At 30.8% G+C, this 125306-nt stretch overlaps 1 protein-coding gene across 11 annotated transcripts; it reads right to left on the bottom strand.

The window, feature by feature from the left end:
• Nucleotides 1–33420: 33420 nt before the first annotated feature.
• Nucleotides 33421–107447, bottom strand: LOC134683047 (liprin-beta-1-like). Of its 11 annotated transcripts, none has more exons than XM_063542075.1 (24): nucleotides 107429–107446; nucleotides 106976–107062; nucleotides 104748–104965; nucleotides 86143–86328; nucleotides 66644–66775; nucleotides 63888–63996; nucleotides 63389–63451; nucleotides 61082–61143; nucleotides 60740–60824; nucleotides 59991–60079; nucleotides 59477–59522; nucleotides 58470–58576; nucleotides 57760–57979; nucleotides 53591–53705; nucleotides 52534–52656; nucleotides 51230–51374; nucleotides 47290–47401; nucleotides 44966–45054; nucleotides 43919–44044; nucleotides 42949–43080; nucleotides 42270–42458; nucleotides 41639–41758; nucleotides 35612–35671; nucleotides 33421–34053 (listed from the first exon to the last, which is right to left on the bottom strand). In XM_063542075.1, exons 2-24 carry the CDS (start codon nucleotides 107049–107051, stop codon nucleotides 34000–34002), a joined length of 2658 nt encoding a protein of 885 aa, XP_063398145.1. In that variant the 5' UTR covers nucleotides 107052–107062; nucleotides 107429–107446; the 3' UTR covers nucleotides 33421–33999. The 11 variants fall into 11 exon arrangements, with proteins under 11 accessions (XP_063398145.1, XP_063398146.1, XP_063398148.1 ...); XM_063542076.1 differs by having other exon boundaries at nucleotides 57799–57979; XM_063542078.1 differs by having other exon boundaries at nucleotides 57916–57979; nucleotides 107429–107445.
• Between the last annotated feature and the right edge of the window lie 17859 nt (nucleotides 107448–125306).

Here is a 125306-nt window from a genome sequence, read left to right as displayed (position 1 = left end):
ATCTACAGAATATTTCCCGATGTTATACATTATTACACATTTCACCTGTGAAGATGAGATTAATGTGTTATTTGAATATGGAAAACCGTAAAACACAGAAATTTTAAAGTTTGTTTTGTTTTACAGATTTTTCGAAATTTTGATAAATGTCCCCTTTGGATACCTTAAATGAAATTCCGTTCCGTTTCGTTCCGTTCCGTTCCGTAAAGTACCAATAGCCATGCAAACCAGTAGCTGATGGTCACTGATATTTTCATAAACAAATATAAATTCTAAATGTACATGTTTTTTTTTCGGAAATATGTCGCCTATTTTGCTACACTTTATAAGCAATACGTAGTTAATAAAAAAAAGTATTGTGAGCTTTACTTTTTAAGTATACAGTTTACAAATCAATATCATGGGACATGTGTGTTCATATATAAACTAGCCACGTTCATTATTTTATGTAAAACTGATAATGTCAAGAGGTATAATGTAAAACAATCAATATGAGGACCAATGAACAAAATTAATGGTATTCAACGCGATTGGCCGGTGCTGGTCAGTAAGAAAAGTTTATAAATAGGATGTAGTATGATTGCCAATGAGATAACTCTTCACAAGTGACCAAATGAGACAGAAGCCTACTACAGCAAAAGAACAATTGATATAATGGATTATGTAGACAGGTCTCTAAACGACAAAAAAATGTCTGTAAAAATATAAGGACATACATTACAGGCACGGGGACACATTCTATTGCATCCACACAGCACGTTTAACAAACCCTACAGTAAATATACTCATATGCGGCTTAGCTTAGCGAAAGGTAGTACGACGTAATCAGTCAAACAAACTTTATTAGATTAACTCTCTAAGGAACGATCGTTTCCATTGGTCAATTCAAACCTTCGACCTCACACCTGCGAAAATAGAACACACGTACTATAACGTTGAATGGACTGATCAATATTCACGTAGCTGGTCAAGGTCGTTTAAAGCTTCCATCGTCGTATTCGCGTACATGATTGTGTTCTTGATTATCCAATCACAATTCTAGCTTTTATAAATGTGCATGTGAAATTCATTGGTTTTATAATTTCTGCAATTGATAACAAAAATCTAAACAGTTTTCACATTGAAATATTTCATTCAAATGTCTCCTCTAGATCAAGGGACGACATCAAAAGTTCAAAGCAGGATAAAAAAAATCTTAATTCACATATTTTTTTTCATTGACTACACCCTCCCACCCCAAGTTACTCGTCCTGACTGCCTTTTCTTTCACTGAATGGACTCGATGAAAAATCAAACCGTACTTTACTACAAACACTTTTCATATTATTTGCCGAGTTTTAGGTATTCGACTTAGAATAGTGATTTTTTTTCTGATTCCGTTTAATTGAGAAAAAAAATCCCGAAATTGTTAGTAAATTCATCACATGTTACCAACCATGCTTTGTTAAGAAAAAAACGGAGATGGCAAACCATGGCACAGGGGAATTAAAAGTAGTTTATAAACTCCTACGAAATACTGTGTGATGTTTTGATATTCTCGGTTGAAAAACGAACGATAATTGTAAATATGTACATGTTAATAGAAACAATCAGTTTTTATAAAAAGTGTTTATTCATTAAATGCATTGATAAAAAGATGAGTTTCTTCTTGCACGTGCATTTAGTCATCCTTAATTTCTTGATATTTTGTATATCAGTTTATCATATACGTTTCGTTTTATATTTCATTTTAAATACGAATACATATACCACATATATACTTTAGCGGATAGTTCAACAATGTTATGCAGCTCTATTCTTACAGTATAAAATTGAAAGATAAATGTTCATCCATTTAAAATCGAGAACAGTACATTAATATTTAAAAAAAGAAGATGTGGTACGTTTGCCAATAAGACAACTCTTCATAAAATGATACAGAAATTAACAGCTATAGGTCACCGTACGGCTTTCAATAATGAGCAAATCCCATACCGCATAGTCAGCTATAAAAGGCCCCGAATTCGAACAAGAATTGTTCCTTATAAACTACGCTTTCTAACAAGTGTTAATATACTATTTATTTCCACACATGCAAAAGAAATAATCTTCGCCGATGTAATATTTCAGTTTATTATAACAACCTGTCTTCACTGAATTCATTCAGGTGCACCAATGTTACGAATAAAGTTATTTTGTTTCTATCTTTGGGGGACAATTTCCTCCGTTTATGGTACGCTTATAGCTACATTTTTGTACCGTGTATGTTTTATAGCATGAAAATAATAAAAGAGGAATGTCAGTGCAACCCCTCATTAATTATTAATAGTATGAGATACTTATTATAAGTGACTACGACATTGTTAGGATTATAACCTATCGTCAGTATGAAAGAAATTAAAAGTGGTTCATATATTCATCCTTCTAAAAGCAGCACATGTATTTTATTTTATCCTTATATTTCTCATCATGCCGGGTACAAGATAATTGTCAATGAGTTGCTGCATGCATAAAGAACTTAGAATATTACTTAAAACAAAATATCAGTATAATATTTCGACCCCACTATTTGAAGTTAACAAAACATTTATTTAATTCTTTTGACCAAAGTTTTGTAAACTATACAAATCATTGTTTTTACGTTCGTAATAACATAGTAAATTCCATTGTCGGTCACCTGTGTCAATTCACGTGCACACTGACTACATTGTTGTTGTATTTAAATCGTTCGGCCAATGAAATGAGACGTAACAAGTTGTTTGTTTATGATACGCCAGATTGTTATCAATGAACTATCAAATGCTAAAGTTGACTGCATTTTAGTATATAACAAAAAGATGTGTTATGCACACACGAACAATTGGTTTATCCTTCATATGTCCTCGGTGTTATAGTTACTGGTATTGAATCGTGGAATCGTGTTTCTATCTTCACATATGCGCAGTAAAAATAACACATCTACATTTACATTCGACAATGAAAAAGACTGCCAATATGTATTGTTAATATGCAAATCTTTATAAATATTCCATTCAAATACTCCATTCAATTCTAGTTTGGAATATTTTAATATATATATATTGTATAATTTTATTTTATTTTTGGGTGGGGGAGGGGTTGAAGGAGGTTTTTCACACTATTTTCTTAGTTTTCTTGCTTTAATGTTTTTAGTCACTGTAATATATATATTTAAACTATTATTGGCTCTAAAAAAAAATGCATTACAATGTTAATGTAATTGTATTTAGAACAGAAATTAATCATTTAATTGCAAAGGGTTGAACTTGATCAACATATTACTATAGTATGTAATGTGTTTGTGCGTCTTATTATTTCCCATTATCCATCTCTTTATCAGTTACAAACTGAAAAAAACGGACGTCTTAGATGTTGCTCACAACAACAAAAAACCAGACAATATTATAACACACTGAATTATAGGTGAACTCTTATCGGGGCCATTTATAGCTGACTATGCGGTATGGGCTTTGCTCATTGTTGAAGGCCGTACGGTGACCTATAGTTGTTAATGTCTGTGCATGTCATTTAGGTCTTCTGTAAATAGTTGTCTCATTGGCAATCATATCACATCTTCCTTTTTATACAAGGAACTTGTGAGTCGTATGTGCTCATAAAATGTAAAGAATTCAGAAAAAGATGAAGTCACTAATATAAACAGTTAACTTGCCTCAGTGCTAAAATAACCAGATATACACTCGAAAAAGTGGACTGATTCACTTGAGAGAAATGAAACGATCTCTGCCGGATACTATACCTACCGTATTAATTGTAATCAAATGTTCACCTTTCATACCTTAATATTGATTTACAGGTAGGTTATGATAATAAAATTAACTTTTATTGAATGGGTGAGCCGTGGTCGTGTGGATTTGACAGTCAGGAGATGATTAAATCACTCCTGATGAGCTTTTAAGGCCTACTGATCTGCCCACTAGTCCGAACTTAGTTCGAGTCTCGTGGGTACCACTCGTCCAATACGACACTCATCCTTTTGGTTTATTTGATTTATGAAAAGAATGTATACAAAAGTCATGTAAATATTTTCATCAAGATAAATTCATATTTTTTACGAGCTGATTCAATCTGAAAATTGCCCTGTAAATATTACCCATCCATTTAACAGGTCGAGAACTCTAGATTTTCTGACGTCAGAATATATTTGCATAGTAATTCCAAAACACAAGCTTAAGGCCAATATGGCCTTGAAAATTTGACCAATCGACTCAATGAACTACAATGCATTGTGGGCTATTACGAGTAAACTACTACTTAAAACACGTGGAATTAGTGGGAAAACAGTCAACTAATATATTGTCTGGGGCTCTTATTTTCAATGTTTTTATTCTGCAAATATATTTAATGTAAAATATACAACCTAATCCTCAATTTGCATGCTCAGATTAAAAAAATATTGTTTACTGGCTTCAAGATTCGACTTTCTTTTTCGCCTTGCAAATTGACGAAAGGTACGAACGTAAAGGGAGCACGTATTTCATTTCTACAATAACAGCTAAAAGAGTCTTTGTTTTATCTGGTAAAGTAACAGCATTCTTTCTAAATCAAGTTTATTTAAAAAAACTAGTAATATCGCAAATAATACACAATTTTAATATAATAAAACAGAGAAAAATACGTCCGATACGTTACTTACATGTACGAAAACCACGAGTACACACATTTCCACGGGATTTTTTTAAGTTTTTTTTTAAGCACGACTTTCACGATTAACATTTCAATGATATTATTGAAGTACGTTAGTGTAAATTTAACGACAAGATTCACATTTATTTTTATGTGTTACAGTACACTTTTAGCAAATTGTCAAAGTTAAATATCGAGATTTGCTAAAAAAAAAATGATGCTACAATGTGTTGACTAAATCTGCAGATATACCAAAAAAACAGTATATGCAATTTACGCTAAATATATATTTCTTTAAAAAAAAATATATTCAAAAATTAGCAATTTTACTATAGAAGTACTTTCTGAATATAATAATAAAGAATCTCGAACATCCTGTCTAATTAACAGTCATATCGTGCAAAAATGTATATGATACTTCATGCACGACACGAGGGAAAACATAGTATTGAGCTGCGTCTGATAGAATTCGACACTATGCAAGTGCGCGTATACATACAATTTTTATTGATTTTGGGAACCTTAACATACGAAAATAATAAATGATAATACGGTGACCTATAGTTGTTAATGTCGGCGTCCACAAATAACTTTCTTGAAATATCCTGGATTTCTACCAAACTTGAACACATTACAGCACCTGCATACGGGGTATATATCTCCCAATTGAAACGATATTCCCGTGCTTGCGTTTCCTATCATGATTTTCTTGATAGAGGGTTACTGCTCACAAGGAAGCTATTAAATTAAGAGTTCCAAATGGTGAAGTTGAAAACATCCCTTCGTAAACTTTACGGACGCCATCACGAGTTGGTTAACCGTTATGGAATAACCCTTTCACAAATGATATCGGATATGTTCCTTACGTCGTAACTACAATCCCCTTCCCTTTCATGAATTTGACCTACCGAATTAGACTATTTACTAGATTTGTAATCACATAAGCAACACAACAGGTGCCGCATGTGGAGCAGGATCTGCAAACCCTTCCGGAGCACCTGAGATCACCCCTAGTTTTTGGTGGGGTTCGTGTTGTTTATTCTTTAGTTTTCTGTGTTGTGTCATGTGTACTATTGTTTTTCTGTTTGTCTTTTTCATTTTTAGCCATGGCGTTGTCAGTTTGTTTTGGATTTACGAGTATGACTGTCCCTTTGGTATCTTTCGCCCCTCTTTTACATTCACTCTGAGGTTAATTTTGTAAAATTTTAATAACTTTCTTAAACTATCCTGGATTTGTACCAAACTTGAATAGAAGCTTGTTTATGATTAGAAGATAGTATCCAGAAGTAAATTTTGTAAAAATAAAATTCCATTTTCCCGTATTTTACTTATAAAAGGACTTCAAAAAAAGAAGATGTGGTATGATTTCCAATGAGACAACTATCCACAAAAGACCAAAATGACACAAACATTAACAATTATAGGTCACCGTACGGCCTTCAACAATGAGCAAAGCCCATACTGCATATCGTCAGCTATAAAAGGCCCCGATAAGACAATGTAAAACAATTCATGCGAGAAAAATAATGGCCTGATTTATGTAAAAAAAAAAAAATGAAAAATGAAAAAAATAGTTTTTCTTCCAGTGAACATTACACACAATCTGCAGTTAAAGTTTTTAAAACATTTTTAAGATTCTTGAACTAGCCTGGATTTTTACCAAACTTGGACAGAAGCTTCTGACAATCAAAAGATAGTATTGTGAGGAATAATTTTATTGATTTTTTTTGTTGAGTGTGTGATTAACAGCAAAAGTAGGCAAGACACTGGGTTCCGCAGAACCCTTACAATTTTTTTTATATTTGGTCAGTTTTTTTGTGTTCTTATGTACTCAGTTTTCAAACAGTTACAGACTTTGCAACGACATTTTTGTTAACCAGAAAAAGGATAAAAGATGTATTGATATTCATTTGCATAAATATATCATTGGCCGATTTCTATCCAAAGCAGCTTATACATTTATGATGTTTAACATGATAAGATCCTCTACAGCCACTAAATCATAACTGAAAGATGTGCTAGTTTACAGAGTATAGGAATGCTTTTCCTCTTCTGTTCGCAACAATCAGCATATTTCTGTCCTTACTAAAATGAATAGACATGGGTTCAGAGAGCCCTTCGTTTGCAGACAATAGTTGTCGGTGTTGTTTTCCATCAGGAGATATTATCAAAAGATTGTTTGAATTACGCCCTACTACGTATATATTACCACTATTATCTACAGATATGCCTCCGGGTGTATGCAAAACGTTTCTATTTTGAAATGTCCATTGTATTTTACCTTGGAGATCATAACATTTAACAGTGTTCGTACTCGGATTTGTAGTGTATAGTTTGTTACCAAATGTTGCAACGTAGCAATAAGATGGCATTTCATCTCTGACTACATCGCTTATGTTCTCGTCATTTGGATTGATCATTCGAATTCCATGATTCCGTGCAGAATAAATTAACCTCGATCTATGATATGTTATTCCATAGATCAATCCATTTACAGAAATAGTTTTCTTGACTCTTTTGTTTTGCAAGTCAATGATATGAATACACGGAATGCAAGAACCACCAGATGATACAGCCAATGTATTGTCTTCTGTAATGTATGTAACATCAAAGAATGATAATGGTAAGTCTACTTCAAAACTTAACTGGCCACCCGCTGATTGATACTTCGACACAAGATAAGATTGAAACAACAGCAGGGGTCCAGTAAACTTCATAACTCAGTGATCCATTTGCGTTCAGAACGTTTATACGACCGTACCCATACTTACAGCTGGAAAATACCATCCTTCCATCAGATAGCAGATATGTACCAAAAGTGTCTGCGCCTTCATTCATGCTCATGATCTGCTGCAGTTTAAGATTAATATTTTCAAACGATATTGATGGTACTTTTGTTAACATTATTTGAGCTTGCTTTTGCTTCCTCGTGGTAATCTTAATGCCAGACGGTATACTTTCTACCATGATCTTTCCGAAATTTTGGGTACCAGAAATAAAATTCTGAACAGCAGTGTTGATATTAAATGACAAAACGATGTTTTTCAAATTTTCCTTACATGATATTGACCTGATGTATTCTTCTTTGTCAGTAACCTCCTTTTCAAATCGTTTCATTGACAAAAACGTCTGAATATCGCAACCTCTTGCTGTTTTTCCTCTAATGAATTTAGAAGTTGACGGATTTTCTTACTCTCCTTGTCTTCCGATGCACATAGCTCCTTAATTACATCTGCTTGTATTTTGTCGATATGATTATTGATTGCTTTTCGGGTCTCTTGGATTTCCTTCTCAATCTGTTTCCGAGTCTCGGATAAAGAGTCCAGGTTGGTTTGTCGGTCTTTTCTAATTTTCTCAATATTTTCGGTTACTTCTGACAATGTCTGCTCAATTTCGTGGAATGCGTTTGATGTCTTGGCGTTATGAACGACGTCATCTAGTTTTACGATGTCATTGCATCTGTTATGACTTTGTACAATACAGCTGCTACAACAAGGGCATTCATGCTTCTTGCAGTAAATGGTGTATTTTTCATTGTGTTTGTCACAGAACTGGGAAATCTTTACGACATCACGTGGTAATTTATTATATTCGGAAATTGGTATGACCGTATGATTTCGTGATGCTTTAGATAAACTGTGGTGTTCCTGGCAACCCTCGCAAAGTCCTTCATCACATTCAGTACACCAGATCACGGAATGTTTGGAAATATGACGGAGTTCACAAATATAACAATTTAAAGATGAAGTCGCCATAATACAATAGAGAATGCTCACCCTAAAATGAAATAGTATTATCAGATCACAAAGTTATCATTTCATTGTATCATAAAAAAAATCATTTATTTGAAGATCTAACGTTATTCTCTCATTTAATACCGGTATAGCATTGAATTGTAGTGGAAGCTAGTTTCAAAAACTGTTGCCATCAGTTGTATTTCTAAGAATTATATGTTATTTTTTTAATAGATGAGTTTTACCCGTGAATGATGTGAAAATTGTCTCATGGGCTTGAAGTTTTACATCGTGTTATGTATTATTTTACATCAGCTGTAGTGCAGAGGGCACACAAATTGCCAAGCATAAAGCTACCAATTCCGTTTTAGGTTTCCGCCGTTTAACAACACCAACCCTTGTTGTAAAATCCATTTGCCGACGTGACACTTTCATTCACGAGGTTTCGATTTTAAATTTAACTATATTCGTATTTGTTTTTTCCGGCTTATTTATACATTTTACACTGCCAAACAAACTTATGGACCCGTCAGATTGGCGTTGAAAAAAAATCATATGGCGGCGTGACACTCCCCCTTCACAATGTTTCAGATCTAAAATTCCAATTTGATTGGGCGTTTATTCATTCCACGAGTAGAAATAAAAAATCCCTCAGAGGGATGTTGCAAAGTAAATGTGGCGGCGTGACACTCCACTTCGGGAATTTATTACGATACACGATCTCTACAAAACACTTGTATCTACGTAGCACGACTTTTTATGGTTTCATGACTAACTGGCATTGAGAGGCAGTACGTGCCGGCAACAGAGCAGGAGTGACGAAGCTATGAACCAAATTTGATGATCTGATGGAAATCAGGCTAGCTTTGAAATTTAGGAACTCAAAGCCATAGAGAATGCCGAATAAAAGAAGATAATACATGATTTGACTAATAAGATGATACATGACACGATGATCATATTGAACAAACCCTTACAGACTGATGAGTAAATGCTTAATAAGGACAACAGTAGTATACCGCTGTTCAAAAATCATAAATCGGTTGAGAGAAAACAAATCCGAGTTGCAAATTCAAACCGAAGGAAATTATAATAATTATAAGAAGAAAACAAAGGAACAACGGAAACATTAAGGTGCAAAAAGTAAAATCACAAAAATACTGAACTCAGAGGAAAATCAATTCGGAAAGTCAATAATCACATGGCAAAATCAAATAACAAAACACATCAAAAACGAATGGTCAAGTACTGTCATATTCCTAACTTGGTACAGGCATTTTCAAATGTAGAAAATGGTGGATTAAACCTGGTTCTATAGCGCTAACCCTCTCAAAAATCAAACGCCAACATAAAAAGAAACAAACTATTTATAATAACAACTGCTATATTCCTGGCTTGTTGTATGACTTTTTAAGAAAAAATAGTGGATTGAACCTGGTTTTATGACCAGATAAACCTCCCGCGTATATATGGCTCTGTCAAAAAGCATCGATTAAAATAATAACACCATGTGCAAGAAATTCAGCACAAACAAACGAAAGAACACTCATCACATAGAAACCCAAAAATAAATAAAAGGCTTTGCCTAAATAATATAAAAGTCGTTACAACATGCAGTATAAATAGGATTTTTTTTCTACGAAAACTTAAAAAGGCAAGAAACCAAACAAATACTTCAGATTTACAAGTTCAGTCAACAATAAGACAAAATACAAAAGACAGGAAAACACGAAGAAAACAATCGTTGTTAAATTGGTAAAACAGAAGAATCAGAAACCGCCGTTATTTATACCTCACAATAAAACAAAAAGGTATTAAAACAGTTATAACATCAGTGTCCTATAATAACCAGACCAGAGAAGCTAACATTTTATTCGATGAAGCATTCAACTAAAACTGGCAAAGTTGATATTGTAAACATCAATGTATTGATTGTTCCTGAAATTTCAGTGCCACTTCAAAACCAGATAAAATATGTGACAGGACATATGTCATACTTGAAAATCTAAAGATTGCAAATCCATTGAGCAATGAAGATAGCGTTGAAATATCACTCTTGATTGGAGCAGACCATTATTGAGATATAGTCATACCACAAACTGGATACTTGCTATCTGGACTAGGGACTAGATATCATTTTGATATCACCACACATCGCAAAGGAAAGCCACTGTGTAAAGTACTGAATCTATAAACACGTAGATTAGTAAAACTACTACATGATGAGGAGAGATTTACCAAGACTTATCTTAATACCAAATAATGAACATGACTTAAAACAATAAACAGAGTCAAAAACAAACTTCCAGTATAGTTGTTTTGATGTTTAATGACCTTTTATACTATAAATATATGTATATATATAAATTATATTTAAGAAAGAGAAACATTTTTTTTATAAATTCCAAATACGAAAATACTGTTTGCGTTTGAAAAGAACGGTCTCTAACAAAAGATTATGTCAATCTAGAATGTTAAGCTTGGAATGACAAGTACGATAAGGACAATTTGTTAATTTATTTGCAAGGCTATTCTGAATGAATTATGAATTAGTCTACACAGAGAGAACACCAATATGCAATATAATAAAAGATCTTTTTGTATTTTGAACATGTCATTGCAGTCGTTTTGTTTGAATGTGATCCAAGCTGATTATGTTCTAATTCGTAACCTTAACCGAACATAAAACATTTATCAATATAATACAAAACTCTCACATGGGAGTAGCCACTTGCAAAAGTCAAGTGCATTTTATTCAGGTAATAAGTACACGTAATTCATTTTATATCAATGAAAATTATGAAAATTGTCTGTCTCTAACTAGCACTGCAACATCAATATTTGCGACTCTTCTTGGACTATCAACCTGTAAATAAATAATTTTCATAATTATTTATTTGGAAAAAAGCATCTAGAGCACTTGACTGCAAGACTCGAATGACTTTAACTACTATCAAACCACCCGTGCATAAAATTTTTCCCGCATACTTTATATATCCAATCAAACAGACCTTTCTATAAATAGCATACACACATGTTCCTTACCAAACAAAACAAACTGTATCGATATATGTACAGCTTTGATAAATATAATTATGTTCTAATTCGTAACCTTAACCGAACATAAAACATTTATCAATATAATACAAAACTCTCACATGGGAGTAGCCACTTGCAAAAGTCAAGTGCATTTTCGAAAAAACAAAGATCGGGCATATGTATGATTAGTCTAATATAATTAGATACCTAAATTCTGAGATACAGATAATTGAGTAATAATGTTTTCCTTCACATATCCATCTTTAGCATATTCGGATAAATCTATCTGTCATCATTTCACCATCTATGCGCCAAGCTTAGAAACCATAATTATAAAATGATTTATCCGTATAAAGAAGTTATATCCAAAATAAACTAGCTTAGTACTTAAGTGTAAAGTGTAAATCTTTTGAAGGAAATTAATGGTATATTATAGACATTCGACATGTAGCATTCATGTACATTACATTGACCTTGAACAAGCAGTGCCATGTAGCCCAGCAATATTGATTCAGCGTATATGTTGTTTTTCTGTCCAAGTGGTATTTTTATTTTTGTATTCTAATCAGTCAACGTACCTTATAAACAATCAACATACCTTCAATGGTATTCTAGCTAGTGGTAATCCGTATTATTATTCTAGCCTAGTGGCAACCTGTATTGTTATCTTGCCAAGCGGCAATCTGTTTTGTTATTATAGCCCAGTGGCAATCTGTATATTGTTATTCTAGCTATGCGTCATCTCTTAAACGTTACTCTAGCCAAGCCAAAAAGCGTTACTCTAGTCAAGTGACAAAGCGTTACTCTAGCCAAGCGGCAAAGCATTACTCTAGCCAAGCGACAAAGCTTTACTCTAGCCAAGCGACAAAGCGTTACTATAGCCAAGCGACAAAGCGTTACTCTAGCCAAGCGACAAAGCGTTACTCTAGCCAAGCGGTAAAGCGTTACTCCAGCCAAGCGGCAAAGCGATACTCTAGCCAAGCGACAAAGCGTCACTCTAGCCAAGCGACAAAGCGTCACTCTAGCCAAGCGACAAAGCGTAACTCTAGCCAAGCGGCAAAGCGTTACTCTAGCCAAGCGGCAAAGCATTACTCTAGCCAAGCGGCAAAGCGATACTCTAGCCAAGCGACAAAGCGTCACTATAGCCAAGCGACAAAGCGTAACTCTAGCCAAGCGACAAAGCGTTACTCTAGCCAAGCGACAAAGCGTTACTCTAGCCAAGCGGCAAAGCATTACTCTAGCCAAGCGGCAAAGCGTTACTCTAGCCAAGCGACAAAGCGTTCCTCTAGCCAAGCGACAAAGCGTGACTCTAGCCAAGCGGCAAAGCGTTACTCTAGCAAAGCGACAAAGCGTTCCTCTAGCCAAGCGGCAATCTGTATTATCATTTAAACCAAGCGGCAATCTATATTGTTATTATAGTCAAGCGGCATATCTTAAGCGTTACCCTAACCAAGCGGCATTCTATATTGTTATTTAAGCCAAGCGGCAATCTATATATAGTTATCATAGCCAAACGGCAATCTGTATTGTTATTCTAGTCATGCGGCATATCGTAAGCGTTACTTTAGTCAAGCAATAATCTGTATTGTTATTCTAACCATGCTGCATATCTTAACCTTAACTCTGACCAGCGGTAATCTGTATTGTTTTTTAAGCCAAGCGACAATTTTAATTGTTATTCTAGCCATGCGGCATATCTCATAAAACGTTACTCTAGCCGAACGATAATCTGTTTTGTTATTCTAGCCATGCAGCATAACTTAAGCGTTATTCTTGCCAGGCGGCAATCTGTATTTGTATCTAAGCCAAACGACGATCGGTATTTATGTCTAAGCCAAACGGCAATCTATAGTTATTTTAGCCAATCGGCAATATATATTGTTATTCCAGCCAAGCGGCAATCTGTTGTGTTATTCTAGCCAAGCGGCATTCTGTATTGTTATTCTAGCCAAGCGGCAATCTTTATTGATATTTAAGCCAAGCGGCAATCTATATTGATATTTTAGCCAAGCGGCCACCTGTAAATATCATTCAAGCCAAGCGGCAACCTGTAAATATTGTCATTCTAGCCAAGCGGCAACCTGTAAATATTGTCATTATAGCCAAGCGGCAACCTGTAAATATTGTCATTCTAGCCAAGCGGCAATCTGTTATGTTATTCTAGCTAAGCGGCTATATATCTTGAATGTTATTTAAGCCAAGCAACAATCTATATTGTTATTTTAGCCAAGCGGCCACCCGTAAATATTGTTATTCCAGCCAAAAACGGCATATTTATATTGTTATTCTAGCCAAGCGGCATATCTATAATGTTAAAGAAGATTTATCATTTTTCAAAACCAATCAATTATATCAATATTAGATCACAATGGGTACAGCAATTACAGTGGCTTTCAAATCATTTGAACCAGACAATAATTTCTTGCAAGAACCATGAATAAAAATGAACAATAAATAAAACTGTCTTTAGTAAAACTGAATTCAAGCATCTCGGCCACACAATGTTGGCATAACAAATTATTCTGATATGACAAGGACAAAATAGTCGCAATATAATGTTTAATAACTATATACATACAAAATGTATAGGGTGAACAACCAAGTGTTGTCATCCTTCCAGTCAAAGCAAAACGCAATCACACCTGATTAACCTAGTGTATAACATCTAGTATGAAATAATTTAATTTTCTTGTTATCACTGTCAGCAGACCTATCAACTGAATGAGGTCCATACATATAATCTATAAATTTAAAAAGAAAACTCAACACTGACACCCCAATCATCAAAATCAAAAATCCTTACTAATAGCATCTGCTTAGACATTTTTATCTCTAGGTATCCATTCAATATCTAAATTAACAGAATACTTTACACAACTAGAAAATATTGACATCGCAAACTATGTAGTTGCGTTTTTACCACTACCTAACTCCACTATACCCACACAATTCTGACTGTCCGTAAACCACTTCAAAACATCCCCGCATGGATAACTGACCTTGAACAATATCTATACATAATTCTATAGCCTTCCTTTCACTCCATATCAAACTTAATCCTGTCCCTCAACCAGTCAACATTTGAAAAAAAAAAAAAAAAAAAATATCTGATTCTCTAAAAGACATATATAAGCTCCATAAGCAAAACTGCTGGCTTCCGAATACACAATTTTGGAAGGAACCTTTATACTAGAAAAATTATATCCCCTTGACCACTGACCCTTTCCTCGTGCATTTTAACTACTATTATTTATGTTTCTTTCATCACTCTGCAATGTTATGCTCATATTGGGCCCTTTAATTTTAAAATAAAATATTGTATTGTATACTCTGAAAAACATTCCGAATTTTAAGGCAACATTTTATGTTTCCAAACTGTAACTCACTTATGACCTCTTGTTCCCTCAGTCAATATAAAACTATAGTGCCATGAAACACGTGACTCAATCAATCTTAACAATAACCGACATTTAGTTATTAATCTGGTTAACTTTAAATTACATTACATAGAAATTACTCAGCCGGCGACCCCGGTTAAAATTATGCACTAATAAAGGGGAAAGCATATGTCGAAATTGTTAACGGATTTATAACAGGAGGTCTGGTTTTAACTTCTTCAATACAACCATTAACCAAAAGATCAGCAATAACTCGAGATATAATTTTTGCATTATCAATAGCATATATCAAAATCAAAATAATACTTATCATTCATATCTTCGTCCGCAACTTGTTGGTTTGATAAACTTTAAACAGTTTCGTCTCCAGTGAGCCATCGTCTGGCAACCAAAACAGAAGTCTGTATATTTAGGTCCATTGTTGTTTTTCTAGTAGACACCAAAACTACGATCAGTAGCACTAGTCGCAGTTGCATTGGTATTCTCTACGGGTATAAGGATTGGAATAGTCTCTTCATTTTCAGAATTTCCCATACTAAGTTGAATGTATTACATTGTAAGAATTCGAAAAAAGCATCTAGAGCACTTGACTGCAAGACTCGAATGACTTTAACTACTATCAAACCACCCGTGCATAAAATTTTTCCCGCATACTTTATATATCCAATCAAACAGACCTTTCTATAAATAGCATACACACATGTTCCTTACCAAACAAAACAAACTGTATCGATATATGTACAGCTTTGATAAATATAATTAGGAGCAGACAGACCAGATAACAGATGAATTCGTCGTATATTTCGCTCAAATGATTGCCTTGAGAATTAGGGAAATCCGTTCGAACCCCCAGTGCTGACGGAATGAAAACAAAAAAATATGAAAAAAAGGAGGGGCAAAAAGGAAGTTTTAACCAATAGTTTAGGAGAAAAAAAAGAAAGACCAAAGATAACATATCACTAGAAAAACCCTGTTCAGATGTATGTGCCTGTGAGAGGTAACCAGTAAGGGTTGGGGGACCTTATATTCTCTGTTACTTTCGATAACTGTGGTAAAAAGTGCTCAAATTACATATCTTACAATTCGATTTAAATGTATTTCGAAAGTACAAAAAAATACACAAATTATGTTGGATTCATTAATTTTACCTGAATTTTACGATAATGTCATTGTTTGTGCTAACTGGGCGACCAGGAAAGTAAATACTGAAATGATCACGTGATATTTATATGCAGCTTCAACAGGTCCCGATAAACATGATATTTACAAAACTAGTTGGAGTGCGCGGTTTATTTAAATATTTTTATATTGACCGTTTCTTTATTCTGAATATAAGTTTGAATATTTATTATTTAAATTACGTTTGAACTTTAAATGATTTTTGATATGTTCGAATATTTGCTATTTTTTATATGTTTGAAGATCTGAATTAAAATACTGTTGGCTAAAACAAATGAATGAGCATATCGTTTGCACTTCTTTAGTTAAAAAAAATGCAATTTCCCTTAGTCACTCCCTTTACGGCTAAATATATCTGTCATGTCTTTTCCACTTAAAGTATGAAGTTTCGTAAAAAAAGATTATATACTAGACTAAAAGTTCATGCGAAAGTCAAAACATGTGGCTGTACGGGCTGAGCGGCATATTTTCAACAATAATTGGCTCGAACTTTTAAGAGTACATACTTATCCCAAAATTATGTTCTATTCCTTCCTTCTCTTTTGTTCTTCCTGAGAATTCAATTTAGACGCTATCCACGAGTATTTTCAAAAGTTTTGTATGTGACAGCTGTCTGTTGTCAATTTTCTATTCTAACTGGAAACCGGTGAGTTCAGTTTCATGTTGGTATTTGATTTACGGTACTACCGAGCGAGATTTGAGTACTCGAGTACTCGTTAACATCCTTAATATAAATCTATAAATATAAATGTCATAAAATTATTGTCAATTATGGCCAGAATTGTACACATGAGAGTGCTAAGAGTGCTATTTTTCATTTAATCAATATTTCCTAGGGCCTTAACTTTTTTTTTTTAATATATTAGATCTGCATATCGTCTATTATATATAAGATATCTTATATAATATATAAGATATCTCCTTTAATATATAAGATATCATATTTAATTTTATTTTTATAAGATATCTCATATATTATATAAGATATCTACTAAAGTTTATAAGATATCTCATGAAGTTTATAAGATATCTTATATAGTTTATAAGATATCTTATATACTTTATTAGATATCTCCTTAAGTTTATAAGATATCTTATAAAGTATATGAGATATCTTATAAACAACTTTTATATAAGATATCTTATATAATATATAAGATATCTTATATAGTTTATAAGATATCTTATATAGTTTATAAGATATCTTATATAGTTTATAAGATATCTTATATAGTTTATAAGATATCTTATATAGTTTATAAGATATCTTATATAGTTTATGAGATATCTTATAAAGACAATTATATAAGATATCTGATAAACTATAAAAGATATCTTATAAACTTTAGGAGATATCTTATCAACGTTCAAAATTACTTATAATTTCTAGTAAAAAAGTCCCAATGAATTTGACTTCATCATTCTTCAACAATAGTAAAAAAAAGACCACGCATGAAAAAAGAAACCAACCCGAGAAACCAACCGCCAGTCAATTCAGTCTTCTAAAAAAATTAAAGCAAAAACGAATCTTAAAACTAGTTTGAACACATGACATGAACCATCATAAAAGCTTACCTCACTAAACCTAATTCCCATACTAAACCCAAAATAAACCCTGATATTTCAAAATACGATGGTATGAACTCTCTTCCTGGTTTTGAAAGAACGATTCTTTTTATAGACATGAACGCGGCTATCAAAGAAAGCACCCATAATCGTAAGTTTACCTTACGTTTACGTTACGTTTACAATCACCTTTGTGAAACACTCGTAGTTAAAATCTTACGCTTAACGTAAGTTTAATCGTAATTTAAACGTATATCATACGATTCTTTGTGAAACGATAGCTAGACTATTGGCCACGGTTTTTTAATTTGTTGGTTTACGGATCCGCCGACCCAATTTTGCCGATTTCCAGAATAAAAATAAAATTGACTTTTCATGCTTTTTTTTATTCCCTCCGACCCTTATCAATGCATTATCCCTGATAATAATTAAAATTTTCTTTTTCTATAAAATGAAATGCATTAATTATTAACAAAATTGATAACACTTTCTGTTGTGAAAAATAAAACTTTCAATTTACGTTTCTAAAAATAGACAAATCAATTATAACTGACCTTGAAATGTCTTTTACGCAAATAATTTTGCGGAACGAAACCTGTGTTGAAAAACTTATTACAAAATAAGTTCGTTTCCCTTATTTGTCATCAGTCCGTAAGATGCATCATCTCAGAGAAATAGACTTGTCCAAGTGGTTACAAGAGCGGCAAGAGCGGCAAGTTTTTTTTACCGCAAGATGCTACTCAGAATAGAATCCTATACGACTTCTGATTGGTTGATAGAGGATTGGAATTACATTTAATCGAAAGCTTATCCAATTAGGTTTAAAAATTGCCGAAAATCATATTCACATTTTACGAAGTAACGAAAATATCTTCTATTTCTGCACGTCGGAGCCATTGAAAATATGCCTTTTTCATTAAGCGAAAAAAACAGACGACCGACCAACCGACCCGACTGTTTTATGGGAAAAATCCGTAAACCAACAAATTAAAAAACCGTGGCCTAATAAATAATTCATGCAAAAGTCAAAACATATGGATGTGTGGCCTGAGCGGCATATTTTCAACATTTATGGGCTCGAACTTTTAAGAGTGAAAACAAATCCCGAAATTATGTTCTATTCCTTCCTTCCCTTTTGTTCTTCCTCAGAATTCAATTTGACCACTATCCACAAGTATTTTTAAAAGTTTTGTATGTGTCAACCGATGAATTGAGTTTCATGTTGGTATTTGATATACGGTACTACCGACCGAGATTCAAGTACTCGAGTACTCGTTAACATCCTTAATATAAACCTATAATATAAATGTCATAAAATTATGGTCAATTATGGCAAGAATTGTACACATGAGAGTGTCCAGAGAGCAATTTTTCATTTAATCAATATTTCCAAGGGCCATAACTATTTTTTTTTAAATATTAGATCTGCACTTATTTTCTGACTCGTCGACACATTGAGGAAATAAACCTAAAATTTAAGAGTGCACACAATGAAATGTCTCGCTATCTTTAATAACGATTGATATTATGTCGATAGTCCTTATCATATCAATTAAACATGATCCAAAAAAATAATAAGGTCAAGGTCAGATAAACCAAACTGGAAATTCATGTTCACTATACAATCATTCCATCCATCAAACATACTTTACCTTAAAGTAAAGTTGCATCGGGTCTTTGCATCGGAACTAGACACATTTATTCTAAAAACCAGTTGCTGGCATGCCACAGGTTATGTTCTTCTCATATATTATGATGGTATGATACTAAACCCCTAACAGGTGGGATTGTGCTTGATATTCAAATGATGAAGACATCATCTTTCAATCAGTTTAATTGCGGTATGGAGCTGGCATGTCAGTTAACTGATAGTAGTCCTTCGTTAATCTATGTATCATTGTCTTTTTGTTTAGTTTCTTTTGTACATATTTTTACATCGTACTCAGACTTCATTTTATCTGAGTGTTACTGTCCATATTTCTTTTTTTTTCTACATTGGCTAGAGTTATCGGGGGAGGATTGAGATCTCACGAAACATGTTTAACCACGCTGCATTTCTTTGCCTGACGAAAGTTAGGAGCTGCTTGCCTTTGTTATTATGTTATTTTTTTGTTTTTTTCTAAATACCGGTAAGTACATTTATATATTACGGATTTTAGTATGATGTCCATTATAATCACTGAACTAGTACACATTACAACGTGCTCCACTTCCCTTGCATTGCTTGTAAAAATGTAGAGAAAATAAATAAACAATTGCAAAGATCCATTGTATAATGTTTTTTGTGTAAATCAACAGCGTGTTGTTCGGTGTGAGCCAAGGCTCCGTGGTGAAGGCCGTACATTGACCTATATTGATTTTTTACTTTTATAAATTGTTATTTGGATGGAGAAATGTCTCATTGGCACTCACACCACATCTTCCTATATCTATCTATCTTGTACTCTTTTGCAGTCAAGAATTGTGTATTGAACTGTATAATCAAAAGTTATTAATCATGCATTTATTTAATAAACCATAATGTAAGTAATACGTTAAATTAAGACGATGGATTCATGTAACAAAAATCTCCACCTGATTGGCCCTTATTGTTTGGTGGTTGATTCATTATCTTTTAGCATTTTTGCATATAATTTAGAGGCCAGTTTATATTGATGAAAGACACCATCGTGCATGGAAAGAACCAGAAACCTTCAGCATTTTATATTTGAATGCAATGTTTTGTCCCAATCGGAAACAAACATAAGAGTTTTTGACTGCATATTTTTCAAAACGTTAAAATATAGTTGAATTCTGAAGCTTTGTTCTGATGTATAAAAAAATACAATACAAGACAATAGTTTTATCGTCAATCAAGGACCCCCTAAAAGAGCAGTATAATTACAAACAATTTGTTGCAATGATTATCATTAATTCTTAATGATATACAAATGACAAAATATAGAATAAAGAAAATGAGCCAAAAACCAAATTTAAAACACAGATATTTATAAATGCAAATATTGAACAATTAAAAATGTTATTAAGCTGTTTATTGATACCATTAGTGCCATAAAATTTTAATTTTGTCTATGAATGATTCACTGCGTAACTGGTAAAAAAAATATGTGTGTTTATAATTGTAATACTGGATTATAAATTTTGTAATATCTCTCGCTTTTGTGCATATTGTAATATTTATTGCTGCATTTGTTATCTCTGTATTTTGTAATGCATTGGCTTTATGAGAATAAAAAAAAAACATGTTTTTGGTTGTTAATCATGACTGTTGTCAATTACAAATGTATATTGGTATTGTATCATTACTTTTTCTTTAAAATAAAAGAGACTTCACTAGTCATCCAATTGTCATACACTATTGAATAAATTGCACTCTAGATAAACTAATAACACATTAGCAGTATGTTAAACTATACTTCAGTGTGTATAATTGCCGTAGTGAACATGACTGTATCCTGTTTGTTGAGGTTGGTGGCTTAAGAACCTATAATATTTCTTAGAAAAAAATAGACTTTTCTTCTTTGATATTCATTTTGTCAGTGATTTCAGAGAACGTCTTGACTTGTTTAATAACATTATTGGTACCAATTCTACAATTGATGTCTTAAAATTTTGACACAGAAACTTTATTTATTAACTGACACTTTTAATATGACAATTGAAAACTTATGCAAATGGTGTTTTTAAAATAAAGAATTGAGAAGAGAATTGTAACTTTGTTTGTTTTTATTAACTTTTGAAAATTTTGTCACTATAGTAAACAATACAGTAAACATGTATCGCCTTCTCTAATAAAGAGCTTCGATTCTTTTGTTCTATTTCAACCGGGTTTCCGACTGCATTGTTTGTACAAGTGGTTAAACTTCAATCAAACGAAAGTAAATGTTAATATGGCCAATTATTTTTATTTGTTTAATATCCGCTTGATGATAAGTTAAAAAAAAAAAACCACGCAAGGTGTTTAAAAAGCTAAGTTTTGTCTAAGCATTTTCATTTGTTTTGCTGAGATACATATTTATTGACTTAGATGCACATTTGTTTATTTGCACTTTTGTACCTTTCATTCTGTTATTCATTTTTAGCTTTTACCAGGCAAGTATATTTATTCTATAGAATCATCCGATCCCCCTATAGAAAACCATATGGTCGCCTCCTAATTAAATCAATTTAATTTATAACATAATAAAGCTCAACATTCATAATTTATTTCCAATGCTTTAGAAACAAGACTTTCTATTGTTCTATAGCCTTATCAGGTTTTAAAAATGAATAAGTATTTCCACTGATTGTATTATAGGTATTACCAATGTTATTTCAACGGATCACGTGGAGCTTATGTTTTAATTTGCATAAGGACAGTCTATTTTAGATGTGTGCAATACGGATGATCGCCATTATAATACTTATTGAAAATCACTAATCAGTGTCAGCAAGATATGTTGTATTGTATATATTATCATCTCTGTAACTATGTTATTTAGTTAATGAGAATAAAGATCTATCTATCTATCTAGCAAGCGACAAAAAATACTGTTTTACAGTTATACAAAAGAACTGATTGTACGATATGGGACGAATAACTGGACACTTTATTGATAAGCTTATCCCAAATATCATGTCTATAGATGGACTGGTCGTAAATGAGCGAACTTCTTAAACTCCGCTCAGTCTAGTGAAATAAATCTAGTAATCATTGAATACAAAATATTGCCGACGAATGTACTGTTAATTAATTCGTTTGTTCAGTTATGTGAAACTGGGAAAATCCAGTCCTGGTATACTTCCTGTATCAAGGTCATAACTTTTTGATTTATTTATTATATGATGATCTTTTTTTAAATCTAATCTATGTAGAATAAAACTTAACCTTACAATTTTATTTTTTAGATATTCAAAATTTATTATCAAAGGCATTTAATCATAAAAGAAACACATATGACCATAAGAAGGAAGTTTGTTTTTCACTCTAATTATAAAATTTAGTTACATGCATTTAATGAAACAAATGTATGGGAAAAGTAATATCTCAAAGATACTGAACTGCGCGGAAAATATCAAAACGAAAAATCCCTAATCAAATGGCAAAATCAAAAGCCCAAACACATCAAACGAATGGTAAACAACTGTTATATCCCTGACTTGGTACAGGCATTTTCTTGAAAATGATGGATGACACCTGGTTTTATAAGCTAGCTAAACCATTGGATTCCGTTAGATTCCGTTACATTGACAACGATGTGTGAACCAAACAAACAGACATAATAGGCAAAAATGTAAAAAATAGGGGAACAGCAGTCAACATTGTCATGATTGTGTTGTAATCCTAATTACTATAAAAAGAAAACGAATACGACTTTCACACGTGAAAAAAAATTTGCACTTTTGTACCATCAATTATTTTTCATGCCAAGTAATTTATTTTTTAGTTTTTTTCCTGACCAAGATATTCATTTTATAAAAAAAACAATCCTGTCCTCTCTAATGAATCAATTGGTCTTTCCCTCAATAAATTATATCAGCAATAATTCATAACATAATAAAATTTAAAAATATATAATTTATTTCCCAGGCTTTTAATTGTATTGCTCTATAAATTGTACATGTTTTCAAAGGGAATTAGTTTTTCCATCGATTGTATTGAAAGTAATTAAATGCAAAATGTTGTCGACAAAAACCTTTGTTTAAGTATGTGGAACAGGAAAATCTAGTTAATGTACACTTCCTCTTTCAATGTCATAATTTTTTTATATTTTCATTATTCACTGATGTTGTGTTTCCCAGGCTTTTGATTAAAAGGCTTGTATTGTTCTATAAATTTTGCATATTTTCAAAAGGAACTAGTATTTCCACTGATTGTATTGAAAGTAATTAAATGCAAAATGTTGTTGACAAAAATCTTTGTTCAAGTATGTGAAACAGGAAAATCTAGTTAATGTACACTTCCTCTTTCAATGTCATGATTTTTAATATTTTCATTATTCACTGATGTTGTGTTTCCTAAACTTATCACTAGACATACCAGAGAGCAATCAAATTCATATATAGAAAATAAACTGACAACCCATGGCTAAAAGGGAAAAGGACAAACAGGCAAATAATAGTACACAAGACACAACATAGAAAACTAAAGACTGAGCAACACAAACCCTACCAAAAACGGGGGATGGAATGATCTCAAATGCTCCGAAATGGAAAGCAGATTCTGATCCAAATGTGGCACCCGTCGTGTTGTTCATGTTTTTTTTCATGCATTTTACATAACATTAAAATGAACTTGCATCCATTATTCTAAAACTACAGTTAAACTCTTTTCAACTGAAATATTGTTTTTTAAAGAATAAGACAGGGAGACTATACACACTGACGGTTGGTGTTCATAATAAAGCTATTGAATAAACAGTTCCAAGTGGTGAATTAAAAAAAAACATTATGCAGATGATGTCAAGAGTTACTTGACCGTTATGGACTATTTTATTTGTTTACTGTAATTTGTTGTTGTGTTGCAATCTCAAAGAAATGTACACCTTAGCGTTTTGATATGATTGTTTAAAAGAATAGAACACAATTATTTTCTTATACATATTTATCAAACATAAAAGTATACAATGCACAATGATAATATATAATGAAATAAATATTTTTGAATATATTGAAATTTTCTTTTGTGCTTTTTATGTATGCTAATGTAAAAGGTATAAACGAAATCCAAACAAATGAGCACATGATCACGCTATAGCCTCTCTGACCTTTTCCCAGAATACAACATTTCCTTGTTCGTCATGTGGGTACTCTATATACGACTGGTTTTGAACAAGTTCTAACATAACCAATGGAAGATTTCGAGGTTGAACCTGTTCATAAAATACTAAAAACAGAATATTATGTTCGTTTCTTGAATAAATCCTCTCCATTCTGGCCATGTTAAATTCAAACATACAGTAATACGAGTCCAGAAATGATCTGGTTATTATGCATATCGTCTTTTTACTCTCATGGATAGCGTTTGTTATATTTACTGATATTTCCTCGCCAGGAATAAAATCTCGATGATGTATGCATAATTTCATTTTATCATCTTGTTCGAGATTTAGAATGCATTCATTGACCACAAAATCTTTTTCCATATCTGAATATGAAATGAACGCATTATACGTATAAGATTCGTTATCATCATCAGGTTTATATCTATAATACTTACTTTTGGTCATATAATACATATAGCGAAGCTTCCATCTATAGCGATACATTAGACCCACACAAAGAGTTATTAAAAACAAAACAATTCCTAAAGTAACACATATTACAATCATACTATATGAATTACAATCTTTAGCCAGTTGTCTAACTACTGTTTTAAAATTGTGCATAGTAATAATTGTTTTATTTTCTAGTTTGCATTTGTAGATATCATTGTTCCGGAAATGATCCAAATATTTCACAATCCATTGTAAAAATCCTATTGTACGACAGTTGCAACTCAAAACGTTATTTGAAAGGTCAATGGCGAATGTTGATTGTCCCATCATTTTTGTCAATGTATGCAATGTTTGCGTATTTGATATTATCGTGATATTATTGTTTGAAAGATCTAATATTTTCAATTTTGGGTTATATGAAAGATCAAAGTCAATGTCTGATAGAAGATTATTACTGAGATTAAGAATTTGTAGATTATTGTGTCCAGCAAACATTGAGTCTGATAACTTATGAATAACATTAAATGACAAATCAAATTGTTCTAATGGAAGATGTTTAAATCTTGTACAGGTATAGTACGGCAAGCAGCTTCCAATGAAGTTGTTTTGTAAATTCAAAATTAAAAGATTATATATATAGATGCACAAACAAGTCAGTTTATTATGGGAGAGGTCCAGAATTTGAAGAGTGCCTGGTGGGTTGAGAATATCATCAGGTGGTAATATTTCTCTTATATAGTTGTTATTAAGCCGAAGTTCCTTAATTTTTGTACCTATCTTTAAGTTGTTGAAAAGTCTCAAAATTAACCCGTTAAATTCGACATTGGGTTCAAATGAGCCTATAAGAAAAAGACTTTCTAACAACGAGAAAGTTTTGACATCAGTAATCAAACTTAAAAAGCTCTCGGTCTGTGGCAATAAAATGTTCCTAAAGCCAAACTCTTTATTTTGTTCCTTCCATACAATGATTGATTGTATATTTGCCCCGAACAGGAAGATAAATCTATTGCTGTAAGATATTGCATGTTGATAAATGTTTTCTCGTCAAACTCGATAACTGAACATCCACCGGTCTTTAGTTTAGTTAAATTATGAAGGTTCGTAAAGTGCCTGTCAAACAAAATTCCATATGGTGTAGATTTTAAAACATCGACTTCCAGATATTCTAAATGTATCAGGGTTGAAACAAGTAATCCTGGCAAATTTATGCCGTGAAACCATATATATTTACAGTTCAGATGTTTTAATGATGTTAAAGGTTTAAACACATCAACTGGTACTTTATGAAAGTTGATACAGCTTCTTTCTAAAACTAGTTTATGTAAATTTTGAAGACCTTTAAATGAATCAGTTTCTAATACTGTTATACAATTTGAAGTAAGATCCAATATCCTCAAATTTACTTGATATTCGAACGATCTATTTGGTATGCTTCCTATTGTATTATTTGAGAGATCGATAGAGTAGACAGTTGGAGGAAATTTTGGTATCTTGATTATATCCTTTCCAACACAGCTGACATTTATGAACGGTTTACTTGTATCATTGAGACAGACACACCTGCTGTCAAATTTACACGGAACCAATATAATGAACTGACAATAATTCATCATGAAAATAATAATCAAGCATAATACTACTTTCATGTTTGCGCTTTCTTCCTACAAAAAAAAAAAGTCGTTAATTGTTTATTTATTACAAGAAAAATATTTGAATAATTTGTATTACATTATTATCTATTAGACTATTTGAACAAAATGTGGTAGTCACAAGACGCGCTTTTGTTTACACAATCTGTGATAAAATTTACTAGTTAACCGTCAAAGACAGTCTATAGACATGACATGCAGTTTATTTAGCAATTAAAAATAGATCGAATAAGATCGGCAATAAGTCATTTTGATCCAGATAATTATAACATTACTGTTCTCACTATTGGTCAGTCTTTTCGCGACGATGAAACGATCGATAGTGAGTGGAATAAAACGAGTTTGGTAACGCAAATAAAACAATTAAACGCGATTAATGATTCTTCTATACAACGACTCCCTTTTAGTATTAATCTGGGCCGGACTACGACTACTATTAAATTGTTATTTTTAGTTTATTTATTGCAAATTTAACTTTTTTGTCACTAACCGCTGTTTGGCATCAGCATTGTGCCTGCATTATATATATAAATTGATTGAATGTAAATAAAGGCAACAATAATAATTCATTTGTTTGAAACACATCAGCTTTAAGCGGAGAAAAACGGAGTAACACAAACAATGAACGGCTACAAAAACAGATAAAAACATCCATAAAAACGGACTATTTGACAAAACCTTCTGACTTGGTACTGGACATTTTCAGAAAAAAAAATATTGGTTTGGCTGGACATCCCGCTCAAATAATATTGTTAAAAAATACCGCTAAAATGACAACTTTACGGGCAGGGATATAGTACAAATAAACAAACGAACATTCAGGAAAGAGATATACTTAGAAATAAAATAACATAAGCTAAAACGATGATAACAATAATAATAAGTAATACAATACTTACAAGTCTTAGAAATGTTTTAAACAAATGAAAATAAAAACTCAACTGCAGTTGTATAAAACTTTTTTTATGTCCTGTTTTAAAATCAACCAAACAGGAAATATGTGACATAGCCTTTTGTAATTAGTTCCATATCCCAAATATAGACATTTTCAATTTTAATTCTTCTTTCAACTTTCAACTTTTATTTGATCACTCAAACACAAAACATACGTGTAACAAGAGGAATACAATATTAACATATATACAAACAATACAAAACAATGGTGGATTTAACAAAGGAAAAAACATTAAAAAAATAAATATTTAAACAATCATTTTACAAAATTTTCTTTAGTTTACAAATAAAAAGTGTTTGATTTTTTAATACCTTTACATTACTTTTGTACTTAGTGACAATAAGCCTATCATTTTTTGATAACATGGATATCTAGTAAAGTAAATACTAATATGTTTGTTTCGTATGTTTACGAATGTCGGAAAAGAGAGACGAAAGATACCAAAGGGACAGTCTAACTCATAAATCTAAAACAAACTGACAACGCCATGGCTAAAAATGAAAAAGACAAAAAGAAAAACAACAGAACACATGACACAACATAGAAAACTAAAGAAAAAACAACACGAACCCCACCTAAAACTAGGGGTGATCTAACTGGCACTCAAACAGAAATGAAATTCAGTGCCAATTCCTATATGACATAAGTGGCATATTTTTTCTTCTTTTGGAATGTTTGTCCACTTTCCAGTTTCTATGGGTATTTTTTAATTACAACACCTCAATTTTATTAAAGTCACATGAAACCTCAAATTAAAAAAAATATGCATATGTTTTTGTAGGTAAATGGATAGTTTTCATTATACAAAATATGTACATATAATTTTTTCTGAGGAAAATTCTTTAATTTGTCCACATTCAGAAGAAGTTTACTTATTTTTGATTGCTACCTTCCAGGAAGTAATTCGCCGACATATTTTCCGTATGCCTAGTGACCTGAGAGTAACCCTCCTCGTAAAAATCTGGTCACAGGCGGTGGTCACAATACGCATGGATCTGTCATTCAAATAAACAATTCTCTGATTGTACATGTTTAACACGTGCTCAATACCCATGCTTTTTGTGATTTGTTTACTATAAGGTGACAATCGATAAAACTCGGCTTCAAAACACGGCATTTGATGAGCAGCCATATTTGTAAAATCATAACAAACAGAGAGAGAAAAAAATGACGATTATATGATATATTTTCGAAAATAAGGATAAAATCGTGCACAGAGGACTTAGTTTATGATATATACATGCATTGCTTCAATAAGTGGATAAACATTATTTTCACCACTTACTCGTTCCATATGACTTTAACTTAGACATAAATAAGTGACAGCTTCAATATGTCAATGCTTGTTGGTATCACTTTTCAAACACTTTGGTGCTTTTTTAGTTCAGTTCTGATAAAAAAAAAAATGATGAGTGGCTATTTGTATCACCCAGCGTTTATGTATTTTCAGGAAGAGAAAGTGTAAATGAAAATTTGAAAGTTTACCCTGATTTGTCATAGACTGACAGAACTAATGAATAATTTTAATATTCTAGTTTACTTCAGTATCAGGTAAATCTGCAGGAAGACATATCACCTAACCTGGAAACATTTTGTTTCTCTGGAGCCTGTCTGTTTTTGTTCTTACTCCTTAAAAGTGTGTGTTTAGCAGACAAGAAGCAAATACCGATTCTTAAAATACTTGGTTTGACCTAACATTTGTTCGAACTCATGACCTCCTGCTTTTGCTACCACTCAGATGTTGTTTATTGTAAATAGATAACCAAGTATTATCTAAATTTCACAAAAAAGGCAACAGTTATAGTTAAATCAATGTATATCTTTAATACAGTAAGGGAAACTAGGATAATGTTGTTGATCTATTGTAAATTTGTTTGTTTCCCAAGTAATAAGAAGCAGTTTAATTTTTCTTTTTTAGTGTACATTGAGGTCACACATGTTTCATTTCAACAGTTAATTTTATTGTCATTATTCTCTCTTGGTTTTCCAAAGGAGTAGGTCCGGTGAGGACCGATTTTGGCCTCAAATTTCAGGTTCATCTGACAAAAGAATTTGACCACTTTTTAAACACTTAAGTGACTTTTTCATTTGAATCAATTAGTTTATTTGAAAGATTTGAACTGATTTAGTCATTAAAAACGATCCGATTCAAGCTCAAATATGAAAAATCAACCAAATATGCCGAAAAATGTAACTTTTCGGATGTTTTTTGTCAAAAATGAAAGTGACCGCATTCGTGTTCATTCAACCTTTATATATGTATTATCTGTATTATCATAAAATACAACTTCCATTTCAATATTAAGGATAAACACAAATTCGGCTACTTTCGTTTTACACGAAAACAGTCTTAAATTTAACTAAAATGCTAGAATTTTAAAGAATTCAGTAATTTAGCAGGACTTTAAGGTGCCAGTACCCGATATATGTTCATTGTATAGTCAAATATAGCCCATATTTATGTAGCAGAAGCATTCTACTGTTCAATAAATAACTAAAAGTTTACATTTTATCAATTTTGTAAAACTGCTACATTTTGAGGCCAAAAGGGCTCTTACTGTACCTACTCATTTGTCCATGATAGTAAAGTGTTAAACTTGATCAACTAACAGAATGAATGCATTCCAGACTTGGTAAAGGTATTTTCTACCAAAAATAGTTGGTTAAAACTAGATAGCTGAACCTCCAAATTGAACTACATGTACAATGTTTTTTATGTGTATTGCAGTTCTATATACAAACAGCTTTGTTTCCAAATATTTAATTAAGCCAGAAAATATGTCATTGGCTGTTTTAATCATACAAACCAGAGAACCATAGTTCAACCCCAGATTTTAGTAGGGTTTATGATACCAATTCAATTCTTTTCATGTTGTGTTTCATTTTCTGTTTTATGTTTTTTGGTTGTTTTTTGTTTTTTTCCCGTATGGCATTGCTAGTTTGTCCCCAACTTTATATGAGTTTTTAAAAAAATCACTTTGGTAACTTCCCTCTCCTGTTTTGATGTTTTTCATTGATTACTTGTCTTTTGTTAGACAATTTTTCTGACAATGTATATTGACCCAAAAATGTGATCGGTTTTACTGTGTCAGTCAGGCTACTGCCTTGTTGATGTATACCATAAATCTCATTTTATTCATATATAAAATTTAAACAACACATTAAAATATACATGATTTATTTTTATACATTTCTAAAATATAAATGTACTGGCATTGCACCTTTCTATAAAATGTTGTATGAAGAAATGAATATGAATGCAACAGTACAAATAGACATGATTTAATGTAAAATGTTTTTTTCTAACTTGACATTGATCACTGATCAATTAAAAAAATACACACTTTAAAACTGAATAAGAGCATGTTTCAGTTAAAATAATTTTTAGGTCAACAAATAATATAAAATGATTAATTTTCACTTTATTTTCTAAAAGTTTATTTATATCTTGTTACCCTTCATCTATGAAAAGATATCTTAAAAACATTTTCATGAAAAATTTGAGGCTTGGTTAAAAGTTCATGTTTTTTTAAAAATTATAGAACAAAATTTTTTAATTACTAATAAGGTAATGAGCCAGATTTATTTATCAGGCAAATTTTGATTAAACAAGTTATATCAGATACAATATTGCAAAAGACAGGAAGACACATATACATTTCTCTTTAGTTCATGTTAGGCCTCTCAAAATCGATAGATTTGTGCCTTTCTCTACTCTAAATTTGATTTCTGAATTAAAATGATGAACAAAATATTCTGAGTAAAAGTGGAATTTATTCTATAGAGTTACAACCAAGAACTATTTTGTTCAAAATTTTATTTAATGAAAAAGAAGAAATTTCTTTTTTTTAACAAGGAAAATAAGTAGTATTTTGATAATTCTAAAAGTCTCGTCAAAAACTCAAAGAAGCAAACATTTTAATAAACAACAAATTAATTTGGTATGACCATAACAATTTTGGTAACATATGATATCTTAGTTGTTTATACACTTCACTGTCCCATCTTAAAAATGATTGAATGTTAAATGTAAAATAAACTGGAAAAGTGAAATATTTATAATTGGTATCATTATTTTTCGATGTCAACTTCAGCAAAAAAAAACACAAACACATACACAAAAAGGCACATCACATCAAAGAGGTATTTTTATGTTTTCAAAGATTTCATGATCTTATCAATGCTCAATGTTTAAATTAGTAAATCAACAATTGTGATTGCAATCATGTTTTACAAAAATGTGTATTTTAAGAGAGAAGTAACTAATACCAACTTTTCAATCAGAAAATAAACATATAAGTTTGAATTTCTTTACATAATATCAAAGGATAGTCGTTGTGTAAATTCATCTATACTTATAACTGTTACAACATCGCCTGACAGACATAAGCGGCCATTTTGTTTCTACAATATGAGACTGAGGCTTGCTACAGTCATCATTCAACAAATGAAAGCAATGTAACTATGTGGTTAAAGTTAATTAAATAAATTCATGTTTATTTTTTATGTCATATAAATGTATTGTAAGTGGTAGCACAATGAACCAAACTTCAGCTATGTTGTTTTGGCAGCTGAACTTGATGAAATACAAGCAGTGTTCTGTAGTAAATATAATAAGTGGACAAAATATGTCAAAATGAACATCAAAATTTTTAATTTGTTTTCATATTTTGGCAATGAGTTTTTAATTTCAAAATATGCAATCCTTAGGAACTTTCCCTTATCACTGAAACATTTATCAAATAAGCTGGATGTGTTAGAATTTTATAACTGTATTGGTTTACTTTTATAAATTGTTATTCGAATGAGGAGTTGTCTAGTTGGCACTCACACCACATCTTCCTTTATATATTTACTGTAAAAACTGTTTCAAAAGATTTGATTCTCCTCTTATCCTATCATTATTAATCCTCAGATTCTCATTATATTTTATGGATGAATTTGTTCATGTTAGTACTGGGATATAAAACATAACAAATATGAAAAATATGAAAAATAAGACCTTTCAAGACCCTCATATACAACCATTTAATAGTCACAGCCATGAAGCATATCTTACAAATTATTTAATACTTATACAGGTTCTCATACGTTCACAAATCTGTCACTCAAGAATGTTTGTTTCTTTTGTTTTGAAAGAGATTTTTGGGAATCCTCCGTCATTGACATTTTTGCCTGCTAACTTCTAGTTTTATATCACAAAAAATAATTTCATATACTTTAAAAAGCCATTTTTAAAAATATTATAAAATGCTTGTTATTTTTTTTTCATAGTCTTTGAAAGAAAAATGTTGCCAATATTTAATATTCAAAATCTTGTTAGCCAATAATTTCCCATCAAAATTCCATTGGGTTTCATATCAAATACTTTGCAGTTTGTGGGCTTTTTTAATTCAATTGAACAAAAACTATCAAATTGAAGCAGTCCTTTAAAAAGCTGGTAATTTAGAAACAAAGTAGCAAGCATCCTCCAATGCAATCCCTTTCACCAATAAACAGTCATAGTCAAAATATTATAACATATAAAGATAAATAATATTCATCATCCACTGCACTTCCATGCATATTAGTTTCATTTTGTCCGACAAAAAGTTATACACACTTTTTAAATTTGTTCATAAACTCAGAATGATATCATTTTTTTTAACGTTTATTTACTAGTTATCTTGTCGTACTGTATGATTAAACTAATCATCTAAGTTTTAAGTAGAAAACGTCAAAATGTGTCGAATTACAGTACATGTATGGGACGGACTTTGACATATTATATAAAAATAGTAACGTTTTGTCCACATGCTAATGAAATGAAGTAAAATGTCCAAATCTAGTTGGGGCATGATTTATTAATTCACCAAAAAATATGATTACTGACAAACATGATAAAAAAAGTCATTTCATGACAACATGATAATAAAAAGATTAAAATTTGCAATTGAAAATTATTCTTTACAAAAGGTGTATACCATTGTTACTAAACAATAAAATAATTTAAATTCAGACACATTAAAATTGATGTGCAAATAGCCAACACAGTCATAACCTCAAAGATCTGTTTCTAAAAATTTAAGACCTAAATTTTTTTTGTGTGAAAAGCAGGTCTGGTATCGAGCATACCTATTTACATATGTGTCACATGACAAAGGATTATGAGGGATGCAAGGGGTAACAGACAGGTTATAATGTTATTTCATGAAACTAACAGATCTGATAAAAATGACAACCATTTTACAAAAATCATATCCAATTAAAATCAATCCTAAAAAAAGTCAGAATTGATTAAAATATAACAGCCTGAATCATTTAAAATATAAATCTCAGATTAATAAAGTCGATGCTTCAGTCACCAAAGCATTAAAAAAGTAAATCTTAGATTTACATACATTTAAAAGTTATCAATAATAAAACTTAGCATTTTTAGCACTAAGCTGATAAAATGAACAAGCAATAATTGAGAAAATGCTGATTTTGTTTTATACATATATACAAAGTTTAATAATCCATTCACAGATTATCTGTACATATTAACTGTACAAATTAATAACAATCAACAACCATTTGTAAAAACAACCACAGTTCGCTCCCCTGAGACAGTTCCTGTTTGGCTTGGAGCATTTTGATTGGATAAAACAATAAAGTTCACAATCACACATTCGATGATGGCACATTTTCCAGGAACTTGTCACTTGAAAGCATGTTCTGAAATTATAAAAAAGAATTCTCAAATACTTGAAATGTGTAGAGACTTGTTCTAAAGGAAATAATTAGTATACACATCTGAATTTCATGTTTTAAACAGTAAAACATATGTTTTTGTTTGGCATCAAACTGCATCTCCATATTTTTATATTTTCCTCCAAAAAAAATGTTATATTAGGACTATACTTCGAATCTATTCTCTTCCATAATTCAGCAGTCATTTAAATATAATCAAATTTTGTTTGCCACAACATAGACTGTTAACTCACAACAAAAAGTGATAACCATAAATCAATCAATGAATCAACAGTTGACAACAACTTCAAAGTAAACAGCAAAGCTCACACTCAAGAATAACAAGTCACAAGAGAGAGAGCCGTGGTGTAGTGGTTAGTGCATCGGACTACTAACACAAAGGTTCCTGGTTCGATTCCCGTTTGGGATGAAAATTTCAGGAACTCAATTTTCGGCTCTCCCTTGACACCATTTGCGAGTATGGTCTTGAGGAAACGATGATAGTCCGTCGGACAGGGACGATAAATGGACACGTGTTAAGAGAGAGCCATATCTCTTGCACGTTAAAGACACCCTTGTAGATTTCGAAAAAGAGTAGGCTAATGCCGCTACAAGGCAGTACTCGCACCCGCAAAGTGGAAAGGGATTAATATAAGTTGTAAAAACTTGTTTCCCAATCCACTATAAACAAATATGTTTAAACTAAGTCACAAATCATTCCTTCAATAATGTTCCTATGCTGTCAAAATTGAAAAAAAATAATGAAATTCAAACAGTCCTGATCATCATTAGTAATTTTTAATTTTGATATACTGGTTATTTTCAGTTCAAATGCAAAATAATAAAACAGAGATTTACTTGTTTATTTTTATATTCTTTCCAGGTGACATTGTGTTGTTCAAACCAATGTCAATGATGCAGTTATACTTTTACCAATGTAAACTGTGATTAAATGATCTGTCCCTTTACCAATGTTACACAAGACTTGTGTAAACAATAATGTGTTCTTTTCATTGTAGTAGGTACATCATTTGATGTACCCATATTTTGACTATTTTATTTATTTAACGCATCAATGTAAATATAAAGGAATTTGATGAGACTGTCATTAAAGTGAGAGGGTTAGCGCTATAGAACCAGAATTAATCCACCATTTTCTACATTTGAAAATGTCTGTACCAAGTCAGGAATATGACAGTTTTTTGTTCATTCGTTATTGATGCGTTTTGTTATTTGATTTTGCCATGTGATTATGAACTTTCCGAATTGATTTTCCTCTAAGTTCAGTATTTTTGTGATTTTACTTTTTAAATTTCATTTAAAGATATTGTTTTCCTCATGGCTGCTATCAGTTTAGTCATCAACCATTAAAACTACCATTAAGTATCCATCAGATGCAATTTGAAGAAGATAAAAGCTTTTGTTTGAAAAATGTATCTTCTGCAGCCCTCATTCTTATATTCTAAAAGCAACATAACTTTTAAGATTCAAAAATAACCTTTGCCCTTATATTGGCAGTACTACTTAATATCATCATACTCACTGTTAAAGAGTTGATTTCTTTTGAAAAGGCACCTATTTCTTTTGCTGCTTTTTGGTCTTTCTAAAATGAAAAGGAAACTTCAGGTATATGTAGTATTTATAATTTAAATAATCACACAACAACTATAGACTTGTAAATCTCATATTCATTCAGAACCCTATAAGTATTTTCTACTAATTTTTGGTCAAAAATTCATTTTTGTTTCAGATAATATCAGTACCAATTAAAACTTAAAACCTCTTTTATTCCTACATAATCATCTTTGTTTGAGTAAACCTTCTATTCTATCTTTCCACATTGACAAAATAACGCTGGTAATACATAGTTACAGGGTTAATGTAGTACTTCTGAAAGTTTTGTTTTAGAAACAATATTTCAGTGACAAAAATGAAGAAGCTCTTGACCATTTGATCCATATCTGACATTGGAATTTAGAAATCTCTTGCTGCCATTACTTTAATATTATTTCTAAATACACATAATATTATTAAAGATCAACATGGGTATTAAGGGCTTATTACATTTTACAGTGCATGACCTCTGCATTTACTTTTATCAGAATATATAAAAGTTTAGGCTTTCTTAGACAACATTTTCTACTGGAAACAGAAAACTCAATAGAAATGTAACTATAGCCCAAACAGACTTGTACCGATATATCATGAATAAGGCAAAAAATAATGTAATCTTGTCATAGGTTCCAAAATATTGAAGAAAATTTATTATTAAAGTTAAATATTAGTAAAATTTCACTCATATAATTTTATATAATATATCCAAAATATTAACTTTTTAAAAATTTAAAGTATATCAAGCATGCATTGGTAAATATACAAATATAAACAATGTACATAAACAGATGTTTTAAAGCAGAAGCCTTTCCTGCTTCTCATCAGACGATAAACAAGTAAAAATTACAGCATTTGCAGCATGAATATTATTGAGGCAAAAAAAATCTCTTTTAGCTCTGTTTGTTTTGAAAATGATTCATTTACTAACTGACACTTATGTTTTAAATACTTAAATACAAATGGACATATATCCAGCAAAATATATTAACATGCATATGTTGGATGATGTAAATAATTGAGGGAAAAACCTTCTTTGAAATCTAAATTGTCACATCAATAGAGTTTGTGAACATAGGAGACGTGACTATGTGTTGACTGTGTGTAATGTACTTAGCAATGGAAACGTTGAAATCTAAAAGAAACGATTGTACCTATAACTTTGAAAAAATTGAAAGTCAATTGACAAAGAATCAAAGATTGGGGTCTAGAAACTAGAGGGTCTATGTGCATATTAAACAAAGGACACAAATGGATTCATGACAAAATTGTATTTTGGTGATGGTGATGTGTTTGAAGTTCTTACTTTACTGAACGATTTTGCTTCTTACAATTATATCTATCATGAACTTTGCCCATTAGTAACAGAGAACTATATTTGGTAAAAATTTACATAAATTTACCAAATTAATGAAAATTGTTAAAAATTGACTATAAAGGGCAATAACTCCTTAAGGGGTCAATTGACCATTTAGGTCATGTTGACTTATTTGTAGATCTTACTTTGCTGAACATTATTGCTGTTTACAGTTTATCGCTATCTATAATAGTATTCAAGATAACCAAAAACGGCAAAATTTCTTTAAAAATTACCAATTGGAGGGCAGCAACCCAACAACCAGTTGTCCAATTCATCTGAAAAATTCAGGGCAGATAGATATTGACTTGATTAACAATTTAACTTTTTGTCAGATTTGCTCTAGATGCTTTGGTTTCATAGTTATAAGCAAAAAACTGCATTTTACCCCTATGTTCTATTTTTAGCCGTGGCGGCCATCTTGGTTGAATGGCCAGGTCATCGGACACATTTTTCAAACTAGATACCCCAAAGATGATTGTGGCCTAGTAGTTTCAGTGGAGATTTTGTAAAAGATTACTTAGATTTATGAAAAATGGTTAAAGATTGACTATAAAGGGCAATAACTCCTAAAGGGGTCAACTGACCATTTTGGTCATGTTGACTTATTTGTAGATCTTACTTTGCTGAACATTATTGCTGTTTACAATTTATCTCTATCTATAATAATATTCAAGATAATAACCAAAAACAGCAAAATTTCCTCAAAATTACCAATTCAGGGGCAGCAACCCAACAACCGATTGACCGATTCATCTCAAAATTTCAGGGCAGATAGTTCTTGACCTGATAAACATTTTTATCCCATGTCAGATTTCCTCAAAATGCTTTGGTTTTTGAGTTATAAGCCAAAAACTGCATTTTACCCCTATGTTCTATTTTTAGCGGTGGCGGCCATCTTGGTTGGTTGACCAGGTCACGCCACACATTTTTTAAACTAGATACCCCAAAGATGATTGTGGCCAAGTTTGGATTAATTTGGCCAAGTAGTTTCAGAGGAGAAGATTTTTGTAAAAGATTACTTTAATTAACGAAAAATGGTTAAAAATTGACTATAAAGGGCAATAACTCCTAAACGGGTCAACTGACCATTTTGGTCATGTTGACTTATTTGTAGATCTTACTTTGCTGAACATTATTGCTGTTTACAGTTTATCTCTAACTATAATAATATTCAAGATAATAACCAAAAACAGCAAAATTTCTTCAAAATTACCAATTCAGGGGCAGCAACCCAACAACCGATTGACCGATTCATCTCAAAATTTCAGGGCAGATAGATCTTGACCTGATAAACATTTTTACCCCATGTCAGATTTGCTCTAAATGCTTTGGTTTTTGAGTTTTAAGCCAAAAACTGCATTTTACCCCTATGTTCTATTTTTAGCCGTGGCGGCCATCTTGGTTGGTTGACCGGGTCACGCCACACATTTTTTAAACTAGATACCCCAATGATGATTGTGGCCAAGTTTGGTTTGATTTGGCCCAGTAGTTGCAGAGGAGAAGATTTTTGTAAAAGTTAACGACGACGGACGACGACGTACGAAAACGGACGACGACAGACGACGGACGACGGACGCCAAGTGATGAGAAAAGCTCACTTGGCCCTTCGGGCCAGGTGAGCTAAAAACAGGGCAGATGGAATATTCAAATCTAACAAGTCAAAGTGAAACTGATAACACCATGATAAATACACAGCTGTGCCATGAGCACATGATATGTTGTTGTCTTGTGGCTAAAGTTTTAAACAATAATCAAAGATTGTTTGAGATGAACCCCTGTTCAAATTACAAAGTCCTGTAACTCAAAGTTTTTTAATCTTATTTTCACCAAAAAGGATACAGATTGTTTGACCATCATAAGAAACAACTATTTTAAGGGACGACATCAAAAGATCCATGTAGGATAAAAAAACTTAAATCAAATAGTTTGGGGGTGGGGGGTTTAAATTCTAAAAGTTTTGTATGTCTAAAATCGATTTTTACATATATCCCTATTGGTAAATCAATTTTTCCCAAATTAAGTTAAGAGGGGGGGGGGGGGGGGGGGGGGGGTCAGTGAAAAAACTATGTGAATTAAGTATTTTATCCTATTGTCATTGAACTTTTGATGTTGTCCCTATGTTTCAGGAAAATTGAATAAGTTGTTCTCAAATTACAGTGCGACATGTTTACAACCGACGGGGATAGATAGACGGACAGACGGACACGGACATTTGTATACCATAATAAGTCTGTCAAAATTTTGATAGGTGTAAAAAAATATAAGATAATGAAAAGACAAACATGTCCTCAAAACTCTTCAAAGAATCTAAAAACTGCAGCACTTGACTACATTGAAATGAGATGTGTCAATTCTAATATTGTCTTATATCCTTAACCTATTATAAGTGGTTCCACATAGCTGTCCAGTTCACAAACTTTTACAATTGTAGACTACTTGTAAGCTAGAAAGAGCAGGATTGTGTATTGGGTCAGAGACTTTGTCAATGGAAATATGGTCAATTGTGATGAAGACAAAGTTATATACAATATAAGCACATGTGGGAAAATAATCAATGGTCTGATTTACAATGTGAAGTTTGTCAAGGGCAGACAATCCCAAGAAAAATTAAGATGATAAAATCTCATGCATTCGTAAATAGTAACCGCACCCAAGTATAAATCAATACCAATAAATGCTATATAAACACCATTAAAACAAAAAAAATAAAGAAAAATTTAATTTTGCAAATTTATGAAATTTTAAAACTTTTCTTTAGGGTCATGGAGATTTAAATTTCATATTTTGTAATTAGATCTATATCAAAATATAGCATCAACCTCATTACCATTATAATGAACATTATTTAGTTTCAAAAATACTATACAAAAGAAATATAAATCACATTAAAAATACAATATCAAATAACAATTTATTTTAGCTATACAGAAAATTTTATATGCTAACACTAACACACTTTATGAAACCCAAAACATTATGGGCACTGCAGAGAACCAATCTACATGTAATTTACATTAATATATATACATGAATATATATTTAAACATCTATCCAAAAAATGAAAGAGGTTTTTTTTTAAATTAATTTGGAAACTCCTTTTCCTTTAACAAGAAAATGTAATCTATTAATAATCATGAAATTTTTAACAATAATTTTAAATATTTCCTTCCTGAATCTCTTCTTTTCTTTCATCACAAAAAGTTGAATTCTATATTAAATATTTTGAAAAACTACTTCAACTAATAACAATAAAAACACATACACCTCTATATGTCTGTAGTTACAAATATTGATCAAATACTCTAAAAAAAAACTTTCTTGGACACTGTATTGAAGGAAATCTGGCTGATAATTTATTACTTGGTAAAGGTATACTAAAAGATTATATAACCCTAAAAGAATGTGGTATATAAGGTAAAAAGTCTGATTATGAAGAAATAAAATAGTAATTCATTGTTAAGGCAGCTTACCTTTTTGTGCTTTTCTAAGGGCAAAAGTAAATGAAAATATTGAATTTCATCAACATTCCTGTGGTCAAAAAGTTAAGAAAGGTTCTTAATCGCATAAAATATCTTAAAGTCTCTAGACAAAAGTATAAACTAAAGCTGATTTCATAAATGTTCTACTTTCAAAGGTTATTATTATATAATGGCTCAGAAATATTCTGAATTTCTTTCTAATACTTTTTATGAACAATCAAACCACATCTTCTTTTTTATTTATATTAAGTTCAAGGAAAGGGGACATAATTCATGGAACTTGCTTCGGAAGATCAACAACTTCATTTTGAAACACTGTGACTAAAGGAGTAAGTTTCGGTAAGGGCCATATTTGGCCCCCATTATAAAGTTCAATGTTACAAGACAGAAAATGTTTCAAGACGACTTAAAGACGTGTAAGAAAGTTAAAATTAGAACTATTTTGTCAAAGTGTAATTCTAACACGTTGATTTTTATATCCCAAAAAAGTCAAAATATGAGATTTTGGTAAAATTTGTCAAAATTTGCTGAATTTCAACCATATCTAGGACCAGGAAACATATAGTGCAGGCATCGACAAACTAAATATTTAAATAAGACATGTGATATATCTTCACAAACATTATTTTAAAAGATCTTTATTGTTGACGTATGTGCTCTTTGTTTCCTGTCCAATAATCTATGGAAATTTAGCTATTTTTATTGATTTTTCATGGAAAATCAATATGAGTACAACTTGTGACGTCATAATGAAACGCAAAAACTTAAAATTTTCAACAAAATGACTTATTTTCTATCTAATCATTGTATTAGCTATAATTTCTTTTGGTATTGGCCAATACATTCTTTATTGAAATTTACGCTAAAACAGGGGGCCATTTTATGACCTTACCAAACATACTCCTTTGCATACAAGTTTTAAATTTGGAAACTTTTATTTTTTCTGCTTTCTGATGTTTAAGCACAAAAGCAGTCTCCACCATAAGCAATATGTTTCAACTTTCAACTTCACCATAATTCATAATACATTAAAGGTTACATTATTAAGTGCATCAATAATTGATACTGGAGTAGTTCTAAAATAAAGACTTGTTTGAATGAGTTCCTCTATAATAATTACCTCAGGATCCATCCTGCCATTAACCATTCTACCGTTACCAAAATCTATGGGACAGAGAAAATCATCTGCTTCAGCATCTGACTTACTCCTCTTGTGACCAAATATACCATGTTTCTTTACCTGAAAAGTAATTTTCATACATGCAATCAATACAATGTCTTTGTATAAGCATTAATTTCATTTGCTTGATTTATTTACAAACAATCTTTAAAAGGTGTCTTTATCTCTGAAAAATCTAATAATTTATCAAGTAATCTCTTTCAATGTGAATTGATATATCACATCATCAAACAGTACATTTGTCTTGAGCAAAGATGTATAATATTTTCATCTACAAAAATCAAGTATTTATGATAACACAATTTTTAATGATTCTGTGGATTTTGGATTTTGAGAGCTGACAGCACTATGTTTCTTCTTCAATCCTCAACTCCTTTAGGCAAAAAGAATAAAAATATTGAAAACAAAAATGAAAGAGAACAGTGACTTACTTCACAATTATCAAATTAAAATAAAGTGGTTTTTTTTTGCTTGTCACTTTCAGAAGTTTCTCCCCTTTTTCAGTCTATTATTATCCCACTGAAATATAAGTACCCAAGGAAAAATAATGAATAAACATTATATAACTTACCTTGACTTTGGCATTAGGTAAGAGTGGAATATATGCTGGGTTAGATTCGTGCTCTCTCTTCTTATGCTGTGTATCGTTGCCTATTAATGCTATAAAATGTGTGTTGAGATGTCTCCGTAATAATGTCTTATTTGATGGTATTGATAACAACTGGGCAAATAACTCAGCACAAAATCTAGGTTCCAAAACCTGGGAAATAAATCATATTAAAATTACATAACTGCTGTTTAAATACAGAAATTATTGAGGTTTTAGACTATTTTATAGGGTTTACATTTTTTTTTTAATTTTTTTTTTTATAAAGTGATTTATAAATGTGTGAAAGAGAATTGAAAATCAATTTTGATATATTTGACATGCTTTAAGTTTGTTTATCTTATCATAAAAATTGTAAGAATGCAGCAAGTCACCTTATGCTAAAAGTTTTGCTTTTACAGATTCTTCAATGTGCAAAAAATTGTTTTGTCTATAGCTGAAAATTGTATTCTACAACCAAGCTATCCTCACATTTTCAACAATGTGAAAGTGAATCTATATATGTAAGAGAGGAATCTTTTTTTCAGTGAAATACTCATTGCAATAGCTGTGATTTTTATTTATAGTACAAAGGCAATCTTATTCATTGAAGTACTTTTAAGTTACTGTTTAGATACAATATATAAAACTTTTTGATATTTACCATTAAAGCACCATGAACACCACTGCCCCTCATATTTGGAGCATATTCTGACAAATCAATGGTCCGTAACCATTCCATTACTCTATGATTTGTCCATAAGGCAACATCTCCTGGGATATTGTGCAAATGACCCTAAAAATAGAAGAAAACAAATTAATAGGTTATCAATGGCTTTTAATACTTCATCAAGTTTTACGATCTCCCTTTTTCATCTTGAATACTTTGAAAGACAAGTTTAAAGTTACTACTTTCAAGTGAGGTACAATTTTCTTCGTGACAGAAAAGATTTTTTTTTCAATCAGAGAACACTTAACAATGAAATTTTTCAAACTAATCTTGTTTGAATAGGTTTATTCCACTTCTTCAGTTCATTAGCAACATTATGGGTGCCACATGTGGAGAAGGATCTGCTTACACTTCCACAGCACTTGAGACCACCCAAATTTTTGGCCAGTTTGTGTTGCATAGTCTTTAGTTTTCAATTTTGTATTTTGTGTTTTATTGTGTGTCTCTTTTTTTTTTCAGCCATCGCATTATCAATTTATTTTCAACTTATGAGTTTCAATGATGCTCTGGTATCTTTTGTCATTTTTTTATTCATTCTCTCTACTTTGTAATCATTTCAGTATATAACAATCAACTAACAAGTCTTCACTATCTGAGCCTGAGATAAAGGGCAAGTATATTCAAACATTTTTTGGGACCTTCTACAAATAGTTGACAAGATAATAAAGCATTATAATTATGTATATATGTTTCAGGAAGAAAGAAGCCTTTTTACAAGACAACTAAATCAATCTTGATATTTAAACCTTTGAGCAGTTGAAATTATTGAATACTTATATACTTATGTCAAAGTTTGTCTTCATTTTATAATGTGTTCTTTCTATATGACATCACAAGGCATGCTTGTCTTTTTTAAGTTTTGACCACAAAGAACTGAGATCAATTCCATAGGCAGCTAACTAACCTCATCTGGTGAAGGTCTTCGGCGTAGGCACTGTGGATTATAACTGTGAGCACGTAAAATCTGAATTCCTCTTCTGATACTGATGTGGTGTAATTCATTGGTCACTTTTAATGCTACTAAATCATCCTGTAATGTATATTATACTATTGTTGTCATAACTTAGTTTAAAACAAGTGAAACTGCGAGCTACTGCTCACTGATGATACCCCCGCCGCAAGTGGATAATATTAATAGTGTAAAAATATGCAAGTGTTCGGTAAACAGGAAGTTGTCAAGTGATGAATCTGAAAACACATCACACGGTAGAGCTGACTTATATAAATCCTGAAACCAAATTTCAGAAATCCTTGTATTGTAGTTCCTGAGAAAAATGTGACGAAAATTTTCAACTTGGCTATCATGTGTAAAATCATACAAGTGTTCGGTAAACAGGAAGTTGTCAAGTGATGAATCTGAAAACGCATGACACAGTATAGCTGACTTATATAAATCCTGAAACCAATTTTCAGAAATCCTTGTATTGTAGTTCCTGAGAAAAATATGACGAACATTTTCAACTTGGCTATCATGTGTAAAATCATACAAGTGTTCGGTAAACAGGAAGTTGTCAAGTGATGAATCTGAAAGCGGTATGGCTGACATGTATAAATGTTGATACCAAATTACAGAAAGGGTGGATGTGTAGTTCCTGAGAAAAATGTGACGAAAGTTTCATGGGACGGACTGACAGACAGAGGTAAAACAGTATACCCCCCCCCCTTTTTTAAAGCGGGGGTATAATAAACATAGGTCATATATTTATCAGACGTATGCTTTTTCCTAAACAACTGTGATTCTGAGTAAACAGAATCTGAAACTTGTAGTTCCTATTTATATGTATTATATATGTACAGGTCAACTTAATATTTGTAGTTGTAGACACAATGTATGGACGATATGACCTAGTTAGTAAGCGTGTAAGTTAGGGTGGCTTAAAAAAGTTAGGTCATGAAAACCGTAAGCCATCAGAATCATAGAAATCTTTTTATTAATCTGTACAGTACTTACAATGGTAAGAAAGTGAAGCATTCTGCCGTCTATTCTTGCATCATAAAAATAATCTTTATACTGTGGAAGACCTATATCATCTAACCATCCTGTAAACAATATACAAATTAAATATGTGAATGTAAGCATAGAAACAAGACATGTGTCCACAGTCCACCATTCATTCCTCTCCCCTTTCATATTTTTATGTGCAGTAACAATGTTATTTTTGTCAAAATGTTAACTTCTCATCATAATGTACATGTGTACTTAGTTTTATGTTGATGTTACCAACAATTCATGAGAAAGTATCTTAAACCAAAACTTAAACTTGATATTGAATGGATAAAAGTCTGGCTTACAGATGAAAGGATACACTGACTAAATAAAATAATGCATCTACTATTGTAGATATGGCTAAAAAATCCTCATAACAGTCAGTGTTCTCCCCAGGCCGTTTTAGCGCCGCGATGTTCAGCGCTATTTGAATTCACCGCGGTGGTATTTGGGCAGACCGCGGCGCTATCCAATCAAAAATCAGCGCTATTGTTTTTGAATTTCAAACATCCTGTATTATTTTGTACACATTCCGATCACATGATCGACTGGTTTATTTATCCGAGAGATCGTTTATTCACCCAACGATGTCAAATATCGAAGGGACCAGTTCAATAAATGATCAAAATGGCGCCATTTGCAAGACTTTTACTGCCAAATTAACCTTTCCTTCCTCGAGTTTTTCGCTTTTAAGAGATACCGAAACTTATGAAAGGAATGGACAGAGACATTTAATGCATGTCTCGGGTGCTGAAAAGTTCATTTCTAAAAAAATGTAAGGGAAGTGTTACCCCCTTCTCTGACAACGTGGTCTCGACCATTGCTTGAACCATCTTATGACTATATCATTACTTTCTCGCGTTTACTACCGAACTGTCGAACCTAAATTGTTTGAAGGAGGCAACCCTGTTATCAAGGGATTTATTATAAGCCCGTATATTACGATTACTTGTCCATCCGTGGCTCTATTTCAAATGGATAAGGGAATAAGACAAAACGAAAATTTTGTGTAGATGTATTTGAAATATCGATATTTGTCAACCAATCATCAATATATATTATTTAAATACTGCTTTAAATTTAATGTAAACAGAGGATGGGCTTTAAATTTAATGTAAACAGAGGATGGCTTGGATTAGGAATAGTATTTAATGCTAAAAAAGCCACAAATGTAAACAGGAAGTTATGTCAGCCAGTAAGGGAGATAATTTGGGAGGGAAAGACCTAAAAGAAGTATTGTCAAATCTTGACAAACCTATCTTGTGGCACGTATTCAAATGTTTATAAAATTATCAAGCACAACCTCTAAAGGTGGTAATTGCTTCAATTGGCATACATAATGTATTTGATTGGTAATTTACCTTTAAAATAAAAAATATCTTTAAAATATTTTTATAGGATTTCTTTCATACATGTTATATTCATAATTCATAATTGGAATATTTTAGCCTTTTTTTAAGCAAATCTTTGATAACATTTGAATATTAATGAAAGGGCAAATTCATTTCTTCCTTTAAAATACTATACTCATTTTTATTGCAAAGTTGCACTTTGCTAGAAATGTTTATAAAAGTAAATGTAAAAAATACCAATCTTGTCATTGAAAACTTTCTCACAGAAGCTGACATTGACTTTATTGTTGGTCCTACATGTTCTGAAACATCACCTGTTAGTAATAAGAAATCTTCACATAGGCAGTCTGGTATAGACCCACCATGATAAAGACTTCTCCTTGGGTTTTACAGACAGATAATAATATGAGGATTATATGAATTTACAATGGAGAAAAAGACTTTTCCTCTACATGTATCATGTCTATATCCAGACAATAACATTAGCAAACAAAGGGTAACTTCCATGAGCATGATGAGGACATCATTATAAGAGAAAACATCAATAGCATAATATAGGAAAAACACATAAAAATCAATTATAAACTAACCGCGCGACGCGACAAAGTTACTGAGAATTGTGGAAAATCACGCGCTTACCACAGCGCTATCAAAAAATCCTGGGGAGAACACTGACAGTATTGAGGAGTTTACAGGTTCTATTGTTTCCTTTTTATTCCTTAATGATCGAACAAAAATTGTGTTGTTTTCATGGAATATATTTAGTAGTCTCAAGGCAATAATATCAGTAATACATATCAAAGAAACACATAATCCTATGTTGAACTTTGTTCAGAACTTTTTCTCAAATTACTTATTCCTAAATATTACAAAATTCCTCTATCGATCATTTATTTTGAAAATAAAGTTATATGATTTCTTTTTTGTCAAACTTACGCGTGACCCAATTGTGATCCAGGAAGTTGAATTTTTCTGCTGAGTTGGCTGATATTGACTGAAGCGCTAGCTGTAATTTTTTCCGATGCAAGTAATTCTTTATTCCTAATTCCTGAAATAAAAAATAAACATACATAAGTGACTCTACATCTTTTGAAAAGTACTCTTTTATTTTATTGGTTTTTTTTTAACATATTTTCTGCTAAAATGTACAACCTGCTGAAATTAAGGAGTTAAAAGTTTATCACAAGTCAAGCAGTTATATCCACTTCAATTGAACTCTGTTGGATAATTATTCATTAGTAATCATATAAGCATGATAAAAAAGAAGATGTAATATGATTGCCAATAAGACAACTGTCCACAAGAGACCAAAATGACACAGACATTAACAACTATGGGTCACGGTATGGCCTTCAACAATGAGAAAAGCCCATACCGCATAGTCAGCTATAAAAGGCCGCGATAAGACAATGTAAAACAATTCAAACGAGAAAACAAACAGCCTTATTTATATAAAAAAAAATGAACGAATACCAATTCTCTAATTATTCATATATAAAATGTAATAGCAAAAGGCAAAAAACATGTTATAAATTAAAATCCAATTACCGTTAATAAAATTAAGATATTGAGAAATATCCTTATTATATATCCAAGTGGATTCCAAGACAATCAGTGTTCTCCCCAGGCCCTTAAAGGACCACTGACCCGCGATGTATAATTTTCTACCGCGGTGGTATCGTTCTTGCCGCATGTATAATTTTTCTCCGTGGTGCTAAAGTTTTAAAATCGGTTAAGTTTCAAATGACTTCAACTTTCAGTGAGGGTTAAAATTTTACATGAAAATTGACCAGTTCTAACCAGTTTAATCCAGTATTGAGAGGTAGATTGTTTACACCACGTGATCGATTTACCTGTTGAGGTTAACATTGATGATTGGATTTAATCGATGTACATGATTCTCTTGTGTTTTAATTAATTAAGAGATCATAATTTTTTATAACAGACTTGTAATAGGGGACAAGCAGACATTTGTAAATGAACTCTTTTACGCCAGTCTTTAGACAAAATAATTTGACTGTTATAGAAATTAATTGTGGAGTTATTTCCCCTGATTTTGCTTATTTCAAATAAATGCTCCTCACATATAATTTCTCATTGAAAATTAAAATAAAGTACAAATTGAATGCAAAATTATATTAGAATGTTACATTAAGGATAAAAAAATCTTAGAACATACCAACAAAAATGTTTTGCAAATTATTTTAGAGAATGATACACAGACATTTTGTCATTTTATATTAAATAGATAAACACTCTAAAATAGTCACAGTTAAAAAAGCTTTTTGTGCCTAAACTAAACAGGAATGTGAGTTTAGAATTTCTAATACAAGTGAAATATAGTATTTATAAACTTAAATTTTAAAAATAATAACTAAGATGCATAAGAAAATAAATAAAACTGTTGTTTAAAAGAATGGAAAGTAGTTTTCAATTTACTGAAGGTTCTGTAACAAAAATTAATCTTGTTCAAAGTTCATTGTTATGGTCAAATCTAACATGGGGAATGTGTAGTGTAACTACAAGTATTGGGACAAAATGGCTTGATCCAAATATAAGAAGTGACTTTAGTTTAAAGACTAATTCATGTAATTGTGCTTTCTTTTCTTTTTCAAAGATATTAAAGTATACAAACTGTTTTATTGATTTACTTTTTCTACCAATAATGTTCTGACCCAAAGTCCATACAACACAGAACCACAGTAAACAAAACAAAGGCAACCAGATGCTCCGCAGGGCGTAGCTTTATACGACCGCAGAGGTTGAACCCTGAACGGTTGGGGCAAGTATGGACACAACATTCAAGCTGGATTCCGCTCTAAATTTGGATTGTGATTAAATAGTTGACACAGCATAGGTTTCTGACACAGAATGAATGTATTCAAATGAACTTAAAATTTTTTGTTTTCTCTTAGAGCAATTCACTATGCTGTTGAATATTAATCCTCTCAAAAAAATGTTTGAAGAAATTTTCTTTTTATTTATGAAATTTCAAATGAGAAAAATTTAACCCAATTTTTTAATCACATCCCCCTTTCCCTTATTCCAAAACTAATTTCAATTAAAATATTCTAATGGAGTTTGCAACAATTACTACTCATTAAAATACATCATAAAATATTAAGATGTAAAAAACTGCTTGTTATCACTGAATGGTAAAGATTATTTAAATTTATCAGTTGGTAGTAAAAAGTGAATATACATTGTATATTGTATATAACAAAGATTTAAGTTGATTCTGGACAAAGAAAGATAACTCCAATTAAAAAAAATTCTTGCAGATATTTCTTGCTTACTATACTGGACAAAGAAAGATAACTCTTAATTAAAAAAAATTTTGCTATTTCACAATATTGTGAAATTAGATATTTCTTGCCATTGCACAATACTGTGCAATTGAAAAGACTTGCTATTGCACAATACTTAATATAATAATTTTAGATCCTGATTTGGACCAACTTGAAAACTGGGCTCATAATCAAAAATCTAAGTACATGTTTAGATTCAGCATATCAAAGAGGCCCAAGAATTTAATTTTTGTTAAAATCAAACTTAGTTTAATTTTGGACCCTTTGCACTTTAATTTAGACCAATTTTAAAACTGGACCAAAAATTAAGAATCTACATACACAGTTAGATTTGGCATATCAAAGAACCCCAATTATTCAATTTTTGATGAAATCAAACAATGTTTAATTTTGGACCTCGATGTGGGCCAACTTGAAAACTGGGCCAATAATCAAAAATCTAAGTACATTTTTAGATTCAGCATATCAAAGAACCTCAAGGTTTCAATTTTTGTCAAAATCAAACTAAGTTTAATTTTGGACCCTTTGGACCTTAATGTAGACCAATTTGAAAACGGGACCAAAAATTAAGAATCTACATACACAGTTAGATTCGCCATATTAAAGAACCCCAATTATTCAATTTTGATGAAATCAAACAAAGTTTAATTTTGGACCCTTTGGGCCCCTTTTTCCTAAACTGTTGGGACCAAAACTCCCAAAATCAATACCAACCTTCCTTTTATGGTCATAAACCTTGTGTTTAAATTTCATAGATTTCTATTTACTTATACTAACGCTATGGTACAAAAACCAAGAAAAATGCTTATTTGGGTCCCTTTTTGGCCCCTAATTCCTAAACTGTTGGGACTGAAACTCCCAAAATCAATACCAACCTTCCTTTTGTTGTCATAAACATTGTGTTTAAATTTCATTGATTTCTATTTACTTTAACTAAAGTTATTGTGCGAAAACCAAGAATAATGCTTATTTGGGCCCTTTTTTGGCCCCTAATTCCTAAACTGTTGAAACCAAAACTCCCAAAATCAATCCCAACCTTTCTTTTGTGGTCATAAACCTTGTGTCAAAATTTCATAGATTTCTATTAACTTAAACTAAAGTTATAGTGCGAAAACAAAGAAAATGCTAATTTGGGCCCTTTTTGGCCCCTAATTCCTAAAATGTTGGGACCAAAACTCCCAAAATCAATACCAGCCTTCCTTTTATGGTCATAAACCTTGTGTTAAAATTTTATAGATTTCTATTCACTTTTACTAAAGTTAGAGTGCGAAAACTAAAAGTATTCGGACGACGACGACGCCAACGTGATAGCAATATACGACGAAAATTTTTTCAAAATTTGCGGTCGTATAAAAAGGTAATGACAAAAACCAACAAGAAAAAAATAAGCGACGCAACGCGACACAAAATATTGTAAAATTCATTTCGTCACGAGTTACCCTGGTGATATCCAAAAATCCTGGGGAGAACACTGACATTATAGGTGTCAACATGGTGAATTTTGAGATACACTACACACATAAAATATAAATAGATTTTTAACAAAGTTATATCTATATTAAACTTACTTTTTCTAAATCATGTGAGGTAAATTTTAACATCTGGTCGCCATTTTTGATATATTTCCGACATTCTACAAGATACATATTTAATCCGATCTCATTCATCCATGCTGTCACACGATCACTGTCCCATCGAGCAAAAGGTGTATTACTGAAATACAATAAACCATATTAATCAATTAAAAATGTCTATGAAAATTTATGAAATTTTTAAATTCTAATTCTATTATCTGGCTAACAGCTGTTTAAAAGGCATTAAGATACATTATTTTATGATATTTTTTTTCTCCAACAGACACCTTTTTTCTTAATTGACATAAATTAATTCCTACATATTGATTAAAGACATCTCCCAAATGTTATACTTTCGCCTATACATGTAAGACAACATAACACTCTTATTCAGGAAACTACTTAGCTAATCATGACACACAAGTTAATCTAGTCAAACCTTAGTGATAAACAAGTCTTTGTCGGATGTAATTATGTTTTTTTTAAATTTCAAATGAGAAGAATTTATACAAGTACTTTTGTTGTCCACTTGATCTTCAATCCTTCAACTATCCTTCAAGTATTTGTTGATTACCTCACTTACTAATTAAAAACAAGTATCTATGATGATGTTTTTTTTTTCTTTAAATTTCCCCTACATTTGTTCATTATTGAATATTTTTATAAGTATAAAAATTGTTCTTGAAGTAGAGAAATGACATAATTCATACATTATGTAACATTAAAGGAGTGTGCAATAATATAGGGTTATTGCATGAATATTGGGGAATATTGTCCCGAGTAGAATCTTATATTGCACGAGCTTGAGAGTGCAATATATGTTCTACGTGGGACAATATTCCCCAATATTCATGCAATAACCCTTTTTTTGTAAAGCAATATAATATTTGAAAGTAAAAATTGATTTAAACTAAGATTTTGTCATTGATGACGTCATGAATTTTGAAGATTTATTGCACGCTAACTTTTGGTTACTTTCTGTGGGAAATACTATATTGCTATACAATAATATATCATATTGTACAAGTGCCAATATTCTTCATGATATGCCTTCTCATCAGTTTTAACTTAAAGCAATGCTTGGATATAAAAGTTATCTCCCTTTAATTACTGCTACACCAGGCTTTTACCATGCCAGAATAAAATAGGAATTTTACATGCCTGTATAGAATAGGAATTTTCATAAACAATTGTGAATTTGTCTGCTTGCCTTTCAATGCATGGATGTTAACATAGCATACATATTACTTAAATTGATAAATTAAATCACACCATAGTTGATTTGAATTCTTACTTACTCCTGAACTTTAGTATCCTTGGACCAGCCAAGTCTACCAGAGGCTGTTGCCCGCACACCTCCTCTTTTAAACTGCTCTGTTTTTTCTCTTTCATGAAAATCTTGAGATCCACTTCTTTTTAATCTAGACAAAAAATAAAACAATGTATACATGTATTCATTAATTGCTCTACCAAGAGTATCAGTTTCAAAAATCCAAAGTTCACATAAGTAAATAGCTCCAACTTTTTATTAATTATTGTTCTGTGTTACAAAATACATCCTCTGTATAAATTCTCAATTCTTCAAGTGAAAACTTTCAACACTCACTTCAATGAGATCATATTTCAGATAAATCTTGCAAATTGAGGAATAATTTTCTAACATAGAGTAATTAAATTGAATCTCTGTAGAACATGCATGTAAAAAATAACAATAAAACAAAGCTGTACATACTGTGGATTAATTTATTTTCATGGGAACCAATGTTTGTGAATAGTGAACAACTTGCATTTTCTTGATATTTAATTTTGTGGATTTGGCAATTTCTGCATACATTTCTTTTAGAAAATTAGTATTTCGATGAATACTTAAATTAGTGATTCCCTTGATCCAAAGAAATTTATGAAAATTGGAATCCAACGAATATAAATGAATAGACCACTTTCGAGTTCATCCGTCACCGGCAAAAACTCGTTAATTATGCACGCCTTTATGAAGTCATTTACCAGATATAGGGGGTCGCCTGGATCCCTGCACATTTACGTTCATCAAGCGTCTTAGTGATCGTCTTTGTGCAGGATAAACTAAAAATAATGGTTGCTCTGTAGGTACTTACTGACAATTCCCTAATGACAGCAGTGTTGATTGTCAATTTTGAGAATTCAATTTGCCAAATAATTCGTACAATATAGAATTATAGTTTTCCAACCACTCGCTCAACATTGGAAGGGAAGTGACAACTCCCCTAAACTCACAAATGACGGTGATAAAGGCGCGTATAATTGACGAGTTTTTTTCTGGTGACGGATGAACTCGAAAGTGGTCAATTCACAGTATCTTTTATAATAAATACATACTTTCCTAAAAATCTGCGTAATCCTGATTTTTTCTTGGCATCCATCGGCATCCCTCCGGCAATCCCACTTAAATGTTGGAGTCCGTCCTCATCATCAGTAACTACTTCTGTTTGAGCTGAAAAGTTTGGTATTTAAATCATTAAATAAAAAAACATTTTTAAACTTTTCAGAGGCCAAGTTTGTTTTGACCAATACTTCTTTCTATTATCATGATTATAGTTTGTCTTTTGAACCCTTTCATTTGAGAAGAACGGACATTGCAAGGGCTGTATAGCCAGTTAAGGTCGTAAAAAACTTCCGTCATCATCAGAACAGAAGAAATCATGCAAAGTCCACAGACTAGCAATTTTGCATAGCATTCTTTTCCTTACTTTAACAGTTTTAGTGCAAAGAGACCAGTCTAAATAGAATTACCACTGCACTGCAAGTTTTTTTTACGATTTTTATTTTCATAGATTCCTTATTCATAGGAAGGTATCAAAGCAAAACATTGAAATAGCCTTCAAAGACAGCATAATCATCTGAAATAAACTACACCGAATTCAGTAACATTGTTAACTGTTCTAGTGGTATTTAATTTTTTTTTTTGAAATATTTACAAAAAACAAATCTGTTATCAATATGCTTTTACAAAAACTGAACCATTTGTTTCTGAATACAAGAAGTTACAACTATGATCTATCATCACTATAATTTTAAAAAGTTACATAAACAAAAATTATCTTAGATTCTTGCCAAAGTAATAAAAGAAATTGGCAAATAACAAATGAGAAAGCAAAAAGATTCTTTAACATCAAATTGCAATGAAATGTACATTTTTCTTCTTTAAATAATTATTGTTAATTGAACAAATGCATGCACATGTAGAGTATACTTGAAACATGCTAAACAGATATGCTTTCAACGTAGTATATACATCAATTATATTAATTTATTTCTAGCTTTTTATGATATTGTTAAAAATGTAACATAGTATTACCAGGCAACATTGAATTTTAATACATGTACAATCAATTTTATATACTAATCTCACTTCTTTCTTTTTTTTTCTTTTTCTTTTATGGGGGAGGGGTAAATGGGGGATTTGTTTTCTAATATAACCCTTTTCTGTCCAAACAGCAATTCAAGACAAAGCTTTTTCATGAGCATAAGCAAAACTTTATAAAGAAATCTGAGATGACAAGGTTGAAAGACTGCAAACTCATATTTGATGGAGGAGGGGGAAAAATGAACTTCAAAAGTAGCAGGGTCATGCTTTTATATCTTCATTTTCCATTTTAATAGCTGAGCTGTTTAAATTCTTTAATTTACATTTTTTCAATTAAATTTTTTTTTTTTTTTATATATTGGTATTTTTCAAATTTCTGATCTCAGCTTGAATTCTCCAATACAATTTATTTACAAATAATAAGCCAATCATTTAGGAACGAATCAATTCATTATCGTATAAATATAAATGTAATTAGAAAATGGATTATGAAAAATAAGCAAAAATACATTACCTAAACTCAAATCATCCATAATTGTTATTAAAACAATACAATTAGTAACAAGAATCTTGTGTAGTAGTACTTCCCATTATTAAATGATTACCCACTCTTACATAAACCCACTTAACGCCAACAGGATGCTAATAAACATATTGTTCTTATCATTTCCTCTCAAAACAACCTTATGTTAAATGGATGAGCGATTCTTATCTGTTGTTATGGAAACATAAACAAATGGTTTACTGCATCAAAAGAAATATGAAATTCTAGATAACAGATGCATAAATGAATTTGTTTATTGTTCTTGCATGCATTTTTGTTTTTTTCATTCATAATTAACTTTGAAATATTATCTGTAGAGAAGTGATATAGTTGGGAAGATTTCAAATTTGAAGATTGGGTTGATAAAACCCTATTAAAATGAGGATACCATTTAAAAAATATTTACCAATAAATCTAAATCATGGTTTTATCGCATTTTTGTTTGATTGTAGCTATTTTTACATCAATTAAATTTCTTATCGTATAGATATCATGGATATCCTATTACACAAGAAACTATTTAAGACATAATTGAAATGTGTAGAATTTCTAAATATTCTTCACACATGCACACATGAACGTATGATCTGTCCAATCGTTTACATTTTTATTAGATATATTGTGATGAATCAGTGGAAAGAGAAAAAAAATCATATTTCTCTAAGGCTAGTTAAGATTTATCACCCACCCCCCCTTTTTACCCCTTAAAAAAATCATCCAAAAATTAAAATGTTGATATAAAATCTCAAGACACTATTTTAACTATTCACAAGGGCAAATACATATTAACTAAGAAAACAGTTTGAAGAAAAAATAAAAGAATAATGTGTCCATGAGACACCAATGCTTGTAAATATGCAAAAGTCAATGCAACAATTTATACCTATTGGCATTATGGTTTCTTTGAAATTTAAAGACATTTGTTTTTGTATGTTGTCTTAAGAGATTGCTAGGGTGCTAGAGAGTTCTCACTGAATAACAAACAATAATTGGGTAACTCAAGAGCAGTGTAAGTTACACCACTGAAATATCCACCTTCATCTTTATTTGCTGGTAAAATCAATATGCATTTAATTTAAGTTTCATCATATGTTTGGTTGAGGTAACCTTAAGTTTAAAAAAAACAAAAGCCAATTTTGGGACGTGCAGATCATCGAAGGTAAACCTTAGTGACCATGCCAATCCACAGGAAATAATTATTTTTTTTCTCAAATATTTCCATTTTGAGTGTATTCTTAATTAAATCTTGATAAACATGGCTAAGTAGCACTCTCTATATCACATTTACCAAAACAAATTGATTGTTGTTTACGTCCTATTGTCATATTTCTCATACAGATTCAGAACTTGAATAAATTAATGTACAAATCATGAAAAAAAATCTGAAACATAACCTGATTGTCATAGATTTTTGGAATGCCACAAGAAAGAGATTGTTGGGCAAATTATGACAAAAAACAGGTCACATTTAGACCATAAACACAATTTTTGCAAGGTCTTTTTCTTTACAGAAATGAATGTATTTACCCAGGATTTTATTTTACAGACACAATTGTTATGTTGCACAAGAGCTTTCTAAAGCCTCTCAAATATAAATAAATTGATTATTTTTGCATACAAAAATAACAATATATGTTGTTAAGAGTTAGTGATCTTTGGCAAGCAATTGAAGTACAGTGTTTTATTATTGATTGTAACCATGCTGACAAACTGGAGTATAATGAGCTTACAACTGAGGAGGAGTATAATTCAGAACGGGGATATACATGGAAATCTGGACGCATGCCTTTTTATTTTTATAATTTTGAGCAGTGTGTTTCTGGAAAAAATTTAAGTACTGGATAAAATATACCTATTTTATTTAAATGAGAACTTTGTAATGTCTATTACCATGATTACTGGGGAAAATATTCTGGAATTTTCAAACTCAAAAGTACTTTCTGTTTCTGAGGCGATTCATTGATAAAAATTGGGTAAACTCAAAACACAATAAAAAAAAATTTGAGAAATGTTTTTTTTATCTTTGATAGTTTGTCTCTGAAAAAGGCTACTAATCTAAATAAAAGAAACTTTTAAATTCAGTTCAAAAATTAAATTAATTTCTACTTTTAATGATATGTATGGTTAATCAAGCTGCTTGTTCTTTTAGATAAACATATTAATAAATAATCTAAGTTTACTTCAAACTTGTTTTGATATATAACTCAAAGCTTTACATTAAATCTAAAACTAAATAGGTTCATGAAAAGATGTTAATCCTTTGATCTTTCATTAATACCTTCAGTTATAAGCAAAATTATTTATTAAAAGCATGATTTTACCTATTTAAGATATGTCTTTCAGATAAATACAATGCATAGATGAAATACATGGAATTTTGCAATTTTCCAAGAGGTTATCAAGAACTTTAACCATGGTTTCAAGCTCTATTCATCTTCAGAAAAAAACCAATTTAAGATTAAATTCAAGATTAATGAAAAGGGATAAAGTTCAAGATTATGAAAATGGACTGATACCACTAAACCACACTGCTCAAAACTATGTTTTCCTAGTTAAACAGGGAACCAGGTTGAACTGTTACAGTATTATTTGTTAGTCTGAGTATTGGACAGAAACGTGGCATGCGGAGGTATTTACACTTATCTACTGCAGACTCTATAATGGTAATCCCATCACCTAAATTAGGGGCCGAGGTACTCCTTTTGCCGCTTTTCACCCTCATCAAAGCCCTGCCTAATGCAGGAAAGCCCCGAGACCTTCGGACTTCGGTATGATCTTCCTTAACTAACGTACCATATGATTCTGGACCAGCAGAACTGTAGCTTTCTGGATGATTATTGTTAGTAATTATATGTTTCTGGAATATAAATAAATAATAGTTAGTATAAAATTTAATTTTGAAGTCATTTATGAACTGAAATTTAATTGTGGTATGCGGGATAAGATTATTGATACAATCTTATGTGATTTTTTTTATTTGGAAATATAAAGTAAATCTAATTATATGATTAAAATTATCTTCTTTTCCAATATAATATAATTAGTATTGGTATTTATTAAATGCTTGAATGACTTTATACTGTCTATTAGAAAAACTACATAGCTATCACAGAATAACTATGTGCTTAATAGTGATACAAGATTAAATTAAAACTGTTCAGTTGACTTATAAAAGTCTTATTTAGTAAAAAATTAAATGTTAGGAATATTTTGAAAACCATCTACAAGACATACCTCTTTTCAGAAAGAGTATTTTCAACTATGAAAAAGAATTTATAATTTTCTAAAAAAATATTATTTTGAAATTTATTTAGTGATAGGATTCATTCTGAGTTTTATCCACTTACTTTTTTATTAGTTGGTGTGACATCTTCGGCACTATTTGATCGTTGTAAGCCACCAGAGGATCTTTTTGGAGTACTGACCAATAAATTGTTTCCGTCATATGACTGAACTATAAATAGATTTTAAGAATGAAATCTAAATACATAGTTGAATGAATATTCTGATAAAACTGCATTTCAGATTAAGTGTTTTTGGAAATTAAAGAAAATTGCCAGGAAATAGTTTCCAAATCGAACAAAAATAAATAAATTTGTGTGAACTTTTTTAACACCTTAAGCCACTTTTTACCAGATACTGTTAATTAAAACTAGATGTGTCAAAGCAACAAGAAAGGCCCCATCTCAAAAAGTTGTAAAATCTGCAATTTCAAAAACGGTAGTCTCCGTATCAAAAATCAGCTCAAAATCTGGAGGCATGTAGAAAAAAACTCTGTATAACTGATTTTCAATAATCTATCGTTATTTTAATTTTATTGAAACTTCAACTTGATCTGTAACTCATCATGAGTAACTCACATACCAAAAAACAGCCAAATATCTGAAAGCATTTAGAAAAAAAGTTATATAACTGTGATTTTCAACAAATTATACAGTCCAAAGTCAGTAATTTCTGAAAATATAAGCGGAGCAGAACGAAACTTACACTTGATCTGCAACTTATTATGAGTAACGCACATACCAAAAATCAGCCTAATATCCGAAGGCGTTTAGAAAAAAACTGTATAATGGTTTGTTGCAGAAAGACGGAATAACAGAATTTTGAAATTTTGGATTTACGGAATTTCAGAATTTTGGAATTACGAAATTTTGATCAAGGGTATAACTATATATCACCGACAACTCCTTTGCTTGGCCATAAATATAGTGAAAGGTTTTTTATTAATTTGAATATGAGACTGAGCTAGTCTTAATAATAATATGAACTAGCATTTTGATAAGTAGGTTTTCCTGAAATTGCAATAATCAATCTGATTTTTTTTTCTATTTGTCAAAATCAATGCAATACTTACCAGGGGTACTTGTAGCACTAGGGGAAGAGTAATTCTTGTCATCAAACTGAAAAAATACAAAATTAGTTATTCAAAAAAGTTCCTTGTAGTCATCTAATTCCATTTCTCAATAATTATCTTTTAGTCTCATGTCAGAATGACATATGATTTCAAAAATGATATATTTTATTTCCAACAGTAGGTTCCAAAATGACCTTTATTATCTGACTTGAAAGAACGGACACAGATGATGCCCTCACTTGCATAAAATAAGAGAACAGCAACAAGTTTTGTGACTTACCTACATACAGACAGTCAAGAGTAATACTTAATGCTCCATTTGCCTAGCAGAGGGGGCATAATATGTAATGTCTGATTAAATTTGTACAAACTACTGCAAATATTGTTTTTTTAAATAATTTGGTTCTGTATATTCACAAGTTCTCTCTTATTTCTTTTCATTTTTCATTCAATGTAAAAAAAAAAAAAAACCTCTAGGAAACATTTGTACAACACTTTTGAAGCTGTAACATACCATATCTCTCATAGGATCTGATAATGAAGGTGTCGTAGAACTCGTTGAGCTTGTGTCATCCTCAGCATTAATCATCATTTCTTCTAATGCTAGAATAAGATAAAAATAAACACAATGTAATTAGCATGGTGTTAAATACCAATAATTTTGTCTGTTCTGCAATTTACCAGATTGTGTCCTTTTCAAGATTGTGATATTGGCCATGGCAAAACTGGATGACTTCAATGCACCCTGCCAGTGTCTCCATCCTTTTTGTTTTTCACTTTGAAATGTCACTTTTAAATCTTGAACTGATTTAGAAGATTTAAACATTGTATTACTAGATAAGTGATCTTTCTAAATAATAGGATTCATTAGAATTTGCAACAATGTAGAAAAAAAGATTCAATATTTTCTAATTTGTAAATCTACCATTCTCTTGGAATGTAAGAATACACATTTACATTATTTGATCATGCAAAATTTCTTGCTCTAACACTAGAAACAGGTATAAAACATGTGTCTATATTTTATCTTAATATTTAAAAATCTCTTGTTTTTAGTGTCCTAATTGGGACAAAGTCTAGGGCACAGCTCTCATCTGCTCTTATATTCCCCAATGCATTTTTGTTTTTGAAGGTAAAAACTAGTTATCATAATTAGGTCCAGTCTGCAGGAAGAGTAATACTAGGTTACAAACCCCATACAGCTTTGATTATGAGTAGCAATATTAGGGCCAAGTAAGATAACATTATCAATGTAATAAATACCTTTTCTACCCTGAGCATGAATGACCATTTCTTCAATCTTTTTATACTTTCTTACTAATTTCCTCATTTCATCAATTCGTTTGTCCTAAAAATAGAAGTAATAAAATTACATGGACAACCTTATGTAAACCTCACTAGCTTATCAGGTGTCTGCTTTCACATAAAACAGAAGATATTGCACTTCTTAATTTTATTCATAAATCAATTTCTTCAAAAGATTATATCATTCCATTTGAATTATTTCCTATTATAATAATCTATCATGAATTATCTCCCCTTGTACATCTATCATAACACCTACTGCCAAGATTGTAATAAAACAATTTAAAATTAATGACATACTTTTTCTTGATTTGATAACATCAAGGCATCTACTGCCTTCTTTAACTTTTCCACTTCATATTCTAAAAAGAAATAATAACAAATTACACCACACCTATAGTTTAAGTACAAGTTACATAATATTACAAAATGAGATGAACTTATGATAAAACAAAATATATATAGGCCACAAAGCTGCAGACATGCCTAACCAAACAAAATTTATCTTTTGTGCAGAAAAACGCAAAAGAATTACTGAAATGTAAAAATTTAACATGCAAACAGTCAACAACCTAACAAACTTTAATATCAAAACTCAAAATTGGTTTATACTGCTCATATATTGACAATGGTTTTCTAAATCCCATTTATGAAATGGAATGGTAACTTTTTTATTTTCCATCACCATTTTTTCATTTCACAAGCACATAAAAATAAGGTGTCAAGACCATGGCTTTCATATCCACAGCACAACATGAACACACTTTACAATAAAAGCACCATCAGTGCAAAACCTACATTTTGCTAATAGAACATTTAAAATAATGAAATCACACATTTTCAACATAATTAGTAGAACTCAAGTTTCTATGACAAAGACAACAAAACCTCTAACACATTTACAAGTTTTATAATCATCCATGCAACTCTACACAAAAATTAACTACATAAAATGTAATTGTGAAAGGTAGTCATGGTAGTATGAAAACTAAATTGTATGATACCTGAAGTAATCAATTGATTATATATGTAAGATGTAGGATTCATCCCCGTAATAAGCCCATTTATACCTTAAATATGGACCTCATAATATAACTTTAACATGAAATGAAAATGTTCAACCGTATTGGAAATACAGACACTGGACCTTTGAACCTTATGTAAAAGACAAGCCTGGCACACTCAAAGTTCATTCAGCAATAATAAGTAGGTTACAACTGCCAAATTATTGCTGGACGTTTTGCCTATTCATTATCTTTATATGATTAGGTGCAAATAATGCCTATCTTTGATCAATTAAGAAATCGAAATAGTGTTACAATGTAACCAAAGAGGCCATGGTGTTAAGTTATAAAATTTCTATCTATTACATCAATATTTTGTCATATTCAGGTTTCAATCTTTTCAATAGTATAGGTCAGAGTCCTCTTGTAATTGATAAATAAACATACAAACTTTTGTATTGTTATGGGTTCTATTGCAAAATATGCATTTTAATTCACACCATTTATGCATAATATGAACATCATAGTGACTTAACTGGGGCTCGTGTGGATATTAATACACATATATAACAAATCTCAAAGAGGCATGCTACAATCCATAACTAAAGTATACCTGACTCATATGGTCACAAAAACCATAGACAAAATTTATTTACAGATGCAATTAATACACCAAAAGTAAAATGTACATTTATTAAAACCATTTCATATCGTAAGCCCCGTCATATTTATAAATGTGGAATCAGAAATGTTGCTGGTTTCTAAACAATAACTATCAGAACAGAGAGTATAGTAGTTTTGTCAAAACAATAAAAGTGAAAGGTCAACTCATTATCTGTATTTCAATAAGACTGCATTTACGTCAACCTAGCTGGGACATTAAAATGGCTGAAAGACAAAAATGAATGAGTATTCTAATTAAAATTAACATGAAAATGTTCTCTGACTTAATGTGATGAATTGTGGTGAGCATGCATGAGCTATGGGATTTTGTGACTGTTTTGTGATAGAATCTGGCCTATTGGGCACTTACCAATACCGCAAGGGAATTTTCTACGTCTAAGCGCTGCTTGAAATGTGAAAAGAAATAGGAGATATTCTTTTAACATCTTGCATAGGGAATTGAATAACTATTTCTTCTGACTTTAAGTTTCATTTAAAAAAATATTTTTCAAATTTTTTGTTTGGTATATATTAGTATGAACATTCAAAATCTTACGGTACCGATTAATTCAACTAAAGATGTTCATGAACATACCCTAATAACTATTGTTATTGTTAATTAAATAATTACCCTTATAACTATTGTTATTGTTAATCAAATAGTGAAGTAGAAAGAAAATGTGCACATAATTTTTTCAAAAACTCAAATTTTCAAAATCATATTCTGTTCACATCAACAAATGTCTACCCCTCCCTAACAAACTTTCTAGAGAACATTTTTTCTAAAATAAACAAAAATTCCAATCACCAAAAACTAAAATTAAAAAAAGATAGATAACTTCGAAGAAATAGATTCATTAGAGGAAGAAAAGTGTTAGTGGAGAATTAAAGGGGAATTAAAAAACAACGACCATCTCTTCATCAGGCAATCTTTTCTTACGTTTCCGTTTTAACCTATCTAATGTACGTTCTCTTTCTAATCCTTTGGTACAGCTAATGTCACCTGGAATCGAATCAAGCTATATAACTAGAACTGATCTGAATTGTTTGAATGTAAAAACTATTTGCAAGGTGTCAGCATTTTTTTAATTTTAATTCGTTAAAAATTCATCAGAACTCCCCTTTTTCAAAAGGAGGATGCTCCAAGGTGTAATATCTTCAATCTGCAAATGAACTTTACAAAGTTTTGCGTCTATGTTAAACATGTTAAAGTGTACTATATTATAAAGATACATTAGGGGGATAAAATAAGAGTAAAGGAAACCACAGCAAATGATTAGATAAGAAGCAAATTGATGAATACCACAATATAAATGAAGAAAAAAATTTAAAACTGAATATTTTCTTTTAAAGTTTCATGGATGTTTTATAATTAGAAGTTAATTAAGTAAAAAAATAATTTTGGTGATCGATTTCTCCACAAATCTATTGACATTTACCATTTGAATCTGACCCTACAACTGTTCCATTTCTGACGACCCTCTGTCGTAATTCGTTGATTTCAGCATCCTTTATTGCTAATTTTGATTCAGCTTCTTTGATCTGTCGCTATAAAATCATAAAAAAAATAATCTATTTTCAACAAATTTCAAAATACAATAGAAATGTGTTAATGATTGTTTTGCAATCTACAATTTAAACCAATAAAAGCAAATATCTACCTCATTATCAAAACAATAAACCTCAGACTTGAATCAATTATAGCACAATAATAGGTAATTATAATCAATCAATTGCCTTAGAAATATATGTAAATCTTGTTTTGGTATTAGCTTGGTATAGAAATTTGATTGTGGAATCAATTATAACGGCGAGTGCACCTTTTGTTCTTCCCCGATGTTATGGGTCTTGAGTGTTTGCTCTGCCTGAATCAGATGAAAGGCTGTGTTTGTGATAAGAGAAAGGTTTTTTTCTAATAACCAGTACCAAACCAGAACAAGGATATGTAAAGTTTGTAATTACGCATCTAAAATGAAAGTTGTATCGTGACTTAGAAGTTGACCTAGTTCTTTTATACAAACTACGGTACTTGGCAGAAATTACTAGTAGCATTGTTTTAAATATAATAATACAGTCTTTCATGCCATGGATAAGAGTTGAGACTAGCTAGCAAATTAAAAGTTTTAAGGTGGTAACTAACACTACAGGGAGATAACTCTGTAAAGTCAGCTAAACGTTTTAATTACATTGTGTTGTAAAAGGAATATAAAGCTTCTCAATGTTCAAAATTGGTGTTTGTCAAATTGCTATATAACCAGTGTAATTTTTCTGACAAAACGGTTGGTTCAAAAAATTTTATATTTTAATATTTTTGTTAAAGGGTCAAAGTAAATACTGTGACAACATTTTTTGAAAATTAAACGAGCCAAATCAATTTTAGTGAAAGTGTTGGGTACCAGCTTAAGCCAGTTTGGTGATAGCATTAGGTGAAAAGAGATATCAGATGTTTGTCTTAACAAATGCCATGTGCCCCTTTTGTATTCATGTTTCTCTAATTCTTTGTCAATTTATCCCTTTTTGCACCCATTGTATAAAAAAAGTTTAATCAACGTGTGGTTTGTTTGATCTCAGTACTTCATTGGTTAAAATCCTATTATGACATCAAATTTTCTTGCTTTCCTCTGAATTTCCTATTGTGACGTCTTGAAAAAAGGCGACCATGCCTGATGACGTCATATAGAAAGAACACATCTTTTTGCAGATCATTCAAAAAGAAGGAATAAGTTTGACCGCATAATGTTAGAAAATCATTAGAGAAACAAATTCCACCACCAAATCTTGTGTAATATGATATTTATCCACTCTCAACAGTTAAATTTTAAATATTTAAAAGGCTCGGGCAAGCATTGCTTTTAAATTTGAAAATTTAACTGTCTTCAGTGGATAAATATCGTTTTACACTCAATGCAGTGGTAGAATCTATATTTACCCTCAACAATATTAAATATACCCTTGTCATGCTTGTAGGATACTACATTGGCAAGGTAAAAAGACATCACAATATAAGTAAATAAAGTAAAATCATGACTTATGTAAAGCTAAAATTAACATAGATCTAGGCAATTAACTAAAATGGTCATTGTACAATTTAGAATAAACCTTTACAAAAAGTGTCGGCAGTTTTCATTTTGTTGATCACAATGCAGGTTGGCAGTTTAATGTCTAGTTTATCTTAAGTCTTGTCGACAACTTATGTTGAAGTTTAGATGTTGTTGGTTTTTTTACTATGAATATTAAGTTCTGCATTTATTTATAACATTGACAATTTGTTTTTTATTACACATAAAACAAAAACATTAAATGTCAGAAATAGACTACTACGTGAGATGTGTGCCTCACCTTTAATTGATTCTTGCTTCATTTTTAACATGTTTAAGAGCAATTTATTGTAACAAACTAAAACAGGACAACAAAACTCTTTTAAAGCGATCATATATGACCATTTTTATTCATTTGAGGTAATCATGTAAAATCAGTTAACATTAATATAAGAGTCTGATCAATTCATTGATCTTAATTTCGCACTTAAAAAAACTCTGATATGAATCAAAACTACAAATTAATTTTTGTAAGTTGTGAAACTGTGAATAGAGGAAAATATAATTCCTATGTATACTATATTTTTGCAATAAAAAAGGAATGAAATGACTGGTGAATGGATATAGATGTGATATACAATGATTTTCAGATTGTAAGCTCCCCATTTATAATGTGTTATTTTTCTAGCAATACAATCAACTTATACATGCAAACTTAATAAACATCCTAAAATTATTTCTCTGCACTGTAAATTCTTGCATTTTGAAATCTAACTGCTAGTGTTTTGGCTAAGCTTTGTTCTCAATCTTGTTTTGTTTTTTCAATCTGAATGTGCATGTTATAATTTCAACTGGAATTTAAGAAAACTATATGGTGCATGATTTTTCTTGCTGTGTTGAAGATCCGTTGGTGGCCTTCATCTGTTTTCTGCTCTTTGGACGGGTTGTTGTCTCTTTGACGCATTCCTCATTTCCATTTTCAATTTAACAATCAAATAATATTTTGTGAGATTATGAGTGTCAATCCTTGCAAAACAATATGACCAAAATGACCAAAGCTTTTCTATGTTAACCTGTAATGTTCATACCTGTGAAATTCGTAACCTGTCATCTAGATCTCTTCACAATGTTTATATGTTAACCTGTAATTTTCATACCTGTGAAATTCGTAACCTGTCATCTAGATCTCTTCTGTCTTTGTCTGCAGACGCCAATCTGATCTTCAGACTGGAGATTTCTGCCATTAGATCTAACTTGTGTGTTTCCAATGATGTTCTTGTGAGAAGTTCCTGTAAGGAAAAAAACAGTTCTTAAAGTACATTCACTAAACCAATTTTTTTTTTATTCCTGATTTTGCTGTACTCCTTTATACACATTTCTTAAAAGTTGCTGTACTCCTGCAACAAATTTCTTGATGTTGCTACAATTTTTAAAAAAAAATCCTGACCTTTCTGTACTCATGTTACAAATTTCCAGATATTGATGTATTCTTGTAACTTTTGTGTAACAAATTTCCTGCTTTTTAATTTACTCCTGTCATTTGTATACAATATGACAGCAAGCTACATTTCAAATCGTCACTTAAACAATGTATATCCTGTTTGCATATACATGTATATCACAGCTAAGTCAATTTTTCTTAAAGTCCCCTTTTCAATATCTTTCAGATTTGTGTTATAAGCCTACATGTAAATCTGAAATAACAATCAAGTATTGTGTGCCTTGTATAGATTTTAATGCAGTTTAAATTCAAAATCAATTGCAGATTTAGAATATTGCTGTTTTACATGCATTGTCTTTTGTTAAGCAATTTGTTGCTAATATTCAAATTGATGTTCTGTTATTTCAATTATTCTTCAGTTAATCATCAATTACATAAGGTTACAATGTATCATGCAGGCCTACTTGTAAAACCAATTAAAAAATCAATCAAGCGTGAAATGAGGTCATGTTGATCTGGCACTATTCCTTAACTAATAAACAACAACTCTTAAACAAAACATAGTGAGGCATTAACTAAACATTATGAAACATAAACTACCAATAATAGGAGTTAGAATGTAAATAAAAAATATAAATTTCTTCTAGTTGAATTGAATAGTTCTAGAACTTCTAGAAATATAAATGAGCTTGATCAGATACAGAACTTTACTATGATATTTAACCCGAATAATCCAGTCATTATATTACGCTCCCTATCGATCACTACATTAACCTCCAAAGGTGGAGAGAATCGGAGACGGTAAGGGCTTGAATTATTTGAGTTATAAGATATTATGTTTATAATATCACTTAAATTCAGCTACATTGTATATGTATGTGTTGTTCTTGGCTGAAAGTTGCTACAGCTGTTATGGTTATCTGCTTAGACTATGGTCGGGTTGATGTCGCTTTGACACATTCCCCATTTCCATTCTCAATTTTACCTTTCTGTAACTCAAATGGTCCAAGAAATATTTTTTGATTTTTGCTAACAAGGGTCTGCAAATTATCAAACAATATCAAAATGACTTAAGAGCTACGATTCTCAGCTAGATTGAAAAGCGGCAAGAAAAGGGTTAAAATTTTTGGTATGAACCAACCAGTGATCAACCCAACAACTAAGAGAAGGAAACAACTTGTAAATACTGAAGTGATCATTTGACATGAGCTATATATATATATATATACAGGAATAAGAGTGATATTACCTTGACATACAATGACATATGAATATAGGGGAAGTGGTGCATATATAGAAAAAGTACATGTACTATAATTGCAAATGAGGCAACTATCCACCATTGAGTAAAGGAATATGTTGTGAACAACATTAGACCAGTACCTAATCATTTTGCTAATGGCCTTCAACAATAACAAAAACCCTAATGTATAGTCAGCATAAAATGTCAAGCATCACAAAATGTCGAACAATCAAAAGAGAAAGCCAACAGCCATTTATGAATAAATACTAAAACAACAAAATAATGGCATACAGCAACAAATAACAATTTCTGCTAGATTACAAGCTCCTTCCTGCCTTCAGACCAGCAAAGAAATTGTGGCAGGGTTAAGTATGTGTGTACAACCTGACACATTTGTGTAACAACAAAACAACAATACAAAGACAATAATTGAAGAAAAAAAAAACCTCAAACTGAAAGCTTTGGTTAAAAGCAAATTTCATCTAATAACGTTTTCCAAAACAAAATATTAATCAGTACACCTCCAAATTGATTTAGCCTAATCTTTACTTCAGACATCAGAAGCAGTCTGACATAGCATGATTTTTGGCTAATAAAATAATAAAATATAAACATTGACAGGATTTGGTTTGATGATTTTTGGTGGCATAATGCCACTTATATATATAGCACTGGTGAAGTTTTATGACCTTCTACCAGTTTATACAGGTGGAGGGAGATTGAGTGCCCTGGAAGAACAACCACCCTTAGGCAGGAAAGCTTGCAAATTTTCAATCCTAGTCAATTCAGATTGGAGTGACCACACCTGTAGGACCATGAATGAGTAAGAGTAGATAGCAATACATATATACATGTATTAAGTTATGCTGAGGAAATTAATGATCAGTGTTAGTACCAAAAATAAGCTTTAATACTACCATATAAACTGCATTACCTTAAAAAAAAATTAAGACCCTTTAGCATGTTTATAGTAATACTAGAACACACCCGCGAAATCACAGGGATTCAGAGCGTAGTTTAAAGTATGTAAAGTGTTGTTGGAAAAATTTTGTAAAATATTGAATGACTGGAAAATTTTAGCAAAAGTATCATAAGTCATATGTTATTGGGGACAGGAAAATGCTTTTTTTTTTTATCCCTCCTCCTTTATTTCCAATATTCCCATTTTTTGGTTCTCTATCAATTTCAATATGAACATACAATTAGTATGTTATGAACATTCAAGTAAGGAGCCTGTAATTCAGTGGTTGTTGTTTGTTTATGTGTTACAAATTTGTTTTTCGTTAATTTTTTTGTACATAAATAAGGCCGCTTGTTTTCTGGTTTGAATTGTTTTACATTGTCAGTTCGGGGCCTTTTAAAACTGAGTATGCGGTATGGGCTTTGTTCGTTGTTGAAGGTCGTATGGTAGCCTATAGTTGTTAATATCTCTGTCATATTGGTCTCTTGTGGAGAGTTGTCTCAACATGGCAATCATACCACATCTTCTTTTTTTTGTAATCAATGAATTTTGTAAAATTTTCAGAAAAGGTATCAAAAGTTCACATGAATAATTGTAGCGCTTATCTGTATATTATTAACATTCATTACTATATAAATATAGTGTATTTACTTTCAAGTTTACTAATCGATCCATAGTGGTCATTGATAAAGTATACAGACCCTCTCTATTTAATAAACTCTGTGAATGCCGTGGATAGTTAACTTGAAAATGATAGCAGATAGAATTTCAAAATACACTTTATTCTTTGTATATGTATGTTCAAAGTATACAGAAAAGTATACAGACCCTCTCTATTTAATAAACTCTGTGTCTGCCGTGGATAGTTAACTTGAAAATGATAGCAGATAGAATTTTGAAAATACACTTTATTCTTTGTATATTCGAAGTTTACAAATCGATCCATAGTGGTCATTGATAAAGTATACAGACTCTCTCTATTTAATAAACTCTGTGAATGCCGTGGATAGTTAACTTGAAAATGATAGCAGATAGAATTTTGAAAATACACTTTATTCTGTGTATATGTATGTTCAAAGTATACAGAAAAGTATACATAACCTCTCTATTTAATAAACTCTGTGACTGCCGTGGATAGTTAACTTAAAAGAAAATGATAGCAGATAGAATTTTGAAAATACACTTTATTCTTAAAGTTCTTTGTATATATATGTTCAAAGTATACAGAAAAATGCAAACCGGAAGTTTAATCTTACTTAAAATTTCGTCCAATGACGGAACAATATCCGGATGCCTTTTTTCTCGTTTTTCTCCAAAAATAACTCAATCTGAATAATCATATGAATGGATGACAAATGCCACTTTACACTGTACCTATAGGACACAGAGGCGTGTTGATTAATTTATTGTGGAAAGAAGAGAAGCGACACCAAAAATGAGGTCTTCTCGTTTAATAGTATAGATATGTAGTTTTTTCCAAACTGATCGAATCTATTTTTGACTGAAGTTTATAAAAATAAGAAAATTATACACTAGCATAAACATTTTGAATAATCAAAAACCTTACCATGATTTCATGAAGCTTAGATTCCCACAAAGAACAATAAACTCCTGCACTGGCAGGGCGATGACCATTTCGACCATTAGACCCTGCTGAATGCCTGTATCGAATATTTTCATCAGACATGTTTCTGTTTCTGATAAAGTTCTCTTTTTACAAGCAACAGCAATCAATTAATTCAAAAATTCACTTTTTTTATAACCGTTTCCCAGATGTTGTATTTTTAACAATAAATAATCCTAATGATTCAACCAGCTGGCATTAACAGTAATCAGAATAATGCTGTAATCTGAAATACACTGCTAAATCAAATATCCAAGTTTTGTATTTCTGGATAGATTAATTCCGTCCTGAATGGTATATAGGTATAATTATTACTTAATCATCAACCAATGAAAGAAGATAGGATTTATCTAACATAATTCACTGTGCACCTGAAACTTTCTGATATATTCTAGAATAATGTAAAAAAAGTGAAAATATTTTATCATCTCATATTTCTCCTCCGCACAGCAAGAGATTTTTTTTTATCTCCCTCCACCTTAGACAATGTTAGAGAGGCATATCCCAATAATGAATCAAAGAGTTTGGATTTCCTTGTTGTGAAGGTCGGAATTGTCAAATTTCAATAATACTAACTTTCTTATCTAACATGTCTAATTATCAATGAAAAAACTTTCCAATTAAAAATCAATACAATTAAATTTTAAAAGGAAATTTTGTATCAGTTTTCCAGTCCTCAAGTCTGCATATTCCGATAATTTTTTTTTATGCTACTGGCAAGCAGACATATTATATATATATAACATTTCACAAAATTGGTCAGGAGTTGGACGACAATTGAAGAAATCGGTTTCCTGGTCTGATCAGTCAAACAATAGAGCCGTTTGTGACTTAATTTACTGTATCTGTCAATATTTCATTGTACTTGGTAGATCAAAATGTAATTCCTCATGTGATGCTGAATAAGTTTCATGAAACAGATCTTGAGATTGATGTTGATTGATCAAGAATGTCTATTTCTTATTGATAAATACCTAATCAGAAATAAATGTAATAAGCCCGAGCATAAAGAGATCTTTGTTCCTGTCAATCTGAACGATAATCCTAAAATATATGTTTCAGACTACTAATACTATTCCAATCTCAATGAAAATTGATATGTGTAAATAGGTCTATTTCCAATCCTGAATTCACCATAGAATCAGGAAATAATGGCCGATATTAGCATCAAAAGTACAAAAACTGTTGAAATCAGAAACTAAAAAGTCTGATATATCAATGAATATTATATATAATATACATGTATAATCATAATTTTCTCGTTCAGGAAATTACAGCTATATCTAGAAGCTATGAATAATCCAGAATCAAGAATGAATTCCCAAAGCAATTATCAAAACAGGAAAAACTACCAATGTCCGAAGCAGAAAATCACCAACGGCTAGTAAACAATTCAAAATGCACATTCAGACTTTCTCCTTTTAGAATATTATATTTTATTATCAGCATCAAATCAGCGTTACTCCGTTAATAATTCCAACAGTACAATGCCTCTGGCTAACTCACTGACTCAGTGCGTTAATATCTGTTTAACCTTTTCTAGGTTAAGCAATCGCACATAACATATTCATTTAACTTTTGTTTTGATGATGATAAAAACAGATACAAGGATGAGGCATCTTTACCGATTACACAGATATCAAGCAGAGTTAGAAGTTATACAAATAAACTTATCGTTTAATCCATTCATTTTCACTTAGAGGCTGGACCATAATCACCTGCTGTTTACAGCATGCAGTTGTAAATGAATCACATTTATTAATATTCTACTAATTTCCCCAGCTCCTTAGACAAAAGCAACAAATTTATTACCAGATCGGCACCAATAGATAAATCTTTATTTTTATGCCTTTCTTCTTTGATATTATGAAGGTACTTGTGCATCTGGCCAACATGGCACCATTTAATAGTTTGCACTTTCTGTCCTCCTCAATCAATTATTGCACTATATATATACAATTCCAACTAGCAATATTGTATAAATACTTTGTAGACTCATAAAAAACTTTTCTGTTTTATATTTTATGTTGTTTACTTTTGAACCCATAAATATGCCACTATTTACAAATACTTCAATATGAAATTGAACATAACCTCAAAATTTACAGAAAAATTATATAAATTTGTTTTATGATTTCACTGGAGTACCACACTAAATGTGAATCAACTCTCTACTCAAAACACTGAATTTGATGTCTTAGATCATATAATTTGTCAAGAGAACACAGATTAATTCCATGTTAAATCAAATTATCAGAATCATCACATTCCACATGACAAAGCTAGCATGGCTTATGTCAACAATAAACAAATAGTATAATAACGATTTTCTCAATTTCATAATGGAAAGATCACTGATCTATTAACCTCAGTAAAGTTTTAAAATTTCAATCAATTTAAACTCAACCATCAATCAATATTTCATAAAATATCACTAAACTTGATTTGAATTTAATCTTTTTTTTCTAAATGAATCAATGCTCAATTGTTGAATATTATCAATTATCATTGAGAACTTAAAATCTGCAACCTTTTGTCATTCAGCGGCAGATCCAAAGTGTTGGTTTCCCCCCCCCCCCCTTTTTTCCCTTTTTTTGACTACCAATGCAATTGAATTAGGACATATAGTTGGAATTCTCTCCCTTTTAAAAATGTCTGGATCCACCCCTTTCTTTTTTTACTGCATTAAGTATGTCTTCTTACATCTATGTGAAATTTATTAACAGTTGAAAGGAAAAGCTTGGCTTTTCTTTATTCTAAATCCAATGATGAACTTTCTAGCGGGAAATGTTGGGACCATCTTCTTTTAAAAGTTTTTGTATTTAAACTTTAGAAATTTCTGATTTTTTTTTTGCTTTTTAAATGAGTTATTTGTATCTAGATGATCAACACGTCTTGTACATTTGTTTCCGTTGACAGTGTTAAACATTTCCACCAATCAATAAACACTTATTTGATGCTTAATTAGATCACTTATAACGTTTCCCTTGATAAATCGTAAACATGTTTATTCCTTATGAAGAACATCCCCAAATGATGTTAGAATAAATCTAAAAGGTTAAATATTAGCTGTCCCGGTGTAAGGTGACATGTTACATGGGTAATTACATGTTATCAAGATATCCAATAACAATTTCATTATCATCGCTTAACCAATTTCTGCTTGTAGTTCATATTGAGGTATCAAAGTGTCCACATGAATTATGTCTTTAAATCAACCCAAGAAAAAATTGAGTCTTTTTAAAAGATGTCTTCTAGAAATGTCAGTGAACAAAAGTATCCCTAGACAAGTGTACTGCATGTTTTCTGTCTAACATAACAATGATCTTTTATCAATGGTACAAGATTCTATCCATTGGAAGGTCAACTATCCATATCAGTATATAGTAAAATGGATAGTCGACATTCCCATGGATAGAAACATAAGAGCCTGGTCTTTTTTGACACTGCTTTTTTCTTCTTCAAATTTTCACTACTTTATGTTAACTTGATTATTTTTTGGTAAATACTGCAGGACTCTTAAAATTGTAATAACAACACTGAATACCATGCTATTTCTTTCTAGAACAGTCAGCTAAAAATACCTGCCAAACTCCAATTATCTTTTGCAGATCGAAGCACATGTTGCAATAAAAAAGACATATGTATTAATGAACACCTTTGATCCTATCATAATAAAGCTGTAAATTGTAAACAAAGCAATAATTACAATAAGAAACTCCAATTGGACAGTTGCCCTTCTCATTTCCCAAATCATTAACTGGCCACCATCAAAAACAGAAGTCATTTATAGCACAGCAGACCACTATTACAAAGGCTTAAGAAACACTTTTCACAGAAAGTTTATAAATAACGAAATATTATTGTGCCATATATCAATTTCACATACTTAAGTGTCGATATGAGCTTGATAAACCTTGTTTCTATATAAACATGTAGAAATCTCTTCTGAATTTTGAATAATAGTTTAACTATTCCAAAACTGATATAATACTGTCTTATCAACGATTTGTAAAGAAAGAAGGTCCTTACTTAACAAATCCTTGGTCCCATTACTAATTAAGGCATTGCAATAATTTCAAAATTTACAGCAATTTTTCAGATATATATTCTTCCATCAGATTTATTATAAAACCTTTTCAATGTAATTAGTATACATGTACATTCACAGGTTTGATTGTATTGTGTATTACCATTTACTCCATAAGATGCTGAGTCACAGGGAGCCTTTGGGTTTTACTTCAGTAAAATATTTGGACAAACTAAGGTTTTAGTGGATTCAAACTTTGAAAGGTCAACTTTTAATGACATTTTAGAAATTTTGAATTATTTTTGCTACAAAAGCCAGAACTTCATTGGTCTTAAAAAACGCTTGCAATTGTACAAAAGAGGCATTCACAGAACGTTTCAGCCTGCTGCCATTTCTAACACAAACAGATCCAGAATGTTTCATTACAAAGTTGCCAATCATACATTAGAAGAAAAATAAATTGAAAACAATGTGCATGATCCACACTGGAAGCCAAGGCTTTCTCTTTGTAATCATGATAAATGATGGAGTCAACTGGGATAAATTCATCAATGAACAACTGCTAATGTTATTTTTCAGGATAAACGTGACCCAGTTGGTGGTTTTACAAGATATAATATTCAATTAGTGTTAATGAAATCTATTAAAGAGGTTAATCAAGACAGGCTTACGGAAGACGAGACAATGATTAGGTGTACTGAATAACTGCAACTTTCTACAAATATTTGCTATAATGAGAATCCTGGCTACTACAAGTGCATCTCTTCAATTTTTTAATTTATCAATCATAAATGTACTTCTTTAAGTTGTTAGACTATCAGTCAGCAGTATAGTTTTAGTGTAAAAATTTTCAGAAAATATCTTGTAATTATTTTATCAGCAGTCATAGTTATTACAGCAGTAAGTTCAAACAATCAGATATCAGAAACCAAAGATCAGGTTAAAATGGAAAAATATCATCTTTATTTTTCTCATCTCTTTTAATGTGCCCCTGTAGTATTAGACTTTTTTTCTAGACTGTGACCTGAAACCTGCATGCAAACTTCAACCCGCAACCTGCAAAATAGCACTTCCCCTGGTGAAACACAACCTGCAACCCGCAACCTGCAAAATAGCACTTCCCCATTTTCAACAGATATAAAAGTTAACATTAGCCATTGGTCCAATAGTCTATGAAAATGAGTTGAAAGTCAAATTAACTCTGCCATACAGACTTGTAAACAGTTGAATCATTCTACATATTGAAAGTAAATGAACAAATGCTTCATAGTAAAAACTGAATATTGACCAGTTACGAGTACCCATGAAAATGAGGTCAAGGTTATCATTCTGTACACTGAATATAGTTTACATATTGGTTTTGCCGTTAAAAATTGATCCTAACCATGAAAACTGATTATCTACCTGCAATGAACCATGAAAATGAGGTCAAGGTCATAGAAAATATATTTTACTGTTTAGACTGATCTATACTGCATGTGCATGTTGTACCTGATGCAGAATGATGTAAGATTTTCAAATATGAAGTTTATAAAACTACAAGATTTGCTAAAAGCATTAGAAAATCAGCAGTTTTTACAGAGATGCTGATTTTAATTTCTGATTATATAAAAATGTGCATTTAAACAGCAATAAAAGCTTCAATGAATCACATTCATTATAATTTAATACTTGGCAGTGATGTGCTCAGAGGTAGTGACATAAGAGTAGATAAGATCGTGACTGGAAGAAAACATCTTGATCATGTCTATGGTTTATCTGTTTCAATTGAAAACACATGTTCTAATGTGTCCATGAGAGAATCTTCCCACAGATATATCAATAGTTTTTTGGCAGCTGGGGATTGCAATTTGAAAGTTGAGCTTGAAAAAACACATTGATGTGTAGTGAATGTAAACAGTACTATAAATACATACCCAATCAACTGTTTGTCAAACTTGTTTACTTAATATATTTGTTTTTATGCTATGATGATTTGGAAGTGTGTGGTACAGTCTTTAACTGTAAAGTACTGACAAAGTGAATTAAGGTGCAGCAATACACTAGCAGGGGATGTGTGGGCTCCAAAAAAGATTGAGCCAGAAATATTGCCAGCTGCTATATGCTGAACAAACTTCAAATTTATAGCCAGTAATGAGTACAAGAGTTTTTATTTTCCAGATTCTACCCAAATTCAAGAATGTTTTCTTGTTAATATTCAATTATCTGTTTTAATCTGTGAACAAATGATTCATTGATTGATTGTGTGTGTTTAACACCACTTTAAAGCAAAACTTTTTTTTTGGGGGGGGGAGGGGGGAGTGGTTGGGTGCAGGAAGCCAGAGTGCCCGCAGAAACAATGACCTTCCATAGGAACTGACAATCCTAGTCAATTCAGATTCGAGAGATACCTTATATTTTCATTAAAGATTAATTAATTATATAAGATGATCTTTGAAAAAATAGTAATGTCAGAAGTCTAATTCCATATATTTCTTGGCAAATTTGTACTACAGAAAATGCTATTACATGTATGATGTGTGGATAGATACATTGGTATCAGTGAAAAATATTACATGCACATTAAAATATTTACTGTTTACTGATAATAAACCCTTTTTCATACTTTACCGACACAAGAACTGGACTTTTAGTTTTAAACTGTATACTAGACTGGGTAACAGTCCTCAAGCAGACATGTCATCTAACCAAGATTATTCTTATTTTGAGCTGGCATATATATATGATTCTTACTAATAAAGACCAAATCAAATTGCGTTGCTTAGAAGTAATTTTCTACTTGAAAGGAAAACACAGTCAGTGTTAAAGACCATACTTTGACTTATAACGGTTTACTTTTACAAATTATGACTTGGATGGAGAGCTGTCTCATTTGCACTCATACCACATCTTCTTATATCTATCAAAGTTGCATGTCACATTTATATGCCTAATAATCTAAATAACTATGAAAATGTTTCAAAGTAGTATCCATGGTTACCACATTATTTGGTTTAGTTTACTTTGTTTTGGACTGGTAGTTCGAATTTCATACTTCCAGGCATTTTGGCAGGTGTACTGGTGTTGTATTCCTTATACAAGCAATGACAGTACATGTATGCAACTTGATCTTTGAAGGACATACCGTCTTCCAACAATTTCTTTTTTCTAATCTTTTTAAATATTGAATCAACAATAAACCAGTAAGAGTTTGAACTTTCTATAAATTTCATTCGTGTTAGTTCATGAACTTTTACTCTTTACATCTAATAAATGTTTCATAGTGGCTGTGCATATAGATGTATGCTGTCTACTGAAGGATGTAAGCAATAAAATGTAAAATTGAAATAGGAAATATGTCAATAAGAAAACAACTTTACCAAAGAGTACACAACAGCCAAAGGTCAGGAATAGGTCTTCAACTCAGCTGGCCCCTAAATAAAACTGTGTACCAGATATATATAGTTCTATACAAGAAAAGCGGTAACTTTTGGAGCCCACATCAAATTTTAGGGGCAATTGGCGTGTGGGCCCCTGCTAATTTCAATCCCTGTGTTCTAGTTCAGTGAAAATGGGTGTCATACATTACTCCAAAAGATATAAAGGAACTAAACTTCAAAAAGATATATAAACTGAAATTTAAAATATGTATATAATAAATTTACATTCAAGAGCCTAACAACATGAACAAGAGATTTGAACATATATTATGGTTAACCAATTGTTCATCACAAAACAATTCAAGATTATGTGTGCATTCTCAACAAAGTCCAAGAAAATGAAATTGTTTTGGTAAAATCATATATATTCAATTTTATATATATATATTCAGCTTCTAATGACATTAGGCACACAAAAAATGGTTAAAATGTTGTACTTTTCACCTTCATCATTATGCTGCAATTGTCCTCATTAAAATGAATATTTTAAATGCACATTTCATCAATCTTTCAAAATATACATATTGAAATTGATCATAAATCCATAATTGATAGACAAAAAATAAACAAGGAAGAAATTTAGGTTAATGAGGTGGTAAAATCTAATCTATTTCATGACAAAGGCAATGGATTACTGCACTCAGGTAAAAATATAAATTTGTTTGTTCTCAAAATATCATATAAAGTGGTTTTTGGCAGCTATAGTTGATAACTATGAAATGTTTGTATATGAAATGGTATTTCCAGATGAGAAGAAAAGAATGATCAACAAAAAATTCTAAGCTAATCTGTTTCAGTGGAAAGAAAGAAAACAGACCAGCTTCAGGGGAGCTTTGGCACAGTTCTCTGCATCAAAGTCAAGAAGAAATCTATCATGAACATTGCACTGGTACTTCACATTTCTAAATATGAACTAATCATTCACAGATTGTGTATTTCAACAGTTTTTTGTACATCTGTAAAAATATCCTTCTAATTAAGAACTCTGTTAAAAGTTTTAAAAGTTCTTCAGGTATTGCTTGACACAGAGTTCTCACTTAGGGGAGTCCAAAGGAAATATTTTTGTATAAACTGAATACACATTTCACCATTGTATTGCTCTATTGGGTCATGGAAAAATCAAATTATACATTATATTGCAATAAAATATCACCTCTCTTTAGCCTCACCATGGCCGAAAATTACAAGTCTCTGGACTTGCCTAAAAAAATCCTTAGTGAGAACCCTTGCTAGACAGAACAGAAGGGTTTAGAAATATATTAATTTTTTTTTTTAACATTTTGTCCATATTAGACAAACCATAACTATGTACATGTACAGTGAAGTATGCGTCAGATGTGTCTTTTGTTTACACACAAAGATTATCCATTATACTACTACACAATTTTGAATTAAAGGATAACAAAAGATTCTATTAATAAAAATGGCTTATTAAAGCTTGTTATGAAATCATTTAAACCCAATTTTTGTAATGTAATATATGTAATGAGATATCATGTATTTATCATATTTTTCCTTTATAACCTTTAAGGTCAAAATGCTGAAAGTCCTAGCTCTTTTATCATGTGTTAAATTAAAAATCTATCAGTTAGCATGAATTTGTTGTGTATTAGATACAACCAATTGAGCTAAAATTCTCATATGTGTATCTCATTCACTTTTAACTTACATGTATTCCCTTCTCTCATCTTAACATAAATTGTGTGTCTTAGGTAAAAATGAGAGGAGAGAATAAATTAAGATTTGCTATAAACTGTGTATGTTATTTATTTATGGTTTCATTTTTTACAATAAATTGCCAACTTACTTTTTCTTTCATACCCACTTTTACTGGCATAATGGAAAATTCCCTTTAAAAATCACATAAAATTTTACAAAACTCCTAAACTTATAAAAATGTCTTTTTGTGACACTTTAAGTTAACCTATTCCTCAAACATGTCATATCTTAATTATTGTATGATACAGTAAACAGTGAATTTACATTTCACCTCAGGGGACCAGGTAAAAATTCCTGTTTAAGGGGAGATAATCATTGACAGCTTCCTTGTCAACTTAATTAATCCCCAGGTGTTAAAATCAAATAATGTCTTTGATGTTGAGTTAACTTTAAATTAGTGATTTATGACAAATTACCTTCAAAGGGAGACTACCTGTGAAACCATACAAAGATCAGATGGATTTTTTTTTTTAAAATAAAAACTACATGTTTGTATAAAAGTTTTTATATTTTAGCAATTGATTTCTAAAGTTCTTTTATTTCTAAAACTTGAGCATTAAGGAAGCATATGAAAAATACATGTTGGTTAATAGGAATAGAAGGCACATTTATATAAGTCATTGATGTAGTATTTATTCACTTAGTTGCATAATTATGATATATTTGTTGGAAGAATTTTTAAAATACGAAAATCAAACTTGTCCAAGGTTACAATTAATTTTTCCATGTGTGGTTAAATGAACATCATAAATGTCAAACAAGACAGAAGGCTGGTTTGAGGCCATATTAAAAAGATATACTTGACAGTTTTTTTAGTTTATAAGGACCATAAACACTTAGTCCTTATCATCTTCATAGTATTGTCTTCTTTATTCTCAATGTATTATTCTAGAATTCTTATTATGTGAGATTTTCTCAAAACAATGACTTAAAATCAAAACTAATCTAAATCCTCGTTCAATAAACAAGTATAAACTGTACTCTACCAAAAGTATTGGGGTCCCTAATTGAGGTCTGACATTATTTGCGGACATATTTCAAACACAAGCTCTTCAACTTGTCTTTTAAAGCAACTAAGTTATGTTGTCACCATTCAAATATAACATTTCTACTCACTGTGCAACATGTGCAGAAATTTTAGACAGAATAGGTAATTTACTATCACAACATATTATCTAACAAATCAATTAAGACAGATTGGAATTTTGTTGTCATTGTCTCATTGACCTATTCTTTTAATGGTAAAAGTTGAGATGTATTTTTGATTGAACTTTGTAAATTCAGGAAATTGAAATGAAACAATGTTTCTTATACAAAAATCTAAGGACTTAGGTAATTTCAAGATAGTGACTGTTTCAACATTAAGTTGGATCTAATGGGTAGTTAAGCAAATGAAATGATTTCAAAAAGTTGTTTAAATCACCTGGAACTATATTTTTTTTCTCATTGTTGAAGGCCTTACTGGACCTATAGTTGATATCTTCTATGTAATTTGGGTCTCTGGTCGAGAGTTGTTAATTTGTAATGGTGTGTTGAATACTATGGTATGCAGCATGGGTCTTTTTTAGTGTCCAAGGGCTTAGGCATATACATGTACATGTAATTATACTGTTGCAGAAGTATTGGGAGGATAACATAACTCACATGTTGAATAATCATGCAGATAATGCTTTTATATAGGGGCCAACTGAGGATCACCATGCAGCATTGAAGACCTGTAATTCCCTAGGTGGCCTTTGGTTGGGTTCTTGTCTATAACTTATTCCCCATTATCATTCTCAATTTTATTTATTTATCCTACTACATTTTGTACTAGGCCTTTTGTTTTAACAGATTTTTACTAGTTAAATGAAATCAAATTCCCACCTGATACTAATGACTTGAATGTATTAATTTCCTTATTTTACAAGGTTATGATAGCTAGCTGTAGAATCATATACAGGTACTGAGGAGATAGCTTTTGAGCATTATATATATTTTTACAATTTGTAGAGTGTACACCATATTTTTCATTTGTCTAAGAATACCCTGTTGTCTATCGTAACTGATTTTATGCTCTTTAAGTATCCTCAAATTTGGGAAATACAAGTATTCATTTCTTTTCTATTCTATTGACTTCAAAATGCACATCTAAGCATGCCTTAAGGAAATCATCATATTTACATTTAAGTGTAAGGGTTGATAAGAAGACTGAACCCAAGACTTTTTCATTAGAAGCACATTAATGTGACTCATTTAAGGAACAGTAACTCAATTTGAAAAACTTAATTCACCATTTGACAGGTTCAGTTGTCTGACAAAATGATACTTTTGATAGCAATATTTTCACCAATTTACAATCTAGAAGTATATGTTTTCATGGGTAATTGTACTATACATAATATATTTTATTCTGAATTGAAATGTATTTATAAACCAGGACGGAGTGGCAGTGGTTCAGAGAGTTCAGTTAGATTTTTTGACAAAATCTGTAAATCTGTTTAGCCATTGTTTTATCCCAAAATTTTCGCTCATTGTACATACCAAATGACCCTTATAATATTTAGAAAACTGACTTACTCAAGGGGACATGCAATTCTATGATTTCTTTGTTTCTTTAACTTTTTAAATCTTGATAACTTTGCAGCTCAAATGGTTTCCCCAAATCAATGTCAAGGTTGAATTTACAAAGGGAGACGACTGTAATGTTTACATCACAGTTATCTCCCTTTTCCCACAATTTCTTTAAACCAAATAATGATCAATAATGGGATCATAGTATTACATGTAAAATGTTTAAATCATTGATTAGATACAGTAGATACATAAATAACAATAACATATTTTTTGTTCAGCTACTTTCAGAAGTCAAAGTATTTCACCTCATAATATAAATTCCTTATGAAATTAAATTATTTTTTTGTAAAATTGTTTTAAAAATCCTTTTGCAGGACAAATGTTGATGAAAATGAAATTTTTACTGTTAACTTATAAATATGTAAACTTTTGGATGGTGTTACGAAATATTTTAATAACAAAAAGTCATCACTGAGGAAAACAATTATTTTAAATAGTAATTAGACATGAAATACATATGATCCGATAATATACACATATAACTTTTTATGCAAAATCAAGGATTTGGCAAAATTTTGTAAAAGTATAATTCCTTCAAATATTTCAAAACCATTACAAGAAACTTATAATATTTCTGTAATTAAGAGTTTAAATTTTATTCAAATCAGAAAAGAAATTATGTTTTATAGTATTTAAAAAAGAAAAATTATAAGCTATTTTAGTGATGAAATAATGTTTAGCTCTGGCTGTAAATACAAGTTAATTTTTAACTAAGAAATGTTTCAAATGCAGATCAAATTATTTTCCTTATTTTATTTAATGCAATTTATCAGAATTAATGGACAGAATTTTTATTCACTATATTTGACTTCCAAATTTCAATTGCTTTCTCAACATGGTTGATGGGAGAATTCCTGAAGGTTGGATTTAAAAATGTGAATGACTTCTTATTAATCTTGTTGAAGAATATTTATTTTAATCTAGTCTTGGGCAAGATTAATTAATTTTAAATAGTACTAGAATCTTCCCACCACATTAAATCAAAAAGTCATCCCTTATTGCAAATAATTTGGCAAAGTACACCATATCAAATTTATGAAAATTCTTTCTGATTTCTGAGCCTAAAACTACAGATTAGTGTGTCTGCAAAACACTGGTGATTTTTTTAGCAATACCTCTTCTATTCATAAAATATCATATATCCAGTGAAGGGGGACAAATATACTCACATCTTCTGTCCTGTCTTAGAAGGACCTTTTGTTTAAATACAAGGTCAATATACTGGTATTCATTTCAATTCACCCCTGCCCCCATAAAACAAGAGGCTCTCAAGAGCCTGAATCCCTCACCTTGATTTTTTGGAATTTATCTTTCATTTTTAAAGAGTTTAAGTGTCCAATTTCATCGTAGTTTGTTTTTTAAACAAATTGTGTAAAATTGTGCTTAAAAGGCAATAACTCTTTAAGGGATCAATTGACAATTTTGGTCATACAAACTTATTTGTAGATCTTTCTTTGCTCAACATATTTTCTGTTTACAGCTTATCTTTATCATTAATACTATTCAAGATAATAACCAAAAACTGCAAAATTTCTTTTAAATTAAGAAATAATTCATGGAAGCCATAGATTATTGGAAATTATCACGGCCCAGGCCATGTGTAAATTTCCAATAATCTATGGCTTCCATGAATTATTTCGATTCTAATAGGACAAATACGATCATTAAAAAAACTGAAGCGAGGGTGGCTAAATCTGTGTGTATGGCTGTTCTTTTTGACTCCCTGTTAGATAAAGCTCATCATTTTAATAGATCCGTAGCTTGTACGGATTATTTCGTGAACAACCGCTGAAAAAAAATATGTTTCATTCTCAAAACCAACAATTGTCATGTTGATTTATATGTTTTTCCCGTGAGCTACCATCAAATCCAAAGTTGACATTTCGTAACCAATGAGCCGCCATATTGACTTGCTGAAATCAGTACATATGCGAATAATGCAATAGAATAGAAAATCAAACATAACCTACCTTGATAATCAATTTTAATACAATAGTAAACGACATGTCAATAGTTAACGTAACAGAAAACGTTCAACTCTTGAGTTTTCATTTGTATGACGTCATGTTTTGAAATGACTTAAATGCGCCAAAAACATTAATAGACTTTCGCGGAATTTTATTTTATTTTTATTTTGTTGGTTTCTCCGAGTTCTTATGCATTACTTCTTTTTATTATGCATCCCAATAAGAATAAAAGTGAATTTGTCTTTTCTGAATTGCAATTTTTAAATCAATTAAATCGACAAAGGGTTTGCTAATAGGTTTCAATACATGTGGATTTACGTGGGAGGTATATTGTAACAGCCATTGTTATGTACACCACGGAGTCTGCGCTAAGTATAGATATATCGAGAATTTTATCACAGTGTTGTTTACAAAGCGAAAGAAGCACGTCATATTAGAATTACCAATTTAGTGGCAGCAACCCAACAATGGGTTATTAGATTCATCTGAAAAATTCAGGACTGATAGAACATTACCATATAAACACTTTAAGCACTTGTCATATTTGCTCTAACTGCTTTGGTTTTTGAAATATAAGCTAAAAACTGCATTTTACCCCTATGTTCTATGTTTAGCCATGGCGGCCATTTTTTTTTTATAATACAGAAAATAAAACAAAATATTTATTCTAGACACCCTAAGGATCATTCAGCTCAAGTTTGGTTGGAATTGGTTCAGTAGTTGTAGAGGAGAAGATTTTTGAAATAGTTTACACCAGACGAACGACGATGGATGATGACAGACGCCAAGTGGTGGCTTAAGCTCACTGTACCTGTATATTTTAAGAACTAAAATTGTTAAACGCATACAAAAAAGGTATTCAGACATAATATATAACTGTATAGAGTAATTCAGTCTGTGTCAACTTGAAGGACAATAATACAAATTTACTGGTTGGCTTCAATTTTAACCAGGGTATGTTAAATTACTATACCACTTGAGATCTTGTGTATTGACAGATAAAAATTAAAAGGAAACTTTTATTGTGTGCAAAATTTGCGAAATTAACCCTTTACAGTGAGGAATGTAATTTTGCCAAAAAAATAAGTAATTCAATGCATATAAAAAAACAAAAACTGTTACGCATATCAAATAATCAATACATACTGTAATCAACACCACTTTTGTTAACAAGGGGAGATAAATCTTTTTTCCCCCTTTTATTCAGAAGAAATATATAAGAAAATGTGGTATTAGTGCCAATGGGACAACTCTCCATCCAAGTCAAAATTTGTAAAAGTAACATATTTTTCAACACTATTTAAAGCCACATCATGGGAGCCAGTTATGAAACAGGAAAAACAAGTCAACAGTAATTATGGATTCATACTTTCATAGTATTACTATATACTGTAAATTCTGAAATTTTTGCTTGCATTTATTATTGCAATTTTGTCACTAAAGACTTACATGTGATTTTATTTTTTGTGAAATTGGGACAAATCCTGTTTTATTCATTTTCTAAATTTCAAATTGTGAGTTTAACTTTTTGCGATTAAAGCCCTGTTTCCTTTTTTCTCAATAATAAAAACATCACAATAATTTCTGAATGTTCAGTAGAATTATACAACATGAGTGTCAGCTTAATTTTACTTACTGATTGCAACATATCTTCTGTGTTGATGACCTTGTCACGTCTCTCGGCCAGAGAATATTCTAAATCTCTGATCTTTTCAGATTGGGCATCAATTTGATCAGTCAAGACACTGACATGCAGAGACAAACTATCTTTTTCTGATTCTGTTTTACGAAGCCTTTCCTCTGCACTGTCATGTAAGGATCCCTGAAATATACAATGATAGATTGATGTAATACTTGGTTGTATTATTAAAATAAAAAAAACTATATCTCTGTAAAAAGATAAATATAACAATAAAGATTTTAATTTTTAATATGCATCAAACTTTTGGAACAATTGCATTGACTGATGGAGAGATATTTATTGGGTATTTCTTTTCCTCTATTAATGCTGTTTTTTCTTGTACTCCAATCATTTGCTTTGTGTGGTAGAAAAGCAGCAAGTATCAATTGTAATTTTATAGTTAAAAGTTAAAGGGGAATGTGTCAATGAGACAACAACTCAACCTAAGAGCAGAAAACAGCCAAATTTAAGGCCAACAATGGGTCTTCAAAACAGCAAGTTATTTCTTTCATCTAGTGGATCTGGATCAACCCACAACTTTCTGCACTTAACAATTCACCAATTTTATCTTAGATATACATGCTAAAAAGGTTTCTGTCCTAGATACAGCTGAGCTGAATTCTAAAGTGAAAACAAACAACAAAGAAAGAACGTTTGTGTCATTTTGGTCTTTTGTGGATAGTTGTCTCATTGGCAATCATACCACATCTTCTTTTTTATATTTACATTTAAGTATGTGATTACTAAGTTCTTTTCATGTGAATTTGTTATGACTGATGCCAAGAAATTAAAAAAAATACTTTATAATATGATGAAGTGAAATTATTTCTCCTTGATTAAGAACAATTAAGCAAACCAATATATGAAGTTATGAACATAAAATTTGTACATGAAAGATTTTATTATGGTAGAAACATTACTATTCACAAGGACCTAAAAACTAAGAGCAATACTCTGGCACTTGGAGAAGATTACCCCTGGTATTTGAAATACTCTTTATCAACCTTTTCTTATATTTAAAAAGTGCTATGATATATCAATCTTCTACAGGAGCCTTTAAATTATAAGTTATAAGTTAACATAGTAAGTAACTCAAAAAGGAAGATACTGCTAAGTAAACCTGAAAATCACTTGCATTGTAAAACTCATCATTTAAGAAAAACATCAACCTTCGATAGGAAAACTGACAATCCTAGTCAATTAAGATTGGAGTAGCATGCATCTACAAGAGTGGGGTTCAAACTTACAACCTCTGAGTTGACTGGTTAGTGATTGCAGTAGTTACTACCTGGAGCACTCAGCCACTGAGGCCCCTGATGGAAATAAGAGATGGATGACAAGAGGAAAAACTGACAGAAGGGCTATCTTAAATACTTTCATATGTATCAAATTAAGCTCTTAAATTATCCTGAATAGATGTAGAAGGAAGCACTATAAAAATGTATACTAGATCTTCAAAAAATACTCTAGGAGAACTTAAGCCCAATAAAAATGCTGTTGCATATTCATAATTGATAATGAATCGGGAATGCTATTCAATATACATTGCCAATATTCCGTGTTTATTACTATTACAAACTAAGATTTAATTGTCTGTCTTGCTATTCATTAATTTTATTGCATGTTCACATATCAGTTAATCAGTATGGATGCTCAATGCTTGGTAAAGTATGTTAATGTCAAGAATTAAACTTGGTTGTTATATTTTATCATTTTATAATTTAATTTTGGATGTAACGCGTCTTCTGATTGGCTGACGTTATTTTGTTATGAGCCCATAGACATAATTTAGTCATGTGACCGTGATGTCATCAACGTTTTTTCATGGTTTTCTACGGTTTAAAATGGAATTTAGAATTGAATTATAAGAAATTTTTTCTGTCTATTCGAAATAACATAAAAAATTTGGTGCACACTGTTAAATAACCTGCTATGCGCGTTATTCAGTGTGCACCAAATTTTTTATGCTATTTCTTCATAAACAGAAAAAATATGACAGTCATTCCTTAATTAAAGTAAATTGACTACCGATATGGGAGTTTGTCTCAAGACTTATAATTTACCAAAAATATTCTTATAGTTTATTTTCATGCACAAAGTTAAATATACAACCTGACTTTCCTTAGTCCAAAATTGATCCTAGTGTATTTGCCCTATTTGTCATATCAATAAAGAAGAGAACAAAATATTTGTCCAAAAAATCACATCATTGGATTAAAATGGATCAATAAAAAGGTACTTAATATTACTAAAGATTATGTTTAATCACTTAAAAAACAAGAATGTGTCCTCAGTACACGAATGCCCCACTCACACTATCATTTTCTATGTTCAGTGGACTGTGAAATAGGGGTAAAATCTCTAATTTGGCATTAAAATTAGAAAGATCATATCTTAGGGAACATGTGTACTAAGTTTGAAGTCGATTGGACTTCAACTTCATCAAAATCTATCTTGACCAAAAACTTTAACCTGAAGCGGGACAGACGGATGAACGAACAGACGGACAAACGAACAGACGAACGAACGAACAGACGGACGAATAAAAGGACGGACGAATGGACGCACAGACCAGATAACATAATGCCCCTCTACTACAGAGTACTCTACTATGGGGTATAAAAAGAATAGGTCATGACCCAACCTAAGTTTTTCTTCATGTAAGCAAGTAGTTTTAAAGTAATTTCAAAAATGTACTAGCTAAACTTTTTACACCAAAGATGCACATACTAACAAGACTGTTTGCTCTGCACGTAACATGCATTCATTTGCATCTGTTACTCTCTGTTTTATCATAAGTTGTCTGATTATTTTATTTACACACACTTAAAAACTCAATTTATTGGTCTAGATATTCTAAAGTCATCAATTTTATCCTTAATATGGCCTATTTCAATGAATCAACTTTTAACAAATTTAATATAAAATTATAATTATTAAAAATAAGTAAACAAACAAATTTCAGCATACCCCTTCAGCTCCTTGAATAGTATGAACATCCTGAGTTATTTCCCTTGAATTAGATCCTTCAGTATAATCCATAATTTGGGTGTCTGATAAGGTATCTAAATCAGACTGAACTTCATTTAGGTTTATGACATCCGTATCACGTTGAAATGAGCAGAAAATTGTGAAAGTTATGTAACCACGGTAGTGTTCCATTATTGAGTCGCAGCCAAATTTTCCACTTTCATGCTTGTTTTATCTTTCAAATTTTACTTCTAATTAATGCACACATACAGAGAAAAGCACATATAATCATTGAATTTTTTTTAACATGAAAAAACGTGTAAAAAAACAAATAAACATAAAAATGTAGAAAATTAGATATCAGTATTTTTTTAAGCTATCGTAAGATTCATATCTTTCAAGATGCTAATAAATATTTGAAAACTAGATATGAAAAAAATGTTTTATCCTTGTTAATAATTTCACAGCAGTTCTGTATTTATTCTTTGATTCACAGTTTTTCCTAGTAATGAATTTTTATCACTTCACACTGCTTGCTTCACACTTCACATTTAAGTTCCCTTCACACTATACATCAGGTTTCCACAGATATATGTAACCAAATCAAGTTTTCATTAAATAACTTGTAACAGTTACACATTTGGGTTAAAGATGCAGATGAATAAGGCAAAACAGCTATGCTTAAAAAGTGGTTTTGTTAATTCAGTGAAAATATATTTTAAACTGATTTTGCTAATAATTATTACAGACTAAAATGATAATATCCTCTCAAAGCCAACATGAAGCAAAGTAAAAAATAACACTTTTGTAAAAAAAATAACAAGATTTATAAATCCAACAATTTTTTCCTGTTTTTTTCCAAAAAATCTCCTGCAACTTTTGAACCATGTATAATATGATGACTTATCATTCAATGATATTCATTATCCACGTATATTCAGAACTGAGATATTTCCAAAATCTAATCCACAAGATTTACATCATAACATGCAGAATTCACGTCTGCTTTTGATAGACCTTGATTAGCCAACCATTTAGGAATTAATCATTTGAAACAATTAAACTGATTAAATGTTTCCCTTTTTATCAAAGCAATTTAACCAAAGCCAAAAAATCCAAAGAAAAACTTGGCAACCAAGTCTACATCAAATGCATGTTAAGTATTTTTTCCTAAAAGTATAAATTTTCAAAATTGCATTGCATTGTTTATATTGGAAGCAATTTCTGAAGTATTTGTACAGAAAATGAGCAATTTCATTATCTTAATCAAAATCTGATGGAAGGTGGGGAAAACAAACAGATGGTAATAAAATGAGATTAAGCTGTGATAACTCTAGATATTACTGTTGTGTCTTATTAATTCTATGTTATAAGTAATTGTAAAAATATTTATTTAATTAACAGATTAAAATAATATGGTGTAATTATCTCCCCTTTTCCTCATCTTCTCATCATTTGGAAATTTTGGTGTTAAAGATCAGATTTTCTGGCAACATACTGATTTATAAAAATTTAGGCCACAAATATTGCATTTGTGATGGGACTGCTTCCTTCAAATATGTGGTAGACACTTAGTCAGCTGTAAGTGGTTGAGCTAAGGAACTTCTTCTTTAGCTCAGTCGTTTAACTCGCTGCCTTGTAACACCTATTTTTCCATTTTTTGTCTTTCTCATTGCCATTCATCATTGAACTTTTGAGAACAATGTAGTATGACATTTGTAGTCACATTGAGCTATCAAAATAAGGAGTTCATTTGTTGTATGATTGACTGAGACAAATATTTTTATCAAAGTTCAAATGATGTGAATATAACTTGAATACCTTACATTATTTGTAATCAGCCAAAACATGAACTGTATTAAGCTGATTAAGTGTATAACAATCATGAGATTGATAGTAGTTCTTGTGGATTGACCAAAGGGATATTTGTTGTTTAATGTTCAATGGCAAATATTTCATGCAAACCAGTATTTAGGACATATAAAAAGTTCTTTAAAGTGAGTCAATTGGGTAATGGAATAGAAATTTGAACTGCCACTGGAAAGGTTATTAATTGATAAGGGCAAGCACTTTGCATTACTGGTTGACTGTTGGTTCTGAAGGGTACATATAATCTGTGACCCAAGTTAGCAATCCTTTGGCAGTCTATGATTCATATGTACACAAAAAGTGGATTGTATTTCTTCAAAGCAAAGCAGACCTCTTATAGGTTTTGATAGTTTTCTCATTTGTCCCCCTCTTTTTTATGGATATATTGCTCTCCATATTTGTGATGTACATCAAAATTATGAATTTGAGGATTTACTTAAAGTAGTGATTGTGAAAGATATCAAAGGGACATTCAAACTCATCAGTCAAAGAAAATGAGAAAGCCATGGCAGACAAACAGACTATAACAACAGTTCCCAAAACATAACGTAGAAAACTAAAGACTGAGCGACATTAACCCTACATTTTTTAGGGCAAAAGAAAGTTTGTGTTGGAAATAGCTTCAAAGTAATAAGATCGTTATATAGACTTTGGACTAAGATAAAAACAAAAGAACAGATGTTGATGTTTATTATTTCTGACTGTTTTGATATCACAACTAAAACACCTGTTTTACCTATACTTACATATTATGTCATAACATGTAAAATGTATGTTAGTAGGATACACTATCAGCCTATATAACGACAAGGAGATATGGTATGATTGCCAATGAGACAACTATCCACCAAAGTTCAAATGAAGTGGATATGAGCAATTATAGGCAACTGACTAGGCCCTTTAGCAAGGAGAAAATGCCATATTGTATAGTCAGCTTCATAACAATTAACACCAATTCTTTCAGAACAAAAAGTGAACGTCAATCTCCTTAATAATGGTCATGCAGTCAATGCTTTTATCAATTTTATTACTTTCAGTGCTTTTACTTTTTGTTTTCCTTTGTTTAAAAGGGGGAAAACTATTGTAATTACTTTTTCTTTTCCTTTCTATCTATATGATTATGAGAAAAAGGATATGAGTATATAATATTTAAAAAGTTCAAGAAATTAAGCTAAAATATGGACATGATCGATAGAACTAAAACTAATCATATGTTGATTTTGTTCATATATATATACATGTACTAGTACATGCTATTATTAACCACTGTAATAAAATCAGATATTTGTCAAATCAATTTATCCCTCACTGAAATTAGTCCTAATCATGATAGCTAATATTACCAGTACATGTATAATATTTTGTTTGTAAAAAAAAATGATAGGCTGTGGTAATGGATGTCTTAGCTGCTCAACCCTACCACAAAGGGACAGAAATTTGGAGAGTAGTTTTAAATGATATAACATCAAAAAGAACAATAATAAATACACACAATAATTTCTGAGTTTACAATACTTAATCATACCACTTTTGATCACTGATATGTAAGATTATATACAAGTTCAGTATTCAGATAATAATTTAACTACAGTTCTATGATCTTAAGATATGATATAGAAAAGTTGTGTGGTCAGTCCAGTACTATCTTACTATGAGCAGTCATTGTGGCCTTGATCTCTAAGCTTAAGTATAAGTTTTTATGTGATAATGGGGATTTTTATCATATTAATCATATTTTCTATCTAAAAAACTGAAAATTTTTGAGTTATCTCCCCTCATCTGATATTTTCTTTAAAATAAACAAGACATCAAGAAAAAGTTTTCCATATATATAACTTTTCAAAATTTCAAACACAAACAACTAAATATTATGACCATTGTGTGTCTACTCTGTCATTTGGTCCATTGTACTTTCACTTTTACTTATATTTGAATATTTGACAATTTACCCATGAATCACATGTGTTAACGGAATACAGACGGCTAATACAATAGGACTTCTAAGTTGTCTACCTTCAAACTTACTCCAGAAATTGTTGTAATTTCCTCAGCTGTCTAGAATCTATACCAGTACTTATCTTGCCAGAAATGATTCAGTGTCCAGACATCAATTATACAAATTAGATGATGTACAGATCCGAAGTATTCATTTATTCAGGCTAATAATTAAGGTGTGATAATAGATTTGTCAAATTCAGAACAATAGTATCAGCCATACAAATCTCTCAAGTCTATTAAACACTCATAGATCAATTATCAACACCACTGATCTAGTTAAATGTCTGTATATAAAGTGTTTTTTACCATTTCAACAAGAGGCCCAATGTATACTGACAGAGGCATTGATTTATCTCCCCTGTTCAATTTGTTAAATTTATAATTGTGTAATCTTTGGTATGTTTTAGAATTTCTAATACATAACAAACAAGTATGCTGTTACAAAATTATACAATTATATTTGAACCTTTCGATAAAACTATTAATATTACACCCCAATCAATGAGTATTAGGGCTAAATTATAGCATTCACCTTGTCCGTCTGTCTTTTCATCCAACAGTTATGTCCTTCACATTTTTTTACAAGTTACGATACTGCTAAACAAAATGACTTCCTATTAAAAGTCAGCAGCTTGATAGAGATAATGTTTGTGTGCTCTTTTCAGATCTCTTAGACACCTCCATTTACCTTATGTTTAACTATTATACTTTGAATTTTTCAATATGTTGCGTGAATATAAAATTTGTAATCACACATTTCAGCAGTACACTGCTAAATAAAGGCAACAGTAGTATACCGCTGTTTTCGAAATTCATAAATCGATAGAGAACAAAAGTATTTTATCAGCATGCATCTTGACGGTGATAAGATGTATGCATGAGCACATTTAAGATCTATCAGACATCCACTTCCTGTTTGGTGATACATGTACTTTAAAATAGTTTAAATATTCATCTGTTGAATGAACTTTACTTTATATCGTCACACTTTCCTAAAAAATTACTGAACAGAATGACATTTGGCAGTGATGGAGATTTAATGTTAAACCGCTTTTCAGATCTGTCTGCAAGATACCAAAGCGCTACTTCATATTTTTTTCTGATACTTTTCTTTATGAGCAAGGATAATGCTTAGCAAGACAATGCATGCAGTTTCTTTTAAAAATAAATGAAATAATTTAATTGGATTGTTTCAGATTCCCTTGAAGCAATTCACCAAATTTAAGTTAAGTATTAGAATTATATTGGGAATCAATTATTAGAGAATCAATAAGACAAAAATAGAGATTTCAATAAAAAAAAATGATTTGGTCTACCTAGGTTTTTCAATTGTATATCACAAGTAATTTTTGATAGCAACAATAATGGAAAACCTTTAATGTACGACATACAACACATATAGGATCATATAGTCCAGTCAAACTAAGATTTAACCTCAAACTGATTACAACAGATTTTTTTTTAGTTCTAATCTTTAGCATTATACCCTTTACATACATTGAAAAAAGTCCCATACAATCTAACATGAGGAAAACTCAAAATCAGCATTTTTAATTTCATATGGAAATTAACATTGTAAGGGAGATAACTCTTGCAAAAATTAGTCTTGTTTGGTCAGTTTTTTTGTTGTTTTTCTTGAAATTTATGTAAGAATGATACTTTGATGGGGTTGTTGTTTTTCACTACATTATATAATCTTCTGCTCATGAAATGTACAAAACCAAAGTGTTGTAGGTAGTTTTATTGTTTTCATGCATTTTTCATTAAAGCAATTGCAAATTTGAAGCTTAAATTGTGGCCATTTTGAAAAAATAATGTGAAAATATTGTATTGTTCATCTGTATATTATATTTTTTCAGCAACTTACTTATCTAAAGAAACTTTAAACCGCAAAAAGAAGATTACATGCTAAAAAATTTTGATTAAATTTGAGATTTTTTACCTTGAGTCTTGACATGTTAAAAAATTCCATAAATGGTCAACTACTGAATTACAAAATCTAGATTATAGCTGGATAAAAATATATGAAAACACCTCTAAAGTTGTTTGTTATACTCTAAAGAACGCTAAAAAATCAAGAATCAATACATTCTGATGAATAGAAGGGTTGAAGTTATAATTTTGTATCAATTTTTATTGATATTTCTGCCTTTTTTGCAAGAGTTATCTCCCTTTTCAATGCAAATCTCCATAGGAATTTTAAGTGGTGATTTTTTTTAGTCTTCCTCAAGTTAGATTTTATGGGACTTTTTTCTGTATATATTAAGGGTATAATGCAAAAGATTAAAAACTTAAAAATCTTGTATTGCAATTACTTTTTGGTTAGGGTCAAATTTATGCTAGATTAACTGAACTAATATATCAATACAATTTCATCAAACAAACACTTTTTTTTCCGTTTGAATGGTTTTACACTTTTGGGGCCCTTTACAGTTTGTTGTTCTGTGTGAGCCAAGCCTCCGTGTTACAGGCCGTACATTGACCTATAATGGTTTCCTTTTATTAAATTGTTATTTGGATGGAGAGTTGTCTCATTGGCACTCACACCAAATCTTCCTATATCTACTAAATGTAATGGTGTTATTTTGTTGCTTTCAAATATTTTTTTTTCCTTTAAAAATTATAATTAACCATAGTTACATACCAGCCCATTTCTTTACATGAAAATTGAAAGGAGTAGGTAAGGGTCGATTTTGGCCTCAAATTTCAGATTCATCTGACGAAATATTTTGGACACTTTTTACACACTGATGTGTCTATTTCATTTGATTCAATTAGTTTATGTGAAAGATTTTAAGTCATTTTAAAAGTCATAAAAACGCTCCAATTCAAGCTCAAATATGAAAAATATTTTAAATATGCAAAAAAATGTCACTTTTTCAGATCTTATTTGTTAAAAATAAAAGTGGCCGCATCCTTGTTCATTCTCAACCTTTATATAAGTTATGAATTATCACCAAATACAACTTTTTCAATATCAAGAATGAACACAAATGCGGCCACTTTCATTTTAGAAGGAAAACGTCTAATATTTAACTAAAATGCTAAAATTGTGAAGATTTTGGTAATTTAGCATGACTTAATGATGTTAGTACCTGATATGTGCATTGTATTGTCAAAAATAGCCCATATTTATGCAGCTGAAGTACTCTAGTTTCCAATAAATAACTTAAAGTTAACATTTTAACAGTTTTGTCAAACTGCTATATTTTGGGTCCAAAAAGGGTTCTTACTGGTCCTACTTCTTTGTGATATCATTTAAACATTATGGGCAATAAAAGAATGGTGGTCGCCATCAATCATGACTTCGTGTGGGATGGAGGCCAAAGGGTTTAGGCAAACTTATAGAATCAACCTGTTACAGCTAGTAAAAAGATACTTGATTAGTATTGAGAGATTGTTAAGCATACAATAAAGCATGTCTCAATATAATGAAAAAGATAATATATAAAACACAGTGCAAAATAAATAAAAATGTTGGTCAATCTTGATATTTGGACACCCCAAAAGTCAAAATTGGTCTATCACTCTAATACGACCCTATAGTCCAACATCCCATTTTTACAATTTAACTTTATCAAAAAATATATAAATGCACACAAACATGAATTGTAATCGTAGGTTGTATACAAGCCTAATAACAATTATGCCTGCAGAAGTGCTTTCACTGCAAAATGCATCAAATGCATACATAACTTCATCAGCATCTATAAATCATGTTATAATTAGACAGTTACTAGTATATAAAGCCTGATGACAGATTAAGTGTGCTTTATAAATAATTGGACTATTTGATTCCTAAATTAAAAATAGGATTGAATTATCTTATTCTCTATAGTTCAGTGCTAAATAAAATTATGTTTTTTTAAATCGGACAAAGGAAACAATAGAAAATAACCAAAAAAATGTGTCAATAGAAAACCATATCCTGCTGATATTTCAAAATTTATCATAATTTTATTGGTCAGTGATATTATATCATATATATGTCAATGTCTATGCTTTTCATCCAGATTTCATATATCATATATGAAATCTGGATGAAAAGCATAGACATTGACATATATTTTTTAAACTCATTTAAAATGAGAAGAGCTATTCTTATGTTTTTAGTTTATATGATCATCAACTTCATGGCAAGTTGTAGAGATTCATTGAATGAATTATAATTTTAAGCTGATAACAGATAGAATAACAGACCAACTTATAATCTAGAAACTTAATGCCTCTAAATTCAGGAGTTTAAGATTACTAAAAATGAGTGTATCTAATACATCCCTGCTACAGGAAATTTAAGGAAGTGATGCTGTTGGGCATAATAATGCTCTAAGTCTTACATATGAACTCAGAAAGATTAATATAAAAGTATAGAAAGCAATATCAAATCTGTTATACATATAGGTATAAAATCCATTGTCAAGCTTAAAAAATTACCTGAAGATGAGCAGTCAACTGTTGCTTTTTACCATGGCCCTACAGTCCACTGAACCAAGTTCTCATCTTTAAAGAAGGGTTACATTCTTTCTGTCAAATTAACCTCCATTGCCTTGTATTCATATGAACATATTTGATGGACATTTTGTTCTTTCCAAAGGCTCTTTTTATAATGGTATACTTCTAGAGCGGGAGTGGATCGTAACCCTTGGCGAGCGAAGATGAATGGTATAATTGTGTCTGATCAAAGTCAGATCAACATTCATGACATTAGTCAACTTTGTTCACAGCTTGAATCAAGTTTTTTAATCTAACATTATAATATGACATAAAATTAAACAGACATATTTTTTGTCTTATAAAGATATTATGGTGACATTTGAATTATTCTTTAAAACACTTTACTGTTGGGTTGCTGTTTCACTTACTTCAACCTAAAAACATCCAGACCTTGTGATCATTAAAATTAAAATTTTGAGTATGTTATCATACTCAGACTCAGACTTCAACCAAATATTAATTACTGAAATTAGAGTTTTAAGCACAAATTCTATACTTGGAGTACCCGTTAATTTTTTATGACCTTGACCCTTTTATTATTCTGTATCCTCATGATTTACTTACATATCTACTCCTTCTCCTAGGTCCTGGTAAAGTCTGATAATACACACGTCTAACAAAGTCATCATAGTCTGCTGCTGATTTCCTTCTATCCATTGTTTAAACTCGAATTCAAATCAATTTTTAATCCATTTTAAGGACACTAGACACAGAGTATAAAATATTTTTTTCAATTAATTTCCTCATTTTATAGTCACAACACTGACTGTCAAATTTACACAAAAATACGCTAAAACTACCATCAACAATTCTTTGTTTTGTACTTAATCATAAAATCCCCCTTTGGTTAAATTTATCCGTCTTTTTCCTCCTTTGATGTTTAAAGAAAGTAGTTACAAGCTTTTTAATAAAATCACAGCTGAGTTTGAGATTCCCATGTAATTAATTAAAAAACATTGATATTAATTAAAAATTGACGCACATTTTTTTCTTTAGAAGTAGTTGGGAAAACTGCAAATCGTGATGACACTTTCTTAATCGATAAAGAGTTTATTCCTCCTTGTGAAATATCATAAACGTCTTCTATTTGTCTCAACTTTCAATATATTCTTGTAAGAATATACTAATATATTAAATTTAGCCTATCTTTGGTTTTCAATATCAGACTACATATAGCTTACATCCAATTTATTATTAAACCACATTTTTCTTCTCTTTCCTTTCTGTTAAAAGCTTTTTCAAAAAATAATAAGTAAACTTATGTCTATTGTCCTTTTGTCTAATTCATTAAATTCATTTTTTTACGAGATCAATAATTCATTTGTCTACAGCTAGACCACAATTTTGTTCTCATTTTCACCAATTACTTTTTTTTCTCAAATTCATCAATATAAATTCCACTATTTTTATGTAAGCCTATTTTTCAGGCTTAAGTTAAATGAATATTAAGAATCTCTTAGATTAGATGGACATTTGTTACATTTTCCATTTGGCAGTTTGTCCTGTTATTTCCTCCTTAGAAATCACATTAATTATTGGAAACTAGGCATAGGCCATCATTCATGTTTCTTTAACATTGAAGAGTAAGAAACCTCCAAAGATGAAAGATATTTCATAAAAATTCCTATGCGAGGTCAATGACCCGTAAAATCATAAATGTCAATTAATCAATGTTCAATTCTGATTATCATGATTAAACACAAAAATCATAACATTTAATCTCAGCAACTTCATAAAAATAAATTAATTATCACTAATCATTTCCTTTTTATTCTCTGCAAATCTTTCTAATCACTTTGTTAAGACAAATTTCTTGAATAATTTTGACATTTTTCACACAGTTGGTCCAATAGGTGTAATTTTTAAGCAAAGTAAAATTGAAAAATCTCTTAAGATTAAGAATTGAGTATACTAATAAATCATGATAATGATCACAAAAATCAAGTCAAATAAAACACATGAAAAACACAACAGAATGATTATTCCATACAATCATGAAAGCGATACTTCCGATTGTATTTATCTACTATAATCACTGAACTATCTGATTGTATAATCACTGCGGTCTAAGATGACATTCTTTCTTTACATCAGGTGTTTACACTATAATAAACCCCTATCATAAAATATCCATTTATTATTCATGAAGACGCTCCATTTGAATTTGACTTTTAAATAACTTCATTCCTCCAAGTTCTAAAAGTTCACCATCTATTTGACTTTGTATCCCATTAAAGAATATTAAATTGTGATCTTTTTTCACCTGGGTGATTTTCTATCTCATTCCAAATCCAAAAGAAGTATTTTTACGGAATATTCTGACGAAATTCGCATTCTCCTGGGTATTTTATCAACAGATATAATGCAAGTATAATCTGTTTTACTAATATATCACTGACAGGTTGGTAGGTAGTATAGCAATCACGGTTAATTAGTAATTACGACACTACCGCTAATTAACAACAATGAAGAAAGACAATCTTGTCACAAATTACAGCATCTTCAGACAGTAAAGAAGGCTATATATACGTTTTGTACTTTAGAATATAATTTCTAACGACAGAAATATATTTTAATTTCCTAATAACGACCTTGGTTAATGTTTCAACCATAATTTCATGAATATTTTATAGATTTTCCAATCTTCACATCTTAATTTCAATAACAATCACAAATTTTTTATGCAATTAAACATTTCAATGCGTAATTATACTTTTCCTTGCTTTAAACAGTTTATTGATAAATAAAAGGTACAGAAGTCAATAAAATAATCTTCTTCATATAAATGTTTATATTATTTGCTCATTAATGGTTATGGTTAAGATAACAAATGATTTTATTTGTTTATTATCACTTCCTGCCTCCTGCAGTAGCATCCTGACCTTGACTACATTAGCATCCTGACCTTGACAAGATATAGACACTAGGCAGATGTAAAACAATACAACTGTCATAAATAAAATAACAGATAATAAATAGCTGCTTTATCATAAGCATCATTGACGTTGACATTACAGGAAGTCTCATCCATATGACCTTGACAAGATGTAGACACTAGGCAGATGTAAAACAATTTCCATTCTCAATTTTAATACTACTGTCATAAATACAACTACTGATATAAAGCTGCCTTATCATAAACTATATTGACCTTGACATTACAGAAAGTGTCGTCCATATGAACTTTACAAGATATTGACACAAGGCAGATGTAAAACAATACAACTGTCATAAATAAAATAACTGATATTAGCTGCCTTACCATAAGCTGTATTGACCTTGACCTATATAAAGCAAAGTCTCATTCATATGACTTGACATAGGGGATATGACCTATATATGTTTGGGATACTTTGGTTTATTGTTAGAATACAGAGTAAAACATTTTGCCTTGCTAGTTGTATCATCAACTTTTATTGCCATAGAAGACTTCAATAGCTCTTGAAGAGGTTATTTCCAAAATTAAAGTCAATTCTAGATTTTATTTGTTACAGTTTAAGACCCAAATAATGAAAAATATAAGGTAAAAGTGCAAATCAGCCTTTTACACAATTTTCTTAAAACTATATTTTTCTCAACCTATCAATGTTTCTGGCTTATTTTGTTCCTTGACTAATAGTAACAATTTTCAATTCTACATTTTTCTTATTTCACCTAACTCCATCCATAAACAGATGCAAAACAATACTAATGTCATAAATAGAATTGCTGATAGTTTGCACTATAATAAGCTACATTTGTAAGGCAAAATTATATCCGGGTGAAATTTGATCCGGAGGAAAAAATGTCACAGTAGTTGTTGTTATTTTTTTATCCGGAGGAAAATATTTCCCTGGGATATTTTCTCCTTTGCCGTGAAATTCTATCTGGGTAGTTAACTTATTGAATAGTTATTAGAAAAATCTTATCCTTTACAAATACTATGAAATAATAATAGTGTATTTGAATTAAAGCGAAATTGTTAAAAAAAAAAAGGTATTATTATGGGAAATAATTTCACAAATTATCATTGAAAAAATTTCCTGAAATATTCAAGTCAATATCATCCTTTTGAAACGAAAATTATCATGAAACATAGGGAAGAAAACCAGAAGTAATTTCAAGATCATAATTGTGAAAATAATATCATGATTATATATAAGGTAAGTGAAATACATGTAAAAGTGAGTTGTTTTCAGATCTCAGTTCAAATATAAATTAAAAAGTAAGGTAGAAATATAGTTGCATGACTACTGTTAACAGTAATAGAAGCATTTGATTATGATGATATTTGTAACTATATATATATATATAACTTTGTCTGGGGACAGAGATGTAGTTGTTGATTATATGGATATCAGGTAAATCATAGCATAACAATATATTGGAACAAAAACATGTTTAACAGCTGGATAGTATTTACCTTTATGAAAAAGATCCAGAAATACATTATATTAATATCTTTAAAATATAAATTGCTCATAATTACCTCCCTTTGATAAATTATGCAAATTTGTTCTACCTTTGTGAAACATTTAATAATTATAGTCAGGTATATATTGATTGTGAGTGACTTACATAGTAGTTACTGGGACTTTATTTCACATGGTTCTGTGAAATATAGTACAGCAAATATATACCGGTAGAGACTATTTGCATAACACAGATAGATTTTCACACCTCTGGATAAAATCTACCTGTGAAATACCATGCCTGGAAAAAAATTACCGGGACAAGTTATCCTCAGGATAAAATATCACAGAGGAAGAAATAAACCGTTACACATTGACCTTGAAATACAGAATGTTCTCACCAAATAAGACCTTCACCTTGGCAATATGACCTTTGTTGAATGTCTTTAGACAGATATTCATTTTATAAAAAAATCTATGTCATTGATCAGTAGTTTAGAAGTAAAAGTCAATATTTCAAGGGAAATAATTCATAAAATCAGTTTCAAATGCATAATTGACTGTTACAAACACATCATCACTCTAAAAAATTATCTCCCCTTACCAAGGTTTACAAAATACAATTCTGTATGAATGAAATTGAGAATGGAAACAGATCAGTGGCGGATCCAGAACTTTTCCTAAAAGGGGGGGTGATGCTGACTGACATAAGGGCGGGGGCTCCAGTCATGCTTCTATGATTCCCTATATAATCAACCAAATTTTTCCCACAAAAGGGGGGCCTGGGCCCCCAGGGCACCCCCTCTGCAGAGAATATATCATAGTGACAACATACTGACCAAAGAGATGTTGCATCCAGAGTCTGACTCCAGCTAGCCAAAAACGAAAATGTGTACTAGTTCAGTGAAAATGGATGTCACACTCAGAAACATATAAAAATAAAAAATAAAACTTTCTGTTAATAATTTTAATCTGAACTCTATAAGACAACAGGTAAACATTATTTCTACAAGATAGTGGTACATTTATGTATTTCTTTCCCTTACTTCAATATAGTTTAAGCTATGAGACAAATGAATATAAGAACCAGCCACATTATAAAACCCTATCTACTGTGAAAAGGAAGCTGCCCTTCACAGAGATATGACCACAAACCACAAAACCTCATCCAAGCTGCAAAAATCATCAAAGATCACATACAACTTAATGATTTTTACATTAAGCATAAATATGTTTTATTAATCCATGAATCTAACCTTGCTTTATTATTTTTGGCTACACCTTCAGCACTAATAATTAGATTAATGTCAGAATGTCAAAAAGATTTACACAACATCAAAAAGTATCTTATACAAATGTTTGCAATCTGTGGAAACAATTGCACTTACAGTATTAAGTTTGTTTTAGTATGTAAGTACATAACATATTTCATGTTTAATTATGGGCTGCATGACTCTCAAGATTGAAGGGCAAAGTAGAATTGTAAAGGTTTAATATGATTTTTAAGACAAACAGGGTCTAAATGCCAAGAACAGTTTTGTCACTATGTCGAACTCACAGACGAAGTTCTAGCAGTTCTGTGTGCATTTTCACATTGACCACTCTCCAACATTATTCCTATAATATCAGATTTTTTATTTACTACATGTATAAATACTAGAGTCCCATATTTGCTGATAATTTTCTCTTTTTTCTCTTATGACTGGCATTTTAACAAGAGAACGGTTAAAGTATTCCTAGTTTAACAAAGCCTTGTATATACCACCCACCTCTAAAATTCTGGCTAGTAAATGTTACAATACAACAATACAGGTGATACACTGAAATAGCCTCTTACTTTACATTCAAAACAATGTATACTAGAAATTTTTGCAAGATCACCACAAAAGTGAAAATATTTATGTGCTTTTAAACAAGAGGCTCTCAAGAGCCTGAATAGCTCACCTGATTTTTTTTTGGTTTAATCTCTGATCAATGATTATTTTGGCTTTTCAATTTATTTAAATGTTCTTTGAATCGTCCTCTTTTCTTCAAAAGCAAAAAAAAATCATTTTTTCCTATGTTCTATTTTAGCCATAGGAGCTATGTTTCTTGACATACAAGGAAATGAAATATAAAATTTATACTAGATACTCTGAAACTCTGAAACTCATTTAGCCTAAGTTTGGCTGAAATTGATACAGCAGTAAAAGGAGAAGATTTTTTAAAGTAAGTCAACATGATGAACAAATTGTGAAAAAAAGTCTTTAAAGGGCAATAACTCCTTAAGAGGTCAATTGACATTTTGGTCAAATTGACTAATTTGTAGATCTTACTTTGCTTAACATTTTTGCTATTAACAGTTTATCTTTATCTATAATAATATTCAAGATAATGATCAAAAACTGCAAAATTTCCTTAAAATTACCAATTAAGTGGCAGCAACCCAACAATGGGTTGTTTGATTCATCTGAAAATTTCAGGGCTGATAGATATTGACCTAATTAACATTTTTACCCATTTGTCAGATTTGCTCTAAATGCTTTCGTTTTTGAGATATAAGCCAAAAACTGCATTTGACCCCTATGTTCTATTTTAAGTAACGGCGGCCATGTTTTTTGAAAGATCAAAAATCAAAGCACACACTTTGTGCAGGTTAATCTAAGGAATAATCATGCTAAGTTTCATCCAAATCCATTCAGCAGTTTAAGAGGAGAAGATGTTTGAAAAATTGTTAACGACGACAGATGACGACGACGACGGACGCCAAGTGATGAGAAAACTGTACCCACTAGACCCACAACAATTGGTAACCAACAAATAATAATGAATCGACAGTACAACATTTTCTATACTCACTGGAGATGTTTTCTCATCCACACCTATCATCCAATTTCTAATATAGGATGTAACTTCATTGGGAATCATGGTGATGACCTTGCTTTTTTCATCACATGTCTCCAAGAAATTCTTTAAATCCTCCATTAGTTTGACAATTTTGGCCTGATGTGAATGTCGTCTTGGAGTCTTTCTTCTAGTCAGTTCGGCTTTACCATTGGGTGGTTCAAATTTGGTGTCTATAAGGTAAAATTAAAATCTTAGAAACCATTTCATTTAATTAAATATTTTTATAAACACAGTTGTTAGTTTGATAATGTAAATTCAGGGGGCAGGGGTCTTAACAAAATCTTTCGACTAATAGAACCATTCAACCGAAACTGGAGAATACTGTTTATTTTTAAGGTATGGTAATTCTGAATCCTCTGGGTTAATAGAGTTATCTCCCATGGTAGTTAAAATAGTATGACAGACTGTCTTTTTGGAGTAAACTTTATATCTATTATAATTGATATAATTCTTAATAGAGTTATCTCCCATGGTAGTTAAAATAGTATAACAGACTGTCTTTTTGGAGTAAACTTTACATCTATGGGTTAATAGAGTTATCTCCCATGGTAGTTAAAATAGTATGACAGACTGTCTTTTTGGAGTTAACTTTACATCTATGGGTTAATAGAGTTATCTCCCATGGTAATTAAAATAGTATGACAGACTGTCTTTTTGGAGAAAACTTTACATCTATGGGTTAATAGAGTTATCTCCCATGGTAATTAAAATAGTATAACATACTGTCTTTTTGGAGTGAACTTTACATCTATGGGTTAAAAGAGTAATCTCCCATGGTAATTAAAATAGTATGACAGACTCTTTTTGGAGTAAACTTTACATCTATGGGTTAATAGAGTTATCTCCCATGGTAATTAAAATAGTATAACAGACTGTCTTTTTGGAGAAAACTTTACATCTATGGGTTAAAAGAGTAATCTCCCATGGTAATTAAAATAGTATGACAGACTGTCTTTTTGGAGTAAACTTTACATCTATGGGTTAATAGAGTTATCTCCCATGGTAATTAAAATAGTATGACCGACTGTCTTTTTGGAGTAAACTTTACATCTATGGGTTAATAGAGTTATCTCCCATGGTAGTTAAAATAGTATGACATACCATCTTTTTGGAGAAAACTTTACATCTATGGGTTAATAGAGTTATCTCCCAAGATAATTAAAAAAGTATAACAGACTGTCTTTTGGGAGTAAACTTTACATCTATGGGTTTATAGAGTTATCTCCCATGGTAATTAAAATAGTATGACAGACTGTCTTTTTGGAGTAAACTTTATATCTATGGGTTAATAGAGTTATCTCCCATGGTAATTAAAATAGTATGACATACTGTCTTTTTGGAGAAAACTTTACATCTATGGGTTAATAGAGTTATCTCCCAAGGTAATTAAAAAAGTATAACAGACTGTCTTTTGGGAGTAAACTTTACATCTATGGGTTTATAGAGTTATCTCCCATGGTAATTAAAATAGTATGACAGACTGTCTTTTTGGAGTAAACTTTATATCTATGGGTTAATAGAGTTATCTCCCATGGTAATTAAAATAGTATGACATACTGTCTTTTTGGAGAAAACTTTACATCTATGGGTTAATAGAGTTATCTCCCAAGGTAATTAAAAAAGTATAACAGACTGTCTTTTGGGAGTAAACTTTACATCTATGGGTTTATAGAGTTATCTCCCATGGTAATTAAAATAGTATGACAGACTGTCTTTTTGGAGTAAACTTTACATCTATGGGTTAATAGAGTTATCTCCCATGGTAATTAAAATAGTATAACAGACTGTCTTTTTTTAGTAAACTTTACATCTATGAGTTAATAGAGTTATCTCCCATGATAGTTAAAATAGTATGACAGACTGTCTTGTTGGAGTAAACTTTATATCTATTGGTTAATAGAGTTATCTCCCATGGTAGTTAAAATAGTATGACAGACTGTCTTTTTGGAGTAAACTTTATATATCTATTATAATTGATATAATTCTTAATTTTACACCTTGAGGAAAAAAGTTGTCAGGAAATAAAGTTTTGAATGAATTTAATCGGTTTTTTTTTCAAATAGAATAGTATGAAATGAAAGATAACTAGACCTGTTTTTTTCTATAAATGTGTATGTACACAATGTATGTACATTGAAGTTGATCATTCTTGTTCGAAGGAATTGAATTTCAATGCTTACTTGCTAAAACATTGTCCAGTTGTTTTAATGCTTCTGCAAGCATGTCACTGGCCTCAATTCCACTGTTTGAATCCATTATGTCTCAATCTGAAATAAGAAATAGGTTTTAAAATCAAAAGTCAAAAAATAGCTTCATGAGACAAAAAAGTCAAACAACATGTACTCTTGTGGAAAAAAAGTGTAATGATTTTTAATTTCAATTGGTTAAATTAAAAACTGCTTTAGTTGTTTTAAGCTGAATTTGTCTATTCTTAGTAAAACCAAATTACAATCATAGCAATTTAAGGGAGACAATAACTTTTTAACTTTTTAGAAATGAAAAGTCTATAATCATGTCACCAATAATTGTTTTTCTCTCTCTCATTCCAATGGATTTTTTTTCAGAAAAAAAATAATACTCTCTATACTTGAGTACAATGACCGTAATATTGTATTTAATTATAAAACCTGTACCTGAATTTTTGAAAGTAAAATTTCCACTCTTCAGTGTTTCAGCATCCGATTTTATTAATGGTAATTTTGTAAGAACATCACTCTGAAAATATAATGAATGGTCCTTATAAACTCACAAATCTACAGTAACATTAAAAATAAACTGAAATTTGATTTAATTCATGAAAACACATTAGTCCATATTTCCATACAAGGTTTACCTTGAAAGGTCAAATCCCTAAATGTTTAATGCTTTTCTGTATTTTTCTATACAAAACATGACTTATATATTGAAAATCTGTCAATGAGAGAAAAAAAACACCTAAATGTTTGACAAATATTACAGGGAAAATACACAATTCAATAACATGTATGATAGTATTGGCTTACAGATATAATGCACCAAAGGATCTTAAAAGCTTTTTTTTAGATACAAAATAGTATTGATGAAAGAATATGATATACTTTGATTATCTATGAGATAAAAATATAAATATTATTATCTATCTTACTTATTACTCATCCTTACTGATAAAAATGTTTCTTAATTTTTTTTAATACCGGAAATAAGAACAGTTGGTAAATCTGATAAAAAAATTACTGAGTGTTTTGAATTAAAGTATTCAATTTGATCTCTGCTGATATCAATTCTCAATATTTTAGATAAACTTATTTTTATTCAATCAAGAACCATAACTCCTGGATACAAATGTGAAATCTGTCAATTTTAAACTTGGCTTCTATTTAATTATCTGAAATACATTTTCTCCAATTATTGTGCTATTTTCACATTTCCTGAAAGGTGTGAGAAAAATATTCTCATCACTAATGAATTCTGTTCTAAGCAAATTATTGGTAAAAATTTAATTATGATGTTTAATTTTCTTTTTTTCTTCTGAATTACTTATTGTGTACCATGAAAAAGGCAACCAAGCCTGATGACATCACATATATAAAGATCGGAACTTTCTGCAAATGTTTGAAAAGAAAGGATAAAAATCATAAGAGATACAGATTCTAACACTATAACTCGTGTATTAACATATTTATCCACTCTCACGGTTAATTTATTTAAAAAGCTCTGCACATGAATCAGAGCTTCTATTCTGCCTTTTAGGCATATAAATGGGTGACTGACCCTCCCCACTACCCTCTGTCTATCAGTCCCCTCCTTATTACCATTAGTGGTGGATCCAGAACTTTTCATAAGGGGCCCCGCTGACTGATATAAGGGGAGGGCCACTCCAGTCATGCTTCAGTGATTCCCTATATAATAAAACATCTTTCACACGAAAGGGAGGGGGCAGGCCCCCAGGCCCCTGCGGATCTGCCTATGATAACAACAGGATAAATGTAAAAAAAATTATAACAGTATAGATTCTGTTTATCACTAAAAGCTATAAGTATATAGATTCTATTCATAAGGTCCTTGATAGACAAGAGCAAATTATGATACTGAAATAATGAAGACTTTAATTTAGCATAAAATTCTAAGAAATCAATTACTCTTGAGAGAACGGAAATTACAATGTTATCAGTTAATAATCATTATCATGGAAAATTCATAAAACTTAAATGAGCAATTATTAGGATCAATCAAAGAGGAAGGGGTTTAGATGAGGGTGTCTTCTTCTATTTAAATACAGGAAGATAAAGATTTTATAGATTTAAATGAAGGCCTAGTCTTAAGAGCATCTGGGCCTTATACAGTACTAGAAATACAAATTTTGTACTGGAGATACCCAATCTGGTAATCTTATTGTTTAATTACATAGTTTTAAAATGATAATCGTTCTCAAATTGTTTTATAATCGCAAGTCCAAAGCTCTCAGTCATAAAACTTAATGACAGAACTCAGAATACAATTTTTGTGCTAGTTACACCAAATCCAGTTATTTAATTGGTTGGTTATCAGCAGATTATATTCAAAACTTATATATAAAGTAGTATGAACTGAAGGCTAGATGTTCAGCTTTTAAAGACAACGCAAAACAACCCAGTGAATTAATATCACACTAATCAAATTACACCATCACACTGAGAACTATGGTAAGGATTTGTTTAGTGACCCGCTGAATGACGCCTCCAGTTGCAAGAGTTTCTTGCTGTATTGAAGACCTACTGGTGACCTTCTGCTGTTTTGTCTGTTCTATGGTCGGGCTGTTGTCTCTTTGACACATTGGCGATGATTGCCCATTTCCATTCTCAATTTATAATATTTGACCAATATAAATGTTAAACATTTCATATTTCTATCAAGATCTATTTGGCAACATCTTATCAATTTATGAAAAATATTAAAACATGAGAACTTTTTTACTCATATTGTGAACTGGAATTTTTTGGCACTTAAAACATTAATTTTATTTTGGAACATGTGAATGAAAAAGAATCAGTTTTTCACAGTTTTTTTATATCATTATCAATATTAATGTAAAAAAAGAGATAAAGAAGTTTTCCTCAATGCATGAGTATGTGTTAATGTGTGTGGGTGGGGTGTTGGCAGATGTGTGGGGGTGTCACAGAATAGAAGTTCCTTCATAATATAAGTTCCAAATGGTAAAACTATTCTGGAATATTATTTCCACAGGAAGAAATAATACAGTAAATGTTCCTAACGGAATAAATAGTATAGAATATTTGTTCCAACAGGTACAGGTATTATGACATTGTTTATAATAAAGTGTCCACTGGAACATCTGTTAGGTGGAACAAATACACGTTGACAGGGAGAGTGTTATGTTTAGTTGTTGTTGTAAACCAAAGGCTAAAAAAAAACATAATGCTTTAAAAAGTAATCACTTTTACACTAAATACCAAATACAAAGGCATGGGAATCATGAACAACTATAAAGTAAAGAAAAAGCCTCGAAAATGAGCAAAATCCATATGGAAATTCAAAACTAAACAATTTGCATGAAAAAATTCTCACTTAGACAAAAAATAAAAAACTCTTCACTGAAGTTAAATGGTTGCTCCCTTAAACAATGTTTGAATTTCCTTCAACACTGATACAAAAGCTAAAATTTCCTGCTTACTATCTGCATCATATTTATAACATTGCATGATGCCTCAATTTTAAACATGACAGAAATACGACACTAAAAGCGCTTTGAATGGAAACCTCTTATATTTGTCACTGAATATTATAATTGGTACAGTTCGCATCTACTAGCGTTTTTTAAAATATAAATAAGATAATAAAAAAAAATCTGTTCAAGTTTCTGTTCAGTTCTGAATGGACTTCTTATTTTTACCAATTTTTTATCTACCCATATACAAAATTTAAGTAAAAAAACTTCTTACCAAGAAAAAGTATAATCCTTGTACTAATCCAAACTTTATACATAATCTCAAATATGTATTTTTTTTATATTAAATCTATACTCCTTTATTTATGCATCAAATAAACTCTGCTGTATTTTCCAGTATTAATATTCCATTTAACATCAACACAATAAATATGAGTACAACAAAAGGAAGAAGCACTACATATCATTCAATATTTGAATAATGGTAGGTTTTAATTAACCTCAATGTTTATAAGAAAGCAATTATTTTGACTATAAATGCATAATGAAAATCAATGTCCCTGTCAGTTACATGTATTAGCACATGACTATTTACACTTTCAAACCAGAAGTCAATTGCTTGTATTACAAAAGGTGATAATAGAATATGATTTATTAATCCTTTGGTTGAGGATTTATTACCACTATCAATTTTTACCAAGCCTACAGCTTTTTTTTACCTTTTTGTACAAAAATGAATTATTATATAATACAGAAATGTCAAAATAAACTGTTTGTGTGAAAATTAAGACACCCATTTCATGTCATGTGCTTTTTTTTTATAGTTTGACTTATTTTCACAGTGAAAACAAAATTTATATAGTAGCACTTATTTTTTAACATGTAAATATCATTAAAATGCAATATTAAAGGGACCCTGTATACAGTTGGTTTTCATCCTAATTTCTTTTAGAAAAAAATGTCTAGAATTTGAGCAACTTAAATCTGTACTTAAATTGTGTCTTTTGACTTTTTTTTCTTTAGTTGCTCTTGCTGTTGGCCATTTGATAAATCAAGCTATTTCCATCTAATTTTTACATTTTTTTCTTATATTTTGCTGTACATAGCACTTACTGTCCTAACACCACTTTATGCTCATGTCCCTCTTTTAAGTTTAGAGCAAAACCTAAAGATGATAGACTAAACATAATAAATGATTAGCACTACAAGATCAACAAATTTTTAGGCCGTTAGTTTTCTTGTTTGAATTGTTTTACATTTGTCATTTCAGGGCCTTTTATAGCTGACTATGCAGTATTTGCTTTGCTCAATGTTGAAGGCGGTACAGTGACCTGTAGTTGTTAATTTCTGTGTCACTTGGTCTCTAGTGCAGAGTTGTCTCATTAGCAATCATACTCCATTTTCTTTTTTATATTTAACAGAAATTTTTGACATGTTAGTTCTATTCTGGTCTACAATTTGTTGTAGTTTCTTTCGTTGAATATGTTGAATGCCTCAGGTTCTAATTAGAGCCTCTAGTTTAATTTTACTTTGATTTGAAATGAGAATGCAATGTGTAATTTTGTTTTTAATTATGACACTGGTATGAAATAAGCCTTTAGTTTTAAAGGTATATCAACAACAGTCTGCTGTGGTGCTGTTTTCATAGGACAACACATATTTAAAATTTCACTTGAATTTTTCTCCTAATTTATTCATTTTCAACTTACCTGCTTTCTGTTTACAGACTTCACTGAGTCAAACTTTGAAAATACATCATCTCACTCTGAAGAAGAGAGAAACAGAAGTAGAAAATTAAAAAGTAGTTTTTTATCAATGAATGTCAAATCTTGATCAACATACAAAACTTACAAATATCTACAGTGATCAAGGTGATTCAAGACACCTTGAAATACAACTTGTTCACATGAAAGATTTTGTCAAACCCAACAGACAGTACATATGTAACCCACAAACAGTGGCGGATCCAGAAATTAGAAAAAAAATCCATAAAAATAGGGACCCATTGACTGCCTAAGAGTGGGGTCCTTCAGTCATCATCTTCAGTGATTGCCTATATTATTTACCCAAAATTTCCCAGAAATCCGCCTCTGTACAAAGATTACACCAAAGAAACCTATTGTTGCAACTTGTTGACATATATAGATTTTGACTTAATTGTAAACAGAGTACAGGTATCTACAGTGATTACGCCAAAGAAGGCTGGAGTTGAGAAGAAAGGATAACGGACACCACGTCTATGAATGATAAAAAGATAGAAAGAATATGGACTGTTATGAGAAAAAAAAGCAAAAAAGTTACATTTAATTGATGAACTTACCTTGAAGTGAAACAAAAATCAAATTTAAATAATAACTCAATTTTGACAAATAAAAATGATTGACACAAAATAATATAATATTTGAAGTGACTAGCTTAATACCCCACATTTTTAAATGATAATTTAACAGATGAAAGTCACTTAATGCAAGAAAATAAAAATTAATTATTCTGGGTTGTTGCTTTCTCTTAACTTATCAATTTTAAACAATGTTTCAATTTTTAACATGAAACAATCAAAACGATTTAAAATTGTGATTTAAATGATAAAAGTATCGATTTAAACTGATTAAGAACAATTAGTACACACCAATTACTAATGATAAAAACTTCAAGAGTTCAATTTAAAATAGTTTACATCAAAAACTGCTTCTTGTGTTCAATTTGAAAATAAGTATGGCATTCATTATCACTGAACTAGTATATATTTGTTTAGGGGCCAGCTGAAGAACTCTTCCGGTTGCGGGAATTTCTCGCTACATTGAAGACCTGTTGGTGACCTTCTGCTGTTGTTTTTTTATTTGGTCGGGTTGTTGTCTCTTTGACACATTCCCCATTTCCATTCTCAATTTTATTTAATTTGTATCTGAATATAAATGACCTGTACACTCTACATATCTAGAACCTATAAATACTAAATATCAGAACTAAAATATAAATCATAAAAATAATTATGTTAAAAAGATCCTTGTAAAGCTCGACCTGATCTTCTCAGCTCTCCTGTGAATAACTCTAATTTACAGTCTTTGAATATGATTTGGGACTTAATTGGGCATAAGTTTCCAGCATGCTTCAAAAAAATCAAAATGAATGATTAATTGATTGATTGACCAGTGGCAAATATTTCACATATATTTAGGATGACTTAAGTAAAGGCATTGAAAGGTCAGTCAATGTACGCAGCAATGATATTCGATCAGAAACATAGAATCATAAGGAATATATAAACCGAGGATAAGAGACAAAAGTTTATAAAACAAAATTAAGCACACTACTCACAGTAATGCAAAAGATATAATGCAGAAATTAATGACCAGATATTTAAACATAAAATACTGTTTCAAAGGACATAATAAGCAACCAAAAATCAATCAATCAAGAGACATAATATTTGTTTTTAAAAATATTTGTAAGTACCAATGCTTCTCAAATTATTATCCTTTTCCATTTTTTCATCACTGTTTAATCACAATTAATCTTTGGGAATCTGCTTACATAATCAATGCACTTTTTTCTAATTAGAATACAAAACATTTATTTTATACAATTAACCAATTTCCTGATGTAAAATTCTTTACACTTAAGGCCAAAATTTTATTAATTAGAGACGCTTTTCTCAAGCTCTAAATATTTCATTTAAAGTATGGCCAATTAAAATATTGAACAGTAAATCACTTACCAGTTCCAAGAGGTTTCAAACCCCGTCAGATTCACCAATATCAATAGTAACTATCTGTAAAAAAGTTTGAAAAATTATATCAGTTCAAGCATTAAATCAGAATTAGGCTCAGATAAAGAAATTTTGTGTTTTGCCAATATTTTGCGCAGTGTTTTTGGATAACAGTTGATAAAAATTACAGGTACATTGTTCAGGTATCTAATTTTAAAAGTTCACATTTGCTCATTTACACAGGGGCAGATCCAGACATTTCAAAAAGGGGGGTCTGGTTTCCAACACAGGATAAAGGGGGGGGGGGTCCAACTGCATGTGCCAATTCAAATGCATTGATTGTCAAAAAAAAGGAGGGGGGGTCCAACCCAGGGAACTCCCTGGATCTGCCACTGTATATATAGGCATGAACTAAACAAAGGAGATAATTTAAGAATTGCTAAATGTCCACTTCCTAATTTTCTTCTTTTTTTTTTCAATTTTGACCCTTAAAAAATTATACTCCTTAAACTTTAAAGAGTTTTTCATTATACTAGCGGATAACTTCAGAAAACATATGAATTGGTCAGAAATAAATTTAAAAAAGGGAATGGTATCGAGTCTTGAGGGTCAGATGTCCAGTGATGAATTTACTTCTGATCACTTCTATACCACGTTCAACCCTTGGTATCAAGATACATTTAAAATAAAAGAAACAATTTATGATATAGCTTCTTGGTGGCACTCGGAACAATCATTCTCTGAATCAAAACAATGGATATTTGAAAAGGTTTTTCAATTTTGCAGGAAATTGCATTTAAAAAAATAGATAAGGCCTTAATATTTGGTTCTTTCTCAATATTGCAATTCATCAAAATATTAATACCAGCCAAGTTAGACAGCGTCAGCGCTTCTGCCAGATAATGGCTACAATCAATAAACTGATTATACTGCAATGGTTTTGGTGCACATACTTAGGGGCATCCCCCCCCAACCCCATTTTTTTCTTTCTAATTTAGTTCAGCCATTGATGTAATACCCATCTATGGTTCAGATTTGTCATAGAGACTTTAAAGTCCTCCACTGATGGTTGATGTCAAATTCAATGTACATTTTCATTCCTATGACATAAGATACCGTATAGCGGGTTATATTCGCGGGGTGTAAATTTTCGTTTATTTTCGCGGATAGAACAAAATCGCCAAAATAAATTCCGCCAATTTAAAAGTGTACATGCAGAGGTAATGTTAAAAATGTTGAATCCGCCAAAATAATAACCGCCAAAATTTTTCGTATACCTTATTCAATGAAAATCGCGAAATTTTACACCCGCGAAAATAACCCGCTATATGGTAATTGGTTTAAAAACTTAGATCTTGAATTTGCACCTGACATAGAATTAAATGATATTCATATGCAATTATTTGCTAATAAAATGTATATGTAGGAATTGCATTTATCAACTTCACAATAATTGCAGCTGTCAATTGAGGATACCTGCGTAGATTTTTATAATTTGTTAATACAAAACTACCATTTTTGTTAATCTAATAGATGATGTTAGAATAAACATGAAACATCATTAAAGTTGGACTTGGTTATATAGTGTCAATCCAGTAAATATGTCATATAAGTATTGGTATTGACTTAATTTGTGGATTAATATCTGATTTTGTCAGATTTTACAATTTAAGCTTTACTGAAAGATATCAATTAGGCTTCAAGCAGTACTTATTGATCGAGTTATGTACTCTCTGATCTAGAATTTGCAAGAAATAAATTTTGTTTTTTAAAAAGAGATTTTTTTGGGGTATTTATTACTCACTGCAGCAATTGTCAACATGTAATTAAATATAAGAATTTCAGGAAATATACTGTACTTTTGATTGTTGTCATGAAATTATATGTTAGATTTCAGGAAATACTCTGCATTTATTTAAAAATATTGAATTTACAGTCTTGATCATGAACTAATAACTTATATACTATTTGTGCATTACAGGATTTCGTATATGTAAAGTAAATTTTGACATCAAAAGAGAAAAAGATATGTGTTCCATAATTAGAAATAGCAATTACAGCAACGGTTATTGTTAAAGATAGTAAATTGAGTACTTAAAAAAATAATTAATGCCAAAAATTGAAAATGAAGTTCATATCATTACTTTTCTAAAAGAGGGATAAATGATACCTGAAAGGGACATTCAAAGTCATAAGTCAAAAAGAGACTGAAAACACCTTGGCTTAGAAAAGAAAAGACAAACAGACAAACAATGGTACACAAAACACAACATAGAAAACTAGAAACTGTTCACACAAACCCCACCAAAAAAAAGGGGTGAATTCTCAGGTGCTCTGGAAGGGTTACTAAAGCAGATTCTGCTCAGCATGTGACACCCATCATGATGCTTCTATAAAACATGTTGAAAAGGTATTTCAAGTAATTTTACAAAACACAATAAAATTATTAGGTCAATGAGTGTATTTGTGAGCTACAAATTGTGAATCATTGACTATAAAACATGTTCAAAAGGTATTTCAAGTGATTTTACAAAACACAATAAAATTATTAGGTCAATGAGTAATTGTGAGCTACAAATTGTGAATCCTTGACCAATTTTGTCAATTTTGTAATAAATGTATTTGGTTACAGTCTTATTGATGTATATCCAAAGTATCCTTTTACTCACCCTTCTATTTTTATTTTACTTACAAATATAAGATATATACCCATATATATGTAAATACACAAAGCTTTCAAATTTTACAAAAGATAACCTCAAAATAAAACATTAGAACAAACATGACAGGTAAACAAATATAAACATAAAATGAAGAATTTTAAAAATACACATATTTGAATATATTTGGCCTCAGGAGTATTTTAGTAAATAAAGATATTTTCCTGTTTGTATTGATAACAGGTTCATCCCCTGCAGGGATCTATCTTGTCTTTTCAATTATAAAAGTAAAGTATAGGTCAAAATAGCATATATAAACAGGAAACTATATAATCTTGTGCACAGAACTTTACTTTGATATCTACAAAATCATCTTGATTAACATCAGTATATAGCGGAAGGATGAAGCTGCAAGCCATGAAGTTTTTTATGATAAATTTTTAATGTTAGAAATTTTTAAAGATGTCAGAGTACCTAATTTCATTTTTTTTTAATTGAAATTAAGAAATACATGTTATATATATGTATTTCTTCTGGAAATGAAATAATCAATTTATGCAACAACTTTACAAATTCAGTTGCTTATACAAATTCAGTTGCTTACACAAATTCAGTTGCTTATACAAATTCAGTTGCTTATACAAATTCAGTTGTTTATACAAATTCAGTTGGTTATACACATTCAGTTGTTTATACAAATTCAGTAGACCACTGAAATAATTTCCCTGTGATAAAGTTCATCAAACAAAATAAAAAACAAATTCATGTTCTGTTGTATTCTGCATGCAAGGCTGATAAAACATATCTGTAGTAAAATCAGATCCAAATATTTTACTGGTGTTTTCATAGGGTCATTGAGATACATGTATATGAAAATTAAAGGTCAAGAAATTAGTATAAATAAAATAAAATATGGATTTCTTCCTCATTTACCCTTTAAACATGATTTTGTACAACTAAGCTAATTTATACCCTTGTCACATTTGAGTTTTTAAAAGGGTACTTTAATTGTGCATTCTTTAATTTTTTAGGCCATTTTTCTCTTTTCTCTATTTTTTCTGCAATTATATTCTTTTTTTTTATATGTATTTTAGCACCCATGGTAATTTCTCTATTATTTCTTTTTTATCATAATGATTTGTTCTTTCTATTCTTTACTCCTTTGGGCCAATTTTTCTGTAGCAGTATATATAGTCTTTGCCCACTATTCTCTTTTTATATCTCAGAATAAAAATGTATGGTTCAAGTACCCACAAGAGAGCAGTTATCACATGTTAAACAACATTAGATATATATTTTTAACTTGTAAGATATCATCCAGATTTTTATCTAATAAAAACAGGTGTTTTATATGATCTAAAAAATAAATATTTATAATTAATCATTTTTAGAGATAATTTTATGATTTTATATCTTGCCTGTTCTAAATAGGTTTAATAACAGAGGGATGCCTTTCAAAATTTGATCTCCCAGATTAAATGCAGTAACTCTTATGGAAATAACTAGCTTGATTCATATTTGTACTTGCATTTCAGCTTCCAAAATTGTATTAGAAAAATCAATGAGATATATATTATATAATAGGGATAGTTAAACATTTGTGTAATACAGAACGTCAATAATCGGTTTAGAAAAAGTTGTCTTGTTCCTGAGGATCGTTTTGTTGATTTAGGACGGAAAGAGGGGATAGAGTGTCTGCCCCCTGCTATGAACTTACATATGTGGTAAATGCATAAACTACACTTGTCCGACTACAAATGTTGCTGCAAAAATAACAATTACAAGTCACCATGCAGCCTTCATCGATGAGCAAAATCATAAGTAGTAATTAAATAGAAAAGTATAGACCCAATGTTTGTGGTTTTCTCTTCTAAATTGTTGGTCAAAATAAAAACCACAATCTAATTCAACAAAATACATATTTTGTGTTGATTTGTCATCTATGAATCCTGACACATTGATTAGATTGATCTTGTAAAGTTTAGTATCATATAAAGTTCAAATTTATTAGTATGGCGTTCATTATCACTGAACTAGTATATATTTGTTTAGGGGCCAGCTAAAGGACGCCTCCGGGTGCGGGAATTTCTCGCTACATTGAAGACCTGTTGGCGACCTTCTGCTGTTGTTTTTTTCTTTGGTCGGGTTGTTGTCTCTTTGACACATTCCCATTTCCATTCTCAATTTTACTAATCAAGGGTAGATAATAAAACTACATTTTACTACAAGTCACAACTGATTCACAACTGCTCACATACTTTTAGGTAAAATAAAACATTTTAAATTTGAGTCTATTAACTTCTAGTAAAAAATATAAACAAATAGATACTCAGTATACTATTTCATTATTTATGTCTGAATCAACAAATATAAAAAAAGAACTGTCATGATTACCGAACAAAATTAGAATTTCATACAATTTCATTTTGCCTATTACCAATTTATATATATCTACACTGATCTACACTGGACATGTTGGAATCTAATATACAATAAATGAAAACTAAATAAACAATACATGTCATAAACATTAACCCACACATATATTCATCAATACTATGTGTTTTACTTAATAACATGCATATCTTTTGTTTATATCAAAGAAACATTCATTATTATTTCTCAATAAAAGTAATGATCACCAATTTATTATCTCGAACTTTTGTAAACAAAATAAAGTTATTTACATCATAGATACATGTATGTTATGAACTAACCTGTAAGATTGTAAACTTCCATCATATCATTGCATTCCCATCAATCAATACTTTACGAAATTTATGTAAATTTAATGTCAACATAACATTTGTTTAACTTATACAAGGTTGTACTAGATAAATATGTGTAATTAGTTTGACAATGTATACATCTTTGTCAAATTATGGAAAGTGAACTTGAAGGCCTAATAATACCTTCAGTGGCAGATCTATAATTTTTTGTAAGGGGGCCCATGATGCACTGACTGACCTAAAAGGCGGTGGGGTGCTCCAGTCATTCTTCTTCCGTGATTCCCTTTAAAATTAACCAAATCCCAACTCCCCTCATTTCAATTTTAAAATTAAGATACATATAGATAGATTATCCCAAATGCAGCAAAGCCCAACTTTACAAATGTTGATCAACTGTCATACGACTTTTGATTTTGTATAAGTTAGGGAATCTGTTGTACAGTGGTTGTGGTTTGTTGATGTGGTTCATAATTAAGCGTTTCTCGTTTCTCGTTTTTTATATCGATAAGACGTTTTATTTTTGCCTTTTGAATTGGGTTTACACATTTAGTCATTTTTGGGGTCCTTAAAACTTGCTGTTCGGTGTGAGCCAAGGCTCAGAGTTGAAGTTGGCATACTTTGACCTATAATAGTTTACTTTTAGGAATTATAACTAGGATAGACAGCTGTCTCATTGGCAATCATACCACATCTTCTTATATTTATTTACAAAGTCAGAGGCGGATCCAGCCATTTTAAAAGGGGGGGGTCTCAACCCAGGACAAAAAGGGGGAGGGGGTTCCAACTATATGTCCCCATTCAAATGCATTGATTGGCAAAAAAAAAGGGGGGGGTTCCAACCCCGACCCCCCCCCCCCCCCTGGATCCTCCAATGAAAGTGCAAAAATACCAAATTGTTTTTTACAGTAACATACCTGCAATCTGTTTTCCGTCCTCTCCCCAACAGGTATTTTAGTCAAAGCATCTCCTGTATTGACAAAGTAGAATTAGTTATGTAAATTTTACAGCCAACACATATTGACCATCAAACATTTTTAAATTCAATGATTTCATACTAAAATCCCCAACAATTAAAACTATGTTAGTAACTGTACAGTAAAAGATACAGGATCCCTTTTTTCAATCATTTTTTGCTCAAGAATATACAAACATCAAAGAAACTGTTTAAATATTAACTTAATAAAACTCACAGTGTAAAACTTTAAATTTCATAATAAAGCTCTGTATTGAGACATCTAAGGTCTAAATTAATGAATAAGATTACGACTTAAAAGATACACCTACGAAATTAAAAATTAAAAAGTTTAAATTTTCAACATATATCTGTTAATTAAAGGTGCAGAAATACTATTCTGTCAATATTTAGGTAATGTTATTGTTAACAAAATTTTGTTTATTTTATTGACACGGAATGTTCTTAAGAAATTAAAGTGCAGTTTATTGTATTTACTTTTAACATTTCATCTAAATAAATTTATAAAAAATATTTCTCATACTATATTTTTTTTTTCAAAAGCTGTAAATTCTTTTAAAAAAGAAAGTCACATTCAAAATGAAAAATTACAGATGGAAAAATGGACAGACGAACAAACGGATGCACAGACCAAAAAAACCGGATAATGGCAATAAATGGGGCAAACAATGGTGTCGCAAGAATATATCAGCCCATGATTGTCTTACAAATAATATTTAAAAACAAGTATGTGTCCACTGACAGATACATTACTCGCACTATCAATTTCTATGTTCAGTGGACCCTAAAATTAGGGTCAAAACTTTTAAAATTAGAAAGAACATGTGTAGTAAGCTTCAGCTTAATTCAAGATGATTGGACTTCAACTTCATTAACACTTTACGCTAAACTTTAAACAATAACTTTGTCCTGAGGGGGGACAGACGGGTGGATGAACAGACAGACAGAAGAACGGACAAACAAATAACCACAATAACCAACTCATAGACCGAAAAACGTAATGCCCCAAAGTGGGACATAAACAAAATTTTAAACGAAATTTTTATCGTAAAACTGTTACAAATGTAAGAAATTTGACTTCATTTACCATATAAGAAAAGGATCATACAACCTAAAAATTTGATTCAAAATAGTCATTTTAGCATGATTACACAAATATTACACAAATATTACACAAATATTACACAAAATGCATCTTTTTCTTTTTCTAGATATACCTTTGTGGTCCTTTGTTTATATGTAAAACTTTCAAACTTACCTGAAAATACATCAAAGCAATTACGCGATCTCAGTTTTTCATGTACAACAATCCCATGTTTAATGAGGCATAGTTGATATAGTTTATACCAGATTGTCTGTCAGTCCCTTTATGTCTGGACCACTGATCACAATGATTATACCCTTATATAGTTTATCTCTGTGTATGTACTAGTGAAGTTGTCCAGTTTCCCTCTAAGTCATTAACTGACCAGATTTATCTCTTTAAGACCTATCAATTTGGGATGTTAAACATTTTTCTTTTAAAACTATAGCTCCCCATAATATTTCTATATTCAAACGAGTGTGGGAAATTTGTATCAGTCTGATTTTGTCATATGTATTAACGGTTAGAAGCTACGATTAATTGTATGTAAGTTAATTTGCTTAACTAGCTTATGATATAAAAATGAAGATGTGGATGATTGTCAATGAAACAACTCTCCACAAGAGACCAAAAATGACACAGAAATTAACAACTATAATAGGTCACCGTACAGCCTTCAACAGTGAGCAAAGCCCATACCGCATATATTAAGTCAGCTAGAAAAGGCTCCGAAATGACAATGTAAAACAATTCAAAAAGAGAAAACTAATGGCCTTATTTATGTACAAAAAAATAAACGAAAAACAAATATGTAAACACACAAACAAACGATAGCCACTGAACTACAGGCTCCTGTCTTGTGACAGGCACATACATACAGAATGTGGCGGGGTTAAACAAGTAAGCGGGATCCCAACCCTCCACGTAACCCGTGTGACAGTGGTCTGGTGTACCAGTACAACATTAGAACGAACTATAAAAATCAGTTGAAAAAGTCTTAACTCATCAGATGGATACAAATCATATGAGCTTGCTTATGTTTCTTACAATTGAAAATTTTAACCTTACAAAAAACGACAAGACTTAACAAACCCTTGAGATATAGAATAGTTTACAACTTACTATTTGGTTAATTGATTTATTGGTGATCAATCCTTTAATCACCTATTTAGTAAGTTTTTATTGGTGGAGGAAGCCAGACTGCCTGGAGAGGATCTTTGGTAGGAAAACTGACGATCATAGTGATTTAAAATTGGGGTGCAAGCACACTTACCATGTGCAGAATTGGAACTCACAAAATTCTCACAAATAATTAATTCATCTAAAATGGAAGTCGTGCAATGATTTGCTCAATCAAAATGCTCTTCATCAACTGCATTTTAAAAGTTTAATTTGACAGTTTAATAATGAATGGATTGAGGAAAAAACGTAGTTTAAAAAGATCTAAAAAGACAAACCTAATTTTATTGAAATAAGTTTGGTGTATTTTTCAAATAGTAGATTTAGAATCTATATGTATACATTCAAAACATGGTCCAGTGGTCAAGCAGACTATCAGAACCTAATGGATTTGTCCACATTTGTTTACTGTATGGAATCGCAACTGTCACCTACACCCATTTGATGGTGAAACCTTTGTTTGTTTTCTCTCCTTTAAAAGTTTTCTCTGACATTATCTTTTAGTGTAAAGTCATCAAAATTCAATTTTACTTTAAAAGTGACGCAATTATCAATGGTTTATATATACTACGTATCAATACTTAGATTAATTGTGAGTACAAATCCTGCACGTTGTAGTAAAGCTCGGCCCCAATATTAATGTTAAAAGGATTGTTATGTCCACTTACCGAAGGTCTTAGGTCAGTGTTTTTTTTTCTTGGCACTCTCTCTTCCTCCACCATAACAAACAGATAGCCAATAAATAGCACAGTGGTGCTGAAAGTGGTGTTGACGCCAATAAATGAGGTGGATGGATGGATTTAGGGGCAAGGAAGATAAAGGCTGACCAAAACTTATTTGAAATTTAGTACCAATATACAATTTGAAACATTTCACATTGGTCACAAGTGAAACTTGAAACACAAAACCATTTACAGCTGTTGTCATAATGTTGGTAGGTTAAGGGTTTGGTTTGTTTGGTGTTTTGTTTGTATTTAAAGTTTGCTCAAGCATTGTAATTAAGATTGACATCTGCAAGCAATATGAGTAGGGGGATTTAAATTGTTTGATAATGTCCAATCAAATTTAAATATAATGTACTAGTAAACACGTTTAACTCTGTGTTTGTATATTGTTTCAGATGTCAAACTTAATCAAAATGCTTGAGCAAACATTAATATTAACAAGGCAAGCAAGCAAATCTAACCTATATCTTGCTAGTATTAAATATCTGTAATGCACCCTCTATTTTTCTAGTGTGAATAAAATATATTTAGGGTAAATATGATTGAGACAGCAACCCAAGAACACAAAAAGAGTGAAAACACTGATATATATGTCTTACTCCTATACTGATCATAATTAAAAGTTGTGTGTTATCAGTCTTTAAGTTGAAGATTGATCACATAAACTTAACATTATCAATAAACCATGAATTAGAGTTCTGAGACAAACTTAAAATCGTGTAATGATTCTATATATGTACCAAATATACTTATATCTCATTCTAAAAAATCGTATGATTAAATAACTATATTTTTTTTTCACGTACCGATACTGTATAATCATTTTCACAGCAGTTTGGCTGCAAGGAGAAAAACGGCGGGGGAGGGGGAGGGGGAATGTAGAATGACAATACAGTTTTCCCTAGTATTAACACTAAATCGATATTATATACTGTTACATACGAAAACATAGAAATATGAACTAAATCTTACCTTGAAATACATACAACGAAAATGATTCTTTTCAACCATTTGATCGGATGCTGTTTGTTATACACCTGTTACATATAGGTATATCTTAATCAATGTATACTGTGATTTAATATATATAAAATATCTAAGACTTTAATAAAGATAATAATATATCCCTCCAGGAAATAGTGTCACAAACAAAAAGACATCAGGTGTTTGCATTGTTATTTATTACAAAAATGATGTTGCAATTTTTTTTATCAATATATCATGACTAAGGGGAAATAACTGCAGATAACCTTATCATCTTCAAATAAAAAAAATGTAAACAATGTTATTGATTAAAAGATAATTTAGCTAGGATTGTATGACATATGTTTGTTCCTTGTTGAAAAAATGCTGTTTTTAATCAAAAATTATTTTTAAGGAGAAATAACTCCTATTTGCTATTCTTAACTTTTTTTTACCTTAAATTTTAAAAAGCATTTTAACACATTTTATTTCAATAGAAATAGATTTAACTCACCATTTCCCCCTCTATTTAAGATTACTACTGCTATTATTTCTTGTCTTTGGTTCTATTCTTCTTTTTTTTAGATTGAGGCAATAAAATAAACTTTTCATACACATTCTTTAAACTGGAGTGCTGATATGTTGTTTGCTGAACATTCAGTGTACATAGTTCATTTATATTCAAGACAAATGTCTCATTAGACTACTCCTTAACAATTTTGTAGTTTTAAGTTTCCTACCAATGCCTTGAAGAGTTAGGTATGTATGTAGAGAAGTTGCATGTTTTAGAAATGAAAACGATCACGGACGCAAGAACATAAAAAAAAACCCGATTTGTCCTACAT

This window comes from Mytilus trossulus, chromosome 9 (genome assembly GCF_036588685.1).
Source record: "Mytilus trossulus isolate FHL-02 chromosome 9, PNRI_Mtr1.1.1.hap1, whole genome shotgun sequence".
In the NCBI taxonomy this organism is placed as follows: domain Eukaryota; kingdom Metazoa; phylum Mollusca; class Bivalvia; order Mytilida; family Mytilidae; genus Mytilus; species Mytilus trossulus.
This window is presented reverse-complemented; position numbering and strand designations above follow the sequence as displayed.

Coding starts and splice junctions, on each gene's coding strand:
- LOC134683047 (XM_063542075.1), bottom strand. CDS start 107,051: ATGGATTCAAACAGTGGAATTGAGGCCAGTGACATGCTTGCAGAAGCA. Junction 66,776..86,142: donor CAGAAGATATGTTGCAATCA/GTAAGTAAAATT, acceptor TTTTCCTTACAG/GAACTTCTCACAAGAACATC. Junction 52,657..53,590: donor TTACGCAGATTTTTAGGAAA/GTATGTATTTAT, acceptor TTTTTTGTCTAG/ATTAAAAAGAAGTGGATCTC.